General features: G+C 38.1%; 5 protein-coding genes and 1 long non-coding RNA gene across 9 annotated transcripts; 1 reads left to right on the top strand and 5 right to left on the bottom strand.

The window, feature by feature from the left end:
* Positions 1-13,619: 13,619 nt before the first annotated feature.
* Positions 13,620-19,968, bottom strand: c21h3orf38 (chromosome 21 C3orf38 homolog). Its single transcript, XM_004081842.4, has 4 exons — positions 19,833-19,968; positions 16,437-16,612; positions 15,365-15,573; positions 13,620-14,591 (listed from the first exon to the last, which is right to left on the bottom strand). The coding sequence occupies exons 1-4, from the start codon at positions 19,957-19,959 to the stop codon at positions 14,189-14,191; spliced, it is 915 nt and encodes a 304-aa protein (XP_004081890.1). The 5' UTR covers positions 19,960-19,968; the 3' UTR covers positions 13,620-14,188.
* Positions 19,969-20,051: 83 nt separating this feature from the next.
* On the top strand, positions 20,052-29,577 carry zgc:152951 (uncharacterized). Of its 2 annotated transcripts, XM_004081843.5 has the most exons (11): positions 20,052-20,469; positions 21,202-21,441; positions 21,546-21,663; positions 24,012-24,164; positions 24,248-24,442; positions 25,888-25,961; positions 26,104-26,301; positions 26,573-26,710; positions 26,796-26,885; positions 26,972-27,115; positions 27,194-29,577. In XM_004081843.5, the coding sequence occupies exons 1-11, from the start codon at positions 20,422-20,424 to the stop codon at positions 27,320-27,322; spliced, it is 1,527 nt and encodes a 508-aa protein (XP_004081891.2). In that variant the 5' UTR covers positions 20,052-20,421; the 3' UTR covers positions 27,323-29,577. The 2 variants fall into 2 exon arrangements, with proteins under 2 accessions (XP_004081891.2, XP_011487944.1); XM_011489642.4 differs by lacking the exons at positions 24,012-24,164; positions 24,248-24,442 and having other exon boundaries at positions 20,060-20,469.
* Positions 29,578-29,783: 206 nt separating this feature from the next.
* LOC101162641 (zinc finger protein 654) lies at positions 29,784-42,542 on the bottom strand. The gene is made up of 11 exons (XM_011489643.4): positions 42,269-42,542; positions 41,365-41,510; positions 41,019-41,100; positions 40,639-40,774; positions 38,569-38,771; positions 38,169-38,305; positions 35,171-35,312; positions 34,680-34,964; positions 33,468-34,595; positions 31,913-32,667; positions 29,784-31,818 (listed from the first exon to the last, which is right to left on the bottom strand). Exons 1-11 carry the CDS (start codon positions 42,392-42,394, stop codon positions 30,777-30,779), a joined length of 4,182 nt encoding a protein of 1,393 aa, XP_011487945.1. The 5' UTR covers positions 42,395-42,542; the 3' UTR covers positions 29,784-30,776.
* A 1,991-nt stretch (positions 42,543-44,533) lies between these two features.
* Positions 44,534-76,486, bottom strand: htr1fa (5-hydroxytryptamine (serotonin) receptor 1Fa). 3 transcript variants are annotated; one of them, XM_011489645.4, is made up of 3 exons: positions 76,346-76,486; positions 51,065-51,179; positions 44,534-49,156 (listed from the first exon to the last, which is right to left on the bottom strand). In XM_011489645.4, the coding sequence occupies exon 3, from the start codon at positions 49,153-49,155 to the stop codon at positions 47,962-47,964; it is 1,194 nt and encodes a 397-aa protein (XP_011487947.1). In that variant the 5' UTR covers position 49,156; positions 51,065-51,179; positions 76,346-76,486; the 3' UTR covers positions 44,534-47,961. The 3 variants fall into 3 exon arrangements, with proteins under 3 accessions (XP_011487947.1, XP_011487948.1, XP_078795997.1); XM_011489646.4 differs by having other exon boundaries at positions 76,342-76,477; XM_078939871.1 differs by lacking the exon at positions 76,346-76,486 and adding an exon at positions 67,223-67,442.
* A 33,671-nt stretch (positions 76,487-110,157) lies between these two features.
* Positions 110,158-120,715, bottom strand: pou1f1 (POU class 1 homeobox 1). The gene is made up of 7 exons (XM_023951163.2): positions 119,995-120,715; positions 118,756-118,917; positions 118,465-118,563; positions 114,258-114,518; positions 113,948-114,112; positions 112,370-112,430; positions 110,158-112,282 (listed from the first exon to the last, which is right to left on the bottom strand). Exons 1-7 carry the CDS (start codon positions 120,128-120,130, stop codon positions 112,045-112,047), a joined length of 1,122 nt encoding a protein of 373 aa, XP_023806931.1. The 5' UTR covers positions 120,131-120,715; the 3' UTR covers positions 110,158-112,044.
* A 457-nt stretch (positions 120,716-121,172) lies between these two features.
* Positions 121,173-126,426, bottom strand: LOC144988739 (uncharacterized). Its single transcript, XR_013652721.1, has 2 exons — positions 126,342-126,426; positions 121,173-125,413 (listed from the first exon to the last, which is right to left on the bottom strand). It is a non-coding gene; the product is annotated as an uncharacterized LOC144988739 (long non-coding RNA).
* Positions 126,427-134,229: the final 7,803 nt, after the last annotated feature.

Below are 134,229 nucleotides of genomic sequence, written 5' to 3' on the forward strand. Positions count from 1 at the left end.
GTGAGGGTCTTAAAGTAAAAAAGTTGCTGATTGAAACAAGTTTTAACTTTAACTTTAGTTATTTTCAATTCTGTACATGAGGTGTCGTGACAGTGGAGCATAAGAACTCTCTGAAAAGTAAATTGAAATGTCTGTTCCATGTGATTGGCTGATATTTGGATTCTGCAGAAGGCCTAATAAAAAATGTCTGTGAATGGATGTCACCTCCTAGACCTGATTCCAGAACCAGAAGAGACAAAGTTGCCCCTTGAGACTTTTATTATTATAGTGGAGGAGTTTTCAATTATAGAACCTCGACCTCTGTATTGTTTCATTCCATTTTTATTCCACAAAGTCAAATAAAAACACTGTGTCCCTGTCCAAATGCAGTGATTGCCTTCTAAAAACAGGCTCCCATCTTATTTGGCACATCACTCCATTCTGATCTCATGTGTGTGCCCATTTTTCTTAGACTCTGCCAGTTTCATTAATGCACAATAACAGCACTGACTTTAGCAAGCATGCTTATTAAAAGACAAAGCTATTAAACTGAAAGCCATAAATGCCAGAGGTATAACAAATGTCAATCAGTGTCCTTGAAACGCTGACTATAGGCCACTTTTGAAGCATTGACTGGTCATTAGTGTTCAAAGCTGTTTGTCAAGTTCTGAATCGATCACATTTCTTAATTCAGTGGATTGTCGTTTCTCCCATAATGCTGTTAAAATCAGTACAAGTCTCAATTGCTACCGTCCAAATTTTACAGACTGAACAGACTGTAAAAAAAAGTAAACTGGCTAAAATGTGCATCTGTTTGCGATTAAATAGTGTCATTTCAGACATAAAAATGTACATTAAAACCTGGAGTTTTTGCCCTACTGGTAAACAATGGATCGGTCCACTCGCAGCAAGAGATAACAAACGTGTACCTGATCTGTTTATGAAGCAAACTTGACGGATGGGTGTCGTTTCAAGCAACTCCTATGTGTTTAGTTTGAGTGGCCCGAGCTATCCAAACATCTCGAGCTGTTTAAATTAATGTAGTACAACACAACAACCACCATGAGCAAATGAAGATGGATGAGTCAGCTTTGAAAAACATTCCTCTGTCAGAGGTCACACACCACCCTCCAACTGAGTCAACTCAGGGTTGTGATGCCATGTGGAGGGTAAAGAGTGAGCAGACGCCAGCTTAGGCCCATACAGTAACAACATCCATTTGGTTTTGCTATTGAGATCTATAGTATATTAGTAGTTGAACACAATTTCTTATAATTTTAAAATTTGTTGGGATTATACCACTGCGCTCATGATGACTTGAAGTCATCTTACCTCAAATCAGCTTGCAAATGTAAACTTAACTATTCTACTCAATGTGCAAACTGCTTCTAAGATTTTTGCTAAAACGTTGCAGATTTTTGAAGTAAAGCACAACATGGCACGAATCCCGTAATTCAGCTTTGGCTTGTTCAGTGAAATTGGACATTGAAACCATGTTTTTTTGCAATTTTTACATTTTCTTGTAGCATTTTTCTCATAATGGAGAACTCAGTGTATATGAAGAAAATTAAGATTAAAACTGTGTTTCAGGGTATTGCTTTATTCAAATCATGGTAAATCATTTGGAAAAGCTTGTAGTTGTTACATAAAAAGTCCACCGGGGGCCACAAACTTCCTGCTCCTCTCCATTCTGATGCACTTACAGACAAATAGAATCTTATACGTCTTCGTCTGCCTCGTCTGAGCTGCCATCTTGCTGAAAACAGTACAGCTGGATAGCTCCAATATTGCTCGCCATTTTTGTAGTCCCATGTTAGGTTGGGGTTGTGAGGGGCTGTAAGCTAGTGGGACAGAGTGTAAACAAAGGGATCATGAGAAATGATGTGCCAACAGTCTTGCCCACGACTCAGAGGCAAATTACTGATGAAGTCCTGCTTCTCTGCAGAAACTATGTTCAAGAAAACAACACAGAGTTTTTGTTTTGGTCTAAAAAATGTAATTATAAAAAAATATAAAAAACACTGCAGGAACACTTTGACAGTAGATCCAAAAATTATCAGGGTCGGACTTTAATGGCTGAAAATTATTAATTGTTATTTTTATTTCACAGTGGCAGATGCCTTTATGTATGAGCGTAATATGAATCAATATTCAAATGTTCCACACACATGTAATTTTAGTCTAAACTTGCCTTGTTTAAACAAGTTGAATGAAAAAAAATTCTCAACGTGGCTTCATCCAGATAAGTGTCTACAACAAAATAAACAAAATCCCCCTCACAGGTTTTTTGATAAACTTCCTCATCTTAACAAATGCCTCATCAAAAGAAGGATGAGCTGATCAAACGTAGCTTAGTTTTTCCAGCCTACCCTGAGAATGCAGTGAAGACATCATTTCAGATATCCAGTGACAAATAGAAAGTGAAAGGAAACAATATTAATAAAGTGAGACTGTTTTGCTGACACATCTGCACTGGGTTACTGTGCTGAAAAATGGCAGCTATGATGATGATGACATATTGACAGAGTTTCCGTGGGGGATTATCTCAGCTCCATCACTTTGTGAGACTTGAGACATTTCAGCTCTGGGGTTTGGCATGGGGAAATTTAGACGCAGCTGATGACGCCTGTGGGCCTTTTGGATGAGGATAGATGAGGACATTTGGCTGTCAGTGAGGAGAAGGCCTATCTGGCTCTGTCAGGAGCCCAACAGGGAATGAGAAAACACCAGGGGTCTGGTCTCAACAGGCAAGTGTTCCTTCCTTGTATGCATCCTTCATCATCCTCGTCTTTTACAGAATGGGATTCCTGGCACTTGCCACATTCAAGTGTCTCTTTTATACTGAAACCTTTGAAAGACCTTTTTTTTTGGTCAAAAAACTTTTGGAGCAGTTCAGAATAAAAATGTTTGACAGCTCAGAAGAATTTAGAATAAAGAGAAGATGACAAAAGTTAGCAGATTAATTCATCATAAAACTGCTGAATTAAAAAATGTTTGCAACAGAAGGCAATGTCAAACTCAGTCTTCCAAGAGAGGCATTTGATCAAGGAGCCACAGAGCAAAAGTTCTATTGCTCTACATAATATTTGTGCAATAAAACTACCATGAAAGTTAGTATTAATGAATAATATCATCAGAAAAATGTAACTTTTCATGACATTTAGGGCTGAATAAAAATACCAAAAAGAATCAAGCAATAAAATTAATAGCATTGTTGTTCTTTTTTACATTATTACTTATTTTTATTTTTCAAGGTCTGAATGTTCACTAAAATAAGAGTTAAGTGACAATTTTGCAACCATCTTTTTCAAAATCAGAATTTATTTAGCTACATTTTCTCTGTTGTTACTTCTATAAAAGCCGTTTCTTAGACTTAAAAAAAATTTGTTTTCAACACTTTTTCAGTTTTCTACTTTTTTGTCGACTAAAGTAGAAGATTACTTCAACCTGTGTGTAAACAGTTGTTGGTACAATCTTGTTATACGCTACAGCTCATAGAAAGCTTTTAGCTGTCTGTGGCATGTTAATAAAAACGGAAGAAAAGTTTAAGTTTTAAAAGGAAATTTCCTTAATCTTTTTTTTTCTTTTTTAACTTAAAAGAATGAGTCCTTGACCTCAATTTACAGCCCAATTCACCTTTTTGTTTGCCATTATGGGCACTTAGTTGTCAGCAGCCACTTATCAATAGCCTGATCAGAAGCTAGTTCCACAAGGATATAACCCCTAAGTATAACGTATTTGTCAAATAAACAGCAGCCTGAATTTAAACTCTTTCCTTTTCTTTTTGTAAATGAGAGGAAACCAATTGGCAGGTAATGAATCAAGTGCTTTTCTAGTGAAAATAGGTGCAAAAAGAGCTGCCAAAAGAGTCACTTTGGATGATTGGGAAGAACTTATAAGAGCCTTTTGTGAGACAGTCATTGATTTCACTGTCTTTTCTTCCCGTCTGTGTTGTTTAGGGCCTTCAGGCAGCTGTCTGATATCCACCAACAAACAAGGTTGAGACTGAGCAAGCCAATGCACAACCCACAGGGTGCTTTATCAATCAATATGACCTTCTAAAGCACTGATTTTCTTCACTTTCGCTTACACCCTCCAGTGTTTTAAGCCCCATTGCTTGCACTGCCCATTGGGTAATGAAGACTTTAAGCACCCACAGAGCTGATGCAATCTGCAGTCATTATCTGGGGGTCCTTTTGAAAGATCGCAGCAGGTGAAGATGTAAAGCTGGTCTGCAGGCTTCAGGACTGCCAGGCGTGCAGCATGCATGCAGTATGACAGTAGGTGCTTCCTTGATGAATCACTAAATTTAAGAAAATATCAGTAAGAGGATAAAGCAAAATTAAAAAATAATGGATTTGATAAGTGTAATCTAACATCGTGGGAAAGGAGCTCCAGAATGTTTTGCGAGTCTGTCGCTCAGGACTGCTACGCTAATTGGGTTACGTGGACTCAACAAGGAAATTGTCAGGCTTCACAGACTTTTATTTGGGCCTTGCTGTCAAGTTTCAGCCCTTGACAGCGACCCTCGTGGTGAGACCCCCATGAGCCCCTTGAAAGTACATCTGTCTGATGAGTCAATTCCGTCTGGCCAACACTTTCCCAGAAAAACTGCAGATTCTGAGGTGAAAAGGGAGGTCAAGAGGTTACACAGCTTGAAATTATGGAAAACTTTTTACTGCTCCCTGTAGATCCACTTAGAGACTGCCGAAAGGTAGTCACACAAGGGAAACCACTCTCCGCTTTACAAGATGAAAAACCAAGCTGATAATAGATCTGTGAATTAAACACACCCAGGACACTTGCATGCGGATAAACACACCAGATCTGCATCCAGATTGTTCCTGCAAGGCCAGCACACAAGGAATGGGGTGTTGTGTGAGCTTAATAAACTAGATTAGTTGGACATGTATATGTGTTGACACAGAAAGAGGTTTCCAAAGGATTTTACTAATCAGTTTATTTCCCCCTTCATCTTCTTTCTGGTTCAAATACTTTTTTTGACTCTTTAGACATATCTGTGAGTTTCGTTGCAGTTACACAAAGTTGTAAGTTTTTGCAAAAAAGATAAATATCTTTTATGTAAACATATGCAAGCTAACCAGCCCAACTGGTAGTATGTTTCACAGAAAAGATGCTGTCCTTTTAACTAGCTTTATACTTTTAAAGTGTACAAAACATGCACAATAAATCTAACATTTTTGCTAGTCTCTTAAATTACTTTTTTGGGGCTTAATTTAGATTAAAATCTGAAGCCCTCAAAAAGCCATTTTGCCTGTCCAGATGTTGAAAATTTACCAGATGTGGTGCACCTGGTGTGATGATGAGAATGCTGACTAATGACCAGCAGGTGAGAGCCGCTTTCCCTTTGCCACCCACCCTTGAGCTGTCGAAGCAGCTAAAGAAAAACACAAAAATACTTACATTACAACATTTTCCGAAATACCGAACAGTATTTATTCACTTTGTTGGAACAGAAATCTTTTTAGTCATCTGATTATACTTGATAAGTTGCAAAACTTAAAATGTTGCTGACCTAATATCATAGCACTTTGCAACTGCCTTCATTTAGCGCTAAAAAAAGACCAAAGCACATGAAGAACAAATAAAACCACTTTTCCATTCATTCAAGCAATTATTAGAAATTCAGCTCGACATCAAACAAGAAAAAGTGGATGCAAATCAATTCCAGACAATTTACTGTGCTGTTGATGATGCTGCTTCATTTGCAGATCAAAGTTAACCTTTTTCTTGCCACTCCGCATAAATGCACGCACCGTAGGTGGAAATGAGTGCATATCTGTACGTGCATGCCTAAAGGCAGCTATAGCGGGGGTGTTGGCTTCCAGGGGAATTGAAATTAATGAGTGTAATCAGAAGCACACTGTGAGCCATGCAAGGACAATTAATACAAGCAAAGTGAGCAGAGCTGGTGGCTCTCTCGGCCAGGCATGGCTGGAGCTAAAGAGACGGAGGATTAAGATGCAACTGCAGACAAACTCCACAGCTTTTCCACACACACAGCAGATGTCCACTGAGGAAAAGCGATGGGAGTCTGGCACCGGCACACATGCACCAACTGGCCACTTGGTCAGCCTGGCCCAATGTGAGCTGACAAGCTCCTGGCAGCATTCAGATAACACACATCTCCTCTGTTAAGTTTGAGAGCTAAGGGAAGAAACCCACAAGTCCCCTGCGCTGCATACGAAAGGGACTGGCTGCAAAGCTTCAGAGTGGAGCTACTGTGTGAACCAAAGAGATAGAAGCAAATAAAGAGATAAAGAGAAACTGTGTGCAAGCTCAACTCAAGTACATCTCAATGTGAGGGATGTTTTCGTAACCCCTTCTGTTGCCTCCATGGTTTCTGATGCATCGAACACATTCGTGAATCAGCTCATTGCTTCAAGCACACTCACACACTGCTTGAGAATGAATAAACATATCGGTCCAGCCGCCCTTAAATACAGCTCGGGTTGCTGTATTCTTTAATTGACTCTAAATGAGAGTGTCACCGCTTCGAATCTTTTCACTTAGGCCTGTCTTTGTTGCCTTGAGTGGCGTTCATTCCCCAGACGCTCTAGTATTTCCAATGTTTATGTGAGATAATGATGCATGAGTAAGGATACACCGCTGGGCAACAAAAGTGGCTGATGAGTTGTGTGACGGCTGCCTTGTCAATCCAAAGCAATCTTTTATAAGACGTTTATCCGTTCTACAGCGCCCCTGGGGTTTTAATGTATTTTGAGTCCATGTAGGAGTTCATCCACAATGTGGCAAGCTTGGATGAAATTGGATATCACGCCTATCATCTCCAAAAAAAAAAAAAAAATCAAGAAGTAAATCATTCAATCAATTTTTAAACACAATATTCTTGACCAGTTGCTCTGAAGCACAGCAGTGAATCAGTTCAAATAAAACCTTTGCAACTGGCTACATCAGCCTGTCAACTCTATATCCCAAGATAAATAGAAAAAAGCGTAAACCCTTCCTGGGAACAGATAAAGTCTTGCTGTGGATTGTGGCTTCAACACCAAACACTGATGACCTCATTTCCTCCTCAGCGACGTTTCAGTTTGTCCAGGTTTATGAAACACGGCTGGGTTGGAGGGCAAGTCGAAGAAAATGACAAAACAACTCGGTCAAACTTTGATTGAATTCTCCTCTCACACATTTTGTTGGCAGGAGAAATATCAAAGCCCACTGACTGATTTACTCTCCCTCCCCATAAACCCCACCTGATAGACGGGGAATTCTGTGCTCCTGACACCTTCACTAGCGCAAACTAATTACTAACAATTCAGTGATCCAGTTGTAAAATACATCATCTTGTGCTTACGAAAGCTAACAGCTGAACAAGTCTGTCTTGCAGAGTTCCATTACTTTAATGGAAGACAATTCAAGCAGAAAGAATTTACAGTTTTTCTTACGAATGTGGCGGCGCAGACATTTCCTGCTAGCATCAGCTAACTCGGATTGCTCTAACAAACTGATGAGCTTCCTTAATAGTGTTAAAAGGTTTTTCTGACTGTGTGTCTGTTCTCTCTTTTTAATGCAGAAAGCTCCAGGACTTTCTTCTGTCTGGTGTAGCATGTCTGCCCTCTACTGGCCTCACAATGTCAAAGGGTCAGGCCTCAGATTCGGTTGAATACCTAACAAAATGTTATTTTTTATTCAGGGATTTTGACTCAACCGTTAAAAAACTAATAATAAAGCATCATAAATGCATTAGTTTATATTTAATTCAGTTTTGAAGTGTAATAGGACAGTCAACATTTAATTAGGACATCACTGATGCCTGTTGAGGTATTTCCTTTGCTTTAATTGGCACCAAATAATTAGTGAAAAAATATGGATTTACAATTTTGGCAGCTCTTTCCATGGTTCACCACCCACAAGCTATTTCAAGGAGCTTGAGGTTTTAGGCTTGTTTCTTTATGGAAAACACACTTCCCTATTAGAGGACGGGAAGGAAAGAGCAAAGGAAAAAAAAAAAAGAAGTCATCTGAAGACAAAACCATCGCCAGACGCCAGCGCTGAGGTATTTCAGAAGCCGCACGTCGGGGCTGTCTGTCCCTGTGCCCAAACCGCTTAATAAAACTCAAAGAAACCAAGTGCCATAAAGACAGAGAGTGAGCAGCTTGTTATTGTTTCTCAGATGTGAATAGCCTGAGATCAATGGCTGCAGTGGTTTGCTCTCACCGCAACTATGGTGCTGTAAAGCAGGAAGGGCCACGTGGCTCCGACCCATTCAGTCACAGATATGAGCTGTTCCATGGGCCTTTGAAAACGGTTGCCAAGAATAATTTCCCATGTGCAACATTTCCCACAAAAGCCACAGAGTGCTGCAGGCTCATGGTGTGTCACCATCATGCCACCCCCCCACTTGAGTGACTCAGTAGCTTCAGTGAAAAGTCACATCCACTGTGGCGATATCAAATCATTATGAAGCTCCTAAAACTAAGGAACCTTTTTTTTTATTCTTGGGTTATTTTATTTTATTCCAAAATGTCTCCCCTTCTGTATAAAATGATACATCATTCCTCCACTGCTGCTTTACTACAAACTTCAAAATGATGATGAAGCGATGACAGAGACACATTCTTTCTAATGTAGTTTCTGTACATTACCACAGTGAATTTTAAATGAGACAACTCTGATGCCATTGAAGTGCAGACTTTCAGCTTTTATTCCATGGGTTGAACACAAAGATTGCATAAAAATGGACAATTGACTTCCATGATATAGCATGGAAGTCAATTGTCCAATTACTTAAGAGCCCGTGAACTGAAGGGATTGTGTTTAAAAAATGCTTTAGTTTTTCACATTTTTATGCAATCTTTTTGTTAAACCCATGGAATAAAAGCTGAAAGTCTACACTTCAATGGCATCAGAGTTGTTTTACTTAAAATTCACTGTGGTAATGTACAGAGACTAAATTAGAAAAATGTGTGTCTGTCCAAACATTTATGGTCCTGACTGTATTTGCTCCATTTACTGCAGGTATTCAGGTACGATCTAAATTTATGAAGGTTTGAACAAGTCACTCAGATTAGTTTGTTGTTGCATCCATTTTAACATACCAGCGATACATTTCAATCAAAAGAATAAACAGGTCTTTACAGTCTTTGACCTTTAACGGATTCTTCATGTAAATTGATAAGTCAAGCCACGGAGCAATTTAATAAAGTAATTTCCATGAAAAGAAAAAAAACACCTTTGGAAGCCAGATTTAAATATAAGACTAAGTACAAATAGTTTCTCTGTCCACAGATAAATACTTAAGTTTGCTCAAATAACAGCCAACTTGTGACATAACCAGTTTGGTAAGCAAATATGTAGCCTGGAGTGGAAGAAAAGAAAAAAACTAAGAGAAAAAAAAGGACATATTAGCAAGTATTAGGTTATCAGAAATCTAGTTTATTAATAATCATTGACTCAAAAGAAAAAGAAAAAACAGATGTTAAGTATTACTACCTAACAGTTGACTACTTATTTAATGCATTTTTTACTGTAATCTTTTTAAATATCCTACAATTTTAAGTTCTCTTCCTGTTCTGTGATGGGCACTTTTCATTTTGTTGATCTTTTCAGACTGTATTTTGATTATAAAGTACTGTATAAATAATAGATTTCTCTTTTCCTTTAAAAAAAACTTAAGCTGTTAGAAATCTAGGTTTTCAATGCCAAAGTGTATTCTCTTAAACTCCAATTATTGTACCACAAACTCAACTGAAAATGTATGAACTTTAAATGCAACAATGGAAGATATTTTCATGGGTTTTATTAGATTGACTAAATAGAGGATCTCTCTTTACAATTTTTTTTAAAATGTCTTTTTTAAGATTTCAGCTAATATTTGCAACATATGTAAATCTTCAACTACCATTTCATGTTTTAGACAAGGATATATTCACACACACACAGTTTTTGGATGACTTTTCCTGAGGTGGCAGTCAGGTCTCTCTCTCCTGACATATAAGATACAAAAAAGAATCCACTGTCACAAAGGACGTTATCCAGACCCTCTGCTCTTTACACACACACAAAAGTCCAAAGTTCGTTTAAAGTCTTTTATTGTTTCTGTTACTTTAGGAGGGTATTGCTGAAATGATGTTAGAAAGAGTTGTGGTTTCTTGGTCCGGTTTGTTGTATTGCAACTTTAATCCAGGTTTTCAGCAGATGTCTTGTGGATAATGGTAGTGCAAGATGAGGCCCTGTGCAGTAAACTGTCTGGAAAAGCTCTGCTGCATTTGCTCAGGTTTCCTTTGAGAAGATTTCAGTCTTTTAGGTTGTGGAAGCATGCAGGGTTGAGCGTTGGAACCTCTTTCAGCTTCCTCTGCCTTTGTCTTTTTATGTCCCCTTTTTCCACAGCTAATGGCACTCTCATTAGAGGGCACGCCTCTCCTCTCTGACCTGCACAGGTAATTTTCATCAGGGCGATAAGCAAACTGTCAGATCGCCACAACATGTGGAATTATATACAAAAAAAAGTCTGAAACAACTGAAAATATGTCATATTCTAGGGTCTTCATAGTGATTTGATTACTGCTTTGCACACTCTTGGCATTCTCTTGGTGAGCTTCCAGATGTAGTCACCTGAAATGTTTTTCACTTCACAGGTGTGCCCTGTCAGGTTTAATAAGTGGGATTTCTTGCCTTATAAATGGGATTGGGACCATCAGTTGTATTGTGTAGAAGTCAGGTGGATACACAGCTGATAGTTCTACTGAACAGACTGTTAGAATTTGTATTATGGCAAGAAAATAGCAGCAAAGTACAGAAAAATGACTGGCCATCATTACTTTAAGAAATGAAGGTCAGTCAGTCCGAAAAATTGGGAAAACTTTGAAGTGCAGCCACAAAAACCATCAAGCGCTACAAAGAAACTGGCTCACATGCGGACCGCCCCAGGAAAGGAAGACCCAGAGTCACCTCTGCTGTGGAGGATAAGTTCATCCGAGTCACCAGCCTCAGAAATGGCAGGTTAACAGCAGCTCAGATTAGAGAGCAGGTCAATGGTACACAGAGTTTTAGCAGCAGACATATCTCTAAAACTGTTAAAAGGAGACTGTGGGAATCAGGCCTTCATGGTAGAACATCGGCTAGGAAACCACTGCTAAAGAAAGGCAACAAGCAGAAGAGACTTGTTTGAGCTATAGAACACAAGGAATGGACATGAGACCAGTGGAAATCTGTGCTTTGGTCTGATGAGTCCAAATTAGACATTTTTGGTTCCAACCACCGTGTCTTTGTGCAACGCAGAAAAGGTAAACGGATGGACTCTTAATGCCTTCCCACCGAAAAGCATGGAGGAGGAGGTGTGGGGGTGCTTTGCTGGTGACACTGTTGGGGATTTATTCCAAATTGAAGGCATACTGAACCAGCAAGGCTACCACAGCATCTTGCAGCGGCATGCTATTCCATCCGGTTTGCGTTTATTTGGACCATCATTTATTTTTCAACAGGACAATGATCCCAAACACACCTCCAGGCTGTTTAAGGGCTATTTGACCAAGAAGGCGAGTGATGGGGTGCTGCGCCAGATGACCTGGCCTCCACACTCGCCGGACCTGAACCCAATCGAGATGGTTTGGGGTGAGCTGGACCGCAGAGTGAAGGCAAAAGGGCCAAAAAGGGCTAAGCATCTCTGGGAACTCTTTCAAGACTGTTAGAATACCATTTCAGGTGACTACCTCTTGAAGCTCATCAAGAGAATGCCAAGAGTGTGCAAAGCAGTAATCAAAGCAAAAGGTGGCTACTATGAAGAACCTAGAATATTACATATTTTTAGTTGTTGTTTTTGTTATGCATATAATTCCACGTGTTAATTCATAGTTGTGATGCCTTCAGTGTGGATCTACAATTGTCATAGTCATTTAAAAAAAAAACTTGTTGATGGAGAAGGTGTCCAAACCTTTGGTCTGTACTGTATATACATACAGTGAGGTCAATAAGTATTTGATCACCCTGTGATTTAGCAAGTTCTCCTACTTAGATAACATGGAGGGATCTAAAATTTTCATCATATGTACATTTCCACAATGAGAGACAAAATCTGAAGAAACATTCAGAAATCACGTTGTTCGATTATTTTATTTTATTTTTTTTATTTTTTTAACAATTTATTTTTATATTACTGTGACAAATAAGTATTTGATCACTTGATTTAAACAACTTTAATATTTGGTACAGAAGCCTTTGAAATTACAACAATTACAGGTCAAACGGTTCCTGTAGTTCTTCACTAGGTTTCTACACACTGCAGCAGGGATTTTGGCCCACTCCTCCATACAGATCTTCTCTAGATCTGTCAGGGTTCGGGGCTGTCGCTGAGCAACACTGAGTTTCAGCTCCCTCCAAAGATTCTCTATTGGATTTAGGTCTGGAGACTGGCTAGGCCACTCCAGAACCTTGATATGCTTCTTACGGAGCCACTCCTTGGTTTTCTTGGCTGTGTGCTTCGGGTCATTGTCATCCTGAAAGACCCAGCCACGACCCATCTTCAACGCTCTGACAGAGGTAAGGAGGTTTTTGCCCAATATCTCACACTACAGATCCCCGTTCATCCTCTCCTTAATACAGTGCAGTCGTCCTGTCCCCTGTGCAGAAAAACACTCCCAGAGCATGATGCTTCCACCCCCATGCTTCACTGTAGGTATGGTGTTCTTGGGATGATGATCCTCCTTCTTCCTACTCCAAACACGCCGAATGGAGTTAAGACCAAAAAGTTCTATTTTGGTCTCATCTGACCACAAGACTTTCTCCCATGACTCCTCTGGATCATCAAGATGGTCATTGGCAAACTTCAGACGGGCCTTGACATGGGCTGACTTCAGCAGGGGAACCTTCCGTGCGATACATGATTTTAAACCATGACGTTTTAATGTATTACTTATAGTAGCCATGGAAACGGTGGTCCCAGCTCTCCTAAGGTCATTGACCAGCTCCTCCTGTGTAGTCCAGGGCTGATTCTTCACCTTCCTTAGCATCATCGATACCCCACGAGGTGAGATCTTGCGAGGGACATTGACAGTCATCATTAACCTCTTCCATTTTCTGACAATTGCTCCAAAAGTTGTTCTTTTCTCACTAAGCTGCTCGGCAATTGCCCCGTAGCCACTTCCAGCTTTGTGAAGGTCTACATTTTGTCTCTTGTGTCTTTTGACAGCTCTTTGGTTTTGGCCATGTTGGTAGTTAAACTTCTGACTGATTGTGGGGTGCACAGGTGCCTTTATGCAAGCTAACGACCTCAAACAGGTGCCACTGATTTAGAATCATGAGCAGAGTGGAGTTGGACTATTTAAAAGCAGAACAGCAGGAAATCTATCTAATACTTATTTGTCACAGTAATATACAAATAAATTGTTTAAAAAAATCATACGTGACTTCTGAATGTTTCTTCAGATTTTGTCTCTCACTGTGGACACCATGTTTTCTAAGTGGGAGAACTTGCTAAATCACAGGGTGATCAAATACTTATTGACCTCACTGTGTGTGTGTGTGTGTGTGTATATATATATATATATATATATATATATATATATATATATATATATATATATATATATATATATATATATATATATATATATATATGTGTGTGTGTGTGTGTATAAAGATTTGCAAATAATGAGAGCAGCTGCATTAGAAATGGATTTATTTAACTTAAACATCTTTGTTAGCTAGACAGGCATCAGCATTTGTTTAATTCTGGAGAAAAAGCAAAATTAAGTTTGATAGGAAGAAGACACAGTCCTTTACCCCCAGTATCTGCAAAGCTTTAACAGACCCCTTAAAAGAATTTGCATAAAGGTACACCTTAAAATGTAAATATTTTAAAGAAAATATGTTTTGACAGCTTGATTAAAACTGTACACATTTATTAAGCCCACCTTACCCTCTTCTGTACAAGGAAACGTAACTGATAAAAATAGCATTCTGGGAACAAGATGGACATAACAAATATACTTAAAAAATGTAAATGACTGTGCACCTATATTAAAGACATTTTTTTATGAAATGCACTTTCATAAAATATACAGACTGGTTTTGCTTTAAATCTTTCTATATATATTTACAAAAAAACATTAATAGCAGCATAAACAATAACTTTTAAGGCACAGGCTAACAAATAATCAATTATAGGAGTGGCCTTAAGGTTCCACCTCTCTGTGACACATGCAGCCTCTAACTTAAAAGCTAAGGTCAATTATTTCCACTTTCTTTTAACTGGAAAATTATGCATCAAGGAAACTGAATATTGCTGGAGTTCAGTAGAGTTGTAGTTCAGAGTTGGTGCTGCCACCTCCATCCCTTCCACAGCGTTCTGACCTCTGATCTTCATGTTGACGAACTTTATTTTCCAGCTGTTTCCGTCCAAAGGCGAGCTTATGAGGCCAAACATTTGCTCAAAAATCCCCAAACAGGCTTTGTCTCTGTGAATGGTACCAGCCACCGCCACCAGCACCAAGCCATGCGGGGAGGCAAGGGCCTTCAGGCCATGAGGCTGCAGGTTAGGACTCAAAAAGAGGCGTTCCTCCCTGGTTAGGCTTAACAGGCGGAGGCTGACCTGCTCAGCACCCAGAAGCTCTTCCACTTGTTCATCAGTAACTCTTCCAAAGACACATAATACAATGCATTATTTCAGTACAGGCGGAAATGAGCTAAATTTGCTATAGCCTAGCACAGTACATCTTTTCAAATTTAACCCGATCAATGTTCGTTTGTGCATCATCCCTTGTTTTAAATAAATGAACACTTAAAACGTTTTTATTAGTCATTATTGAACAATAATGTAACTCTACATGGCTGTATATGAATTCCCTCACTAATCCATAATCCCGAAAATACTATATAGAGTAAAACTATTCAGTTTCTTGGATATAAATTCAAATATAGACACATGCTTTTTCTTTTTTCAAATGCCAAACATGACATCACCCATTAGCCCAAGTAAAAGCCAAATAAATATGAATGTTTCACAAAGACTATTTATGAATCTGCTGTGTTCTGATGAGTAAAACTTGAGTGATTTGTAAAAAATTATAATTTAAATAAATTTTATCAAATGAAAAATCTTTCAAATCCAATGCCTTATGGTCTATGTTTGCCAGTCTGGTGAACATTGATGCACACAAGTTTGCTGCAGAGACTTCTGGGAAATTTCTAGGGCACTGGGTTAAGAAATTGTAGATTTGGACACCCTAACAAAATGACAATCCCCCTAAGACTAACCATTGAGTAGTGAGTGAATTAGGATGGTTCTTGCTCTTATTGGGTGCATTGATATGAGCTTCAAGGGACAGAACATAAATCTGTGCTAACTGTAACTTTGTTACTTTTTTAAGTGCATGTAAACACAACCTGTTCGTCACAACCTTCTTACCTGGAAAGCAGACTAAGTTTTGCATCTGGCCAGAAATGTTGCGGTCCCCAATCTTGAGGTTGTTGCCCCATCGAGGGGTTCTGACTATTCAACATTTTAAAGAACCAATCGCAGAATCGCTGACCCAAAAGCAGAGGGTCAAACCCCACCTCAGCTTTTAAGACATTGGAATCAGGAGCTTTAGGCTGTCTCGAGGTTCTTTCAGGTGTCTACAAAGAACCAAGAACATCAATCAGGCTCGGTATGCATTAAAAGAACCTAAAAACATTTCATTTGCATTATTGCACATTAGTTTTCCCTTAGTTTCTAATATTTTTTTACATAACATAACACCCAGGAGTGAAAATGTTGTTTGCAAATCAAAGTCTGGCAAATAAATAAGAAAATAACCTCAAAATAGAAATTGTGCTAAATTTAACTTCAATTTTTTTGGATCTAAAAAAAGGCACAGAATACAATTTAAAGCATCTTTTAAAGAAGCAAGATACAAATCCTATCTAATAATAATATGTGTGTTGAATCCAACTACGCTTTAAAATTTAAATGAATGCTAATTTTTTTTTTGTATAGACAAGGCTTTTATTGCAGAAAACACGAAGTAAACAAATGAAGGGCTCTTGACTTTTTTTTATTATAACAATAATCTTTTATTTTTTTATTATAATAATAATCTTTTATAATTTCATACTTAACAGACTGAGTAAGTCACCTAGCAATGTGAAGTCTAATAAATGGTTTTAGATCATTAAGCTTCATTAAAAATATATATAAAACTGTTGCACCATTATTTAAATTGTATCACTAATTGTGTCAATTATGTAAAACTGGATTTCTATAACTTAATAAAATTAGTTTTAAATAAATATTAACCATTATAATATGACTAATAATTAAAGTATTTAACTGAATTGTGAATTTGTGAATCAAAGCCAAATCAACTATTTCTGAAAGTGATACCCTTCTGTGCTATTATTTCCAATTTATTCTGCTTTAAAATGTAGGAATAGATTAATATTCTGGGTTTCCTCATTTTCTGATGATGGCAAAGGTCCTCGTGACTTTGTGTCCCTACCTTAGCTGAGGACCACAGTTCCTGTGTTCTCCTCACCAGCTGGTGTTTGTCGCTGCTCGGAAGCATTGGAACTCCTTGGCTGGCGAGGTACTTAAATATAAGGTCTCGCTGAACCTTCTTTCTCTTCAGCAGTTCTTCTGCATTTTTAGAGAAGGAAAGAATGGTTTCTATTGCCTCTGTAATGAAAAAGGAACAAAACGTTTGTTGAGTAAATAAACATTATAAAAAACAAAAATTATATATATACTAATATAAAATAACAATATAAAATGAATGCCCCAAGCGGCGTTGTTTGGGCCCGCCTCTACGCACAAGCGCCGCCCGGGTAAGGTGCCACCGCCGCTCTCACCACCCACCTTTGACCCGACTTTCCTTGCTGAGCAGCCACTATGCACATCTAACTCCTCCTTCCTTTTCTATACGGCTGTCTGAACTGCTGATTGGAGCTGCGTTTACAGGGACCAAAGTAATCGGAATAAACGCCTGATCAGAATAATAATTTGTCATATGAACACGCCGTTTGGAATACTCTGTCCCAATCAGACACATTCAGATTAAAATATCTTTCCGATCGAGATAGATGGGTTATGCCGATTGTTGATCCGATCGTGGTGCATATAAACGGTTTATTCTGATCGTGGAAACAGGACCGGTAGCCTGCTCCCCCCATGCAAAGCATGTCTCTGAGCAGAGGAGAGCGGACTCATAGCTTCGTGTTTACGGGCAGGGGAGTGGGCTTTGTTACGGTGTGCGCTCAAGAGGAGGTTTCGGGCTGCAGTCCGTCCAGATTTTGAAATTATAGATTGTGTCCGAATTCCTTCCCTACTCACTACATAGTGCACTATATAGTGTGTTCGCCATTTTGTAGTGCTGTCCGAATCTACAATACCAAAATCGAGTGGCCTGGAAATTTCCCAGAAGTCTATATGTTTTTTTAGTAGTTAGGGATTAGGGTGGGAATTCGGACATAGGCATAGAATCGGGCAGCTCTACAAAATAGCGAAAACACTATATAGTGACTAGGGAAGGAATTCGGACACAATGATTGCTTAAAATGCTAATACATGTCATGTTAATAGAAAATCCACTTTTCTGTTGGTTTTATCTCCATAGCAACCATTTTACTTTTTGGTTGCCTGGGGATTATGAACAGATCAGCATAACTTTCAGAAGAATCGGAAAAAGTATACTTTTGAATTTCCTCAGAAACAGAGGTTCTTTTGCTAACCACGTCCACATTCGATATATGTTCGTATCCAAATTTATATCAAATTGTTCATTTTTAGCCATGGATGCAGGCATTAAATTTTCACATAATTCTGTAAAAAATTTGTACGTAATAGGAGAACACTTCTATTGACAGCACGGCACGCGTACGCATTACAAAATCTACAACTTCTAATTGCAATATTTTTTCCATAACTGCTTCCTAATGATGGCCGAGAAGTTCGGAAATCATAACCGAAAATCCCTAAAACGAGTTTTGGTAAATGGCGTGTACTCAGATAGCTCTTTCCTACCTTACTCGAAGGTCCAAAGCGCTTTACAATCACAATCCCATTCACCCAGTCACACACACATTCACACACTAAAACCAGTTTTAGTTGGTCTCTGGTGTGGTACTAAAGGTGCTTTTTTTTTTTTCAATTCAAGGTGGCGGTTACTTCTCAAGGTCAAAGGTCAGTGAAACATTTGTGGTCGCTGTAGACTTAAGCTGGCAGCATGTGTGTGAAATTTCGAGAAAAAAATCCCTCGGAAAAAGTTATTTCCCATATTGTGGAACAACAAGAAAATTGACAAATCTCAGATTTTGCCACAAAAATGGCCGCCAAACCGAAGATCGTTTGCCACAGTGTTGCCAGATTTGGCGGTTTTGGTTCTAAATTTGCAGGTAAAAATGGCTTTGGGCAGATAGGCATAATTTGGGCGGTTTTGGGGTTGGTTCTGCGTTTTTTCCTCTCTCATGAAAATATAGTAGCGGATTGAGTTAGGCTGTGTGACTGTTGGAGTTGCGTTTATCTTCTATGTACTGGAGCTCCCTGAATGCACCAGGCAGGTGCGGCCTGTTCAAAATGTGTTCTTTAAAGCTTGAAGCCGCGGCCGTGTGTGGGAGGAGCTACCAGCTAATGTTTTTTAGTCTGACCGCAGTGTCTGTGTTTATCTCACTTACAATACAGGAGAGACATGGAAAATGTTGAGTGATCAAGTTAATTATTTTGAAGAGTTCTACATGGTTATCCTGTTTCGGTTCATAAAATCATCTCAGTGAGAGTCTCAGCTTCAAGTCCTGCAGTGAAAGCTGCATCTTGATGACAGCCGTGTTTCCATCTCTCTTTGAAAGTTGAAAGCTTGCTGTCCCTCACTGACCCGAGAGTGAATAAGGGGACCCGATTCATATTTATTGTCTCTATTAAAATAAAAAAAAGTATCATAAGGCTCAGGAGGCCCCGAGCAGGCTGGTTCCCCATCCTGCAGCGGCTTTCTGTCTGGCCGCCAGCTCGCCGCCTGAAAGCCGACGTAAGGGAAACCTAGACTGGATCAGTGAGCACAGACGGAGGAGCTGTGTTAGCTACAGAGCAGAGACGAGTTTTCGGTTAAAACTTGTGCATTTTCCAGAAACCCTGCTGTAATATCAGAAGAAATCATTGAATAAAATGAACAGCAGGCTCCAAAATTTTGTCCCCAACCACCAGGCCGGTCCACTGAAGAAATATTTAATACTCTACTTGTTTTATTATTAGTCTGTACTATATTTTATTTAAAAAAAGAAAAAGAAAAAAACTTTTCTTTTATAAAAATAACCGGATCCGGGTGCTCAATTAGCTCAATGGGGGGGTCAACAACAGCTGTGTATTCTTTCCTTTCGTTTCCCCTGATTCCGTTATTATATATCATGTGTATGTGCAAGCGGCGTTTTGGGCTGAAAAATTATGACACTATCTGGCAACACCCATAATGATTTCCAAACTTCATTTGGATATTCAAGCATGTGTGTTTTGGTTTCGTTTTTCTATAGTTCGATTTTTTTTTTTTCCATAAGCGATTTTTTTTGGCCCAAATTCCTTTTTTACGGTATCGCTTGCTGTGATGTCATCGTCTTGGGGGGAGTGTCGTTCAATTTGACGAAAATTCATTTTCGCCGGGTCCCACTCCCACAAATGTGTGCACAAAAATGTGACTTTTTTCGTGCAGGTCAAATTGTCGACCCAGAAATCTTTCCCACTGCGAAAATAATATGGTCCTTGCAGTCAGTGACTGTTAGCCAAAATAATTATACGTTTTTCGTCATTAACATTTAGGAACCGGGAAAATAGTTTTGTTTAAGGACACTGTCTGTTGGTTGCAAATATCCTTAACACTTTCCTATCTGTTGGGAATAAGTTAAAATGATCTTACCCGCAACGTTTTCCACTTCTATCACCTTATTTGTAACCGTATCACTGAGTGAAAACAAGTCACACGTTTCCATTAAGCTTAGTATCTTTTTTAGTCCAACACGCTCGGTGTTTGATAAACCTGACATCTTTACACTGTTAGGATTATTCTTTTTCCGCTGTCACCAACCAGGTTTCCATGTGTTCGACAAAAATGTCATCCGTGCAGAAACAAGACCTAGTGGATAACTGATCTGTTTGCTGCTGATGTTGAGTTTTGAGGTTGGACAAATGTTAGTCGTGTATAAAAGATTTCATGTACGCCACAAAAATATTTAAAAACAATATTTTACTAATTTGTTTGGATATTTGTATGCTGATTTACATTCATCCGAGCCGACGACAAGGCATCAGCAAATGAGTATCAAATTTACATGAAGTACTTGAAGGCACCATCAAACAGGCTTGCTAGCACCAGTCGATGCTCCAATAAGCTGAAGCCATGTAACACTGGGTAAAGGTTATCATTGAGGATCGCCGCTATATTTTACCTGTAGGACAGCTCTTCTACCTGCCTTACACATATGTAGTAATCAACATGTTTAAATAACATGACAAATAGTTCTTCGTCTTCAGACAGGAGCACAAAACATCTAAAGGTAAAGTGCTACTACTGTTTTGATTATTCCCAACGGTGTCCGAATGTGTGTTTATCAGCAATATGTGCGGATTAACTCCTTAACAGTTATACTGACATTTATTTATTTGACAAGGTAATAAACTTGAGAACAAGGCGTCAAAAATTAGACACGTTGGTAACACAAGCTTAAAAATATCAAGACGAAAGTATTTAGAGTCATTTTTTTTTCCGGACTAATGCGGCAATTTTCTCAACAATATTTATTTAATCTCTTAGTCGTGTGAGGTCGCGTCTGTCACTGACGGAAAAGCCCGACTCTTCCCGAAGGGAATCAGGAAAATCATTTCCTTCCACTCGTTCTGGCTTTAAAAAATGACTGTATGCTTGCTTATTTTATTTTATTTTTATAGAATTAAACTTGCCAGGAGGCTGAAAAGTAAGGAATAATAAGTAATTTAAAAAAAGGAAAAAAAAAAATTCTTCTTCCTCTTTCGGCTCCATCAAAGAAAAAAATATGTATTTAATTAAAAAAAATTCAGATGGAAAACAAACGTGTATATCTGTAGGTATATATCTAAACTTAAACCAGGTATATGACATTGAATCAACTTTAAAAATCAGATCGAACAGCACATTCACTACCATCTTTGTTATATTATTATTTTTGTTAAATAAGAAACACGTTTAGCTAAACAAATGAAACTATCATTTCATTTTGATGGTGAAGTCTATTTTAATGTTTCCTCTGCAGATGGGCGAGTTTGCAAGCGGGGCTCCTGGCCAGATAACCGTGTACTCCATACAGGGCTGTCCACACTGCGTGCAGGCTAAGGCCACCCTGGGCCGATTAGGGGTCCCGGTGCACGACGTGGACGTTGGTAGTCATTCAGAAGTGAGGGCAAAGCTGAAGGAGCTGACAGGTCGCAGCTCCGTACCCCAGATTTTCTTCAACAGTGTTTACGTTGGTGGGAATGAAGAGCTGCAGAAATTGGTGAGGAGGAAACCAAACTCCAGTCAACCCTGAGCTGATGTTTTTTTTTAATTTTCTCAATCAGTTTGTAATTGATTTTTTTTTTATGTGTTTCCTAATGCTAGGCTCCTGAGGAGCTTCAGAGGTTAGTGTCTGTGGTCCAGACAGAGCCTCTCCCTGCTGATGCTCTCCCGTTACCTGACAAGAATCCATCGGAGCGTAGCGATCAGGAGACGGATAACGGTGAGCAGTTACCGTCATCACCAAACAGAGAAACCACTAAAGTGTCAAGGTCTCTCACTCGGTGGTGTGTCGAAACTTTATTGTGCAATATAACTGTGTTTTGGGGGTAGAAGTTGCAGGTTCTGTTTTTTTGAAATGACCCTCCTGAAGCGGCTGAGTCAGGTGAACAAACTCCGACTTAAATCCTGGCGAAGTTTAGAGAAATCTGTGTTTTGGACGATTACAGTACAGAAAGACTTAGTAAAGCAAACATGGTGGGTATTTTTTGTGCACATTCGTTTGTGGATGAGTTGAGAAGGACTAGTGGTTAGGAAACGCTGCTGCTGATGTGGACATGTTGGTGTGTTTGGGTAACAGCAGGTGTGCGTGTTGTGCACGCCTTGTGTTGCACAGTCCTTCAAAGGACAATTGAAAGAGGAACTTGATAGGGTTGCTGTGGCCAGCAGCACCACTTCGCTCCACAGTCTCATTATGTGGGATTATCAGACACACTGCAGTCTCATCATGGAAAAATGGCTCATTTCTGTGAAAAGATTTCAAATAATTTGCATTAATCCCCAAAACATTCATCATTTTTGTGCTGCATGACTTGACTGCCTGATTATTCCAAACATTGTGAATAAAAGTCTTCCATGTTTTTTGATGATTACAGTAAATTTCCCCTCCATACATACCTGCAGTAATTATTTAAAAACCCACTCCACTCATCCTTTGATCTATTGCAAAAGCGTTCTCAGTGGTCTTTTCATTACTATTATACCATGGTCCGGTTGAATACTCGATTCTGATTGGCTGCTGGGTATGCGTTAAAACCTGAAAACCGCACGGTGAAAAAAGAAGTTCCGGTCGGCTAGCTTAAATGATTTGTATCACTGCGCCGGCTTCTGTAAAACAACCTTTTGCTTCATCATCGGGGCAAAAACAAGCGGTAAGCGATTAACTTTCCCTCTGAATTGATGCTTTATTCAACCCATCGGGACGATCAGCATATATATATCGCCGAATCTTAACTGCAGCGGTGGTGCTGCGCGACGCGGACTATATGTTACGTGATGCGGCGCGATGCGCCGCATCACGTAACATATAGTACGCTGTTTATGAGAAAAGTGATACAAATCGAAAAAAAACAAGAATTAAGGACTAAAACCTGGTTAATATGTATTGCTTTTGTAAGTGACCATGGTATAAGCGGGTTAATGGCCTTCGAAGTGTGCGGTTACTACTTTTTAACGCACTTCGCGGAAGCAACCGTCCGACGCGAACGGTTCAGGCTTCCACGGCGTGCGTTAAAAAGTAGTAACCGCACACTTCGTCGGCCATTAACCCTTACTTACGCCATTTTTAGACACAATCATAAAGCTTGTGTCATTTTCTAGGACTTGGTTTCTGCAGAGCGGCAGTAGTTTATTAGAAATTCATCTCTGAGTTGTGGGCGGAACCCTTGGTGTGTAGCAACCCCGCCCCCCTTCCCGTTGCTGAAAGTTCTTTTGTTTATGCCCTCCTCCACTAGGTTGCAGCGCCCCAACCTAACATTAGCGGTGGAAGAGTATAGGATCTATCCAGCTATAGCAGCTGGTTGGAAGGAAACTAAGACGTACATGTTGGAGCGAAGCAAGGAGCTTGAGACCCCACCCCCAGCGTATTTTCTACGGCACAAAAAAGATTTTGCTAATTCACAATGATGATTTATTTGAGGAATTATTCAGAATTATAATTTTGAGCCAAACTTGTTTTTACATATGTCCACCATCATCAGAAAAATGCCACAAGAACATGTTAATAACACCAAAAGCACCATTTTCACCCAAGTGGATCTTTAAATAATTACCGTAGTTTATCCCTGATCTTTGTTTTTTGTGATCATAAAAAGATTGTTTTTGCATAAACACTTGGTGTAACGCCACTTCTGAAATCGAACATTGCTCTTATTTTTTTCTAACTTGTCCTTCCCGACAGCTGAGCAAGCAGATCAGAGCTGAAGGTGTCATGTGTTGGACAGATTTTACTGTTACAACAGGGGTTCATGATCTGATCTTCACACAAACAGTGTACATTTGAATAAACCCCCTGTTGTATTTGAGGCTAAGCTTTATTGATGATAAAAATATTTGTATGCATTCCTTGTTAGACTCGACAGAAAAGGAGATGAGAGGGAGATAGTGGGATGTTAGAGATGGGGTCGGGGGGCCGGTCCATAATACATGGTCTTAACATAAGAAAATTGCATGACTTAGGTCTCACAAACACACACCAAACACATTTTAACTAGTTCCTTGGACAAAATAAATGTTTGATTGCATCATCATTTTTTTTTTCTTGGCTGGGTCGGGACATTCCAAACCACTCAGAGTTTAGGTGTGAAAGAGATGAGTTGGCAGACCTGGTGGAGGACTTCAAGCATGCAGGTGTGATTGGCAGTCACTGGAGAGGGCTGACTTTGTACAAAATGAGCTTCTCAGGGACTCAGCTAGTTGACTGGCTGCATAAAGAAAAGGGCATGGGTAAGTGTTCTTATGAGAAACCCCCCAACCGCGTGTATCTGGCAAGCGCGTTCCGGCTCTTAACTGTAGCCGTTTCGTGCCAGCCAGGGAAGATGCTCGCAATACGGGCGTGGCGTTGTTGCAGAAGAAGTACATGGTTGGGGTGCATGGCGGTGGGCTGAAGGGTAGCAGTTTTGGCACGGATAAAGACGCCACGGAGACGCTGTACCGCCTGCTGGAAGACGACCCTCATTCATCTCTCAATGCAGGACGCACTGCCTCCTGCAATCCCATACGGGGTAGGTCAGGTGTGGACGGAGGCGGGCATCCACTCCTCACATCCCAGACTCCCGCTGATTTACACCCTTCAACACTCTCTAATCAAGTTCTCTCTGGCTGCTGAACCAGCGGACGACTCTTCTAAGTGTGTTTGCGATGGATATGTGGGCGTTGAAAGCTTCAGCGGGTCTCAATGATTTACTTTTTTACACGTTCGCCAGAAAAAAATTGAAATCTGCCGCATGACTGTCATATATTAATATAAAAAAGATTTGACAATGACAAAAACCCACTGTAATTTAGGAGATTATTGCTGACATTGGGAATATTTAATTTGATGAGTCAGGATGTCATCCATAAGATAATTGTTCTTTATTTGTTTTTTTAAGTTTAATTTTTAAATTTAAATAAAACACATTATAGTTTCTTCTTGGAAACTACCAGCAGTTTAAGCATTTATGGCTAGATTGTGAAATTTACAGTACAGAAAAAATCGTTTTGACCCATTTTTTTTAATAGATTTATAGTTTGTCCCTTTGCTAGGTCTAATGTCAGATAAACAAAACGTTTACAACCCAAAAAAATGTAAATCATTGAAGCCTTTTTGAAAACCCTCCTGCTTGGCTGTGATGTCTTTTGGTTTATTTAATTCCTAATTTCTTGTCACTTTTTAACTTGTTTGTTTGCTTGCTTTAGGTTGCTGTCTTGCTTAGTTTTCCAGCTTTTATTAACAAGCAACTCAAATCAAACCTGCTAATTATTTTGTTCCATTTTTTTTTGTTTTTCATAGATCCACAAATATGATTTTTCTGCAACAAATGTGTGCAGATGTAGATCTGACGTTTGCCATATCAGGGTTTCTCTAACCACACCTTGAATTTTAATGGCCTTCGTAGTTCAAATCAAAGCAAATCAATTCAAATTAAATCAGAATACTTTATTTATCCTGCATTTCCAGCAGAAATCCAATCACCAAATGTTAATTTAGGCAAACACAGAAAAGTTATGTTACAAAAACCAGAGCAAATGAACAGTGTGTAAAACTAAATACAAAATACAAACCTGTCGGGTGGTTTTATGAACATTTGCAGGTTTTCATAAAAGAGTTAAACAATTTTATTGCCAGAGGAAGGAAAGACCTGTGGTGCTCCGTTCTTATAAGGGCAGTTTCAGTCAAATTCAAGACAGAAAAGCAAATAAAAGCGGCTTTATCTTATTGTTCTAGTTTTGACTCCTCCCCCAAAAACAAAAGCCATCACAAAGAAAGAAAAGAGCTTTTTTTCAAACATGTAATATTGAAATGAACTTCATTAACTACAATTCAAAAGCCATCTTTGATTTGTGGTTTTTTTGGTGCGTCTTTTTTTAGTGGTGAAGGCAATTGGTTTATCAGGTCTAGTTGTTCTGCGTGTCTCATTAGACTCTAACCACTAAACATCACTGATCATCATTCTCCCTCTTTCAGCTGCTGAGCTGTCTTTGCTTTTACGAGAAATGATCCTGAAACTGTTCTCGGATCATCTCTCCGCCGATGGCAAGGTAACGGCCGCCGTCGCACGAAGCCTCACCGCCAGTCTTCCTCTGTGCCCCTTGTGGGGATTCAGCGGGTCACACTCGTTTGTGACTGCTCTCCGTTTCTCCTTTTCTGTGTTTGTCTTCTCTGTCATCCCGGCGCCCTCAGTCTGTTGACTATAAAGGCATGTCTGCCAACCCGGCGTTTGAGCGCTACTGTGACCTCGCCATTCAGCTCCAGAGGGTGGAGCTGCTTTCGCTGAGCCGGGAAGAGAAGCTGGCCTTCTTCATCAACATATACAACGCCTTAGTCATCCATGGGTACCTACGACTGGGGGCCCCCACCAACTGGTGGCATAGATACAGGGTAGGATCACAAGTTTGATGGAAAGTTACATATCATTAAAACCATTAATGCAGGCATTTTATTTTTTATTTTTTAAAAGATAAAGTTGATTTATATTTAGAGTTGAAAGGACAATGAAGAAAAAAATGTTTTACCGCAGAAATTACCCTGAAAATTAGTTAAATGTCTTTTATTACAGGAGGTTTGACAAGTTTACAGCTTCTATATTCGTTTTTGAACAATATTTTCAGTATTCACTGATTAAAAATGATTGTTTAATTTTATTTTCTAGTTCTTCAATTATGTGAGTTACTTGATTGGAGGAGAGGTTTTCACATTGCAAGACATTGAAAATGGCGTCCTGAGAGGAAACAGAAAAGGTGTGGCGCAGCTGCGAAGGCCTTTCTCCAAGACAGACCCACGGCTTCAGGTGTGCAGACTTCCTGTGCCAGAAAGGTTTGACGGATTATTGACGTTTTTCTGACCTGAAAACAACTTCCTTCATTGAACACTAGGTGGCACTCCCAGATGTTGAGCCTCTCATTCATTTTGCCTTGAACTGTGGAGCAAAGGGCTGCCCTCCTATTAAAACATACACTCCACAGGTTAGTGGGTTTCAGATCTGCACACTGATTCAGAATACGCTTTTCTCTGTGACATCAGTGATTGTTTGTGCGTTTTATCTCCTCAGGATATTGACAGCCAACTCCGCACAGCGGCTGAGGCCTTTCTGGAAAATGATGATGCTTGTGTGGTGGATTCTGGGAAAGGAGAGGTTCAACTCAGTCAGATATTCAAGTGGTACAGGGCTGATTTTGGAGGCACTGATGAGAAGGTACAAAAAGGCTTTTGCACTTTGGTTTTTTGGTGACGTGAAATGAAAAATAAAATTCCTTTTTTACTTCTCCCCCAGCTTCTGAAATGGGTTCTGGATCACATGAGTGACTCTCCAAAGAAGACCAGCCTTCAGGGTATTCTTTCTGGTGGAAAGACCAAAGTCAGCTTCCTCCCTTATGACTGGAGCTCCAACAGCTCCCACTGAGCATGCTTGCAGTTTTGCACCTCGTTTGTTTCTACTGAGCTGCATTTACCTGTGTCTACAAGGTGAATGACGGCATGTAACCTGGATGGGATGCACATTTGCACTAAAATGCACACAAAAAAAAAGCTTTTGAGGCAGACTTTCTTTAACTTTAGGTGTAACTGAATCCTAAACATAGTTCAAAAGATTTGGATTGCTTATCATCTTTAAAAGGGAAACTTTTTTACAAAAAAAAAAGCATATTTAAAGCATACACTTCATCATCTTACCTTATAGATTTAAAAATCCATTATGATTCTATGCTATAAACTTGAATGCATATTAGCTTTGTGCTGGCCTGTCTATGCCTAAAACTCAGGAGTGCGATCTCAGTGCAGCTTCTCCTTAGCCAGGGTTATCATGTGGCAGGTTTCATCAAATCTGCCTTTCTAAGCCATATCAGAAACCTTTGGATTCACAAACCTGCTCTCTCATGTGTAGCAAACCTACATTTCCACGTTGGCATGTTTTTTTTCATTTCATAATTAAAAAAGGAAAAGAAATCTGTAAATGTCCAAAGCTGCTTTCTCCTGCATCAAATGTTGGTAATACCTTGATTTTACACCTGGACGTACTGAAATGTAGCCCAAACAACATTTAAATGTTTATTTTCTTAGTATTTACTGTATAATCTGCAGAAAACTACAAGCAACCTGCTGTGGATTTTTTTCACCTGGTGGGTTTTCTTTCTAATCTTTGACCTTTTTATGTGTTTTTGTAAACTAGTCGTCAGCCCTTTGAGAAATCCTGTTCTTCCTTTGTCATTTGCAGTACAGTCATATTATCTCATATAACACTTTGTAGATACTTTGCAGATTTGAATGCCCTCTAAAAGCAGTTCATATATCTGTGCGACATTTTTTTTCCCCATTTAAATACATGATTTGTACTGACCTGTAAATGGATTTTAAAAAGACAAGTGATTACAGCTTTTCCTAATCATTTTATATCTCTAAATTACCATTATCTAACAGTTTTTTGCTTTAAATATTTTTTGTGCTATTTTATTATACTAAAATGTGTAGATTTAAGTGTTTACTCCCTCAAAATATAGAAATAAACATATTTCAAGTAGTATAAACAAGTTAATCTGTCTTAACAAAATATATGTTAAAACGCAAGTGATTTTTTTTTTCCTTAAAAATAAGTGCTTAAAAATAAAAAATGAGATATTTAAGTTTAAATATTATGCACCTACAGCAGTTAGGACTAATACAGAATTATGTAAAATATGACTGAATAGAAGTTTAATATTTTAAAACCAAATGAAGATAAAAACTTGAATACAAGGAAGTATTTAGTCTTTACAAAATAAATCTGTTTGCATTCTACAATTTTCTATGCAAGATCTACCACACTTTTCTACATAGATATTCATAGTTTAAAAATGTCCTGTTTTCCTAGGATAAAAAATAAATAAAATGACAGTAATCATTGTGAAATGACTGCGGACCTGACTGATGCATGTGTTTGTCTTTAGCAGAGTCGACACGTTTTGCACAGCAAAGTGTCGTGTTTTTCCAATGCTTTCCTAGAGTTTGTACCGTCACCTTAACAGAGTGTTAACAGCATGTTTCAGAGCGGGAATGCTGCTGCTGCTGATGATGATGATGCATGGATCACTAGAAAACCTTTCTCTTGAATGCTGATTTTTAACCGTTGAAAAAAAAAAAGTTCCTTTTTGTGAGGTTTTGGCATAAAAGTTACAGGTAGTTGGACTTCTGATACCAGAATACCACTATCTATACAGAATGAGGTCCTTTATATACTTATTTTTGCCTGCTCACTTTAGGACTTTAGGGGTCATTACAGCAAATCCTCCATATAACGCTTTCCTCTCTATTCACCCAAACGACCCTCATGTCCTCTTTAACTCCATCCATTAACGTCATCTTTGGCCTCTTTCCTTGAAGCTCCAACATCGTTTGCCATGAGATGAAATATCATTCATATAACAATTCAATATTGAGTAGTCTTGGGGTAAAAATTCTTTGCACTTTCTCTTCCAATTCTAGCTTTTGGCGCTAAAAGCTGTTTAAGAAAATATGTTTAAAGTTCCCAGCACGTCTTAAAAATACCTCATTTTAAAAATATTTGTTATGCAAATCCGTTTAAATAATGAATTATGATACTGTTTTATAGTCCCACTTGTTGGGGTTAAAATGTGTTGAACAGTTATATATGCAATGCTGAAAATAAAGTTGGATTTAGTCGGATTTCTTTCATTGTGCTTCTTCATATCTGATGTTTGTTGGTGCAACTAAAAGCCTTTTGTCAATCAGTAGCTGGTTTAATTGGAGAACTTCCCTTTTGTAGAATGAGCTCCTTTTCAAATCAGTAAAAACTTTATTTGCTTTATCAGGAATGATTTGCTTCTTTAGAAAGTTGTCTATGAATGTGAAACAAAACAAAAATCATGAAATGAATGTTTACCAATTTATTTAATCAAAAAATTTAGTTGCTTTTAAGAAAATAAATGAGCAAAGTTTTTTTTAAAAATGTTTACATTTGTACATATAAATTAGAGTTCAATGCAGTTTTATTTTAAACCATACCAAATAAAATCAGCATTATCAACCACTAAGAAGTTTGTACATCTTAACCAATACAAAGTATTTTACATTTGATCTCTTTTTAGCTTGTTATTCTTTCTACAGTTTAAACACTGTAATTCAGATTTGGCACTATTTTACATTTGATTGTTTTACAAATGAATAAACACATTTCAGCCCATTCTAATGAGGGTTTCATAAAACACTGCATGAAATGCAAACTCAAACAATGAGCAGGTAATACCATCCATATAGGTTTTTACTGTTTAGCAATGGTTTTCAATTCAAATTCTTAAAACTTTATAGATCCCCGTTACTTGTTTTCTAACATTTGAAGGGCTTATAGCTGTGTGCAGGAAGCAGTTGGGGTTCAAGTCTCACTAAAGACCCCGTCGTTGAGTTATTGTGCAGAGAAGAGGATGTTCAAGGTTTTCCATGATCGTTTTTATTTACGAAGATTCTTTAAGGATAAGCTAGCTCTGGATGCTTCAGAGCAAAACCAACAGAAGCAGCTTCTTTTGGGTGACTTCTGCAACCCCATCGGGTGGTTGCGGAAGTGATTACTCTCCACAACAAACATGATACGGAAACATCTTGGTGCAAATGTTAAAGAACCTCCACTTTCTTTAAGAAGTGCAATCTGCTTTAAGAGCTGTTTTTCTAACCCTCCGAAGTGCTCAGCTGTCCCTTTTCATTTGAAAGACCACATCTGCTGAACGTCCAGACCTGTAAATTCTGCACACTGGTTGTGAAGCATCTAAAATCCAGAAGTATTGGTTACCTTTGAAAGTGACTTTTTCTATTGTCATTTTCCCTACCTTTATAAAAAGCTGGCACCTGCTCATAAAAAACGTTTTCAACATTTAGTTTTCATCATCTGAGTCAAAACCAAAGAGAGAAGAGCAGGTGTTAAGGGTCTGATGGCTCTGAAGCTCCTCCAAAGTGTTGAAAGAGGATAGACATTTGTCACAGCGATGTCTGATCTGTTTTGGGGCCGACACGACCTCATTTGTGTCTTTTTGTTGAGCGGTTTGTTTATTTTTCTTGTAGTATTTCTTAGGTGGGGGCTGGTCTGAAGACCTCCTCTTGGGCATTGAGAGGACCGATTCGTCCAGGTACGTGGAGGGCGGTGGTCTGATGAAAGGGGCTTTGACAAAAGGTGCGTAGGCGGGATCTTCAGGCTTGAAGGTTTTGTGCTCAGTGATGTGTGGCTCCCCCATATTTTTCTGGATCCCTTCAGCCAGAGTGGACACATCCTCTACGTCTTTTACATCTATTACATCCCAATCTTTAGGAACTTTCTTTTGACACTTCTTAGCGGAACTCTTAATGGCAGCAGGGGTGTTGGAATTCGAGGGGGGCTCCTGTGCGTTCCTCCCAACATCTTCGTATCCATTGATGGTTGGTTTCCCACTTTCCACGTGTTGATCGTCATCCCATTCTTTAGAACAGTGTTCAGAGTAGGACATGTTTGGGCTTTTATCTGGGACACTTCCTGTAGAGCTTTCATCTGCAGCTTTAACCCTGTCCACATGAACATCCAGAGTGGGAGCCTCTCCCTTCCTGCTTTGCAGCCACAACTCTTCAACCTTCACTCTCTGCTTCCACGGAGCCTCAGAGCTGGGCTGCTTCACTTCCGGGGTGATTTGCTCCAACTCTTCTTTCTGTGGAACGGGGACATAATGCCTCCATTCATGGTCAAAGAGACCCTGACAATTGGAGAAGAGCTTCTCACAGTCTGTGAACTGACACTGAGGGGTGAAGGGCTGATGGGTCCTGACGTGGTCCTTTAACTCCTGCTGCTGTGCGAAGCGTTTGGTGCACTCCAAATGGTAGCAGAAATACGGCAAAGAAGCCCCGTGGAGCTTCACATGGTCTTTGTAATGCTGATAAAACTGAATCTGCCTGTAAGACAAAAGTAGAATAAAAATAAAGATTCTTTTGATTTGTAATGATGGAAAATCAAACCTCATAAAACTTCGTGTCACATGTTTCTCACCTGAGGCAGAAGCTGCACTTTCGCTTGGACCAGAGAAAAGCCTTCTCCAGCACTTTCTCCTCCTCCACATGGCATCTGAGAGCATGCTTGGTTATGGTGCTGCCTAATCTCATGAACACTTTATCACAGGAGTCTGATGGGCACAGGTGGAACTTCACGTCCACATTGCAGCCATTTTCTCCTGCTGGCCTTTCCTGTTCCTCTCCTCCCTCTTTATCCTTTCTTAAAAACGGTTCCTTTATGACCACCAGATCATCTGACAGGACCACCTGCTCATCCTTGAAGTCCACCTGCCTGGACGTGGAGTCTTTTTTCTGAATCCCAGAGGTCTTTTTGAGGAGGATGCGGACGTTCCTGATGATTCTTTCTTCCCTTGTGAGACTTTCCAGTTTGGTTTTACTTTTGGATTTCTGCTCAGATGCTTCCACTTTAGCAGATGGAGTCTTACCTTCTTTAGTGTCGTCTATAATCCCATTAGCAGTTGGAGTTGTGTCGGTGCTTGGCTCCTCATCAGGGGGTTTCTGTTTGCACATTTCATCGATGTGGTCCAGAACATGCTTTTTGGCCAGTGGGAACTGTTTGAAGCGTTTCCCACAGAGGATGCATTTCAGTTTTCGGTTTTTCAGATGGGAAATAGCATGCCTCATCACGTTCAAACCCTTATAGGTTTTACAGCAGAGGCCGCAGCGGTATGACAAATGGCCGTATTTTTGAGTCCGGAGTACTCTCTCCCTCCATGTCGCTTTGGCTTTGAGCTGAACGGAAGACAAAGAAGCAACAGTTACAACAATCTGAGATGGATAAAAGAAAAGTCAACCAGGAAACTGGCACATCCTTAAAGATACACTGGTGAAAAACATGTTTTTGGTGTTTTTAACATGTTCTTGTGGCATTTTTCTGATGATGGAAGACATTTTAAAAAGAATTACGCTCAAAATGGTCCTGAGTATTTCTTTATTTAAATTGTTGTGAATCAGAACCAGAAAAAGAAATGCAGTTTTAAAAAGAGGTTATCTGTGACGTCGAAATAATGCTGGGCGTGCCACAAACTCCCTGCTTTGAGCTCTCAGCAACTGGGAGAAGGCAGATAAGGTTACCCCGTGGGATGGTCCCGCCGACAACTCAGAGGCAAACTACTAACAAACTACTGCCGCTCTGCAGAAACTATGAACTAAAAGACCACAGGGAACGCTGTTAGAATAGATCAAAAGATGATCAGAGTGGGTCTTTAAAACAAAATCTGGTGATTTTTAATATCTATTTAAGCTCAACCCTTACCCAAAAATGTCAAATTTCTAAAGACTATCACTATAAACAAGCAATATGTCAAACAACATTATACTAAAGCAGTGTTATGCTAAAAAAAAAAAAAAACTATAAAATAACTTTGTGTTTGAAACTGGATTTATTTTAGGTAATTTGACCTAATTCAAAGCTATACATATCAGATCAAATCTGCCTTGTTGTTTGATTCCATTTTCCAATTCTTTCATCCACTCAATTGCCACCTTTTCGCCCCTCACCTGTCAAGATGTTTGAAGTAAACACATCTTACCTCGAGTTTGGGGATCTCCAGATTCTGCTCCGGCTGGAGATCCTCTTCTGCACTCATCTCATCGGACTGCTTACATTCCAGATGTTCCTCGCTCTCGTTTTCAAGCTGTTGGGATTGAAGGGAGTAATTGTGCAACAGTTCGATGGGAAACTCGGGTAACTTCAGCAAGGGTCCGTCAAGCTCAGGATTAGCTTCTACAAGAGGAACTCCATAAAGCTCAGGCACAAACTGAGCTGGAGATTCCCCTTGAATTTGTTGGCAGTAACTGCTAGCATGGACTAAGCTTGTGTTGCCTCTGTTTTCATTCCCAGGGTCACGCTGATGCTCAGGTTCATTCTCTTTCTCCTCATTCTGGTTTTCCAGTTCGATATCCCGGTAAGGCCAATCCCGATCTTTCTCAGGAGTGCCGGTTTTCTCGTCTTCACCACCACTGTATTTCTCGAGGTTCATTTCATTGTCAGGATAAGAGAGCTCCAGTTTGTGTAAGGGCTTCCTTCCGCGCTTTCGCCCTCTAACTTTGATCTTGTTCTCTTTAACCGTCTGCGCCTGCTCGAGCCTTGGAAGACCCTGCAACCATCTTCTCTTTTGCCCTTTTCTTTTTAGAATTTGACTCTTCACACATCTAGACAAGTACTCCCTCTTGCGGTTCAGAGGGAGCTTAAGAGAAGCGGATTGTTCCATCTTTGTGTGATTCTGTCGTAGTGAATACGCGGGCTTGCTACCCAAAGAGGTTGATTCGAGGTCATATGTGACCTCTGGATCCGGATCGAACTCCTCATTGGAGATTATTTTGGTTCTCTTTGGGAGTCGTCTTCTCCATTTCATCCTTCTTAAATGTGCGTCGTTGGGTTCTGACTTTTCTTCCACTCCATTTGTCAGCGTCTGTTTCTGAGTTTCGTTTGGAGTGGCAGCTGGACTGCAGTGGCATGACTTTAAACCAAGAATGCACGAGCTGTGCACCGATTTATTTGGCAAGTATTCCGGGGTGCACTCCTTTTCCTCTTCCTCCTTCATCTCACTGAGAACAGCATCCTTGGTGACCTTGTCACTCATCAACTCCAAACAACGAGTTCTAAGAGTTAGTAGGTTCCAAAATTCGGGGTCAAAACACAAGCGCTCCTTGAGCATCTGAAAAAAAGAATTTAGAAAACTGTAACAAACACAGAAAGATCACTTTTCTTTCCGACATAGTCTATATTTTTTTATATGTACCTGCAGAATATGGAAGCGAACATTTGTCCGGACGGTGTTGCTGTCAGGATGCGGCTCCTGATCAGGATGCATGTAAAGCAGGCAGACTGTTCGGTAGGCCTCCAGGCTCCTCTCCTGGCAGAACACGAGCAGGGCACACGCTCGGCAGATCTCTAGGTCATGAGGCAGCAGGAACGCTATGGTCTTGCAGACGAGCGGCTGAGTAACAGTGTCGGCCTGCTTATCGCACAGCTGCAGCGCTCTGGCACAAAGCTCCACACACACCTCCACTCCCTTATTTCCAAGCTATTCAAAGGAAAGAAAACAAGGAGAAAATGAAAGAAACTGCTCTTGCTATAAAAAAAAATATTTTTGTTAAACACGAGTCCTTAAACTTCAGGTGCGCAACCTAAACACTATTAGTGCATTTCTCAGACCAACCAAAAGAATGAAAGCGGACAAATGCAAGAGGTTGATCCAGAGGGGTTGAAGATGATGGCGAGGAGACTCACCTCTGCAGTGACCAGTTTGATGAAGGGGAAAATGGCTCTCACATTGGTAGCAGAGGAGGCCAACTGTAAGCACTCACTGAGGAAGCCTTGTCTAGATGGATGGGCTCTGAGATACAGCCTGCTCCAGATGAAAACCAAGTCCCTGAAAGAAGTCAAATCAGTTCAACCTTCACGTGCAAAGTCTACTTTGACCAGTTGCAATACTAGAAACTTTTATAGGTCACAGGATTGTCTGATAGAACAGGAAGTAGAAAGCATTCGAGTGTTCCCTCGATTTCTTTTGACAGCGCACAATGTTCTGTGTCCCCATTGGCTGTTGATTTTGTCAATCAAACTCTTCCGTAGTGTCTCTTGTACAGAGTTGAATCACGTGCAGCTTGCCAAAGTTAGATCTTTGTTTGAACTTTTGAGATCTTAAACGGGAGAGAAAAAGTGTGAAAGACTTTAAAAATGTTCATGTTGCTCTGAGAAAAGTGTTGTAGTGAGAAGTTTTTCAGCTTTAAACAGCTGTAATCCTGCTTTCACCTACCGCTGGTTATGCATGCCCCGCGATAAACCAGGGAACACTGTACAAAGTTCTGCACAGCCATCAAAAAGGGAGAACAAAGCAAATCTGAGCATCAAAATGAAACTATGGACCAACGAAGCCTGTGCTGAGAAACTGCATTTGTCGTATAAATCTCAAACAACTACATTAAAGTGTGAATGATGCATTGTGGAATGCCAAATAATTAGAGGCAAACACAACATGTATAGACAATACATAAATTCAAGAACATGAAAGGAGCTTAAAAGAACACCAAAAGTTTAATGTTACAGAGACTTAGCGATTCATTACCATAAATTCCGGGCTATAGAGCGCCCCAGATTACAAGCCGCGCCGTTAAAATTTTTAAAGGGTAACCTATGTTATACACACATGCGCCATCGTTTAAACATGTTGTAACGAACGTTCTGCGCATCTCCAACAGTAAACAGTCTAAGAGAGGGAGAAGCTAACAAATTTCACATTTTCTCCTTTCCAGCATTTTTGCCTATTTATTTGATCACACAAACAGCCAAACAGCATGGATGTCACTTCTGCTCACAGCCCCCTCAGGCATGGTGAGGAACTTTACACACACGATTCCCCACTTCCCATGAGTCTAAAGGCCCGTACATACCGGAACGAATATTCGCCAGGCGTTATTCGCCAGCGTTTTTCGCCACGTTTTTTGTGTTCACACCCAGGCGATTTTCGCTGACGATGAGCCGAGTGAACATGCAATTTCATTCCCTGACATTAGATGGCGCTTAATATAAAACAGAAATACTCCTGTACACAAGGTGGCGCTGCGCAACTTTACGCTTCTTAAAGTCGCTTTTCGCTCAGAAGAAGAGAGCAAGTATTTACGCGCTTGTCAGAATCATACAAAGAAAACATGAATATTTCAAGCACCAGTAGCTCCAACTGGTGCTTGGTTCAGGGATATTTTAAAATGTCCGTCATTATTTCGTCGTGGCACTTGGCGTCTATCTTCTTCGCTGGTATGTGTGCTCAGAAAGGCAGTTTGATGTTTGAACGCCCACAAGTTGTGTTTTACTGTAACTTCAGAAGCACCAGACGCGTGTGCAAAAGCGCTGTTCTCATTGGTCGTATAGTTTTCGACGCGGCGCGTCGAACCAAAAAAACGAACCGAGGCGTTTTTTAAAAAGTGACGCTTTGACACGTGGCGTTTTTTCGCGTCGGTGTGCACACTCACATTGGTGCCCTTTGTTCAGTCACGAGGCGTTAAACGTCGGCGAAAATCGCGGGCGAAATTCGTCCCGGTGTGAACAGGCCTTTAGGGGCTGAAGGCCAGGCTAACCTCCGGGTCGGACACTGTGTCGAAGATTGAGGATGTGAATGTGCTGAAAACACGCACGTGTGTAACAAGCGGAAGGAGGGGAGAGAGCAAGAGCAGCAAAAGTGTGTTGGGGGTGTGTATTTATGTTTGTTATACAGAATGAAAGAGAACTGTAATAAAAGAAGGTCACTCCCAGAAGAAGATGAATGATTCTTTATTAACCCACTCTGGAGGCTCTGAGGGTCCGAACAGGGAAGTGAACAACCAAAGGAAGATCTTCAGCGGCGAGGAAAGAAAGAAAAAAAGTAATCGCAGGAAAGGTTCTACACATGATATTTTTACAAAGAAAGACTGTACACAGAAAGAGTTTTCAAAGTTTTAATGATCCATGCTGTTTCGCTACTTGTGGGTGTGTCAAAATAAATGGGCTTAATGTCGGAAATGAGGGTACTGTTCGGAGTCGAGATGTGGATGGTTCAGGAATTGTTTTCCAATACAGTCAGTTGTTTGAATGACAGCTCAGATAACTGATAGCTGGAACCATCTGCTTTACTTAGTGAAATTTCCGTGAGTATCTGTTTTTGCTATTCATTCTCAAAGTGGGAATTTACATTAAACCTGCATTATCCCTATCTCACGCTTACATTTCTGCTCGAGTGCCCCCAGCGGCTGTTAGAAAAAATGCATAAATTAGCCGCATCTTTGAATAAGACACAAGGTTGAAAGCGTGTGACAAAAGTCTTCTTCCTCTTTCGGCTTCTCCCATCAGGGGTCGCCACAGCGAACAAGTCGCATGGTAAACTTGGCAATGTTTTACGCCGGATGCCCTTCCTGACGCAACCTTCTCAAACCGGGCTTGGGACCGGCACAGAGGTAGAGAAGGGAACAGGGAGCAGCCCGGAGTCGAACCCTGGTTTCACGGACGGAAGCCGCCGCAAACCAGCACGAGCTAAACCGGCTCGCTGTCACAAAGCGTGTGACAAAAGTAGCGGCTTATAATCCGGAAATTACGGTATATGTCAGGGATGTAACACTTCATTGCCTCGCTTCTTTTTCCCCATCCTATCTTCCAACTACCTCACTCAGGTTACTTTTACCAATATAAAACTACAAGGGCAGAAGTACTAAAAACAAAACGGCAGCTCAGCAGCCTTGGATTATGTCTACCTTACCAGATGTAATACATGTCTCCGTTGTGAAGCTGGCGAGTGAGGAAAGCTTTGCAAAGCGACAGGAGAAGTTCATCTTTTTCCACACTCTCTGTGTTGCAGATGATCTCCACCGCATCACGGCCGTCTATTTCTGCCATCTGAGGAGGACAGCATCATGAAATCAATAACATTTTCTCTACAGTTGTATTATTTATTGCATGCTACTGGTTTACATAGAAGTGTTTGACTAAGTGATCATAACAGGAAAATTTTTTGAACCAATTTTTTTCAATGCAAAATAAGACTAATTACATAAATCTAGGATTTACCCGGATTTACATTTGCAGCCAAACAGCAATATAAGAAAAGTCCATAACATTTTCATCCTTTTTCCAAACAGATTTGCAGTGACGTTCTTCACCTCTTTGTGAAGGTTTTCATACAGTGAAGCCTTGTACAGACAGGTCAGGTAGGCCTGGTGGAAGTACAGATGCTGTGCTGCTTCGTGATTTTCCAGGCAGCTTTTAGCCAGGGTCATAGCCTCCTGGATGCGTTCACAAGCTTGCAGATATCGAACGCGCAGCTCCAAGAAAATGGGCGGCTCTGAGCTTAAGAAGTCCTCCACTGTTTCAGAAAGAAAGAACATGTGGAAATCTGACTAGATGATTCCAGAACAGTATTGAAGTTGCTATTACTAGCAAGAAAAATGTGTTAACTTCCAAAACACTGTGTAGTGAAGTAAATTAAACTGACACTCCTAGAATTTCTTAAAGAATTATAAAGTTTGAAGACTTGATATTATTATTTTTTATTTCTTTGCTCCTCACCTAACTTTACAGCAGGCACTTTTCTAAGGTTCGGTGAGGCAAAAAGTTAAAACTCTAACAGCAACAAAACCTTTTCAATACTTTCAGATCAGTCTGATCATCAACAAGCCAAACTTATTCAGAAGCAGATTTTGTTCCCAACGAATGCAATTACTGAGATGGCAAAGATGTCATTAAACAAAGCAAAAGTGCTTCAAATAAAGAATCTTTGAACTTTGGAAACAAATTCTCAAAGAAAAAACACAAATAGATTTAAGCACCCAATCCCAGCAACAAGTCAACGGCTAAGCCTGCACAATATACCGCAAATTTATCGTTATCGCAATATCCAGCTCTGCAATATGCATATCGCAAAAGACGGCGAATATCGCAATAAATCGCAAATCCAAAATGTGTTAAAACAATCTTCTAGCAGCTTGAAGCATTTAACGAATCAAATAAATCCCTTTATGCTTTGACCAATCAGATGGACGCCTTCCCATTGTTGACCAATCAGATGGAGGCCTATTATGTTAGATGTTTGTCCCCCATGTCGATGAGGGTCATTTGGAGTACAGTAAACCCTTGTTTTTCGCGGGGGTTACGTTCCAGAAAGAACCTGTGATAGGCAAAATCCGTGAAGTAGAAACCTCTATTTTTTTTAACAGTTATTATACAATTAAATACTCTATTATACATTGAAAAGAAAGAACAAACCATTTTACAGGCTCAAGCAATTGTTTCACAAATCAAAGTACTTTAGAAACGTTTTTTTTTTTTCAACAAATAACTTCTGTACTGTACTGTCAAATAATAATTTGAAACATCGCTGTAAACAGAAGGCTTCAAATCGCGGAGATAAGCCCCGCCCACCGCGACCCGAGAGTAATTAAATTAAACGGGAGAAAATTTAGATGATCATGAAAAAAATACAAAGTACAAACGGACAAATAGTGGCTCAGGTGTATTTCAATGCTCTTCAGTCTGAGAAGCTGCAGTGTTTTCTCCTCAAGCCCGCGGTGCAGCTGTGTGTGTTTGTTCGGGAGAAGAACATAGTGATTGACAGTTGGTGTTGCTCTTTTTCTATGGGTTTTAGAGAAACTTGAAATTGCAAGATGATTTGCATGTACGTAATTTGGAAAGCTGATTTACGTACGTGTACATATTAAACTGCAACATTATTGACGCACAGGTAGAGAAGAAGCGGAGTGACTTTTTTAGCCAATCAGAATGCAGAACACAATGCACGATGCAAATCCGAGAAGTAGCGAAACCGTGAAAAGTAAACCGCGTTATAGCAAGGGATCACTGTATAATTTTTAAACTGTTGCAATGAAATGGGAATGATATTTTTGTTTATTTTTCTGTTTGTTTATTTACCGCAAATTTATCGTTATCGCAATATTGATCACTAATATCGCATATCGCAAGTTTTCCTCATATCGTGCAGCCCTATCAACGGCAGAATAAATTGTTTGGCATTAGCAAAGAAAATGTGGCACAATTTTTCACAGGCGCAACCCCCACACCCCCGATTCTCATCTCACAAATACAACAAGTTCATTACAAATGTGGAATCTTTTAAAGATCTTAATCAATTTAAGGTTTCAAGTCAATGACAATTTTTACATTAAAGCACTAATCTACCAAAGATAAAACTTGCTTACTTTTTCTACTGTACATACCCTCATTTTGTGGCAAATCTGCTTCCTTTAAGATTCCCTGAAGGACCGGATTCTCCCACGGGCCTCCTCCTTTAATAACCTGCTTCACGTGCTGTAGGTAGATGTTCCTATGTCTCAGGAGCTGGAAGTGGCATTCCTGCAAAAACGATATTCACTCTAATTCTCTAACAGTATTCTTCAATACAAAACAGGTTTGTCCACATGGCCATCCAACTGATGAGACGGCATTTGGTATTTTGACAATAAAATGTTATGATTGCTTCTGAACAGAAATTAGTAAGACAATCTCCACACTAAAAAAGCTTACAACTGAGATTTTGATTATTTGAAAAACATTGAAGAAAAAATGAAAGTAGGGACCCAATATTCTCAGTTCTCACCTGAAAAGAATCAAGAATGTCTTTTAAAGGCTCTTCCACAAACTCCTCTTTGCTAAAAAACAGCATCAGCTCAAAGAAGCTCCTGTAACACAGAGTGGAGTGGGGGGGGGGGGGGTCAAACCTATGTGTATATATACAATATGCACTTGGCAGTAAATAAAAACTTCCTTCTAAAGGTATAACAATGGAAAAGACATTACAAAAAGACAGAAAATAGTTCATAAAAAGAAGAAATGAAAAATGTTGTGGTGCTAAATACAGCACCAAACTTTTTATTACTATTTTTAGAGATGACAGTTAATTTAGATTGCATATGAAATGCACAAAGCATGTAAAAAGCACTTACAACGCCAGACTACTGAGAACATATTGGATGTGTTGACAGTCGTCTGGAAAGCCGGCTGTGGCTCTGGTGAAGCAGCAGATCGCAGTCCTCAGCACCTTCAGCTGAGGGAGGGGAACTTGCCACTGACCTGTGTACTCCTCAACTAGCTGTTCAGAAAAAAAGACCAAAGGGGGTTTAAAGAGTGACAATCCTTCAAACACTGAGATATATGGCGATCTAAGTGAAGTAACAATACAGATCGCATGGATATTTGATAGATTTTAACTAAAACACTATAAAATAGAGGGTTTGCTTGTACGTACTTAATTAAAATAAAATTAATTAACGAGTTGGCTTTACACTAGGGTGCACTATCAGCCAGGTTTAAAGAAAGAAAATAGTTAACTATCAGGGCCAAATACGTTATTCACCATTGTCGAGAAGCTGTACATTGGGAAGCTAAAACATGATGGACTGTACTGCTCAGTCAGTCTTCGTTTTGATTACACACCACCATGTAAAGAGAGCAAAATTGTAGTACTCGCGCTCCTATGGACTCTCATAGGATTTCCAAGCTTTAATATTCTTTACCTAATAATTACGAACCTCAACAACTGAACTGAAAGTTGGTCTTCCTTCAATTTCTGGAGAATAAAAAATAAGCTTAGCTTACACACTTTTTTTCCTTACAAATATTTTATTAAAACACGTTTGCAGGACAAAGTTATCTATCTAGGAAATTAATATAAAACACAATAAAAGATGGTTTATCCAGTGAGTTACAATTTTGACGGGCAATGCAGTCGTAGCTGGATAATAAATACAGCTAGCCTGGCAGCTAACGTTAGCTAGCAAAGCTAGTCGCGTTAGCCACAAACAGTCAACAAATCCGTTGATAATTAGCTAAAATGTCAACCTAACATACCTCACAAAACTTAGAACAGTAGTCTTTGCTGCTTAGAGTTGACTCCTTACTGCAGTATCTTAGACAGAGCGTGTCGAGAGCTAATTCCAGTCCGTATGTTTCCAAATCACTTTCGTTGTCCGCCATACTGCCTGCTGTATCCTGCGCATTGTCCTGGTTGCCAGGCTTGCTGACTCTGGGACACCTTGTGGAATGAAGAAAGACAACCTTCAACCTGGCAACTGCTGTATGAATTTTGCGCCTTTGGATTGTGAAACTCTTAATGAAGTGGTAGCTGATGAAAGCTCCACGGGTGCAAGTAGTTTAAATTGTGGAAATTGATCACATTTTACTTAATAATAATAATAATGATGATACACAAACCTCTTACAGTGTTTCTCCATTGGTTTGGCTCATTTCTTGAAACAGAAATTACATTCTCAAAACAACATGGACAAACCTCCAAACCACTTGGCAATTGTTCACAACAGAATGGAATTTCTCATTAATGTCATCAAATTGCGAATGTCTTAGTGCATGTCTCAATGTCTCAGTAAATCTTTGCAAATGATTAAGTACAGGTAGCCTACATTTAGCACAATTTCCAAGTGAATAGATCGTGTTGATCTAAACTGACTGTTGATTCTCAGTCTAATGGTTGTTCACTCCAAAATGAGTCAGCATCATTTCATTGTGTAAGTCATCACATGCACAATAGTCTGTTCAATCCTCAAAATTAGTCAAGAACATAATACCATGAATACGATTTATGAATCCCTTGGAACATTTGATACATTTATTACAGCAATTGACAGTCAGGTGAAACTAGAACTTGCATTAACTTGCATAAGCATTATTTACAGCACTGTAGGCTGCATATCATTTTCATTTTTTTTTTGTTTGTGTTTTTATTATAAAGTGTATACATTTTCTTTTGCTCTGATGTATGAAATTTACTTTGTGTGTATGAAGGATTTCCTTGGCAGTATGAGTGCAATGTGTGCTGTTACTGTAAAGGCTACTCTTACCTTCTAATCCTTTTCCTTTTTTTCAGTTTTATACAAAATTGTATTCTGTTAGCTATACAAAAACAGTACAGTAACCAATGAAGGTTTCAATGAAGGACTGAGCTAAGACTGAAAGGTGGACATGAGGGATATTTCAATGGTCCTCTGCTATAGTGACAAAACATCTAATCATTTTGACTTGCAGTGCTTACACAATGCCAAAGGGACAAAGTATTTTGGGGGCACTGACTGTTTAAATGAGAAGGAAATTTAGTTTTGACACATGAGTGAATTGTTTTGGGAGAGATATGAGCTTTTGCAGGTGAACCATGGTGTTGTGCCGAACCATCCACATTATTTTGGCAAAAGCACCAAGAGTGTTGAGAACGTCCGGTCTGCTTCAAGAAATGAGCCAAAGCTATTGAGAAGGATCTTTGCCATTTTGGTGGCACTGACTCTTTACATGGGAAAGGAATTTAGTTTTGAAGCATGAGTGAACAGTTTTGGGAGCTATATTAGATTTTGCAAGTGAGCTATAGTGTTGTGCTGAAATGTAAGACTGTTTTGCCAAATTATCTTAGAATTTTCAGAATGTAATTTCTGGTTCAAGAAATGAGCCAAACTAATGGAGAAAAACTGTGATGGTAAAAGACAAGGATACGCATTTTTCATCAAGTTTAGTGAACTGCTGATGTGACTGTTTTGGAAACATGGAAAATAGGGGAATGTAATACTGAATTTCACTTGAACTAACTTTATTACTTTGGGACAACAGCATTTTTGTGTTTTGCAGTAGAGTAGCTTGTACAGTGATAGAGTAAAGCTTAGGAACATCCTTAAAATGCTGATTTGACTGGGTGTGATTTCAGTAAAAAACACATACGTTGCAAATGTGTTGTGTGTTGTGGTGTGGTGTGGTGGGTAGCACTGATGCCTTAAATCATGAAGATTCCTCATTTTAATCCTGAGGGGAGTTTTTTGATGTGGTAGTTTTAAGGTATGCAAGATTTTATCTTTTTTAAAACACTGCTTTCCTCTTGGAATAGCAAAGTCAAAATTATCTGAAGGACTTAATGGTTGTGTGTTTTTTCTCTTGTTTAGCTCTCTGTGTTGATGTGATGTATTTGCAGTCTGGTCTGACTGTGACCCTCCTCTTGCCTGTTGACATCTGGAAAAGGTTTAACAAATGCATGAATAAAACTCAGAATAATGCAATAATAATTAAACTTTTCAGAAATAGACATGTACTCTCAGTTCAAACATAACACAAACAACACAATTTTTCCTGTAGTTTCATTTATTGATCTTTTTCTTGACAAGGCTAAATGAAAAATATGATGTCTAGATTCACAGGTCTCTCTGCAGTGAGAGAAAACCAGGAATGATGTGGCCAACTAAACCAAAGGCAGGAGCTTTTCTTTTCTTAGAGCCACAAGGGGGAGCCATCACACCAGACTTTGAAAAGTCTGTTCAAATAAACAGTCTTTAGACCACAGACAGTGAAGAAGCATTTCTATTGGTCTTTTATCACTCTTTCCACTCTTTCCCTATAAATTATTCTACTCAGCTCATTTCAGATAAAATAATATTATTTGCTGGAACAGCTCTCATTAGGTTTTTTGACAGGGTCAAATAAAGATAGGAGACTATACTGCTTTAACTGTCAGATGTATGTAAATACATTATTTTACACTTCTTATACTATCTTATTGACATATAGTAGGTTTTTTAAAAAATATGATGCAGACTGTTACAGACAAAAAAAGAATTTCTGTTTCAAGTACTTCAATAGGAGCAAAAAATAGTCTTTTCTTTTAGCAAGTTGTTCATTGCGCTTGATTGTTTGAGAATATGGAAGAAGGGGATGTTAAATACTTCAAAATAAAGGTAAATATACACAGTAAATCAAAACTTTTAATACATTTCTAAGAAAACAATAAATGTTTGAGTTTTATGGTTGTTATAGAGCCACAAAAGGAGGTAGTGGTAGAAACAATAATAATGCTATAAGCATGCACAGACAATTTCATAAAACTATAAAGTATTGCCATGAGAGATGACGGGTTAAACTGGGAACAGGATAGCCAGAGCTCAGCTCAGACGCCAGCCTTCCAGTGTGAGTGTCATTAGGTCCCCTTAGCACCTTCTATGGTTCTTCTAACCCTTGTGCTATCCTAGGCACTTTAACATTGGGAGTTGGGTCATCTTGACCCACTAGACAGTGCTCTGAACCTTTTTTCTTCAATGATTTGTCATCTTCACTGGTGTCCATGGATTACATGAAATCTTTTGACCTTTATCCACCCTTGTCATGGTAGGAATAACACGTCAATGTAAGGGTGGGGTCATCTAAGATAGCACAAGGGTTATACATGTATCTTTGCTACCATAAGGTATAAACAAAGCACTCTAGGTGTGTTGCAGACCTTGGAACAAACCCCCAAAAAAGAATTTAAAAGTCTCCTTGTATATCTTTCGTCGGTCGAGTTTACCCAACATTTGGCAGTGCACGTCTTGAAACCCAAATAAAAGCATCAATAAATTCAAACACATTAAAGTTTAAGACAGTCTTGTGCTGGCAGTCTTTGCCTGTTCCGATGATGAGAGTTAGAGATTAGACCTCATAAGCAATGTGCCTGTCATTTTTTAATTAGTCTCCACTCCAACGAAGGCCGTCAGGTTCAGATTAGTTTCATGTGACGTCATCTGCAGTTGTCACTTAAAACCCTGTAATCTGTTTTCACTTGAGGTTTTTAAAATGAGATGTGGAAAAATCTAAACTTCCAGAGTGAATGGAAGTAACATACATTGTTTTTTAAATAGTGATAATAATATAGTAGCAATATGATACGTTGGATTAATAATGATTCAAATCTGACAAGAATGTAGGATTTAAGTTACAGTTTCACATTAATTGTATTTTTTCAAGACTGTATCTGAGACTTGGAAAAAAAATCTGAATTTACGCGTAACCTCTGGAGGCCCAAGCTCATATTTGAGCAAACCCACGATACATACAGTGACATGACCGCTGATACGCAAAATTAACTACAGTGGTAATTTAACTCAAAATATAATGTCCAAGGATGTGGACGCCATGCAGGAAGAGGTCAAAGAAAAATTAACAAAACAGCACATGTTCATGGTTTATTCATGCTATCAACAGGTTTTCCTGAAAACCACCAGATCTTAAAGCATGTTTGTATCTTACTCAGTGCAGATGGCATAGATTATTAGACTGCAAAGCAGAATGAAAAGAAATCTCAGAAATCTCTTCTCCTTTTATATTCCTTTCAATTGTATATATTTAATATTAATTTGTGTTGAATCAAATGTGAGGGTTTTTGCTTGAAGCTATAAAGAAAAACTTAATTCGTATGTATCTTAGGTTTAAATAATTAAATCCAGTTATAAATTATATAATTGTTAGCATGTTTTCCATTTTTAACGCAGCTAAGAAAAATCCTGATCTGTTCATTTACATTGACTCACTTGAGTATTCTGTATGATAACTTTATGTTGTGTGGTTGTGTTTCAGATTGGCCTTCTTGGAGCAGATCCCACATTGTCATAAACCCACATACATTTTATCATGTTTCATTTATATTTCATCACTGGTCCACCCTTTTTAAGAACCTTTAAAAAATATGTAACAACTTTAATTTTGAAAAAACATAAAACAGAATGTAGTTCATTATCATGGCCTTCCTATACTGAAACTCCCTCTTGTATTTAGTGTTGATTGAAGACAGTGCACTGTAAACTTGTGTATCTACTAATAAATGTTTTGCCAATAACTAACTTAGTAAGTAAATAAATAAATATTTTTTGAGTATTTTAATCATCCATGATTGGAGATGCATGCCCTATAATCACAGTCATGGTTCTTTTTAGATGAAAGGCCTGGTTCAGATGACTTGAAATAGCTGCTCAGGGTTTTTTTCTAAGTCTGCTAGGACTCACCTCCCCAAGGAGATTAACTACTTTCTCAGCAGCTCATTCAAAACACGTTGTTTGAAGCAGCCATCATAAAATTATTGAAAGTCCTACCCTTTCTTTATCACATGTAGATTGAGAAAAAATTTTAGACATAACAATGCCATTATCATTACATAACAAGAAGCTTGAGCCAGAAGTACATTTCATTTTTGCTGTGGTTCATGGCTGAACTGACATCAATATTTACAACAAGTACTTATGTTAATGAATGCTGAGACAGTTAAATGAAAGTGACCCTCTAGACTGTCATGGCCAGATAAAACAATGATTTAGTAAGCTTTGGTGTCTTTCCATACGGGTTCCATAATCTACCCCGCAGTGTACTCCAACAGGAGAAGTCATTGGAAAAAACAGGCATGGTGGTCAGCTATTCCAAGACCTTTAAATAGAGCTGATCCCCAATGCTTAGATTTCAGAACTCAAAAATGGTCAGAAGTGGCCCAATTTCTACAAAAACAACCTGCCAGGGTCCCTTTGAAGCAAGTTAACTTTAGGAGGATAGTTCTTTAATAAAAATTGAGCTTAAAATTCTAATGGAACTATAGAGTGTCAAAAATGGAGGACAGTCTGTTTTTCCTCTTTGATTCTTTCTAAGGCACATTGGGTCGGTACACACTCAGCACTCTGTAACATTAAGATTTGCTCCTTTTCTGTGTATGTTTGATGGTGTGTGGGTTAGAGCATGCATACCTCAGTAGTTGGTCATAATCAGTAGTAATGACTACACCTAACAAGTCTTTGGAAAGCTTTTTTGAAGTCCTCGTTAAAAATAGTGTAGATGAGGGGGTTGATCAAAGAGTTAACATAGCCCAACCATGTAAGGAAGTCAGCCATCTCCATGGAAGTGTTGCATGAACTGCAGGTGTTGACGATGACTTCCTTGACAAAAAATGGCAGCCAACAGATGACGAAGGCACCTATGATCAATCCCAAAGTAGACGCTGCTTTCCGTTCCCGTGAGCCTGAAATCCGGGGTCCCTGGTAGAACTGGCTGCGACGGGACTCGCTGTGTGACTCATGTCTGCGAGACTTGCTTTTTAAATCCTTTTTTGAGATGCGTACTTTTTCGCGAGGATGCTCCTCGGTGGAGAGTTCCGAAAACGATCTTTCTTGTGGACTAATGGGCTCAGGACTTCGCGGGCCACCGTCAACATCACCATCTCCAGTGGGGTACGATGAAGGGATCATGCTCCCGTTGGTCATGCATGAGTGGCGGCTAGCTCTGCTAGCCTCCCTGCGCATGTAGAGAGTCTGGGCAGCTTTGTATATTTTGTAGTAGAGAATGAGAATGAGCAAAAGAGGAATGTAAAAAGCTCCAAGTGTTGAATAAAGAGTAAAGGCCATGTGATGGTGAATTATGATGCACTGGTCTTCGTGCTCTGCATCATTACTGTAGTGCCGCCACAGGAGCGGAGGAAGGGAGATGAGGATGGATAGGAACCAAACTATTGCCACCATGGCACCAGCTCTGGCCCCTGTGCGCTTGCGAGAGTACTCCACAGCATCTGTGATGGCCCTGTAACGGTCAATCGCGATAGCAGCAAGGTGAAGGATGGAGCACGTGCAACAGGTGATGTCCACACTTAACCAGATGGTGCACACCACTTCACCCATGACCCATCTCTCCTTCTGGATGTAGATGATGCTGAAGGGCATGACTAACACAGCCACCAGCAGGTCAGTCACTGCTAATGAGCAGATGAGGTAGTTGGCTGGGTGATGCAGCTTGCGAGTGACCGCAATAGCTGTTATCACCAAGCAGTTGAAAAAAGTAGTTAGGATGGCCACAGCAGAAAGGGTTACAGATAAAAGGATTTTGCTGGGAGGGAGTTTAGTACTGTCAAGTGTGTTGTAGCTGCTGTTTGTGGCGTACACCCATTCTGTCCAGTTGGGGAAATCCATCCTGCAAAACAAGAGAGTTCAGATATTATTACATAAATATTTGAAATATTTCCTTTAAAGACCCACTCTAATAAAAATTTTTTAAATGTTCTTGTAGCATTTTTCTTATGATGACGGACACATACAAAGAAATCAATGTTTATTAAAGTGTGCATTTCTGAGTATTTCTTTATACAAATCGTTGCGAATCAGGAGCAGACAAAAAAAAGTGTCAATGGAAAAAGCTTGTAGGTGTGACATAGGACTTACAACGGGAAGCCAAAAACTCCCTGCTCTGCTCCATTCTGATGCATCCTTTTGTAGACAACTAAATTCAATTTTGTCTTGGTTTTCCTCGTCTGAGCTGGGATCTGTTTTATTTTAATGTAAAGCACTTTGTGTTATGCTTTTATAAGAAAAGTGATATATATACAGTGGTGGACAAAATTGTTGGTAGCCCTCAGTTAAAGAAAGAAAGTCCACAATGCTCACTGAAATGACTTGAAATGTTCAAAAGTAACAATAAATTAAAATTTATTGAAAATTAAATAATCAAAACCAGCCATTACTTTTGAGTTGTTGATTAACAGAATTATTTAAAAAAACAAACCAATGAAATAGGGCTGGACCAAAATGATGATACCCATAACTTAATATTTTGTTGCACAACCTTTTGAGGCAATCACTGCAATTAAACGGTTTCTGTATTTGTCAATGAGTCTTCTGCACCTGTCCACAGGTATTTTGGCCCACTCCTCATGAGCAAACTGCTCCAGTTGTCTCAGGTTTGACGGGTGTCTTCTCCAAATGGCATGTTTCAGCTCCTTCCACAGATGTTCAATGGGATTCAGATCTGGGTTCATAGAAGGCCACTTCAGAATAGTCCAACGCTTTTCTCTTAGCCATTCTTGGGTGTTTTTGGCTGTGTGTTTTGGATCGTTGTCCTGTCGGAAGACCCATGACCTGCGACTGAGACCAAGCTTTCTAACACTAGGCAGCACATTTCTATTCAGAATGTCTTGATAATCTTGAGATTTCATTTTACCTTGCACCACTTAAAGACACCCTGTGCCAGATGCAGCAAATCTGCCCCAAAACAGAACTGAGCCTCCTTCATGTTTCACAGTAGGGACAGTGTTCTTTTGGTTGTGTGCTTCATTTTTGAGTCTACGAACATAGAGCTGATGTGCCTTACCCAAAAGCTCCAGTTTTTTCTCATCTGTCCAAAGGACATTTTCCCAGAAGCGTTGTGGCTTGTCAACATGCATTTTTGCAAATTCCAGTGTGGCTTTTTTATGATTTCCTTTCAACAGTGGTGTCCTCCTTGGTCGTCACCCATGAAGTCCACTCTGGCTCAAACAACGCTGAATGGTGCAATCTGACACTGATGTACCTTGATCTAGGAGTTCACCTTTAATGTCTTTGGAGGTTGTTCTGGGCTCTTTGGATACAGTTCCAACTATCCGTCTCCTCAATTTGTCTTCAATTTTCCTCTTCCCGCCATCTTCAGGGAGGTTGGCTACTGTCCCTTGGGTCTTAAACTTCTGAATAATATGTGCCACTGTTGTCACAGGAACCTCAAGCTGCTTAGAGATGGTTTTATAGCCTTTACCTTTACGATGTTTGTCTATAATTTAGTTTCTAATGTCCTGGGACAATTCTCTCTGAAAAAAGAACCACTCGAAGGGCTTTACAATAGATAAAAAAATTATCAAAGTAGGTCTTTACACTTTTTTTTGCTTTTTCAATTTCATTCTTTTCATTAAAAGTAAAGGATGGTCATTCTTTTGATATCTTCCCTTTTTTATATTTTCATTTAAAATTAGACACCTTTGAATATTTTACCAAAGGCCATAAAGCAACTTGCTCTTAAAAAATGTAATCTTGTCTGCAGATTTGACCCTAAAGCAAAAGTGTATTTCAGTCCTACCTGTCCAAACTCAGTGGTACTGTGGCATCCAATTGGTTCAGAGTGCAGTAGACCGTCTGCTCAGACTTGAGTTGCCTGCCAGATCTGCCATCACAGATTTTCTATCACTCAGCAACTGGGGAAAAAGGAAACTGGGAATAAGAAAAAAAGGCTAAAGCAGATAAACCCATAAAGTATTAAACTATTATTTAGTGTTTAAAAAATATATATATTTTTAAAAAAATATATATATTTTTTTAAATGTTAAACTGGATAAATACCTGAAATAATAAAAAAAATATACATTTTGACCCTGCTGCTTTAATGACTACATGTGAAAAACACAGTGGAAGTGCGTTAAGCCTTAATCACAGACTGCACATAAAACTGTCACCATTTACAACTACTTTGTATTGGGCAGCTACTGATTGTGCATGACTTCAGTCAGTGATTATGATTTAATCAAACTCAATTGATAAAGCTGTCACTAAAGTCCTCCTTCCTTCTTCATTGTTCAGCAACCTGAAGATATCAATAGAAACAGTTGCTATAGAAACCTAAGAAGTACAGCAAATTCATGTAATCTGGTGATTGAGCAGAGGCAGTCAAACTTTCAACCAAGGCCTCTATTGAAAGTATTCAATTCTAAGAAGGTAGGAATGACTCAGGTGGGTGTGTGAGTTAAGGAGCAAGGCCACAACAAGAAATAAGAATTTAACATACGACAACAAAAAAAGTCTTTTCACTTTAGCAACATGTTTTAATATGATTTGATGGATACTTTGTAGGTTTCTTTTTGTATAATACAACTCCACAGTTGAGGTTAACTGGTGTGTTATGCTTCAGGATAGTTGCTTGCTAGTGAGACAAGGGAAAAAACATGATTGATATTCTTTCATGTGTGTGTAAAACCATCTCTCACCAGAGCTTAGAGTCAAGATTTCTATTGTTGATAAAGATGCTGACACACACACATCCATGCGATGAATGGCTTCAGCCACACACGCATGCACACACCCACGCATAAACACACGCACATATCAACAAACGTTAACACGCTCACACATAGCAACAGCATTTCTTTTGATCACTTAACATTGTATTGGACATAGATGTGTTATTAATACATAGGCTAAAATCACTGCCCACATTTCCGCCTCTATTATTTTACCTACAAACAAAAGCTTAGTCTAGCATTTGTAAATGGAAAATTACAATAGCAAAAGGATCTTTGTTCCTAATTACAATTCAATCTTGTATAGCACCTTTTCATGCAGTGAAAATTCAATCTTTACCAATGGAAACGTTTTTTTTTTTCTTTTCCAACAAAGACAGCTGAACTGCAAATAAATAGTGCTGCTCAAGTTTGTTAAAAAAAAACACCTATATAGAAGTAAAATAGATAAATAAAAATCAAACAGCAAGTGTTTGATTTTTGAACAGTTTCTGTTTTTCCAAACTCCCTTTGTGTTTTGTTTCATGATGAACCCAAAGTTTTGCTAAATCTGTGGCCAGCACAAAATGCCTGCGAGTTATACGTTGTGTTTCACATGGTTAAAGAGTTGACAACTATTAATTAATTTTGACACAAATTTTTAACAAAAAAAAGATTTTTGTAGACACCATGCGTGCAAGACTTATTGTACAATGCAAAATATAAGAATGTACAAAAAATGCTTTATTGCTAAAACATGCATCTGCATATTTTTTTTTTCATACATTATCTTTCATTTTGTGTAAGAATCAAAATATTGACAATATGGAATACATAAAGGTGAATTTTTTTAAACCTGTTGTTTTATTCTGTGCTCTCCCCTGTTTACCAGTAATAAGAAAGAAAAAAAGCTTTAAGAAAAATAATAGAGAATTAGTCCGCTCTAAAAACGTTCAATGCAAACAATCTTGTTGACTTTGGAAAGATCGAAAGGCTAAAAAGGTGTATTGGAGACAAGACATAAAACAATCAAAAAGCTGAAACGAAAGAGGAGGACCAACCACAGATTATGAATTCTGGAATAATGTACAAAGATAATCAAGAAATGCAATGAGCTACAAGTTTACTTGTCATTTTGACTTATTTCTTTAAGGAAAACTTGATTTTATTTTTATCATCCAGCTTTCATATTTTTTTAGGATGCAGGACGATGTCAAAAAAACTTTGCATTATTCTTAAGTTGGATAAAGAAAGAGCATGCTCAATATTTATTGTAAGTAAATATTAATTCATTTGACTCCTAAAATTAAAATTGTATACTTTTAGAGAAACGTTTGGAAAATTGGTAACTCTGCAGCTGGTTTATTGCCAAGAATAAATATGATGCCTGAAAAGTGTATCTCATAAACAAGTTGAATCCTAAGCAAATTCCAAACTATGAAGTGAGCAAGGGATTTTTTCTGTCTCCTCACATCTATGATTATGGTGTTTAAAGATAATTAAAATGCCTTGCTCTGCATTTTAATGAAGTTCCCCATTCTGTCCTACAGAATGAGCTTGGAAAAAAAGCCTAACAGTATGCAGATTACTTTGTCCATAAAGATTAATGATAACTACCATTGAGCAAAAAGTCTTCTGAGCTGTGCATTTAAAATAGCTTCTGTTGTTGTGCAGCAAGGTATGACAGAAAAATGACAGAAGAACATGTTTTTTAGACTGTGCAATATGCACGTTTAGGAATAAATGCAACATGTGTGAAGGGTGCAAGGCTGTTGTTAAGTGCAACTCAGAAATCATTTGCTTTCATCCTGAACTGCTTTCTTTGTGCAGCTCTTCTCCTCAAGGTCATCTGAAGATAAGGTCTGTTGAGCCAGCATGAATCCAGTCCATTTTGATCTGCTATCCTTTCAGGAAACAGCTCCTTTGCACACGTTCAGTAAAGAGGAGAAACAGCTAACACTGACTCACAGTCAATTCCAATGAAGTCTAAATCACTCTACAGACTGTTGTTTGCTTCTTGCACATCAGCCATCATTTTTACTGACCATTCTTTATTTTCTCATTATGGATTGGCTGTTGTTCTGATTGAACATTACCAAGTAACTTTTAATGGGATCTATAAATATATATAATCTATGCTCTCTGATTCTCAAGCTGCAAAAATGTACATCTGTTCCTCAGCAATCTGTAAGCAGCAGTTTTCAGATTTACTTATTATATACAAGGCGGAACAAGCAGAAATGCATAAATAGTTTTTCCATTTAAGTGCCAGAGAGCTTAGTTTGTTCTGATGCTGTGAACAGAAGTCACTGTTAAATGAAATGAAAATGAAATGAACAGAAATGAAAAGCACAACAAGAAGACCCCACATTTTCTTGTAAAAAAAAAGTACAATTCTGGCTCTTTAGATTTCTTTGAAATAAAAGGGCAAAGAAGAAAAAAAACAGACAATCCTCTGACTCCCGAACACTTTTTGCTCCTCTGTGCGTTTCTCCATTTACTGTATCAAGTATGCTACATCTGTCAATATATATAGTCCAACTTTTAAAATATAGATTGGCTCAGGAGAGATGTTAAGCTGCCAAAAGCTGTGGTGAAAGAGGATAAGAGTGTAGCTGATTGTGTGACACATGGCAAAGGACCAATGCAGAATAAATGCAGGACTCCAGAGGACACAGAAAATATCAATCCTTTGCAGGTTTTTGTCTAATTCATAAATTAATTTTAAAATGAAGGCAATAATGTATGTCTGTGACTCCTAAAGATGCCAATCAAGACATTAAAAGTATAAAATAGCGCTTCTAAAAGAGAAAATCAAGAGAAAATGAACACTTTTTTCTTTAGTCATTTCTTTTTTGCTTGTGTTTGTTTCTGTATATTTTATTGTGCTGGGCTTATTTAATTATTTTATTGCATAAATAGGATTGGTGTTTTCATTCTTGCATTCTTTTTTGTTTTTATATATAGCACTTGGTGCACTATAAGCAAAATTCATTTGAATTTGAATTAAATAAAATAAGACAGAAAAAAACAAGCATAACTCATTAAACTAGTCCTCTAAAGTTATAATTATAACTGTCTTAGCTCATGGGGTCATCCCTAAATGTCTGGGCAAAAACAAACATTTCAGATTTCGCTTTTCTAATTTACTGACCTGTGTCCTCATTTCAAGCTTGACTGTATAAAGTCATGCAGGCTGGAACTGGGGTATCAGGGCAGAGCCAACTCCTGCCATGTGACCTGCTTTATGCAGATAGAAGAATTTCCTGGCAAGACACCCCACCAAATACTGAATGAGTTGGAAATGGTTCATGTGCTCACCAGAGATGGGACAACAGGATGGCAGCATGTTGGAAATGTGCGTGTACGTGGGTGTGATCATTTGTGTAAATTGCATTTTTATCCTAAAAAGCTTTACTTTTTTTCTTTCTTCCTAATTCTTCCTAATCTCTTTTGATCTAATGCTGATCTGTGCTCGATTCAATCACTCAGATATGAAAGCTTTCTCTAAGTCAAAGCTCACCAGAGTTGGCCCACACTGTCAGATGCTCACTTTTCAACCAAGCCTTACTTAGTGCTTTTTAGAGCACTGAGTGCTCTAAAAAAGCCAGTGTTCCATCTACCTTACAGCATCATGGTTATCAGCTAGGTCAAATGAAATGTGGACGTAACACATCAAAGCAGCAGCAGTGAATGAGCAAGAAGGCTTAAACGATAACTGCATGAATTAAATAGGTTCAATGTACCAAATGTGTTGCAGGAGGAAAAAATGCTGTGATGTTGCTCTGAAATGTGAAAGGGATTTATAATGTTCCTATCACTTATTTTAGCACTGGGTGTGTGATATGTATGTGAAATATCTGCAACATGCATAATATGCAATGTGAGTCATGTGTAACATGATGTGTGGTACTCATTAACAAACGGGCTGATTTAAGGCTCTAAGAAGACATGATCAGGAACCAGCTTTTTTTTTCAGGATTTGAAACAAATTAAACAAAAATTAATAGTTTTGTATCAAATGTGAAAAGCTGAAACATTAAGATAGCAAAAAAAAAAAAAACTTTAAAAAGCTCTGAGTATAAATACATAAAAAAAAATCAATCAGCTAATTAAAAGGTGAACTTTGACCAAAACAACATTGCTTACTTCACGTTGTTTAGAATTAACTATATGGGGCTTTTCTAGGATTTCCATAAAGTTTTAAAGAGCTGCAAAGAAAGGCAAATGGTCTAATATGAAAAGGACTGCAGGGCTAGAGGAACGCAATGAGTAAATGGGCTTCAGACATGTTCACCTAAAATCTATCTGTACCTCCATGTTTTGGGGATGCCACCTCGTCTGAGCTGGCATCTGGCTCAAAACTATACAGCTGGATAGCTATATATTGCTCGCCATTTGTGTGGCACTGCTAATGTTAGGTTATGGTTTTGAGGGCCTGAAAGCCAGCAGGGGACAGTACAAACAGAGCAGTCAGTTATAGATGATGGGAAGGGGAATCAGGCTTACTCCTCATCATTAGTCCCACCCACAACTCAAAGGCAAATTTCTATACTGTTGCTCTGCAGTTTTTTTTTTAAATTTTATTTTGGCTTAAAACAGCATAATCATAGATGAAAGACCACTAGGTCCACTTTTTGACCAGATCAAAAGATGGTCGGAGCGGGCCATTAAAAAGGGAAAATACTTAGATATATTTAACTTAACAATGTATTTTTTTAACCTTTGTGTTTTTTTACTTTTTAAGAAGTATGGAGTTTTTTGTTGTTTTTTTTTGCTTTGTTTTGCAGTAAAGGTACAAGAGCGTGTCCATTTTTTCATAGAGAAAGTCCCTGTTAGAGCTCCTGTTGTGCTCCACAGCATTACACATTTTCTATTAAATGGGAAACAAAATTGCAATGGTGAACAGTGTCACAGCACACTGGCCAACCTTCCTAACTAAAACATGGCCACCCTTAGCAAAGGTAGTCTATTTAAGTGTTCTACGTATATGTATATATATACTTAGTCTATACTAAAATGGAGAATTGTTTAGTTAGTATACCTCCTACACTACACGTACATAGTCTATAGTATACTAGCTGTCATGATTTGAACTTGTCTTGTTTTTGGTCCTTGTTCTGTCTTGTTTCTGTTTCCTGTTTTATTTTGAAAGTCTCCTGTCTTGTCTGTTTTCTTGAGTTTTACTTCCTTTGGTCCCCATCAGCCCTGATCGTGTCCACCTGTGTCTTGTCTGCCCTGTCTGTATTTAAGTCTTGTCTCTGCCTTCCTCCTGTGTTGGTCCATTAGTTACCCCTGTTATGGTGTTCATGCCATGTTCCTCGTCCATGTTTCATGCCACGCCAAGTAAGTTTTTGTTTCCTTTGTCATCCTGCTCTGCAGCGCTTTTTGTTTGTTCTTTTTGTGCATTAAAACCCACTAGCCCTGATCCTTGCCTCCTGCCTCTGCATCTGGGTCCAACCGGCTTTCGAGCCACCCCCCCACCGTGACACTAGCCACACTTACACTTAAACTTAAAAATGCCTAGAAAAAAATAAAACTTCAAGTGTCTTACTTTTTGCTAAGGGTAAGTATAAATGATAAAATAGATAGTTGAGACTAATGATCCATCAGACAAAAACATCACACACTGTTGTTTTCTCTTCAAACCTGGAAAGTCTTTTGTATTTTAAGTATATTTAAAAAATACATTTTGGGCAAAAGTACTTTGACCAAAATGTCAACATGTCTGTGTATAATTTCATTCATGAGGGTTGATTCCATCAAAGTAAGTAAAAAGAGCAGTCAGCGGGACTATATCCTCTTCAGGCCTTTCTAAATTCTGAGACACCCTTAGAAAGTTACTTGGAGGAGAGGTGAAAAGTCTTCAATATCAAAAGATAGGCGAAGTCCAGCTGCTCTTTCACCAACTACGGTACACTGTTTGACCAATAAATTAAAAAGGTCTTTCGTGGGTACATGACCAAGAAGGTCATGAACAAAATAAAAGTAATGTCAATCTAAAGGTTTGACTTTGAAATTAAGTGCAGTAGCAGCTGAATTGTAACAGAAAAACAACTTTCATGTGTGTTCCAGCACATAAGGGAGATACATTACAGCCACATAGTTGGATAAACAACCCCTCGCTTTTTTTTTTTTTATGAAGGACTGCTCTGTTTTGTTCATTTAAAACCATTTAGTGCTACATTGTCACCCCATCCTGCTAACATAACTTGATAAGAGCACTGTCCAAAATGTCCTGTTCCTTGGATTTCACTGCAATAATTAGCTGCAGCACAGAACTGCTTTTCACAGCATTTAAGCCAAATCAGAGCCACATTTAAACATTTTTAGGCTTTCGCACACTGTGCAGCTATTTCACCTGCTCCAATTTCACAACCCAATTATGTGTTAATAAAAAAAAAAACATTTTGCTAATATAAAAAGATTTACATATTGGTAATATAACATGCTTTTTTGGCTTTACAGAATACATTTTCAGGTACTTCCATCTACACTTATTGTTTTTTTTCCGCAGCACTCCAGTCATACTTCCGTACTTGGGGTTACGGTTTAACATGATGTCGGAGAAATCTGTAACTTTGCAATTGCCCTCTCAGTTTGCTTTCTAATCTCATGTTAATGTCAAATATCACGTGAGCGTTGTCACTTTCACAGGTGTGTCTGAACAAAGATGTCAATGTCACTAAGCAAAAAAAAGTGATAATGCTCTAAATGTCATTGCTTTCACAAGCCTGATGAAGCCACAAATGCCATGGATGGCTTGCTGAAAAATAAATTTGATGGCCAATTTCGCTCGTAATCATGGTTAAAATGCTACAATGAGATCTGAGAACACAAGTTCAGTAGGAGTGCAAAGCTTTCTTGTAGGCCACAGGAGATTAAAAATTTCTGAATAGGCCCACAGTTGCACCAAAAAAGCCTTAAATCTTTTTCTTTCAGTCGCTGCTTTACTAAACTACAGTAGTTTTTAATTTTAAGTATCAAATGTACACTTAATAGCTTTAGCAGTGAACTAAATGACTTTTCTCATTAACAGTATTCCCTCACACAATTTTTTGGCACTGAAATAAAGATATTCCTAAACTCAATCATAAGCTGTGTTGTTGCACAACTTGAAAGAAAAAAATAAATGTTCATTTTTTGTCGCAGCAAAGTCAGATTACATTATATTTATTTTTAATTTGTAGAAGAGAAAACAATTCTGTATTTCTCTCGACATTTAGCTGTTAACAACCAGACTCCATATTGCTGCATTAATTAAATAACATCCAGATTTTGTTTTGGATGCAATGAACAATCACACAGTGAATGCATTTCCATAAAGAATACATTCATGCTGCATGATTAATTAAATGCTGCAAAGTCATACTTGGAGTGTTATGTGTTAAGAGAGAATTATTGATTTTCCAATCATGCGACATTGAATGACATCAAAACATTCTAAAAGGAATACTTGAAATTATTATAAATGTGTTTATTATCACAAACAAATACTGTGGTGAGCCACGCCAATTAAAAACCCAACGATTAAACATTTCCATTAACAGGGAGAAAATCCCTTATCTTCAAAGCAAGGAATTAGACAGAACCTCCCAAACACATGTTTGGATTCACATCCATAGCCAGAATTTAATGTGGGCACAGAAATTTATTACCTTTGTTGTTAAGATGTAAATTAGTTGTTTAAAGTATCTGTGACCACTAAGTTCTTGCAGTATGGAGGCATTCCCTTTCAAGTTAGACTAATTGAAAGTAGCAGCTTTATCTGCAGTAATAAGCCTGAAAGTATTTAATAAAACAGATCTGATTCCCAGACGGTACAAAATGTCATGGCTAAACAAAATAGAGTTGGAGGGAAAAATCGGAGGGATAGCATGTTTTTTTACTGAGTCACTTAATGTTTTAAACTGGAATTTTTAAAAGGAAGTGTCTCTTCTGTTTTGTTGTAACGCAAATAATAACCTACAAATCAGGTTGTTATCAAAAGAAAAAAAGATCGGGATTTTGTATCTTTTTAATGATGGCGGCACTCTGTGCAGCTGACAGAGGGCCGGATAAAAAAAGAAAAAACTAAATAAATCCATAATTTCTCAAAAAAAAACAACATAATCTAGTCATGAAAAGTCCTCCTTATATTCATGCTACAACAATGATTTTGGAAGAAATCCATCCATTTTCTTAACTCGCTATGTCCCTTTTGGGGTCATGGGGTTGCCTCAGCTGGAAAGGTCACCAGTCTGTTGCAGGGCACACAATCACTCTAACATACACACACATCCACACTTGGAAGAAAGTCATTGTTTTTCATTTTTAATGAATCACACCTAATCAAAAATGTTCAAATAAGTCTGAAGATGAATCAGTGATGATCAAATGCCTCATTATCACCTTACTGTCCTATTGCTAAGATTCCTAAGACTTGGGAAGAAATCACATTTATTAGGTCCACTGTAGAAAAAATTGAGGCGCCGCACAAAGAATCAAGAAATCCTGAATGTGAAGAATGGGATAACGGTTATGTGTTGCAATGTCGTTCAGACGGCAAAAATCCCTGCATGGGATCCAGGAACCATTTGCCTTGGGCACCATAAGGATGGGCGACGCCCAGGGGCTGTTAGAGCGCCTGACAATACCCAGACTCTCCATGGTTGCAAACTCCTCCTTAGCAATTGAATCGGTTACTTCAAAAGGGGCCCACATCTACAATTTTTCAAAATAGAGATATTATATGTTCTATGGTCTTCAAGGGAAAAGCTATCTGATTATGTGCAAAAAAAGTCCCAAGTCTGTTGTAATGTATTGACTATGCTTGACATTTAAAATGCATTAAGTGCAAAATTCCTGGACTTGGGCCTCTCTTGCATGGGTTTTGCTTTATCCCATAGACGGCAGCACCCCTGTTTAATTCAATAAGGGCCCAAGTCCAGAGAATTTAGTGAGGTGCTTTATATTATAGCATTTGTAAGCTATGAACTGGTGCTAAATCTGGGTAAAGTATAAATCACTTGGTGTAGCCTCCTTTTAAGCTATGCAATTGAAATCATTTCCTGGAAAAACAAACCTCTTGGACTTGGGCCCCTTTTTAACTAACCAATTCAACTGTGAGTTTTGTTGCATCGAGCCGCCGTGCTGAGCTAAAACTGGCGGGGCCTTAGTGGGGATAAAATGCTGCACTCCGTACTTAGCTCAGCTAATAAACTCTGAAAAACATCATCGCATGACAAAAAATGTACACGCATGACTGGCCCAGATCCCCCAGCCGCACATGGGACAGTGGCAAAAGTGATGCGTCAATTAGTCTGCGATTAGCCATTACCATTAACAGCCCCGGTACGCACAAAAAATCTGCACCACTAATGGGAACAGAAACAGAGGCAACTACAAATTCCGAACTACCGATAGCAGATCCCTTGGCTGCACATAACGGCGGGCCACCCTTGGATGACTCCGAGCCAATGGGTAGAACCAAACTCTTCTGGGAGCCAGAGTCCACCAAGAAACGATGTCCAGAGCAAGAGTCCATAACAAACAGCAGCTATCCACGTTCGCCAGCACTCACAGCTGTAACTGCGTTTCACGGCACAGGGAGCTCTAGCGGCGCGCGCCCACGCCGACTGCAGACTCCGTCAGTGGATCGTCCTCCGTCTGCTGCAGCCGGGCATCAGACATCACATGCTGCACGGTGAAACACCTTATGGCCAGCAGAACTTGGTCCGCTTCTTCAGCCAGCCCGCTGCCAGGCAAGGAGAGTTGGCCAAAGCCGCACGCACAGGCGGCGAAAGCTGCAGCAAAAAATTTGCAGGAAAAGAACTGCCTTCATCCGAGCCGAGCAGTGAGAGCATACCCACGGATGAACTGTCACCCAGGCCCAACATGCCAAGGATCCTCTCTGCTCTCTCCTAAGCAGACAGGCTGTATCTCCGTAGCAGGAGCTCTTTCAGTGCTGCGTACTTCTCTCGTGGAGGAGGGCTGTGGAGCAGCGGCATTGTCCTGCATATGGACTGCTGATCCAGAGCTGCCACAACCAAGTAGTACCTGGCGTCATCTGTGGGCATGCCGCACACATGAAAAAGGGCCTCGACATGCTGGAACCAGGATGGCTCTGCCAAAACCCGGGCAGCCTCACAGCGGCGGCAGCTAGCATGGCCGGGTCCCCGCGCATGGGAGATGGTGGGGTTGTGGATGATGATGTTGACACTTGCGCTTCTGCTGTTTCTGACATATTCACGATCGGGGTCACCAATGTGGCAATGAAGAAAAGACACCTCTTGTTACCTGAACGTGAAGCATTATTCTTCCAAGTGCCAAGGGAATAATATCACCCTATATACATACATATATATTGGAAAACCACCCTTGAAGCTAATAGGAAGCCACTTGCACAAGTGTCCATCAAATGTGGGATATACCAAGGTGATGCTCTGACCCCACTGCTGTTCTGCATTGGTCTGAACCCCCAGCCAAATAATCAACAAGACCGGCTATGGATTCCGACTCAGAAAATGGGCCAACAGAAGTCACCTCCTCTACATGGATGACGTCAAGCTATATGCTAAGAGCGAGCGTGACATTGACTCCCTGATCCACACCACCAGGATATGTCAGTACTGTAGAACTGACAAAGAGAGGCAAGGTAGTCCACACAGGAGGGTCTCATTCCCAGAAGGAACAATAGCAGACATTGAGGACAGTTACAAGTACCTTGGAATTCCCCAGGCAAATGGGAACCTGGAGCAGGCAACAAGGAAAGCTGCAACAGCTAAATACCTCCAACGAGTAAGGCAAGTCCTGAGAAGCCAGCTCAATGGCAAAAATAAGACCCGGGCAATAAACAGCGACGCACTGCCAGTTATCAGATACCCTGCAGGAATAATAAAATGGTCAAAGGAAGAGATACAGACCACAGATGTTAAAACACGAAAGCTCCTCACCATGCAAGGAGGGTTCCATCCCAAATCCAGCACCATGAGACTGTATGCTAGCCGCAAAGAAGGAGGCCAATGACTAGTGAGCGTAGAAGCTACTATCCAGGATGAAACATCCAAGATGCATGAGTACATCAAGCTCAAGGAAACCCCATGGTCAAAATGGGAAACACCTCAGAAGGTGGTAGAGAACGAAAGGGCAAAGATCCTGTGGGACTTCCAGATCCAGACTGATAGGATGGTAATGGCGAACCAACCAGACATTGTAGTTGTGGATAAAGAACAGAGGAAAGCTGTGGTGGTATATGTGGCAGTGCCAAGCAATGGGAACATTAGGAAGAAGGAACTTTAGAAAATGGAGAAATACCAGGGACTCGGAGAAGAACTGGAGAAAGCATGGAAAGTGAAGGTGACAGTGGTGCCTGTGGTAATTGGAGCACGCGGGGCAGTAACCCCCAATCTGGAGGAGTGGCTACAACAGATACCTGGAAAGATGTCAGACCTCTTAGTCCAGAAAAGCGCAGTGCTGGGAACAGCTAAGATACTGCGCAGGACCCTCAAGCTCCCAGGCCTCTGGTAGAGGACCCGAGCTTGGAGGACAAACCACCAGCATAGGGTGAGAGGGGCGTTTTTTTGTTTTGTTTTTATATATATATATATATATATATATATATATATATATATATATATACATACATACATACATACATACATATATATAAATATACATACACACACACATATAAATATATATATACATATACATTAGTCCTGCACAATATACCGCAAATCGTTATCGTTATCGCGACATCAAGCTGTGCAACATGCATACCGCAAAAGACGGCGAAAATCGCAATAAATGGTTACCTTAACCCTTGTGCTGTCCTAGGCACTTTAACATTGGGAGTGGGGTCATCTAGACCCACTAGACAGTGCTCTGAACCTTTTTTCTTCAATGATTTGTGATCTTCACTGGTGTCCATGGATTACATGAAATCTTTTCACCTTTATCCACCATTGTCATGGTAGGGAGAACACATCAAAGTAAGGGGGGGGGGGGGGTCATCTAAGATAGCACAAGGGTTAAATGTGCTAAAACAAACTCATGGCAGCTTGAAATATTGAATAAATGAAATAAATCCCTTTATGCATTTAACCAATCGGAAGGACCCGTTTACCTTGCTGATCAATCAAATGAGCCCTTTTATGTTTGATGTTTGCCTCCTATGTCGACAAGGGTCATTTGGAGTATAATTTTTATACTGTTGCATTGAAATGGAAATGATGTTTTTGGTTGGTTTGATTTCTGTTTATATACCGCAAATTATATCGTTATTGCAATATTAATCACCAATATCGCATATCGCGAGTTTTCCTCATATCGTGCAGCCCTAATACCGTATTTTCCGGACTATAAGTCGCCCTTTTTTTCATAGTTTGGCAAGGGGTGCGACTTATACTCCGCAGCGACTTATATTAGAAATAAATTGAAATAAATACATTGTTAACCCTCCTGTTATGTTCATTTGTGAGGAACAGAGATGATGTTCCTGGCTAAATTTGATGTATGAGGTATGTTAAGTGTTAAGAGTATGTTAAGTGACTCAGAGAATCAGCAAACCTTTTTTTACAGTAAGATCTTGAAGGCTAACAACATAATATTCTATTTTCCAATGATTTCATAGATTCAGAAATGCAATAAAAATGACAACTGTTTCTACAAATACAGGATGAAAACAGAGTATTAGTTGGCCAATGATGCTTCATGAAAAGAATAAATAAATAAGCTTGAGAAAAAATTACTGTGAAATTATTAGATAAACAGTCTGCTATGATTGTGTCATATAAGGTTGTGAAAGTTAAAATGCGACTTATAGTCCAGTGCGACTTATCTGTGTTTTTTTCTACTTTATAATGCATTTTTGGGCAGGTGCGACTTATACTCCGGTGCGACTTATAGTCCGGAAAATACGGTATACATATACACACAGACTGTTGGGTGTGAAGCCCAAAGGCAAGGGTAACACCACAACCTATAATTTCTAGTTAATAGTTAACACATTTTTCTAGTTAATAGCACCAGCCTGGATCTGTTTATTATATTTTTAGCTTTAAATAAAATATATTTTTACAATAGTATCAGACTCATTATTAGCAAATTATCAACATCAAATTACTAAGAAAAAATTCAGATCTGGACACCCCTAGTTGTTAACACTGACTGTATATGAGAACAGACATCTTCCATTGGTTCCAAGACAACTTCTTGGAACCAGCAGGTACTTCCTTTTTGGAACGCAACAGGGGAGGAGTCACTCAGTCAAGTTTTTTTACTGCACAAGCACTCGAATGATACTCTCTATTATTACCCACTGGATTCTAAACTGCAAAAGTATAGGTATTTATCTTCCCAATTTTAAAGAAACTGTTTGGACCTATATTTTTTAATCTGCAATCTGATAGCACAAGCTGGAAATACAAAATATACAAACAAAAAAAATCAAATAGCACTCAGAGTTTTCTGATGCCTATTTTAAAGGAGTTGCAAAAGCATTTAAGTTCTAGGTCACTTACATTTCCACAAAAATCTATTTCTTTTTTATTCTTTTTACACCTATTCCAATAAAATCCAAAGTACAGATAAATCAGGCAAATTAGAGTTTCTGGAGTGTGAAGTGTTGTTCCTTGCTAGAAAGGCTCCTGTAATGGTTACATAGAAGCTCACAAACTAATCCAACCAGGAAGTGCACATGAGCCGTGCTGAGTCATTCTACAGGTTCTGGATGTTTTTATTTGTGCCTTTGGGTAAAAACGCAGCAAATTGTCAGTCACTTAATTTTTGTACCTACTTCCTTCTATTTAGAGCTCCATGGATTTGCTGGATCCTGCAATCATAAAAACATGCACCCATGGTTGAAATTTGAGGAAATAACCTTAACTTAACCTTACTGCAGTGAATGTAGTTCAAATTCATTTGTTATTATAGAACATAAATATCAGTAAAAGAAAAAAAAGTGGAAAAAAGGTAAAAAAATATGTTACTCTTGAGTACTTTTTTGACACCTCTCTTATTTTTTTTTTCAAAAGTCCAAAACATGAGCCATTACAAGTGAACTATGGTTCTTAGATGAGGAATATTAGGAAATATATCTATCTTCCCAAGAACCAGCCTATTCCTTCAAGTCCAAGGTAGAGGACAATGTTTAAAAAAAAAAAAACTTGACTTAAATTTAACAAGCTCAAAAGCTGCCAAATTTAATATATATATATATATATATATATATATATATATATATATATATATATATATATATATATATATATATATATATATATATATATATATATAGACATATATTATTGGTGCTTATTTGAGAAAAATGTAAAATTGATATTAATCAATAAAGATAAAAAATGATTCTAATTTAAAAAAAGTAACTGGTAAGAGAGACCTCCTTTGTGATTGGCTGAGCATAGTAATATTATAATAACATGTAATATAATATGTTTCTGTTAGACAATTAATCTAATATGTTCACGCTTTTAAATCAAACAGACTTGAAATGAAAGTTTCTGCATAATTTCAATGTTGCTATGAAAAGTCAAGGATGTAAAGTCTGTATTCAGAGAAAAGGCTCCTTTTTTCCACAAGTATCCAACACTTTAACAACCAAAGTTGTAAAAATTTGACTGCTGTCAAAATTTTAGACAGGAGTAACAGTGTTATTCAGCAAACTGTCAGCTGATGAAAAGCGTCCTTCTGAGGTCCTTCTGATTTATTATAGCCAGTTATGGCAATGTATTTTCTTCATATTTTTCTAGTCATAATGTTTAATAATAGGTCGAAAAAGCAAGAACTGTTTCTAAATAAAGCTGGTAAAAGAAAAAGAGAACAAAAAAAAAAATCAAAATCATGTACTGACTACATGTAGATTTTTTTTAATTCAACAAAACACAATGTTCTCATTTTTTTGAACACACATTTTTTTTTTGTTTCTACACTCAAGGACATATCAGTGTGCTGAAAAATTACATGTTGTTCTTTTTTGATGAGGCACATTTCTTATGAGTTAGTTATATTTAATTAATAAAGTGAAGATTTCAACTACCCAAAAAGATGTAGATGATAAGATGCTAGCATCCTATCATGTTAAACTTTAGGCTGTGACTCATATTAGGCAAAACTGTCTATCTGTGTTTGACCATTTTAAACATCGACAGACTGCAAGAAAGAAGAGTCTTCCTGAGGTTGTAAAATAAAGCAATTTTTTCCAAGCTGAAAAAAATGTTTATGCTCACCTTATACTGACAACCTACCGTAATTGGACAGATGAAAAAATCCATGAAAACTTGCTGTGAGAGAGACATTACAAGAGCTTAAAAAAATAATAAAAAAAATAAATAATGAGAGAAAATAAATTAATTACTTTATTGTCATTGTGAAAATGAAGTTTAATAAGTGCTTTTTTTCTAAATTAATTCTTAGAGAAGTCTAGATGCTAAAAGGCTGACTGATTTCTGGTAATAGGGGCTTAACAAGGAGCAGCTGTGCTAATTAACGGCTAAATTTGTGCCTGGAGGAAGAAGTGTTCAAAAGTCTGGTTTTTCAAAATAAAACAAAAAGTAAGGAAGGAAGAAAAAGCAAACAAATTTAAAATGAAGAAAAACATTTAATCAAAACTATAACATAAACTCAATTAAAAAAGGTTCTGTAAACTGTAGTGTAAAAATTACTATCAGTTTACATTTTTTGTTTTTTCTTATTCTAGACTTGATCAATTGCCAGTTTATTTAAACAGCAAAAATACACAGGGATGATTATTGATGCAAATAAACACCATTATAAACTAATAAAAAACTATTACTTGAATACAAAATGTAGCTCTTAAAAAGTATGCACTATTACTTTCTAAGATTTAAAGGAAAAAGTTGGTCAAAGGATGGACAGTCAAACATCATAGTTTAGATGAACAAATGTGTTTTTACCAGAGAAAATTTCATCAGTTGTTAATGCTTCAGAATTCGACAATTTAAGGGAGATGTACAGGTGATAAACAAACTACTGTCTTTATCTGATCATTTTCATGAAGAACTGAAACAGGTATATAAGCCTGATGCCTCTGCCAGATTCAGATTTTTAGCTTTACTCCTATTAACCCTTGTATTATCTTAGATGACCCCACCCTTACATTGACGTGTTCTCCCTACCATGACAAAGGTGGATAAAGGTGAAAAGATATGTAATCCATGGACACCAGTGAGGTTCACAAATCATTGAAGAAAAAAGGTTCAGTGCACTGTCTAGTGGGTCTAGATGACCCAACTCCCAACGTTAAAGTGCCTAGGATAGCTCAAGCTTTACAGAAAGCTAGATACAGATAGAACACAGTGAGGCATATGCCTGTATTAGAAATGTTAGTTTGGATGCAGCTAGAAGAAAAGTACGCAGAGGTCTGGACCTGTTCACATGGGCTCAGTGATGGAGAAGGGCCACACAACCAGAATTACCCCATGCATGTAAATTACATTAAATCAGAACGAGATGTGCCACCTCGCATCTTCACTCTTTCTACCCCTAAATTATCAAGTGAGTAAATTTATTCAACAGTTTTTTTTAATGATCTGTGAGAAAAGAAACTCTTGATTCAGAAGCAAAAAAAAGTAGTTTTATGCTTTATGCTCTTTATGCTTAAAAGAACAATGAATATAAGAACTACTAGACAATAAATTGAGTTCAGAATAAGACGTTTCTGCGAAAAGTATGATTCGGAAATGTCCTTTCTCCAATTGCTGTCTTTTCTAAAAAGGAAAATGCTTAACACTGGCACTCGCATTTTGCGATATTATTGATCAATATTGTGATGACGATATAACTTGTGATACATGAACAAATAGTAAAACAACCAAATACATGATTTGCATTTCACTGCAAAAGTTTAATTTAAAAAAGAGTCAACACAACTTAAATTACACTCCTAAGGAGCCTCGTCTGCATAGGAGGCGAGCATCTAACATAAAATGGGTCCATCCGATTGGTCAAATGCATAAAGGGATTTATTTGATTAGTTAAATACTTTAAGCTGCCATAAGATTGTTTTAGCACATTTAAGGTTACCATTTATTTGCGATATCCATATTGCACAGCTTGATATCCTGATAACGATAAATTTGCGATTTATTGAGCTGGCCTACTTAAAACCATCTTAAAAAGCGAAACAATTATTTACTTTTGTACAAGTCTTATTTCAACTATGAACAAAATGTTGCCAATCCAAATTTTATTCCAAATGTAACAGAAACACAAAGTAAGAAATGATCTACAGTGTTTCTAAAATACAGGACCAACATGTGAGTGGGAAAAAAAGACAACAGATTTTTTTGTAGTTAGTGTTTAACAATGTCATTATAAATGCAATGACAGTCATTTTGTGCGATGTTTTTCTGTTTACAGTTTATAGTCCTATAAAGCTAATTTATGTGACCATTTGTGCACTTAACAGCATCTAGTCTCCTCTGTGTCTGTAGTTCCTCTGTGTGAAGCTTTGGTTCAAACACAGAAATTTTTGTCCAACATTTAAAATGAGGAAAACATACTACAGCTGTGTCTACTAAAAAGGAGAAAGAAATCCTTAAAAGGTAACTTAAGATCCATAAATATGGACAATCAGGAGAAATACAAAGACCTAATTGCATCACATGACAGGCAGGGTTGCTTCTCTTACACTTTGACCTCAGAGACAGCATCTTTAGACATCAGTTAACGGTACAGTTAGCTCAACTCATTTGAAACGATTATCAGAACATCTCTGAATAACTCTCAAAAATATTATTTACAAGCGAAAAATATTTGGAAGTCCTGCAGTTTTTCACGGGGCAGTGAATTTACTTTCACATTGGATCAAGTTTTGAGTTGTCTTTTTTAAGGCTAAAATTTAAACTGTAACTTGTTTAACCTCTTGCCAAAAGAAGAGAAAATAACTGAGAAATAAAGTTTTTTTTTTTTGACGGGCTGTCAGGTAAAAGCTCTGTTATTCTTGCAAATGAAGAAAAGTGAGGTGGCGTCAAGACTTGCAGCAGGTTCACAAATTCACATCTAGATAATTCACCACATCCCGAGACTAAGAACCAGAATCTGGTCACTTGCATCTCATTCTAATTTGCGAGCAAAATAACAAAAAGTATTTTTATGTGGGCTTTTCTTGGTACCATAGGACCTGGGGATTCTCCATGCAATCATCAATCATAGTTTCCTCTAGATTTCTGAATCTTCGAAGCCTAGAGTTGGAACATTTCTGCAAAAGTAACATTTTCACTCATACTGTGTAAGATGAAAGGATGATTGACTGCAAGCAAAACAGTAATTCTACTTCAGGAGAAAAGTGAAGAAAAAAACCTGTTTCTAAAAGAGCTGTGCATCAAAGATGCTATTAAGAAATATGATGCTTCTGTGATAATGCAATACATATGGAAATGTAAAAAAAAAAAGGAAGGCATAGATTATTTATTTTTGCCAAAGAGATTCTAAAAAAATACATGGTTTGCTTCCAATGTTACTGCTTATTTCAATACAATTTGATGTACATTTGTGTTTTCATCATACTATTATAATGTATGACAGTAAGGATATGAAATGCTGTTCTTTTTTGTTGAGATTTATAAAATCTAAATGATACTAGAGAATGATTATCAGTGCCAAATAGTTAGTACCAAGGTAACTTATTCAACAGCACATGCCACAAGAACATGTCATTGGGAAGGGTCGCTAATAAAAAATAAATATGTACGTCACAACGTGGTGTGACTGGAGTGGCCTGGTTAACATACCAGGCAGATGACCTTAAAGTTCAGGAACAGAAAGTTTTATTTATAGCTCACACACCTTGGGTGGACAGCTCACTCACACTCATCACACACCCCTTCACACTGAGCTCCTTCCTTTTTATGGAATCTAGTTAATTGGCTGGCGACGCCCAAGAAGAAAGCCTCTTTAACAAACAGTAAAGAAAATATACAACAAAAGATAGAAATGTCTTGGAAACCATACAGTAAAAGTCCTGTAAACAAACACAAACATAAATAAACAACTCAAATCCTTACAACCAAAAGATGTGCAATCCTTTCCACTTCCTATCCCCAACTCTAAACATGACAAAAATCCAACAAGTCCAAACATTTGGTTGTTGTGTTTTTCATTCATTATGTGTCTAAAAGTGCTAAGCTTTAACAGACAGGTGACAAGTAGATACAACTACTTAGTCACAATGTGCAACACTGTTTCTGGAAACATTGTGAGTTATTGTATTTTTAGTATTTGCAGAACAATTTTGCACACTGAATATCAGTCAAGCAGATGTTTTGTGTTTTTTAACTAAATCTTTTTTTTTCTGTTCCAAAAGTATTTATTTGTTTTCTTCTACACCTACATGTTCATTTTCCTACTCAAAAGTTCCACGAGGAACTCGCATTTGGTGATTTCTTTCTGCATGTTTTCTAAAGCTTTTGCATTAGAAACAGATCAAAGTCAAAGTGGTCAGAGAGTGTATAAGGCCAGAAAGTGTTGGAGCAAAGGCTCTTTCTTGTGTGTGTCTACGTATTTCACACTTTTGTTTCTATTTGCAGAGCATTATGATTTGTTGTGAAAGACACTGTCCATCTTTGGACAATCCATGTGATGAGCATTGAATCCCTTTTATCTCTGGCTTTAGGCTTTCACATAAGAGCAATGAGAGGCAACATCCAGGAACCTGGAACACCATCATTTTCTTTGAGAAGGATGTCTGGTTTCTGAATGGCTCTCTGGTCCACTAATGACTCAAAAGAGCAAGCTGGGTCCTTGATGCCACCCCTGGAGGATAAACAGACAGGGCAGATGGATGAACATCTATGATGCCAATATTCTCTCTATTTCATCCCAAAAACAAACTTTCAATCTTGCCCCCCAACTGTTCATAAAAATCTCTCCCAAACAGACAAGTAAGTGTATGTCTTCCAAAAATGGACATTATTATATAAAGGTGCTGCCAAAGGGGTTTTAGGCTTTTATCCCTTTTCTAGTAGGCATTTTCTTTTTTCCAATATCCATAAAGAGAGTCCACCTCTCATGGTCCATGACAGGATTCACTCTTCAGTATTAGATGGATCCTGATAATGGATGGTCTCATGAAATTTGCTACTTAAGTGCCTAAAGGTTATCCAGGGTTTGTAGTTTACCTTTACAGTCTATAACTCTGCACTCTTTTGAATGAATTTCTGTTGACGGGACGTGCTCCCCTCACTTGACGTTTCCAACCGTTGCCAAGTTCACACATATCACACAAACACACGATCAAAGTGATCCTCCTGTAGTGTTGCTAGGCTTGGTCTCAGCTCTTTTTGGTTTGAATAGCACTCAGACAGCTTTAATGATGTGCGATAAAGCAGCAGGAATTGTCTGGAGTGTGTTTCCACTGAGCAGCTACCCTCAATTTTCAACTTTCATCTGTCTTGAATCAGTGACAATTAATTAAACCTTGGTCCCTGAAGGCTAGGGACGATTGAGGGTTTTTGAAAAGAACTAATGTAATTCTTTTTACAAATGAGAGAGCTAAAGTACGGAGACTTCAACAATGTATCATCTGCAAAAAGCACATAAATTAAATCCAGGCAGATTTTGACAGCAAGAAACCTGCTTCTATGGTTATTAGTGAAATACCAAGGTGACACGAAGTTCTTTTGTAGCCAAGCGAAACCAGGAAGGAATGCACAAGCAAACTCAGTGACGGAAAACCTTATAATGTCCCATTTAAAATGACCAGATCATTTCTGCTTAATAATGGAACAAAAAAAGACGGGAACATTGTGGAAGCTTAGTTGTAACCAAACACAGCACTCCAGCACAGCAACAACAGAAGGAGTCATGACATGCAATTGCAAAAATAAGATCTCCTACTTCTTCAGTTTGACTCATCTACTCTATTTTTCTTGCAATGCTTCTCTCTAAGGTTGTGATTCATCAGTCAAAGTTCAGGAAATATTTCAAGTGCAACACAAAAAGACAAACAAACAAAAAATATATTATCCTCATCATGCAGATGATGCCTTCATGCATTTACAAAACTCTTACTACCATGTTCTGTTTTCCTCCAGCTTGTTAAATTCATTTCTGTGCAGATATTGTGCTCATATTTAAAAAGGCTTTTATTCCTTGTCTGAATAAATGTCTAAAATAATAGAATGGAGAGCTTTTATAATGCACATACTTCTAAATTGTATTTGTCAGCCTTCTGATTATGTGCTTGGCTTTAAATGCCCCCTCTTTGCTTCAACAATTCATCTTTTTTATTTTTATTTTATGTACCTCTTGTTTCACTCAATAGTTTTTAAAAGTGGCAGAGGGAATATGCGAGTAAATATTACAAAAATGATGAAGAAGGAAAAACTCCACAGTTCACAGAAAATTGGAAAACTTAGCCTTGATCCCTCAAAAATGTTGCTTTGCACTATATGTTTGCTTGAGCAACATGAAACTATAACGATCTGCTCAGGAAAACAATGTGCTTGCAGAGTTAAGTAATTCAACAGCAGGTTGCAACATAAACGAATGGGAATACAAATTAAATGGACACAAAATCAATATGGTTACTACAATACAACCCATACTACGTAAACCTGCTTGATCTTCAGATTTATTTTTGGTATAAATTGAGTTCAGTGACATCCCCACCTAAAGGCCATGTGTAACTGTAAACATTTACAGTTTAAACAATGATTCTTAGTTAAAGCTTAATTTGTTTTTATTTAGAAGTAATATTAGTAAATGAACTCAGATTAGCACTTATATCAGCACCAGTCAATAAAGACTGGATGAAGAACACTGACTGAGCAGCACTGATTACTTGCTGCTGAAGACTTCAGACCATCATTGTGTGTGAAATGTCCTTGGTTTGACTCTGCTGTTCCTTATCGGAGTCTCTTTTCTCAATACTTCCTTCGGTATATTTAAGTAGCAGAAGAAGATTACAAGAGAATCCAACGTTCCATGGTCTTTCCAATAACTAAATGAGAGGGGCCCTTCAGTTCCTGACTCCTGGCTCCCAGCCATGCAGCGATTTCTTGGAGCCAATATCCTGTGAAGTTCATATTTCCATCCGATGCCAATGTTAATTACATCACAAGACTCAATGGACAAGATCTGATCTGTTGCATTATCCAAACTACGAACTTGTTTATCGCACAGTCTGTGACCAACTCCATACATGAGCTGCCAAAAGATAAATAAATAAAAAAACTAAATCATTAAAAACCCACTCCAATGAAAATTATGTTTTTGGCCTTTTTACCATGTTTGTTTGTGTATTTTTCTGGTGATGGAAGACAAATGTTAGGAAAATTAAGCTTAAAGGCCCGTACACACCGGGACGAATTTCGCAGGCGATTTTCGCCGACGTTTAACGCCTCGTGACTAAACAAAGGGCACCAATGAGAGTGTGCACACCGACGCGAAAAAAACGCCACGCGTCAAAGCGTCAAAAAAAAAAAAAACGCCTCGGGTTCGTTTTTTTTTTTTTTGACGCGTCGCGTCGAAATCTATTCGACCAATGAGAATTGCGCTTTTGCACACGTGTCTGGAGCCTCTGAAGTTACAGTAAAACACAACTTGGGGGCGCTCAAACACAAAACACAAACACAACACAAACACAAAACTGCCTTGCTGAGCACACATACCAGCGAAGAAGATAGATGCCGTGTTGCATCTACACAGCTGCGAAGAAATAATGACGGACATTCTAAAATATCCCCGAACAAAGCACCAGTTGGAGCAACTGGTGCTTGAAAAATTCATGTTTTTTTTGTTTGAATCTGACAAGCCCGTAAATACTTGCTCTATTCTTCTTAGTGAAAAGCGAATTTAAGAAGCGTAAAGTTGCGCAGCGCCACCTTGTGTACAGGAGTATTTCTGTTTTACATTAAGCGCCATCTAATGTCAGGGAATGAAGATGCATGTTCGCTCGGCTCATCGTCAGTGGAAATCGCCTGGGTGTGAACACAAAAAACGTGGCGAAAAATGCTGGCGAATAACGCCTGGCGAATATTCGTCCCGGTGTGTACGGGCCTTTAGATTGCATTTCTGAGCATTCCCTTATTCAAATAGTTGTGAATCAGGAGCAGATAAAAAAATGTCATAGAACAAAGCCTGTCACAGTAGTAAAGGAGCTACAGTCAGTAGGCCACAAGCTCCCTGCTCCACTCCATTCCGATGCATCCACAAACAGATTCATGTACGTTTTTGTTTTCCTCGTCTGAGCTGGCATCTGCACGGTCAGGTAGCTCCAATATTGTTTGCCATTGTGGTTGCACCGGTAATGACGGAAAGTCAGGTCAGGCTTACTCTGCACCAAAAGTCTCACCCACAAATCAAATTCCTGTTCAACCACTGCCGCTTTGCAGAAACTGTTCTAGAAAACAACTGTTTTTTTTGTTTGTTTTTTAATCCTAAAAGCAGCATAATAATAATAAAAAGACCACTGGGAATGCTTTTAAATGAGATGACTGGAGTGAGACTTAAAAATTGATTTGGAAAACAATGTTCAATTAGGTTGCATAAATACATAATTTATCCTTACAACCATATAAAAAGGTTTCAAAATCTCTCACTCCAGCGATTTCCCCTACTGTCTTTATCACACAAGACCATTCCGACACTAGATGAATCCAAGCTCTCTTCACATGCAAAACCCTCCCTCTCTCCACCACACACATAACTCTCCATGCCAGGTTTGAGGCACTGTGGCATGTAGCTTATCTATCATTAGTTGGTCCAGGCAGAAAAGTAAACCTGCTGTTCGATCAAAGTAGGATTTGAATGCAAACTCCTCAGCAGCTTTGGGAGATGTGTTGTTACTATTGCAGATCATTTGAATGAAAACATTAAACATGACACATGCTGCTTTTAAAGACCCTTTCTTCTGTGATGTGACTAAAAAAGATCTCTACTAATAACTGAACTGTGGTCAGTCAATATAGTCTTTACCAGCAGCAGGTGATTTCATTTTCTTGCGCCTATTACATAATCAATATCAATCTGTCACTATTTAGAAGTAAATGTCTGAGGAAGAGAAGAATAAGAATAAGAGAGAGGAGTACCAGCACCATATAGAAAAATGTATTTATTTGGATCATGACAACAATATTTCCAATAACATGATTTTTAATGAAATGCAATAAACTGTTTGTGGCTGGCACATATCGCTACTAAACTCAGTCCGTCAATATCAAATCTGTAAATTCAGATTTTAAAAAATTCTCATTGCAGCAAAATTTTAAACATTAAGACATGAAAATCGTGTTTTCTCGTCATTTACTAACCCAGATATGTTCCCATCTGTTCTGCGCAGAAAGTAGACACTTCTCAGATTTAAGAATGCGCCTCAGAAGGATAAAGTCTGAAACAAACTTACCCACCTGTCGCTTCGACGCACGAGGCCAAAGGAAGCAGGCGCGTTTAATTAGATTTTACATTCCACGGGTATGTCCGTTCACAGCTCACCGTCGTTCACGCCGACACCCGTTCAGTTGTGCCAACGCCAGAGTGCGCGCAGGCGGGAGCGCGCCGGTTGGCCGCGGATGGAGCGGAGAGAGGTGCGTCAGTGGGGAGGAGGTGTGGGGGACAAGATAAGTGGAGACAGCAACGAAGGTGAACAAAAAAATGTTTAATTTAAGATGTTTGAGGAAAATGTCCCCATGGTGAGCCTAATCCGTGTTAAAAATAAATGTAAACCTTAATTATTATTTTGATTATTATAATTATTCAATAGCTTCTTGGTTGTTTTTTTTTTTTTATAATTGGCATTTAATATGTTGCTTGTCTTTTTAAGAGCAACTCAACTTTAAGATAAACTATGCAGTTCAGCATGCTTCTTTATCCACAAAAAAACAAACATTTCTGATTTTTTCCTGCCTTTTTTCTTTCTTATTTTGAATCATGCGTACCTCTTGTTTAACTTAATATATGATCCACGTGGCTAAAGTCTAAATAAATCCAAATATTTAGGTGGAGGGAGTGTGATAGTATGGGGAAGAGAGATGCATGTAGTTTTGCAACAGGTGGCAACGATCGCAGAATTTGAGATCAAATATATTCCAAATATGAGATCAAATATGCTCCAAGAGTGATGTTTCATGATATTTATACCAAATCATCAACATTTGTGAGTAGGATAAAATGTTTTTTTCTCGCAGTTTTGACTTCAGCTTTATCAAACATCTCTTGGATGAGTATGAATGTCCCTTTCATTCCAGAAACATCAAAGTCAAAGGCTTAGATGTCCCACACCAATGTTATGGGAAATGTGTTCACTGCATGTGACCCATCCCCTCTGGTGAGCTGCAGTCACAGCTTCACTTGGAAATCAGTTGGTAATTTAACCTCCCAACCCAACACTTCAAAAAACTGAACGTCAAGCAAGGAGGCAACTGAAGGAGAAGGGTTACATTTTTCATCTTGGATAGAAACTGACCATGGATTTGAACCTATGATCTTCCAGTCCCAGGGAAGACACTCTACCATGATAGCTTTGAGCTGTATCAGCCAACTTGGCTGACTAACAGGACATATTGGCTGTGGTAATCTGCTATAGCACAACAGCATGGGGCCAGGCTGCTGACCAGCTGCACATATACTGACATCAATTAAAGGCACTTTGAAGGGATTCCCATCAAGTTCAAATACTGCTGTGGAACTTGGAATAATTTTATTGTAGCACAAACCTTGCTTCATTAATGACAACCAACCACAGATACCATGTCTTTATTAAAGGGTTTTGATAATTAAAAAAACTACAAATAAACAACCAAGGTGTTAAAGTGAATGGTATTATTGTTGAGGGTAGCCTTCAGTGGCTATCAATGATGTGGAACAACGCAGTGCAACCTAGAACAGGATGTCCATCTGAAGTGTACAATGACAATGGTGCAAAGCTGGACATAGAAGCTGCTAAAGGGCCAATGCCTAAAAAGTACTGCTTTTTTGTTTTTGTCATCTACGGCGCGTAAGGGGTTGCAACAACAACGAACTGAAGGAAAACACTAAAATAAAGGAAACACAGGACACCACCATTAAATTTATATGAGAATTGGACCAAATGACCCCTCCCCCTCGCTGTCCAAATACAAAGTACCCACTAGCCCCAAGAAGCTAAAGTCATTACTCAGTCATTATATCTGTCAGAACAACTGTTCTTGCTCTGCTACCTTTTCTTAACATGTTCTTGCTACTCATCATTTCTTTTCATGATACATATTTTTTCACGATGATCAAGCTATAAACTGACCAATCAGATGCCTCAATTAAAGATTCTCCCAAACCCGCTTCAAGTTGCGGGCTTTAGACCTCCAACAAGCTTAAACTGACTGGCAAGAGTTGTTGCCATAGAAACAATGATTCAGACTGATTTGGACCAATCACTATATTGACATTTTCTGGCTCCAACATGGCGGCGTCAGTATCACAAAAATGGTGACTAACATGTCTTCATGTGGTTGGAGCCAAAAGTAAACCAGTTTCTATGGGTGACATCATCAACAACACCAATGGACAGTATGCAAAACAACAAAGGGATCAAAAGGTTACAAACTAAAAATTTGTTTACAACTAATTACAATCACATAAAAGACAAGTTGACAGCTTATTGTTATCACTTAAAAGCTCAACTGCCTTGAGTATTTCCCACTGAACCAGTTGGGACTGAAATACTAGGGGCTACATGCTGTCCTCCCCACCACCAGTCCATGACTTTCATGCTTCTCCAGCTGATCAGCCAAAGGAACATCAGATGGCCTCAATCAGCAGCAGGTAGGAACAATACAGAATGGCATGGCTCAGAGGCAGTAAGAGGGTCTTGAAGAAATTAACATTTTATAAAGATGTGGTTTTGGTCAGACATGTGACAACTCTATTTCTGGGACAGCAGTGAAAGTTTTGAAAAGTCACGATGATGAAGAAGGATTCATAACATTACCAAAATAAAACCATGAAAACAAGTGAAGCCATTAAGATTTAAGACACTTTCATTCAGCTGACACAGGATTTAACACATATCTCTTTGAAAGCCTAATATTTTATTAATGTTTGCATCTCTTTTTGAATATATAAACTTTTCTGTTTTAAATGATAGACTATAGAGTCAGAATAGACAAAGATAAATGACAGAGTTGTAATAAAGTCAAAGGATATACTGTATAAGATACTGGCTTACTGTATCTGCACACTGTGGAATTCCCATAACTGCTGCTGATTTAATTTGACCTGACTGTGAGATACAATTTCATGCATATGATGGGAAAAGTTCTCATCACATTCATCTCAGTGTTTTTTTTCTAACTTGGGCAAAGAAAGAAAAAATCAAAGGGGGTGCGCAGATTTTTTTAAGCCCAATGTATTGGCAGCAACTGCGGAACACGAGAGGGAATGATGAGAGCTTGGCCAACAGCAGAAAAAGAGTGCATTTATAGCTGCAGTATGTGCACTTTGGCCGCCATGAAAATTTACTCCCAAAAAATGATATATATTTTACTGAGAAGTGTGAAAGTTATTCAGAGTTAAGACCTAGGTGCTCAAAAGGATCTCATTGTTGAAGACCCGTCCAAGAAAGAAGAGCCAGGAGAAGGGATTTGGACACATCAGCGGTTCAGATGATAGCCATAAATAGGCAGAAGGAAAACACTGGTTATAAAATGAGATAGCTGGTGAGTTGGAGGTGTTGTTTTGCATTTTTTTATCTCTCCTCCCTCAAAACTATTCAGCTCCCAGCTCTTCATTGTACTCAGTGTTATGTAAATGCACTGTCACTGTCTTTCCTACACAAGAAATTCTTAATTGAATTAGATGTGGAATGATGTAGTAGTTTGAGATGGTCGGGTTCTTTTTAAGTTTTCTGTTCGGATCTTGTTTTTAAGTTAGTTCTCCTGATATTACTTATCTTAAATGGTATATTATCTTTAAATGAACAAATAAAGACATTTCAAAATGTCAGAATGAAATGACGGTCAGGGCTTGTATTCCGACTAATTACTTTCCAGTCCAAGTCAGGGAGGGTAACCTGACAAACAAACAAAAATCGTATTAAAATATTTTACATATAAGTACTGATCAAGTATGGAAAAGGTAGACTATAGAAAAGTTTTAAATGGCAGTTTTTACTTGGTAAAAACTCACTTTAAACAAGCAGGTAAAAGCACATGTAAATCCTGCATCTGGTAGGGAGGTTTTTAACTTTAGCAAGTACAATGGTTAAAAATCATGGCAGAGGCCATCAGCCAGGTCTGCTCTTCAAGTTAATGTTGAACCATGGTCCTTTTTTTCATCCAGGGGTTGTTATTGATTTTAATGTCATTAAAAATGTATCAGTAAATGGCATCTAAGTTAGACGCATTTGTGTTGCCAACTCAGATGGAGATTCAAACACGAGCACTTGATAAAAAATGTAATATATATCATAACTTTCTCTCCTGTAATACTGAAAAATTAGCTAAACATTTGCAAAATAAAAACACAATCTAGTTGCATTAATATAACATCTAAATCTGTTGGTTGAGTTTACTATGTTGAAGATGTTGGCTTGGTTTAAATGATTCTAAATTTTACCTAATGTGTCTATAACTTTCTGATTTCTGGGCATTATTTTGTGAAAAATTACTCAGAGAACTAAGAACAGCAGATGTGACACAGACACTTTAAAAGAATTTGTGACTCCTTGATGTCTTTGTTAGAACTTACTACCAGTTAGTGCACTTCACATTAGAATAGGGTTACTTTGGTGCTTTTTTAAATAAATACTAACATGTTTCTATGTTTGCAGAGATTTAATTTAGGGATGAATATAAAGAAAAAGTTTAAATAAAAATGGGAGAGCACAATAAGAATGTATCACAGATGGCACAAATTGCATATTTGTTTTTTGTCATCCATCTCTGTATGAAAGTTGTGTAGAATTACAGTGTACATATATATATATATATATATATATATATATATATATATATATATATATATATATATATTCAATACACTTTGATTTATGGTTATACATTTGCAGCATAAGTGAATGTTTTTTTGTTTTATTTCTGTTGATTGGGGTTAAAAAAGGGGAAAAAAGAATGACTGATTTGAAAGTGTGATTACAGAAATTGCTTTTACACGCGAACATATGACAAGTCATTAGTCACCAGGTTCTCCTCATGAGTCATGTAAATGTTGAACTTGTAGAAAGGGCTGTAATTATTGAAGTTATTTGTCAGAGGTGGACTCAGCTGTTGGACAGAGTCGGATTAGTTGAAAATAAAGAAGTAGTGATGACATCCCTGCAGGGATGCCAGTCTCTCATCAGTCACAGCGTAATGGTGCTGAGGACTCATTTGAATCACCAGACTGTGTCGGTGTGTGCGAATGTCACATTACATCCAGCCTATCTTTTAATTGATACAAACCTGTGAAACAATTGTGTTTTCCAAGCTTACCACTGTTTCTCCTTATATTTTTAACACGCTACAACACTCCCACTCCATGTTTTGTATGATTTCCACCTCTTTTCTAATAAATTATAGGTATCAGCATGAAGGGGCACTTGGTACAAGAGCATTTTATTATATATTTTTTACATTTTCACTGAACTGCAGTCCATTATTTCCCTAACAGATCAGCTATATAACCACCCACACAATGCATACCTTGAGAAACAAATAAAGTGTACCAAATGTTCTGTCCATAGCGTGCATGTTGTGAAGACAGGCAATGTGAAATAACCTTGGTTCACATTTGAATAACATGTGAGCAAACTATTCTGTACATGATGGTTGGGACAGCATCTTCTATATTGCAACTTCACATCTTGTCAATATTATTCACTAACTGAAGCCCATCTCTCGGTGGATGGAGTGTTCCTGCCCCAGGTGGAGGAGTTTGAATATATTTGGGTTTTCTAGTTATTTAAACATTTATTACATAAAAAATTTCTAACATTGAAAAAATCAACTTTATTTATTTTTAAGAAAAGCAAGACATAAACTTAAGATAAAATCAATGGCTAACATTCAGCTACATCTGTGCTTAACACCTTTGTGTGGCTTCACGTTTTTAACAAGAGGCTTTATTTTCTGTCAGCAAAAAACAACTGAAAAACTGCAGGTCTGAGAAACTAAAATAATCTTCCTCAAAGATATACAAAATTGATGTTTTGGTCAAAAATTGCAAGGTTGTTCATTGTTTCACTATTGATTTCTGAACCTGCAATTTTACGTGAACAGATAAACACACAAGGAAATTGAGAGAGCAAAACAAAACTACAAAAGTAGATTTTTATATTTTCAGCTGCTATTTTGGTTTAAAAGGCTAAAATACTGATCAGGCAATTATATTTACTAATGTGGACTTTGATGACTAAAATGATAAACTGCTGTAAAACAAAAGAATAGTCAGCATCAAGAGGTTAGAAAATTAATGTTTCTGATAAAGTTGGGATTATCGTTTTGAAAAAGCATAGAGGAGGCTGATCAGCTCCAAAAGGGTCAGGTTTCTGGATAAGGGAGTAAAATATACAAATCTCTGTCTGATAAAACTTTAAGTCATCTAAGTAATGTGCATCTTTTAACAGTTTTCTGATAGAAAAATACATTAAGATTATAACACGATTAACATTTTTATGCACCTATTAAAAGAAATAGAATTACACTACAGTACAAATAATAATAATAGTAATATAGCAATGAAGAGCTTGTGCATAATTAATCAAGACTTATTGTTCTTGAGGACCCAATTGCAGAAGACCTAAAAAAAAGCTTCATCACAAAATATTGTGAAAAAGTTTAGTGCTGAAAACTGAGGTTTCCCTTCAGTTTGTTTACAAAGGGTTAAATCAAAACTGAGGTTGTCTTAAGGCAAGAAAAATAATGATATATATATATATATATATATATATATATATATATATATATATATATATATATATATATATAATTTAAATATGATAAATAAAATAACGCCCCTCTCACCCTCCGCGGGTGGTTTCTCCTCCAAACTCGGGTCCTCTACCAGAGGCCTGGGAGCTTGAGGGTCCTGCGCAGTATCTTAGCTGTTCCTAGCACTGCGCTTTTCTGGACTGAGTGGTCTGAGGTCTTTCCAGGTATCTGTTGTAGCCACTCCTCCAGCTTGGGGGTTACTGCCCCGAGTGCTCCAATTACCACAGGCACCACTGTCACCTTCACTTTCCAGGCTTTCTCCAGTTCTTCTCTGAGTCCCTGGTATTTCTCCAGTTTCTCATGTTCCTTTTTCCTGATGTTTCCATCGCTTGGCACTGCCACATCCACCACAACGGCTTTCCTCTGTTCTTTATCCACCACTACAATGTCTGGTTGGTTTGCCATTACCATCCTATCAGTCTGGATCTGGAAGTCCCACAGGATCTTTGCCCTCTCATTCGCTACCACCTTCGGAGGTGTTTCCCATTTTGACCTTGGGGTTTCCAGTTCATATTCTGCACACATGTTCCTGTATATTATTCCAGCCACTTGATTGTGGCGCTCCATGTATGCTTTACCTGCCAGCATCTTACATCCTGCAGTTATGTGCTGGATTGTTTCAGGGGCCTCTTTGCACAGCCTACACCTTGGGTCTTGTCTGGTGTGGTAGATCTGAGCCTCTATCGCTCTGGTGCTCAGGGCTTGTTCCTGAGCTGCCAGGATGAGTGCTTCAGTACTGTCCTGTAGTCCAGCCCTTTCTAGCCATTGGTAGGACTTCTTGATATCAGCCACTTCAGTTATGGTCCGGTGGTACATCCCATGCAGGGGTTTGTCCTCCCATGAGGATCTGTCCTCCAGCACTGTGTCCTCTGCTCTCCATTGCCTGAGACATTCACTGAGCACACTGTCATTTGGGGCCTTGAGCTTGATGTACTCATGCATCTTGGATGTTTCATCCTGGATAGTGGCTTCTACACTCACTAGTCCTCGGCCTCCTTCCTTGCGGCTAGCATACAGTCTCAGTGTGCTGGATTTGGGATGGAACCCTCCATGCATGGTGAGGAGCTTTCGTGTTTTAACATCCGTGGTCTGTATCTCTTCCTTTGGCCATCTTATTATTCCTGCAGGGTATCTGATAACTGGCAGTGCGTAGCTGTTTATTGCCCGGGTCTTATTTTTGCCATTGAGCTGGCTTCTCAGGACTTGCCTTACTCGTTGGAGGTATTTAGCTGTTGCAGCTTTCCTTGTTGCCTGCTCCAGGTTCCCATTTGCCTGGGGAATTCCAAGGTACTTGTAACTGTCCTCGATGTCTGTTATTGTTCCTTCTGGGAGTGAGACCCCTCCTGTGTGGACTACCTTGCCTCTCTTTGTCACCATCCGGCTGCATTTCTCGAGCCCGAATGACATCCCAATGTCAGTACTGTAGATCCTGGTGGTGTGGATCAGGGAGTCAATGTCACGCTCGCTCTTAGCATATAGCTTGATGTCATCCATGTAGAGGAGGTGACTGATGTTGGCCCCATTTCTGAGTAGGTATCCATAGCCAGTCTTGTTGATTATTTGGCTGAGGGGGTTCAGACCTATGCAGAACAGCAGTGGGGACAGAGCATCACCTTGGTATATCCCACATTTGATGGACACTTGTGCAAGTGGCTTCCCATTGGCTTCAAGGGTGGTTTTCCACAGCTTCATCGAGTTTCCTATGAAGGCTCTTAGAGTCCTGTTGATGTTGTACAGCTCCAAGCATTCAGTGATCCATGTGTGTGGCATTGAGTCATAGGCCTTCTTGTAATCAATCCAGGCTGTGCACAGGTTGGTGTGTCGTGACTTGCAGTCTTGGGCGACTGTTCTGTCGACCAGGAGTTGGTGTTTGGCTCCTCTGGAGTCTCTACCAATGCCCTTCTGTGTGTTACTCATGAATTGATCCATGTGCCTGTTTATCTTGGTTGCAATGATGCCTGACATGAGCTTCCATGTTGTGGACAGACAGGTTATTGGCCGGTAGTTGGATGGGATTGCACCCTTTGAGGGATCCTTCTGGATCAGGATGGTTCGCCCTTCCGTTAGCCATTCGGGGTGAGTCCCATCCCTAAGCAGCTGGTTCATTTGCGCTGCCAGGCGCTCGTGGAGTGCGGTAAGCTTCTTTAGCCAGTAGGCATGTATCATGTCAGGGCCCGGTGCTGTCCAGTTCTTCATACCTGAAACTCTTTGTTGGATGTCAGCCACTGTGATGGTTACTGGATTCTGTTCAGGGAGGTTGCTATGTTCTTTTCTCAGAGAGACCAGCCACTGGGCATTGCTGTTATGTGCTGTCTCTTTCTCCCATATACTTTTCCAGTACTGTTCAGTTTCCAGCCTTGGTGGGTCTGCTCGGCTGTTTTGACCCTGCCACTGAGCGTACACTTTTGCAGGTTGAGTTGCGAAGAGCCTGTTTATTCGTCTGGCTTCATTGTCTCTTGTGTACCTCTTTAGGCGGCTGCTCAAGGCTAGGAGCCTTTGTTTGGCAGTTTCCAGTGCTTCAGGTATGGACATCTGGCTGTATCTCTTAGGTACTTGCTTTCTCATTGTACCTCTTTGAGCCTCTGTCAGCTTATTCACATCCTTCCGAGTTGCCTTGATTTTGGCCTCTAACCGTTGCTTCCATGGTGGGTACTGTTTTCTTCCATGGTTGCTCTTATAGCCAAGCATCTCAAGGATCACTGCTGCTGAAGTGTAAACCAGTTCATTGGTTTCCGTGATGGTTGTGGTAGGAATTGCCCTCAATGCTTCAATCACAGTTTCCAGTAGACTTTCAGGCGGTCCATCACTTAACCGTTGTAGCTGGTGTCGGGGTTGCTTAGTGTTCATTGTAGACATGATCTTGTCTTTCAGGTCAGTTGCTGCCTCGCTCAGTGTAATTGTGGTTGTTGGGGCTGTGTACCCAATCTCAGGGTGGGAGTGTGGTATAACCTCCTCTCTGACCTGTTGTTCTGGCTCTACCGTGGCATTGTATTGTATTGCTTCAATCTCAAGTTGTGATAGGAGTTGCCGTTTCCTTTCAATATATATATATATATATATATATATATATATATATATATATTGAAAGGATTGCTGTAATCCATATAATTCAAAACAGTCTAGGTTATTGTATTCCAAATTCAGGCTTTTGAAAAGCCTTTAAATAGTATTGTACTTCTGGGTCAGTTGGTCACACAATCATGGTGACGACTGTGGAGCTGATAGTTGTTAAAAGGAGAGTCACTGACAACCTGAAAGTAAGGTGAAGCACAGTGAAGCATATTTAAAGAATGTTTAATGTCATAAAACAGAGTTCAAAAACCGAGTTAAAAGGACCTGTGAGAGGATTTTGATATAAAGACCAGAAAAGTTCAGAACACTTTACGTTCCCCTGTTGAGCACCTCTTATTTTCAAGCGGAACTTGACCCCAGCTCAAACTGCCGAAAGTGCAAATTCCTTATTGTCCCCAGATGATGTTTGGATGGCTGTCTGGCTTAAATATTTGGCTAGCGAATTTACATAATCTGAACACCACAGAGACGAGATGCAGTGATGTGAAGAGAACGATGTAAGGAACCAGACAGTGTAAAAGAGATGAAGATTGTTATTACAGCAATCTGCAGACTGCTGTGGACTGACTGTCTCCTGATTTGCTGGAATTGCAAGCGATGAGAGTCCAGATTAAAAAGTGATTTACAGAACATGCATCCTCACATTTTTCAATTATTCAACTTGTTTGGATTAAAAATATTGTTTTACTTTTCGGGTCTAAAGTCATTTTGATGCAACCTTTTGGAAATTCAGTAGCTGAAAGTTCTAGTCAATGAAATAAAAGCAAAGAAATGCATGAAATAGATACAAAGTCTAAATCAGTTTAATTTTCTAAACTGGAATTAGTAAAAAACAAAGAAAGGACATTTTAAAGAAGTTTATAATTATCAAGTTTCTCTTTGTATTTGGCCCTAAAAGAAACATTTTCATTTCAACCTCCATTAAATCAGAAAATATAAGCAGTTATGAAACTAGAACTCTGTCAATTAACTGCTTAAGTGCCCACACATGAACTCTCCAAGCAGTTTTAGCATCGTATTGGCAAGGTGGGTGACAAACGGTGCTCTGAGCATTTTATGAACTCTTATCATTGCAAAAATAATTCCACATTCATCTCACAGCCCTGGCAGCGTTCCTTTATGAACTAATTCTTCTAGAATTCAGCCTATTACAAAATACTATCTTATAAATATTGGCTGCCAATTTCTGGTAAGTACAAGTGCATGTGTGTGGGAGGTTTTATAGAAATCGCGTCTCTCTGCCTTATGGAGTTAGAAAACCCTGTAAGCCTCTGCCCTCATTAGTCTGCCTTCCGCTTGCATGTTACAGCTCTTTGATGCACCAAAAACTGTTGGTTACAGCTTTTTCATGCATCCTGGTATTGCAGAAAAAGATTGTGTTACATAAAAAAAAAGAAAGTATGGGAAGTGGCTTTATTCAGAAAAAGCAGAAACAGACATTTTAAAAAAAAGCTCGGGATAGTCTGAAACTCATAAAGATCTCTTCATAAATTACCCCTATTGCAGTGAGTTTGGTTTTCCTCTAAAAACAAAAAAATAATCCAAAATATGCAATTACGAATGTGCAGGGCTTACTGGTTTTTAAGCAGAGATTGGTGTCCGATTGAACTTGGAGGTGCTAAATCCCTCTTTGAATAGCAGTCACTCAGCAGTGTTTGACGCAGACTGAACATATGAGAAGCTGGGGCTGATTACTAAAAACTTATCTGATCAACAGTAATGATACACACTGATATTAAACACATACACCCACAGAGCACCCTGGAGAATGGATGGAGAGAGGAAAGAATCTTTTGCTTACACCTTTTATTAACAGAGAATAACACAGCATTGATCAGGATAGCAGTCTAAAGGAAAAGGCAATGTTTTTACAACTGCAGAAGAAATAATCATTGCTTAAGTCTAAGTTAAATAAATAAATAAATAAATAAATACATAAATAAATGGAAGCTTTAGTTCCACTTGGTGTACCTTCTTTCTAAATTTGGTCTCTGGCTCAAATACCTGTCTCCATGCTGGCTTCAGGTCCCTGAGGTTTTGCCAAAATTCATTTGCTTTTGGAATAGACTGCCACAGGCGCACAGATCAAATTTGTTCCCATAAGCCTCTCATTGAGCAAAAAAAAGTGAATATTCTAATTTCTTCTAAATACTGCCATCACACTTTTCATGCAGAGCGTGATTGGTTTTTGCTCAATGTCTGTTTCATATTTTACTCCACATAATAAATCTCCTCTATTAATTACTCTCCTAACTGTGATAATGAAATGCCAACTTGGATCTGATTTAAATTTTGGTTCTTAAAAAAGAAATGTATCATGCCGTGATAAATATTTTGAAATTAAAAGATGCATTGTCATTTGCATAACTAAGGCTAAAAATGGATTCTGATGGATCTTATGATTGGGTTTGAAGAAGTGAAACAAGACTGGTGGAGCACCTTCATCTTTTTGAGAGTTAAAAAAAAGTCACATTTTGCATGTTTGAAAAATACTGACAGAGCAAAGTTAGAGGACATTCCAGTGAAGATTTATTTCCTCATACTCTGGTTTTGGGGGAACACCTGTTGGTAGACAGGCGTTTTTGGTGCTTATTGTTATTATTGGCATTACACAACTCTCACCCACAGATAATTTACCAGTTCTGCTTTTCCAGGATTGAAGTTGCACTTTACTCTATAATTTGCAATTGATTATTTTTGCAGCAGATAATATAAAAAATATAAATATGTTGAAAATATAAATATGTATATTAAAATTTTTGTCTAATTGTTACAAATTGTATAAAAAAATGCGTGCACTTGAATAGAAAAACATGTTAACTTCACAGGATGGACTTTTTTTTTTTTATCACCTTTTTCTCTGTTTACAGATGGGATCAAATGGCTTTATATCCAGCATGGTTTCGATTCTCAGACAGGGGAGACCTTCTTATCTTCTACCCCTGCCTGCTCTGTCTGCTCTGATCTGTAAACACTGGCTGTCTTGTGGAAAATTTGCACCAAAATCATTTTCTCTGTCCACTTTCATTCAGCTCACATGCTGTGGAATAATGGAGCCAAAGATAATCTCTGGTGAGGAGGTGATTTGTTTGGTTTGTTCGTTTGAATCTCTCTTTTTTTTGGTGATGTGTAATAAATAGGCTTTTTTAAGCTGAAGCAGAAACCATTATGATATCATAAAGTATGCAAAGCACATTTTTATTACTAGTCCATATGAGGATTTTTGATCACACCATGAGAGCTGTACTGATGTGATGGCATACAGTACAGACCAATTCCAGATCATTGTTGTGATAATGTATCATGGGTTATCAGTTAGGGGATTGTAAATCACATGCACTTGTGGTGTATGGGTAATGCTGTCGTACGGCGTCCTTACGCCATACTAGTCATTAGTAAGGTGCGCGCACTGTACTAACCTGTGCTGTGGGCAGGGTTTGGGGTGCACCTACTTCACCCTTACTTACCCTTACATGTTGTATAAGAGTTAGCTGCGACCTGTTGCCTCCGCAGCCTATGGCAAAAAAAACGTATGAACATTTTGGCCCTACAGGCTCACCAATCTAATCTACGGCTTTCCTGTGGGCCAACTGTGTGCCCTCTACAGATTCTCCCAATTTTCACCTGCAGACAGCCCACATCAACCTGTAATGGCATTGTAACTAAGGCATTAGCAAATATAGTAAGTGATTAGAAAAATAAATAAACTTTGTTTTTACTTTTTTAACAGCTCTTTAGTAACAGGGGCATCCACACCAAAGTTAATTCACATAGAGATTTGGCAGAGATGTTACCGTGGGTTGTCTTCCTGACACAGATGGACTGGGACTAAACTAAGGGGTCTGATTTATAAATGTGATAAGTATTCTATTATATGAGTTTATTATAAAGCGATCAATTACCTCAGAGGCTCAGAGGTGTGAATCTAAAGGAGGGACGTTGTACCAAGTGCAGAATAGAGCAGCTGTGCATAAATGGAAACATGCTGTTGCATATTTTAAAGTTGTTTCTTTGAAATGTCACACATCAACAGGCTGCAGAAATATTGTTTTAATGTAATGTTTCTGCAGTCACTCTGTTAAGAACATCTGTGTCTGAAGCTGCGTTTGGCCTGAAAGCGCTCTGATCGCTCTCCCCCCTGCAGTTAGACGTGAGGCGCTTTCTCCGTCTTGTACCCCCCTCCTGTCGTCAACCGTCTCCACACTATTGAAGGACAATAAAAAAGGAAATTCACACCTTTTTGTCTGGGAATCAAGACTTAAAAGGGTAAAGAATGATAATAAAAGCGCTATTTTTCTCTTTTTTTATCCACTGTCATCCTTAATTTAGGAAATTCCAGATGAAAGTATTTTCTAAAAATTGTGGCAAAAATTGTGGCTCACACACACTCCTGTAGAGCTCTGGTTAGTTTGGAACTGTTTGAGCTAAGTCCCCATTATCTGACCAAAGCTGCTTATGAATGTTTGCCTATTTATGTCTCATTGACATACACCTTCTACTAATATATGAGGGCAGAGTGTAGGAGGAGAACTACATACATGCATGTATGTACAGCTGCATGCAGGTTGGGTTTTTTAAAGGGACATCTTTGTGAAAAAAAAGTGCTTCATGCTTTCAGAATTCTGAAATATTTCTTGGATTTTCAGATTTGGGCAAACACCATGTTGTATGATGAAATCCACAGTTTTATAGTTAAGATCCCCGGTTTGTGACCTTTTGGGATTTTAAAATTAAAATATTTATCAGATTGAAGTTCTTTAAAAAAAACAGACTGAAGTATTTAGACATTTTGTGTATTTGTGTTACTTTACCTTTAATGATGTTGCTTGGCAACAAAGATGACCTCGATGCTGTCCTAACTCAAATGATGCAACGTTAGTATTACACCAAACTTTAGGTAACCCAAGCTTCAAAAATGGGGCATGTCCAGTTACCACAGCTGTTGCCTCCCTTTTTAAAATACAAAAATTAAACAAATCTGAATTATTGGGACTTTTCTCTACAGCTGACTCTGAACTTACTGCATATTTCAGCTCCAAGGATGTGCATTGTATTATACAGCAGCAGTGTGGGTGGCCAGGGCTCTTTTTATTGCTCACGAGAAAGTAAGTGCAGCTCAGGAAATTGCAACAGTTTCTGAAAGCCATATTGCCTTCACAGGCACAGTTTTCATGGTGGCAGAGATGAGTATTATAAAGGATGACTTGTAAGAGGAATTAACATCTTAACTAAACCCAAAAACCTTTTTCCTTCATCAAGAGAATGCAAAGAGTGTGCAAAGCAGTACCGTAATCAAAGCAAAAGGTGGCTACTATGAAGAACCTACAATATGATATATTTTCAGTTGTTCCACACTTTTTTCTTATGTATATAATTCCACATGTGTTAATTCATGGTTTTGATGCCTTCAGTGTGACTCTGCAATTGTCATAGTCATGAAAATAAAGAAAATTCTTTGAATGAGAAGGTGTGTCCAAATGTATACACACACACATATATATATATATATATATATATATATATATATATTTGGATTACTGCTTTGCACACTCTAGGCATTCTCCCTTTAGTAAACTAAAAAAAAAAACAATAAGAAGAAAAACACGGGCTTTTGATAAAAAAACACTCATCTGCTCCAATTATGAAAGTGTTTTAACAGTTGAAAACAAAATCCTTAGTGTTATTAGCACAGACACCCTATTAGATGTTTCTAATTATCTTGATAACATTTTCAAAAAGAGACTAAAAAAAACTCAACCCTGTAATTAAAATGTAAGTCACTTAAAGAAAACTGGGGTTCAATTCTGAACAAAATAGAACACAGATCCTTCCATCTGCGTTGTGTCTCCTTCTCTTTGTACTTAATTTAGTGTCGCAGTCGCATCCTTGATTGAAACCACTGCTCTCACATTGTAATATATGCATGGATGTTTGGATCTGTCAGAATTTATGACCATGTTGGATCACGCCTATGCTTTCCCTGTGGACTGTGACTGTCAGCCAAAACCACATTGGCAAATTAATTCCCTCAAAGAGGAAAAACCTTTTGTGGAAGTGGTGAGACATATCTTGAGAGAAATTGGAATGAACCTTCAAGTGAAGAAGAGTTGATAAAAGAAAATATTTCAGCATGAATTTTGCCATCAAACCTTTGTATTATAGAAGGTTTAAGAACCCTGAAGGGACAGGTGATGAAAACTGCGGTCCTGTCTTCTATTCTGCAATTTCTGTGTGTGTGTGTGCTGAGCCCTTATTATTTTCTGTGAGTCGGTGGGAGCCTACACTGTGAGTGTGTGTATCTTCATTCACACCAGTGCAGGATTATCGCTGCCTGGCTGACTCCCTGCTCTAGTCTTACTACAAACTAACACACACTAATTTTCACATCTCCTGTTATCCCCAAAAGAAAATGCTGCAACCTAGCAATTACAGGAAAGAAACTTAAAAGGGCCAATGGTGAACCTCTGTGAGGTGATGAACTTTTTTCTTTTAAATTTGTACCTTAAATAATCATGACCTGTTTGGTTTTGCTTTTTTTCTTTATCTGCATGTTTTAGAAACACATATTGAAAATTAAGATAACATATCAAAGAATAAAACTTTTTTTCAAAACTTACAGGCCCGATGTTGGGCTAGTCTCTTTTTTACCTCAGATCTTCATCACAGCTTTTACTGTATTCCAGAGAACTGTAAGAGCCATTAGAACTATTTGTTTCTTGCTTCAGCAGACCAGATAATAACAAAAAAGGCAGTGATTGTATAGATCTGGGTGATGAACATTTATAAGGCCTACACAATTTCAAGCAGTTTCTATGTTCTACAAATAAACGAAGACCCAAACCTTTAGCAAATTTGACTTTTGCAGGTTGAGCATACAAAAAGAACAAAAAAAACTCAAAAGAGATATAACTCTCCCTGAGTTTGTTTCAGTGAGCTAAGACTTGGGTATTAAGAATAGAAGTTGGCGAAGCAACACTCGTTTCTGGGGAACATGTCTGTTCTGGCTGTCATCAGGGAGGAGGCTAAAGGGGTAAAAGGGAGCCCCCTGCTTCAGTTCATTTCCTTTAAAAAAACGACAGTGTTTGTAACATGTTTAGTTTTAAAGGGTAAAAGTTTTTGACTATCACAATCTTAATACGGATCTTTGTGTTTCATAAAGCAACAACAAACCTACTGATTTCAAGGCTTTAAAAAACGAGAAAGCAAAATAAAGAATAAAAAGAAAGTAAAATATTTTTCTCAGGCATCAAACTAAAGTGCTATTTTCCACAAAGGTCCTGCATCAAACACTGACCTCTGGCTCTCAGGGCTTCTCGTTCTTTGGAACGAGTAGAACAGTTCATATTAACGAACACAATAACAAACAAAAAAAACTCCATTTAAGTGGTTGGATTAAAGGCAACAACAAGCATGCATCAATACTCCCAGTTGTGTAACTGGGTGGAAAAGATAGAGTTTTTTTTTTTTGCAATAAGCTGGAAACATTGCATTTTTTTACCAGGATTTTTTGACAAGACATCCTTGTTTGTGTGTCTCCATGTGTGCTAAGGGAAGTTTGGATCGAGCTGTTCTTTAATCATCATTCTTTCCAATAGCAAAATCGGATTCATGTCCACACATTCCAATCTTCAGTGGGTCTAAATGTCAAGTAACAGGCGCAGACAGAAGATGGTATTTCATGATGTCAGGTAGAGGCAGAAAGGAAATTAGAAACACATACAAATTTCAGCTGCTGAAACAAACACAAACTGATCCACTGCAACACAAAAATAGGCAGACAAAGATCCCAAAGGTTAATAAACTGCTCGGGATACCTTATCGTAAACACTGCATGATCATATGCTTGAAGCTAACTTTTTACATGAAAGCAACACAACCGCAAAAAGCAGAAGTTTGACACAGAAAACACACTAATTGGCAAAGTATGCTATGTGTTGCCACTTCGAGCATGAGGCATAGAGTAATTTGGTATTTGCTGCAGTGCTATGTTTGTTTTTTTTAATGTTTTTTTATAAGCCACAGTGCAGAAATACAGACCATGCAAGCAGAAAAACAAACAGAAAATAGAAAAATAGATTCCTTGACTTCAAAGATAAACATACTTATATTTTTTAAAGCTTTGAAAACAAACTATTTAAATGTCATTTTTTCCCCTGGGTGCTTTTTTCAAATCAGTAAAATTGGAAAACAGATGAAAAGGAGACAGCTAAGAACAGATGGAACTTACTTGTAAAAGCTCAATCAGGAAGGTGGATGTAAAACCTGTAGTGAAATTAGTTAGTATTGAGTTTGATACCCATGACCCTCTTACTTTTGTTTATTTATTGAAATTAAGCATACATTTTATACAAATGTATGTTGTTGGTTTTTTTGTTCTTGGAAATTCAGGTGGGTTTGTATGTTTAATGTCATTTAAAGGATGACATAAATGCAAGACCATTTATGTTTTTTTTTCTTCCCACATGCCATTTTGAGTAGCCAACCAGAAGCTCTCAAAAAGGCCAACACAGATAATGGTTACACCAGATCAACATAATAAACATGAAGAACAAACTTTGAGCGAAGATGGCAAATATTTTGAGGTTTTTGTTATCTCAAGGCGTCTTTTACTCACTTCGGTTTTCCTTCGTTTAGGTAAGGAAAGGAGGTCAGACAAAAATTTTAAAGTATCAAGGGGCACACAGATTGCCAATGATGAGCATCAGAAGAAAAAAAAGAAATTACATTTCCTATGTTTAGATCAAATAAGCAGTGAATTTTGCTTTAATATTTGCCCTGTCTACCTTTTTTTGCTCCAAACTCTATTTACCCTATTAACTAGAACATAAAAAAACCTTTGTGTTGATTCCAACTTGAGAAAAGTAGATGACAAGTGGAGTATGCAGATGTGTCTGGGGCATCATGTCACTGGTTATAGCAGCCAGCTGTGTCTTGCAGGGGATTTCTAAGACAGTCAGATGACCAGCAACTTGGGAAACTTGTAGGAGGTGGTATGGAGATGGAAACTGAGAGGCTTTAGCAGAAGTTGAAGAGATCCAGGGGAAAGATCTGTAACGGGGCTAAGAGCAAGCAAGGATTGTCCAATGGGGGGGATCCAATTTCAAGGGGGTGAGGTAACTGAGGAGGAAGATCCAAGAGGGGTAATCTTTAGGCTTGACCAAGATCTAAATCCAGATAGGCTTACTGTAGATGCAGAGATACAATCAGGAGGAATCTAAAACATGGTCAGGGAAGAAACTGTGTCCAAAAACCCAGCAGGAACCAGAGATGGGATGACATCGATACAGGCAGAACATTACAATTTTATCCTGTTGCAAAATTTATTTTTGATAAATAAAAGGCAAAATTTTTATCATGAAAAAATGCTTATATATAAAAGAAATTAGAATGTTAAAATTTAAAAGCTCTCACACAGATGGAGTGGAGCAGATGGTGGACATTTTTACTCATGTGAGAGGGTTAAAGAACAGAACCCAGAAGGAAAAAACTTTTTAAGTGTTACTTTTGTTTCTGTTATCATAGAATGGGGCACCACCATTATGCTTTTCTTGAATTCTACCGTTTCACTGTCACTGTGAGTCAATGTTTAATATTATCCAACTGTGATTGGTTAGCTTGAAAGGTTATAAAAAGGGAGCTTTGTTTAACATTTGCATTCAGTAGCTGCTAAATCAAAGCATTTATTAACTGAAAATTCCTCAACATTGAGTGGTAAGAAACAGGGAAAGAAAACTAAGTCTGCTGCAGTGCTTTTTGTTTAACAAAGAGAACATCCTTTGGTAATGGTTTTGTTTTTGTCTTGCAGTATCTTACTACACCACCATCAGTGTTGTTTCATCCTCATTTCTTTTAGTCCACCCCCTCACATCCTCCTTCATTTCACTCAAATGTGATTATTCACATTTTCACTGCACTGGCTTCCTGGTCTTTTTTTTATGGTGATATTTTTATGATTTTACCTTACCATCAAACGTATCGTATTCAATATTTACAAATATATACAAATATACCTGTTTTTGTTTCTGTTCGAAGGTAAAAATACAGAGCAAAAATTAAAGCTAGGATTTATGGGCAAAGAATATAGAGATCAAAACTGATGTCAAGCACTTGGACAATGTTGCTGTTAAAATGAAAAAAAAAACAAAAACAAAAAAAAGTACTCAAATGTCAGTTGATATACAAAAAAAGTTCAGAAGAAAGTGAGTTTTTAAACTTTTGACTTTAGTATATTGAACAATGCTCAGTAATAGGCATTTTTATGCGTATGCAGTAAGGGGGTAGCAGAACATGTGGTTCTGACCTTGTTTAGAAAAGAAAATTACTGGCTTTGGATTTTCAAAGGAAAAACCTTTTTTTTATATATAAGTCCAGTATTTACTCTTTCAGCCCCACTTGGCTATGAGACAAAAGCACAAGCTACTGCCAATACCATCTCTGACATGTCATCTTTTACTAAAGGCATTCCAGCTCCAGAAAACTTATTATAATATTTTTTGTCTGCCACTTACAATAAAAATGCAAAACTTTTATTGAACATTGAGTCAATCAATTTTTTAAGCCTTTATTTCATATAAAAATTTGGATTAAGATTTACAAGTAATGAAAATTTGAAGTTTAGTGTCTCAAAAAATTTGAATTTTGTAAAAATTCAATAATGGAAACTTGTGATGTCACATCCTAAACAGTTTATTAATCAAGAACACCTGCAAATATCTCCTGGGCCTTTAAACTGTATCTCCGTCTGGGCCACAATCTTAAAGACGACTGCCGACTTGACAAATGTTCAGAAGACGGTAATAAACACCCTTCACAAGGAGGGAAAGCTGCTAAAAGTCACCTCTAACCAAGCTGGTTGTTCACAGAGTGCTGTAGAATCAGTGTATTTATTTGTTATTGGCTGTAGCCTTAACTTTTCTCTCTGCTGAGCTCCAGTAACTTTATTGCACAGCCCGTGAACATTAAAGGAGGAAAGGTCCACCGGCTAAGAGTGTGTCATCAAAATCCATTCAAGAATACGTGGGAGCATCACAGGCAGTGGACTACGCTGGAGTCAAGCAGAGTCATCACACACAGATGAATAATAAACATGAGATATTTCACATTCCTCCTGTCACTCCTGAACCAGAGGCAATGGCAGAAGTCTATTATCTGGGGTAAGGAGGGAAAAAAACTGGACTGTTGCGCAATAGTTCAAAGTCCTATTTTCAGATTAAAGTAAAGTTTACAGAGTCCCTGAGTCTGGAAAGAAAAAGAGACTCGGAGTCCTTGTTGTTCAATGTCTAGTGTGAAGTAAGTGATGGTCTGGAGTGCCATGTTATCTGCTGTTCCACGGATTTTAAGAAATTAAATGTGTCCATCTGCATTCCATAGCACTTCAAGCTCCTTACAAACTGTATTAATCTGTATTTTGAAGCACAACCTTTCACCTTTTTAACTAATGAAGGTACCAAGCTTTTATAATGGCCATGGTGTTACTGTCATTACAGTAACACACCTGACCTGAACCTGACAGAAAATCTACCAATCTTCCCTATGTTGACAAGAGGAAGATGAGAGACTCCAGCCATCAAAGGAACCGACCTCCTATTACACTTTCACACAGCTACAGGCTGATCACCATCATGACACAGTAAATTGATTAAGTAATTAACACAAAGTTGTTGTAAACAAGTATTGAGAAGATAGAAATTAACAGTTTTCAGAAGACATTTGTGCTGAAAACACTCTTATTGGTCTGATATGATATTTTACTTTTACTGAGACTATATATTTTAGGTTTCATTATCAGTAGGCCATTAATATGGTGAATTGAATGTAAGTGTTCAGCAGATAATTATTATTTGTTAGTTTTGCCAGATTAAGATGACTTCAACTTTTCTTTTTTAGGTAAACATAAATGACAAATGTAAAACCAACATTTATATTCAAATGTTGAATCTAAAATGTGCTTATTTGGGCACGCCAGTTAAATATGTCTTTTAAAAATCAGCCACGCCCAAATGGTCCCATGTGCTTTTTGGTGAGAGTACCATGTTCTTGTTGAAGTTCTGGGTCTATAAAAAAGTCACCAAAAGATTTTCAAACTTAAACTGTATATCAAGACAAGGAAAGACAAATTTCAGACTGAAACATGGAACAATCGGTGCAATAAATGTAGCAAACTGAACTTTGATGGTACCAAGACAAGTCTGAAATGTCACTGAGCTCATTGTCTGTGTGTGAGTATAGTAGTGTTTGTGCATGAGTGTACCACTCTCTGTAGGTGACTATAGCAGTATCTGTGTAAGCCCTCAGCAGAGCATGTGAACAGTTATCCAAGAATTGATGCATTGTCTTTTTTGCCATAATTTTCTACTTGTGAAGGGAATACGGGGAAAATCAACAGAAGACTAAATATAATTAAGTGTAGTTAAATATATCTTTCTAAAACGAAAGCAACATTTAACTGTCAAGAAAGATGCATGCTTTCTTGCTATGAAGTGATGCTGAAAATCTAAAATTCTAACATCACCATCTTACCCTGCATTTAGAAATATACATTGGTTCAAGGTAGGAACACTGCGCTCTTTTGCAATAAGAACAAAGATGTTTAAAATACTGCCAACAAATATTTGTCAGTTGAGCTGAGATTGCAATAACTACAACTATACTTTGTAAATGGTAAATGGCGTATACTTATATACTGCTTTCTACCCTCTTTCGAGGGCCCAAAGTGCTTTACAGTCACAGTCCCATTCACCCATTCACACATTCAATCACTGATGGCGGCTCCACTGCTGAACACTGGCGCCAACCTCCCAACAGCAAGGTAGGGTTCAGTGTCTTGCCCAAGGACACTTCGACTCATGGCGGGAATTGAACCTACAATTAACGATCATGGATCGATCGCCCTACCGCTGCACCACGGCCGCCCACTTTAAAAGCATGATACATTTAATTCCTCAGGCAAAACTGTGACGCACGTTTACCGAAGAACCTCTTGATCATCGCCTTCTCTATTGTTATCTACCTTAATTTCATGAGCCTTTTAGGTTTAGAGGGTGTATGCTCTTCAAGTTGGTAAAAGCTCCTTTATCAGAAAGAGAGAGCAAAAAAAGTAATTTAATATGTGGTCTTGTCAAGGGTATCCTGCAGAAAAGCAATTTTCCACTTGGACTGAAACAGTGGGCTCATCTGGGTAATGCCAAGAAAATCTTGGAAAAGAAGGCTTTCTACACTCAATTATGATCAGATGTGATTTGCATGAACTCATTCTGTTGTTTGAGTTGGCTAACTCTTTGTGGAATATTCTAAGCACTTTGCTACATACATTTGAATGAACACTCTTGAGAAAATTACTGTTCTTGGATATTAAAATTTACTTTATCTTGCCTGAACAGAGGAACACATATATACATGAAAACACATTATTTTTTATGTATGGCAACATTCTAAAAAACAAGGTTTGGTCTTATTGGGTGTTACATGCTCCTTCAAAACAACAGCAACACATAACCTACCCCTTAACTTCAAAATAAAGTTATTACCCCATCATTTTTGTGACAGTGCTACAGAAAATAAAACTTTTTACTAGAAACAACTTATATTAATTTATTACTTCATTGCTTCTCATTTTGCTTCATTTTATTGTCAGCTACTTAAGACACAATTTAAAAATCTCACGTGAAAGTGAAAGTGGAAAGTGGTTGCCTCAGGATCTAGGCTCAGAGGTGAAATCAGTGAACACCATGAGGATGTGAAAATGTCAAATCCTAGAAAACAAAGAAAATAAAAGCGCTCTGAAGTAGCGCTACTATTTTCATTGTATTAATTTCCTATTTGGCTTAACATTTTACTTTTTTGGTTTGTTAACTAAAGGTTTTAGTTTGATTCATGTTAAAATCATAATGTTGCACAATAGCTGACAATAAAACTCCTTCCTTATTTGTATCTTGCAACTTCTTTTGAAGCGGCATTTAGCTTTGAATAAAGACACATATCTGTCTTGAGTTAAAAACCCAAGGGAGGGGGGGGTACCCATGTCAGTGCTAGGCTGCACCACCACTATGGTGATTTTGTCCACTCCCCATGAACAGAAATTGAAAGGGACAAAAAGCTTAGCCATCTTAGCTTCCCCTCACCACTCAACAGGCTCAAGATTCGTTCAGCGATTATACATGACAACTCTGTGCAATAACAGATGTTCACTTTGTCTTACACAGCCCACACTTTTTAAAACTTGATGGCACGAATAATGAGAAAATGACAACACAACAAAAAAAGAAAAGTTAGAGTTTATAGGTTTATTGTTATACATTTCTGTGTATCCATTTATACTGCATGTACACCTGTGTTTGTATGAACAGGTGATCTGAGTTTGTTGAGTTCAAACTTTTTAACTTTACAATTGTGCTTGATTTTCATGATAAAATTTGCAAGATCGTAGCTTATTAGCCAACAGATCTTCCATTCATGAGATTGACTCCCAAAAGAGTTTACTACATTGTCCTTACCAGCTAGAGTTGGAACATTCCAAAAGCTGAGTGTGGTACTTGTTGGTTTAGCTTGACATATTAAAGTTATTTGTTTTTAATTTATTGTCGTCAATTATTGATGCCTTCCTTTTGTCATCTTTTTGGTTTGATTTCTTTATATTTTTCATTATTTTGTGCATACTGTATCAATCACATAAGAGGGGTTGCTCATCTGGGGCTGGGGGGGGCTCTCCGGGGGTGGGGTCCCATGCTAGACCCCCTGATGGGGCAGAGGGCTATCCCCTGGCTGGGCTGGGGCCTGCCCTCTCCGTGCTCCTGTGCCTCCCTTTCTTTGGTGTTGGGGGCCCCTGTGGCAGTCTTGCTCACCCAGGTCTAGGTGTCTGGCGGATTCCCTCTATCTGCTATACCATGCCAGTGTCTGGGAGGGGGGGCCTGGCTACCACTACTGCTTCGGCGGGAGTCTTGGTGTGGGGACAGCCGGGCACTCTCCCTCTTTTGGCATTCCACCATCGACCTCAGTAGAACATAAACACCCACCTGAGCACAGGAGTCAGCTCACCTTGCACAAATAGTATGTGTGACAGAATGAAATGCTTTACATGTGTTTGTATGTATGCATATGTGTGTGTAAACTGTGGTTGTGTTGAGTACATGTTGACATGATTGTATGTGAAGATCTTTGGAGCCAACTGATATGTTTGTAACACTTGAGTATATGTGTGGACAGGCCCCTCCCTTTTGACTAACATATACACCAGACTGTAATGACAATAATCCTCCAGCATCTTGTTGCTCAACCCCCCCCCTACCACCACCACCAGCACTTCTGCAGTCATCCTCCAGATTTCTTTATCTCCCCCTTTCCCCCTTCTTTTGTGCAATTACCACTTGTCTGTAACATCCCTTCCTTCTTTCCTCTTCTTCTTTTCTATCCGGTCCAACAAAAAAAGGATACAAATGTAATCAATACAAATAAAGTTAAGCCTAAATTACAAAAGGGGTTTGCACAAATACACACCTTGAAGATCCAGAACCCCCTGTTGTAACAGTAAAGAGGCCTTCAGCTCCTATCTGATTTTTCTTAAAGTAGAAGAACATCGAATCTTATAGCAGCTGCTTTTATAAAACTACATTTTATGTTATGTGCCATCTATTGTCAATTTACTCATGCTAGATTTTAATGTTCTTATCTTACAGCTTCTGTCCTGAAATGTGCCACTCTACCTGACCAAACTGAGGAGGCCAAGCTCAAGAAAGCCTTTGTCAATAAATGTAGGGCCAGAGCAGGTTCTACGGAGTAGGCCACTGGTATATAATCTACAGTATGTGGACTGGTTTCTCTTCCATCCTTTTTCTTATTTTTTTCTTAATTTTCATGCACTGTGAGTGTTAAGACAGTTCAAGTTGGTTCATGGATTTGGTAGAATGCAAGTTCCAGAAAATGGTTTTATCAGGTACTTTTCTACGTGGTGACTTCTTGTTCCAAAGTGCGATTTGTCCTTGCACTTCAGCAGTGCTGTCAGTTTGTTTGTTGTTTACAATCTGGAAGGATTCGTGATCAGCATGTCAGCCAGATTAGTACGCCACAGTTCATGTACTTAATGCAGTTTCATAAACAAAGTTTGCACACTGTTTTAAATAAATCTCCGGGTATAAAACAATATCGATAAAATTTTGTGAATGTATTTCTGGTTGTACTCAAAATAGTTCATCAAGAAGAAGTCAAGTGTAGTTTTTAAGTACTTTTAAATTCTTCTTTGGTGAAAAAATGTTGTTTAAACCTGATTTTGCAGGAAGGAGGTTAGTAGATGATGGTGTCTAATACTGCTACGCCAATTTAAATGCCGCACTGATGCTGCTGCCCAGATAAATTGTTAAGTGTTTACATTTTTAGTTTTGTTTTTACTGTTAAAAAACTAAGTCCAGATGACAGCCCCTAAACCTACTACTATGATGGAATCAACCTGGATGAATGAGAGTCTTCATAGAACTGTTACTGTATGTCAGTGGTCTCCAGTCCTGGTCCTCGAGGTCCACTGTCCTGGATGTTTTCGATGTTTTCTTACTCCAACACATCTGCTCCAGTAGTTGAATTACTTCCTCATGTTTAGGAGGCAGTTAATCATCTGCCGATTTAAATCTGGGGAGCAAAGAAATATCTAAAACCTGCAGAATAGTGACCCTTGAGGACCAGGCTTGGTGACCACTGCTATAAAATTGCATTCCCTTTTCTTTCTCAAATATATCTCAAATATCATTTGCATGAATGGCTTTGGTAAGACATTCAAGAAAAATGATTTAGACACGAAAGAGACATCAGGCAGACAATGAGATCTCTTTTAGGACTCATTCTTCTCAAATTTGTCTCATAAGCATCTCAGATTAATCTCTCCCATTTCTTGAGTATTGCTCAAACAGTTATCTCACCTCAAGCTCATTTGTCTTGATGATGTATTTTCTCTTTTTAGCTGAACTCTTGCTCCTAAGGGACACTTAGAAGAAATAATTCAGAAGCAAATGATCACAGAATGATACGAATATGAGACGATCAAACTGATCTCAATAGACGAGATTGAACAACATTCGAGCAACAGATTTTTCCTATGGGAGGTGTCACCTCCCTAGTAACAATCCACTGAGCAGGCAGCTGTAACCCTTGTGCTAACCTACTTTAACATTGGGACAAGTGCGCAAGACAGTGCGCTGAACCTTTTTTCTTCAATGATTTGTGAACCTCACTGGTGTCCATGGATTTCATGAAATCCTTTTCACCTTTGTCATGGTAGGGATAACACGTCAAAGTAAGGGTGGGGTCATAGGATAGCACAAGGGTTAATATACATTTCTCTCTGATAGAGGAATATAAAAAAAACAGTTCCAGGATAAAACAAAAAAGAAATTCTGAAGTGGTTAATGAGCAAGTTGTATAGCCCAGGCATATTTGGCAGAAAACACTGAGGGTGCATATTTTGCCAATAACATTCTCTGAACAATCCAATGGCTATATGAAGTCCCAAGGTATGTCAGAGAAAAGTGCTGTCTTAACAGTGAATATGAGCAGGCCAGTTCTCCAGTGCACTTAGGAATTCTGCCCTGTATTTGTCCCATGCGATTGTTTAAAATTTAAATAATTTTAAATACATTTTAAAATTGAAAAGTCTTCTCTGCAAAGAAGACAGCACAGGCATGTTTGGTGTCATTTGTGGCATACGGATGGACAAGAATGGAAGGAAGAAATAAACTGATCAGAGAACTCTGATCATGGCTTGCATACAACAAACAACTTTATAGTTTCAATCCAGTCTTTGATTGTTTGGTTTTTAGGGATTGATGGAATACTGGCATCTCTGCTCTTCTTAGAGGAAAAAATGTTAATCTATATTTGTGCACATACTCTGCCCAGGGGCAGGTTAGAGTACTTGATTTGCACCTTTCTTTGTATGGGTTTTTATGGGGTTTAAAACTCTGTTTTCGACAGTGCAACCTAAAAGAGAATGACTGGACATGGTAATTTGAGGCATGCTGTTATGTTGCTGAACTTCTTTACCAGTCATCTTTTTTTATATCATTGTTTACAGTTACAGTTTACATGAGGTAACACACATTTTTTCATCAGTTTTATTAGTGGTTGAACAGATGATTAGGGCAGGTCAAGTGTGATGTGCTAACCTTTTAGTGTCTAAGGTGTGCTAAGTTTATTTTGTAGATTTTCCAAATGAAGGGAATCTTCCTTCACCCCATAATATCTTCAATTGTCTGAGGAACAATAGGACATCAGTCGAAATGTTATCTTCAGTTTATTTATCAGAGACTCCTGGAGGAACTGGGGACGTTTGTTGCATTGTATCAATCAATACAGATAAGCACAAGTGGCTTAAGGTTTGATATTTATGTTTTGGATCAGTTCACTCAAGACTGTTGTTTATTTATCTATTTTTCATTTGGTTTTTGTTTCTGTAGTGAATTGCAACATCTGGTTTGAGTTTACCTCTGCTGATTCTTGTTTGTTAACTGTTTCTCTGAGAACATTTCTTACACTGGTTTCATACAGTTGAAAATTTTGTATTAGTCGTTTTTGATCATTGTCTTTTATTTCTTTATATCCAAAATTACTTTTGCAAATAGTTTTCTTTTTAGTTCAAAGAGCTGTTTAAATTGTTAATTGTTTTATGTCCAAATTTCCCACATACAATAACAATATTATATTAAACATATTATACAACACAAATATACACGATGCACGATACAATGATATAATGTATAATCAATAACACAAATAATCACTTCCGAGAATGAAAAGGGATGGCATTCATACGTCAATACCAAATTTGAGTCCCTGATAGGTCAAAGTTCAGCAGCTTAACTTTTAACATGTGTTCAGCGATTGTGCATTTGTTACAAATAACTTGTGAAAAAACTTGTGTGTGAGATTTTTGAACATAGAAGCCCGAAATGTCCATATACACAGGCTTAGATAGACTCTTCACTGAAGGTGGTCGCTTGAATGTTGCTGAGGGGGATGTGAACCTAGTTTAACACAGTTTATCTCTAACAGGCTCCATTTAATAATAGACTCATCACTACGTTGTGCTTCGCTCACATCCCAGCCTTGTCTCCTTAAGTTCAAGTTTCTTCATTTTTAACCAGTTACTATTCCAGAAGTCTAAAAATTGGTCGGTGGACAAACCTTTTTTATGTTCTTTACTCATTGAAATGTCTTTGATCTACCTATTGCTGTGATGGAACCAAAACACTGACCACCATTGTTGTGTTCATTGTTCCCTAGATTTTTAGGATTTCTTTTTATTTTATTTTTTGTAATTTGAAGTCTGTCTTTAAGCAGATCTTCAGGAAAACTTGCTCCATGTTTAAGAGCTGTGCCAAAACAACAGGAGCGCAGCACACACTGTTTTAAAAGTGCTGTCATTGCTTCTATTCAGCTTTAAATTGTTTTTCAAGTGGTAAGAGTCTTCTTGTGGTCTCACTGTTAGTGGGGGATGTTGACCTAAGTCAAGCTATCCGACACAGGTGGGAGAATACCAATTTACCAAGTGGATGTCATGTAAAGCATGGTGACTGGGCTTGTCTTCCTGGGGACAGAGATTAGGTTGGACAGAGAGTGGAATCCTCTCCAATCAGTCTTGATATCCATCTTTCATCCTTCTGGAGAGAAAATGAGGGTTGGAAAAGCTCTGTGCTGATAGTTTCTCCCTGCTGTCAGAAAGATCGACCAAAACCCGGCGTAATGTTGAAACTCTCTCGGTGACTTGCTTGTGACTGCATGGCCTTTTAGAACACAAGAAGGGAACTATTTCACTCAGTGAAATTGAAACTGTGGTTGGGCTAATGTAGTCATTGGTTCAATCCTATTGTCCATGCTGTCATTCTCAAGACAAACACAGGCTCACTTGTATTTTGTATGCTGTCAATTTCAGCAAGAATGAGTTGCTCCAGAAAAATAAAAAATCAAATTAAGCAAACTGTCTTTTCAACTTGTGAGCCAGAAAATGCAAAGAACTGAGACTGAAACATTTTACAAAAAGCTGAAAAATGCAATCAGAGGCGTTCTCATGGTAAAGATGGTACCTGTTAAAATTAAAAACAATAAGTAATTAACTCTGTAAACTGAAATAACATTTTAATTAATATGTATTCCAAAGTTGGTAGAAAGGTGTAGAAAGTCTTGCAACTTAAACACTGAACAATAAAATGACACACTCAGTAATGTGTTTTTTGAAATCTGACCTCAGACTACAAATTTGAGGGCCTGCATCACTCCCCTCTACTTGGCCTTAAAAAAACACCTTGGTCAACTCTGATAATATTCCTTCGCTTTTTATGGCAGAGACAAGGTGTTACAGAAGGATAAAGAGAACTGTGGAATCAAAAAGGAGGATTATGAGCTTTCGCTTTTTTGAAGATATTGAACAGTAGCGAAAAGAAAATATAAAATATTAGTGCGGAAAAGAGACATCTGAAGGTCCTGGACATATAGACTGAAAGGGTCTGTGATATTCGACAATATATATGTTTGTTGAAGTCAGTTTGTAAGTGCAGATTGTTCTTCTATCACCCAAAACAAAGCAGTGTTTATGATAAAGACATAAATAATAAAGAATGGTTAACTGTATGGACCTATAGGGTAACAAAAAGGGTTGTCCTGTTTGGTAATTCATGTTTAAAATAATTACTTTACCAATGTATATCACACACAACCCAAAAACCTTGATGAACTTTATTTGCAGCAGAAAAACTTCATTTCAACTTCAACACTCTGCCTCTGTCCCTATGCTCCACTGACTCAGCCGAGGCTTTTAAAAAGCACCTAAAGACCTTTTACTTTCAGCTTGCTTTTACCAGAATGAAGGGTTTTATGTCATCAAGATTTAGTAGTTTTATGTTATTTTTAATTTTTATTACATTTTTGGGGTGTTTTATCCTGTTTTCCGTGTGGCTATGCAGTTAAGATTGTGATTCTTTCTTCAAAAAGTGTGAACTTTATTTAATAACTATTTAGCCCAACAGCCTGCAGTGCTCTTAATCATGACTTTACAAGCCCTTCATGACATGTTAAGTTAGGTTTTATGGTTATAAGTTGCTAACGTGTCTAAAGATGCTTTCAAATAAAAGAAGGCATTATTTATTAAAGCTTTGTATAGCTTCAGGAGCACAGCATAAATGTAGGACATTCTGCTTTCAGAATTCATGTGAGACCACAACTGTTGACTCCAAACTCAGTAATTGAGAAAGCATCTTGGATAAAAGCCTAAATGTCTTCAATAAAAATAAAAACATGTTGGTTGAATGAGAGTCTTCCCAAATATGTTTCTTTGAACACTGGAGAAAGTACTCTTCACAGGAGTTAAGTATAATTTGCAAAATAAGGAGCGACCTTATAGTTTTTTGTTCTCTACAGATGGTAACCTTAATTTGGTAAGCAACAATAGGAATCAAGACAAGTTCTTGGGTACCTTGAGTGTTAAAAACAATCTTGTGCAAGAGTGACAAAGCTCCCAATGGCAAACAGACTGGATAACTGAACAGATTACTATGAATTGATGTCCCCAGTGACGTGGGACAACCTGATAGCAGCTTGGGTTTAGCATTCTCCAGGACCAAATGATGAATCGCAGGTGTGCAACCACCACTGTTGAGCCAAGCAAAACCCGAAGAGCTTACCAACACTAACAGAGGAGAGGCAAAGCAGGGTTATGATTATTATACAATGAAATGCAGGATAGGCTCCTGAAATACCGGATTTATTGAGTTCTGAATAAATTCAAGGATAGTATAAAAAAGTGAGTTAATCAAGTAATGAACAGAATGATGGATAGAAACAAGTCTATTTTTATTGGCAGATTGAGGATCTGTCTAGAGAGAGGCCCACAAATCAGTGGAAGTCAGGATATTTGCATGTGGTTCACATAACAAGAGGGTATGAAACGTTATGTTGATATCAATAAGGCACGTGTAAGTGAGGCACAATAGTGATGTTATTAGTTTTTACAATTGTTTGAAATCCAAAACTAAAACCTACTAGACAGGTAAAGTGGTCGTCGTTCTTCACTGAAGCCCTTGATGCCCCGCCTCTATATTGTCCAATGCTATTTCTTAGTTTTCTGTGGCACTGATTAAACCACATAACCCAATATTGTGTGTGACTGTTGCTACCTGATACTAGCGTGTGTACCTATAGTTAGAAGAGGCTTGGTGCAATATATGAAAGCAGTGCAATCCAGTCTTTTTCTTTCACAGCTCTATTCCGATATATGAAAGACTTGGTGTCATATGTAACTCCAGCCAGGCACAGACCTCAATTATAATTATATTAATAATTATTTTCTTCTCCATGATCACTTTTCTATGACGGAGTTTAAGGGCCAGTTTACAAAAAAAAAATACTTTTTTAAATTACGACTTTTAAGTAGAAAATTTACGAGGAAAAAAACTCGTAAGTTTACGAGAAAAAAATCATAGATTAACAAGGAAAAACGCCAAAGTTTTCCGTTTAACGGAGCCTAGCTTGAAAATGAAATATGTGGAGCCTTTTGTTAAGCATTATTTCTGGAGAGGTTTAAAAAACAAAGAGATTCTGAAGGTTTTGGACACTCAAATTCAGATTATTTTCAGTGGAGCCATCTTTCTGGGGTTCGGTGTTGGTGAAGCGGAATTTCATATGTAAAATAAGGATTGGGTGTAGATGACTGCTGCAGCCTTTATTTTCCTTTTTATTTTACACACGCTGAAGTTCATTTGTCACCTTACGTCATGAACCTGTCATCCGAACACCAATGCGGAAGTAAACAGTGTTACATACGCCCTCTCCTCCAGGTGAAACGTCCCGTGTCAACATAAAACAATAAAGAGGAATGAAAATAGTCTGTTATATTAGCATTAGGACATTGAAAATGCCAAAAAGTGCTCCTCCTCAGACGGAAGCATCACAGAAACGTAGAGATCTTGTCTGTGGGGGAAGAAAGGATTCAAGTGTCTAGCTGCCTGCGCTGCAGGGATACCGATTTCTTTATCAAGGGGCTGCAGAGATCCTGCAAACCACCTATCAATAAATAAAACATTAATAAATCGTAAATCAAACAAATGTGCTTCCAAACATTTGGAACGTTGTCAATAAACATTCAGCTTACCAGTTCTATTCAGTTTAGTCTGTCTGCTCTGCTGCGTGCTGCGTGGCGTTCACTTGCTGCTACACTGTATGCTCACTTCCACTTTAATCTAGTAAATGCACGGGTTTTTTCTCGTAAACTTACGAGATTTCTAATGAATGTATGACTTAAAATCTCGTACTTTTACTTTTTTTTTTTTTGGTGGCCCTTAAACTCCGTCGTACTTTTCAAATGGTTGCCACTTCCATGCTTAAAAAAGGATGCTACCTATACTTCACTTCAAAATCCGAGTTCCTGGTTGCTTAAAGTTCAACTGGTTTAACTTTAAACACGAGTTCAATGGTCATGCATTTTGAGTCTGAAAATAGACTTAAAAACTTGCATAGCAGCACACAAATGTGAGAGTTTTGAACAAAGAAGTCCAAAACCCGAATATATGTAGCTATACATAAACTTTTCACGGGAAGTGGTCGCTTGAATGTGCTTCCCAGACCGGTGTGAATGTAGCATCTATCATGACTTTTTCTATCCTTTTAGGTTCATTCTTTAAATGTGAAGCTTGTAAATATTTGGTTTCTCTGGTTAACCTTTCCAAACTAGTGGAATATACAGTTTTTTGCTTATCTCTTCAAAATAAAAAGGGGGATCATTAAAAAATAACGTTTAAGTTTGTTAATTTGTCATTCACTGTTTGTTTTGCCTAGAACAAATTCAGAGACATGGTGTCTCTGAGATTTTGATCAGCTAAACTAAGGCAATACTTTGAAGACACAAGCTCATATTTTGAAAGCTGCTTCTAGCAGAAATTATAGTGCATGAGTGAATTCCACTTAAAAAATTGATGATGCTATTAACATGACACACATCTGATAAAAACATGACAATGAAATTTCCATTTACCTATCTTGATTAGCAGCAAGAAGACAGGAAGCTGTGAGGGCAGCCTAAGCTGCATCTCAGAAGTTTATCCTGAATAAATCTTGCTGTCAACTTTACAATACTATGAGAGCCATCTGAGAGAGCTACATTTATTTCCCCTGACAGCACTCAAGCTGCACAACCAAACATAACTCACACCAGAGACTGACTGCTCCTGAATAAAAGTATCTTGTCATCTTCTTTATGAATCCTCCAAGCTTATGTTTTCTAATATATGAATCGATTTAGTAATACAGCAGCATAAAATATGAGTTGTCCGGTGTAAAATACTTTATGAAAGACATTTAACCCTTAATACTTACATTTTCAATAACAGAACATAAAACTTGTCAAAACAAATGAGAAAACATTTCATTTTAGTCTATTGAGTTTCTTCAAGGCACATTTTTCAAATCCCTTCACATTTAACATTTTTTTTTAAATATTAGATATAAGAATTTCATGCACTTAAATACTATGTAACAGGAATGTCCACAATTTGTATTTTACTCCACAGCTTGATTATTTCATTAAAAATCATTTAGATAATGATCTTTGAATGAGAACTTATCTAAGTAGCAACAACACAGGCAAAAAAAATGACTGACAATAAGAAAACAGCTGAACACAAACAAGTTTGATGTCATACTGATTTCTACCTTTAAAAATAAAAACACTTTAAATGGCAAATGATTACAATAAATTAACGTTCATAAATAGAGACATAATTGAGTATTAAAATATGTTAGGTTTACCTAAATAATTAGAGTAACATAAAATACCACTTTTCATTTTTATATTGGGTTGTTGACTCATCTTTGCCCTATGTGCTACGTTCACACCGGGCATGTGGTGCGCATTCAAAAACGCGCTAAAAGCATGTTCTTTAATGAGCGTTTTGCATTTAGTGTTCACACTGAACTGTCCCTACCTGATACTGGTGCATGTCAGCAACCTAACAGTTGGAAAAAGCTTGGTGCGAAATGTTAAAGCGGTGCAAATCTTGAAAATCCTGCATCAGGCTTTTCCTCTCACACTTTAATTCCCAAATATAAAAAAAACTTGGTGTCATGTAATTCTAGGCGGGCACAAAGCGCAATTATTAATTTCTCCTTCATGATCAACTTTTAAACAGTTGGCACTTCCGTGAATTAAAAGGGACGTCATTCATATGTCACTTCCACAACCAAGTCCCTGATTGGTCAAAGTTCGACCTGGTTTAAATTTCAACACGAGTGTGTGTCTTTTGGTTTGTGGCTTTGCCATATGCTGTCCAGGCTTTGCCCAGAAGTAGCTGGAATTGGCCCCAACAACCCCTCTGACCCAGAATGGGATAACGTCAGAATAGAGACGTGGATGGATGAACTTCATGGTGAATAATTAAACATGCAGTACAAAAACATCAGCTCAAATTGCAAATACACAAATAGAATAACAAAAACACAATAAATATCAATGGTACAAAGTAACAAAATGTTTTCAACAACAATAAAAGTGGAAAGAGAGCATTGAAAAAGTGGGATTTTTTTTTGCGCTTTTCCATTCTTTTATCAATATAAATAATCACATTCAGTTAAAAGCTGCATTTTAACAACAAAAAAGGCACTGGTGAGAATTATTTGTTTTGAATTTATCTCTTGATTTTGGAATGGTTTTATTTATGTATTTATTGATATTCAAGTGAAAACATTTTTTCTCCTAAGTGAAGAGGCCAAAATCTTCTTCACAGTATGAAGGAGCTACAATATTGTATGTTTGTGCAACTTGGACAGACTTTTGCAATTCCATGTCCTTCGTGTTTTGCACCTAGTAATGGAGTGTTTTTCCCTTTCTTTTATTCATTATACCGAGATGAGATCCTCCTTCAATAAAGCCGTGAAGGTTCCTTGGTGCCGTTATTTAAAAAGAAAGAAAATTTTTCTTGTTCTCTGTTGATTAAAGTCTTTCAAGTGAAATTAAAAAAGATCACTTTTAGGTCAAAAATTTGATGATAATGTTTGATTACTTTAAGTCAGACACAAACTTCTTGGAAAGATAAATTGACACACATTCTGAGATCCATTTAGATTGGTCTTTGTGTTTTAGTCATTTGTGTGATGCAGTTTGGACTGATTTTGGTCAGACAGGAACTCAGGTTGAGGCTTGTTTTGACCCGTTTCTCACGCTGGCGTCTGTTGCAGAACCAAACTCTGACCACTTCCTTTTCCAGATGGAGACTTTTGGCTATCCGGGCTATTTCCTGGGAGGACGGCTTACTTTTCTCAACAAAGCTGCGCTCCAGGGCCTCTTTTGCTCCAAGACTGCAGTTAAAAAAGAGAGAGGAGAAAACAAAATCCTAAAAGACATTACATAGAGAACAATATGTTTTGACTTCTCAGGATACACACCTAATTGTTGTTCTTCTTTTTCGTTTCCGCTCGTTCATTCCTATTTTATCATTGTACAAGGCTGTGGAAAGAAAAAAAAAACGTTTGTATTCCAGCAAGTTTTTTTTTAGTCATGGTTAAGAAGTATACAATGATGACACTGACAGTTAAGTATCTCGATACACTCACTGGCCACTTCATTAGGTACATCCGTCCAACTGCTCGTTCATGCAAAAATCTAATCAACATATCACATGGCAGCAACTCAATGCATTTAGGCATTTAGGCATGTAGACATTGTCATGACAAGCTGCTACAGTTAAAATCAAGCATCAGACTGGGGAAGAAAGGTGATTGAAGTAATTTTGAACGTAGCATGTTTCTTGGTGCCAGACGGGTTGGCCTGAGTATTTCATCTTTAGGGTTTACAGAGAATGGTCAAAAAAAGTGGAATCTCTTTAGAGCGGCAGTTCTGTTGGTGGAAATGCCTTTTTGATACCAGACGTCAGAGGAGAATGGCCAGACGCTACCAGCATGTAGAAAAACAATTGTAACTTAAATAACCACTGGTTATACCAAGGTCTGAAGAAGAGCATCTCTGAACGGAAAATAGGTCCAACCTTGAGGCAGCAGAAGACCACACCAGGTGCCTCTTTTGTCAGCTTGGAACAGGAAACCGAGGCTACAATTTACACAGGCTCACCGAAGTTGGACAATCGAAGATTGGAAACGTTCATTTGTCTTAAGAGTCTCCATTTCTGCTGCAACATCCAGATGGTCGGGTCAGAATTTGACGTCAACAACATAAAAGCATGGATCCACCCTGCTTTGTATCAACAGTTCAGGCTGGTGGTGGTGGTCTAGTGGTGGGGAGGGAGTTTTCTTGGCACACTTTGGGCCCCTTGGTACCAACTGAGTATGGTTACAACACCACAGCCTTCTTGAGTATTGTTGCTGATGACTTCCATCCCTTTGTGACCACTGTGTGCCCATCTTCTGATGGCTACTCCCAGCGTGATAAAGCACCCTGTCATAAAGTTTTAATCATTTCTCACTAGTTTTCTTAAACATGACGATGAGTTCACTGTCCTTAAATGGCTTCTACATGTCAATATAAACCAAACTCAGGAATATTCTCAATACCTTGTTGAATTTATGCCACCAAGAATTATGGTAGTTCTGAAAGCGAAAAGGGGTCAAACCTGGTAGTAGCAAGGTGTACCTTATAAAGTAGCCAGTGAATGTATGAGATGCATTATCTCTACATATTTACAAAAAATATGGTGTAATTTAAATAAGTAATGGATGACTTAAGTTTAATTAAAACAAATGTCTGATGTTTTTTTTTTCTTTAAAAAAATCTTCTAAAAGTAAAAGATGCAATCTGCAACAGATGAATGCAGGAAAAAATAGCTTGCGTTCTTAACGTTAAACAATGACTTTTGCTTCTGCTGTCTCACCCTCTCACCATTTTTTCTTTGATGTGTTATCCCACTAAATCATAAAGTGCAGGTTCAACCTCACCGCGATGTATAAAAATTACACTGACTGTAAATAAACACTCTACGGGGGTTGATGTAGTGGATGTGTGTGACTCACCACCAGCCAGCTCAGCTTCGTCAAGCCATTTAGCCAGGATGGCCTTTAGTTTGCAGGCGTTCTTGAAGCTCAGCTGCAAATTTTCAAAGCGGCAGATTGTGGTCTGGCTGAACTCTGAGCCGTGCACTGCTGCAAGAGCCTCGCCTACATTAGTCTGAGTGTAGCCTGAGGTCAAAATGACACAGGAATAGAAATACTTTATAGAATACACTGAAGCAGAGGAAATGCAGGGTTGATGCAAAACAGTCAGAAAAATCAGTAAATCTGAATGTTTGCAATTGTACAGCAAGATTTTTCAATTCATACTCACCAAGCTTTATCCTACGTATTTTGAAGTCATTTGCAAACATTTCCAGCTCTCTTATCTGTGGGGAGTCCATGGCAGGAGCATCCTCAGGTTCTCTCATGCTCTTCCTTTGAGCATCAGCTTTCACCTCACCACAAGTGCCCCCTGGAGCCTCATCAGCTGTGAGGAGAGTAGAGGGCAGCGAGGAGAAGCCATGGCTCAAAGCACAAGAACTGCTGCTCAGCCCATGATCTGGGAACTTATAAATGCAAGGAGTCAATGACCCTGGAGAGAGAGAATGACAAGGCAAAAAGATGGAGAATTGAAGGATGAGATAAAAACTTCTCAAATGGTCAAGTCATTACAAATATATGCATTTCAACTTTTTAAAAAGCAAATAAAAAAATAAAGAAGAAAGAAAAGAAAACTTTCAAACTTAGGTCTACTGTTGCTTTTCTTTCTATTTTGTATCCTTCTTATGTAATCCAAGCTTTAATATTTTTCCCTTTTTTTAATCTTCCATGGCAGAAGAAAAAACACAAAGTACAAAGGACAAATACAAAAGAAAAGACAAATAAGTGGAAACAGTTTTTTTTCATTCTGCTGTACTGTATTCTCTTTGCCTCAGTACAGTAGATCAATGGTTTGAAAATATAATATGAAGCTAAGGGTGAATTACAATGGCATATGTTCGAAATCATTGTTCCTTACGTGAATATAACATATGCAGGCAAAGCATTCTGATTAAGAACTTCTCCAAAGTACCACACATTTCCATTAAATTCTTCCGTCATTACCAATAACGTTTTTTGACAGGTTCAGAGAAAGCTGTTGATTGAAGTTTACACCATTTAGTATAAAAAAAAATTCTCAGCCTTTTACATGTCAAACTTAATGTTTGTCCTATTCTCTCCTCTAAGAGTTGTGTTTTTTAATGTTGCCAGAAACTTTGGATGGAAGAAAAAAAATGGATTGAAAATTAAACGTTTTTGTCATTTTTGTCCAAATACATTAAAGATGGAGTACACTACTGTTGCATCAATTAACTTTACAATTAAATGTCACATATGAAGCGCATATCTGCCCTTGTGTTTAGAAGTTTCACCTAAAAACAAATCATCTTTATCTTGTTTACTCTGTAACAAGTCTGCATTATAGCATGACACTGGTAATCAGAGGTAGTCAAGTTAACAGGTGATCGACATGTTTCAATATTTTGTAAAATCTTTGGCTTTTATACTGAAATGTATGGAACCCCTAAAGGGACATTGAAAAGAAAAAAAAAACAATTGAAGTAAAAAAAAATAAAAAAATAACTGGTGCGCACCAGTTACTAACAGCCATTAATAGAAATACCAAATGGCTTAAGTTTGCCATAAGAATCAAAATGCCAAATATAATTTGGACCCTTTGGAAAGTAACTGAGGTGATGCAGAAGTCTGGCTCTTCAGAGTTCAACACCCAAGACGGACATGTCCTTTCCTTACATGTAGCCCATTTTGAATGCACTTTGCATGGATCCACCGATATTAATGAAGTTTACTGGATGATCTACATTCATCCTGAATAAAATTTATAACCTGATCTAAACTGGTGTAACCCCTGTACCAAGACAAATCACATGACTTTAAAACTCGTCCAAAAGCAAAGTAAAACTCAATTAGCTCGCGTAATGCTATTTTCAGGTAACTTGAAAAACTGTATTCGTGCGCAAATGACCAGAAATGGCCAGATACTACCTGGTATCTTATGCGCACCCGTTACTGACTGGTGAGTACCGGTTAGTTTGTTTTTAATTTTTACTTCAATTGTTTTTTCTTCTTCAATGTCCCTTTAGGGGTTCAGTAGAAATGAAAGTAAAAACAATAAATAAAATAAAATAACGAATATAAAAAATGATTAAATAGCACAAAGAATAGTTGCAATGAATGGTGAGTATGACATTTGCTGAACAAACAATAAAAAAGCCTAAATCCACATTTTTACAAATAAATTGCAAAAAAATGTAGATATGTTTTGTTTGTTTTTTGCCTCTGGATAATGTCTATAGTGTTGCTCATATTTAATCATTCACATCCATCCAACCCTTTCCTTTGCATTTTCTTCACTAACACCAGTCACTCTGATGATTTTCTTCACTACATCCCAAAAGCTGTTTAGGGATTGATGTTGTTTAAAAAACGTTGGGACAAAGTTTCCTCATATTAACAATTGTGAGACAAAAAAATAATGATTAGAAATGATTGTGGTTCTAAAAGCCTTAGAACTTTGGAAAAAAAGCATTTTTGTTCAATTTTTTTAGACAGACAAACAATTGCCAGACAAACATTTTTATGTATTTCACTTCTCCAAAATCAAATTCAGAGAAAAAATGTGTACAACTCAACTCGTATGCATTTAATAAAGAAATAATTCATGTGAAAGAGGATAAAATGATGCACCATGGTGGAGTGTTGACTTCAAACTGGCAACACAAATGCAATGGATCGGCAGCACCTCCTATGTGTCCCCTGCCCCTCAACCCTATACCAGCAAGAATAAGCTCCAGTGCCCACAACATGACCAACCTCAACAAGTTAAGTTTGATATAGATGGACCGATTTGGTCAACTTTAAGACCCCACCCTTCCTCCAAAAAAAAAAAAAAAAAAAGGTAAACCTCAAAACTTCTGTCTTGACAACCACAGCAGGCATTCTATCGTTACCACTAAGCTGTATGACTCTTTTCTCTCCCTGCTGTCTGCTCTGGTGTTCCTTCAGGGTACATCAGCTGCAGCAAACACAGCAGCTGTATGAATGCTCTGCAAACACACCAGGAGGCATGCTCCCTCTTCCACTTAAACAGAACGTCCAACATCAAAACAGCAGCATCAACTGATAAGAAAGCAAACAAGGCCACAAAAACCCAAAGCTAGTGTATTATTATAGATTATTTATTAGCAAATATATCACCAGGAAATGTACTTTAAAAGGTTAATCCCTTTGTCCTTCACAGATGGCTGCTGACATTTACATTCAGCTATAGGCTGTTGCCTCTTTTCAGCATTTTTCACAGCCTCTTTACTGCCTTCAAAAGCAGATGTCTTTCGTGGTTTTCCTGTAAAACTTGCTATGCTCTTCTGCAGGCAATGCACTCTGAGCTGCTGATGCTCAGGAGGTAAGGAGAAGAGCATCTGCTAATTAAAAGGTTGGTGGTTTAATCCCTGCCCTTGGTGGTCTACAGGTTGATTTGACCTTCGACAAGATGTGTAACCCCACATAGCTTCTGTTGCTTTCATTGGTGTGTGAGGATGACACAAAAAAGCACTTTATTAAGTAATACTTCACAGAGTGAGAAAAGTGCAGCGTGGTGTTGGAAAGTGCTTCATAAATCCAGTTCATTTAATCCATTTACAAGAAAGTGACAGATAAAAACTAAGCTTTCTTCATACTCCTGAATATAATGCTGATAAAAAAAACATTAAGACTATAGAACAGCTTTGTGTTGATATTGCTTCAAAGCTGTTATTTGCAAGTTTTTTCTATATATTTATTTGCAGTATGATGCATTCTGAAAAAAGAAAGAAAATAGGTCAGCTTGAATGTGATGGTGGACCTATGCTAGTGAAAAACAATATGAGAAAAAGACAGCATAAACATGATTAATATTGTTTATTTTTTATTCAGAGTGCAAAGATTTTGAGTACTCAAATGCTTTTTACTTTATTGCTAATATTCAATTGTAATTTAGTTTTCTAAATATTAGTTTTATTTATTGATTTTTCTTTGTGCTTTTTCTTTCATTAGATTTATTTTTTCTACATTTTACCATGAAATTTCACTTTTAGTAGTTTCACAGGAAATTCCTACAGGACAAACAATATTTGTGGAGTATTAGCATTTATATCTCATTATACAATACTCATTTTGAGCTGAGCAAACTTAAAAAAACATTCAAACTGTTGATTGTTAATTAAAACCGGGTTTCAAAGGTTAAATATAAACTTTTTTTTTAATACAAAAAAAATTACAATATATCAACTCTCAGTGCTGCAGATCCTTTTTTTAAGAAAAAAATATAGTCAATTTTGAGTCACCAAAAAATATAAACGAGGTATATAAAGCTGAACAAAAATGAACTAAAATTAAATGTTTTCTGCCAAATTGACAGGCATGAAGGAGGCTGAAGTGTGTTTGTGTTGGCTGGGAGTGGGGGTGTCAGCGTTTATCCTCAGTGTGTATCTGTCGTTCACCTTGCAGTGGATTAGCTCCATTCACTATGTTTGGATGGGGAACACCACAGGTCTGCAAGATGCGAGTCTGAGATATGCTGGCTGATAGCATCTCCTGCGCTGTGAAGAAAAGAAAGCAGAAAGAAGGCCAAAGTCCTTCATCATGTCCTTCTGTTTCTGCCACAGACTTCCAAAAGTTGACACCAGGAAAGTCAACTGATTCATCCATACTTAATGGCTTATCAACGTGTCCAACATATTCAAAGTATTTTTACCTATTTAGGCTTGTGTTGTATAAGTTGTTCCTCTTACCTGCCATCATACCATAGGTGGCCTGCTGGTTGCTGTAGTGACAGGGGGTGACTGGGTAATGTAAGCTGGGGGGTCCATTACCAAGAGCATTGCTGAGGGAGGAAGTGGACAGGTGCATGTGGGAGCGTTTGGCGGTCTGACCCAGAGACAGACCTGATGACACTGAAAACGTTCACAACAGTTAAGACTAATGGATCCCGATCAGCTTAAAAATGTGGACAAAAAGTAACATCTATTTATCAACATTTGATCTAAAAGTATATTTGAAAAATGCCATTAAGATCAATAAAACCGGGGCCTTTAGAAAAAGATAAATGAAGTGGCTAGGCAAGACATGTGACTCCTCTGATCTTGTATGTCTCTCTGACAGCTCTTCTTTGCTGTTAACTGCAATAAAGCCAATGTATGCACCTTTGTCACTCTAGACACAAATGAATACTTACTGCTATTATAGCAAGCACTAACAAATCTATACATCATCATAATAATTCAGAGAAAATGTTTCATAATTAGAAATTTAACATCTACCACAAAAAATGTGGTGTTTTTATTTGTTTAGCCTCAATTAACCTAACTGCTACATGAATACTCTGCATGAATAATGTTCTGCATAATTGAATCCTTTTTCTATTCTAAGACTTGAGATTCAGCACAGAGGGACTCTCAATACAATGCTTTATCATGACAAAGCTTAGGGAATTGGTCATGCCGATAACATGTCCTCATGGCAATTACATGCTGACAACCTGCCTGAGCTGACAAAATGCATTTACATAACTTAAACCGGATTAGAATAAATTCACAACAATGTCTGAACTCATTATTTATCCCTCTGGTTTATCAGCTCAACAAAATGCTGATATGGATCTTTATTGAGCATAACTGGGTCAAGTTAATGTATACAACAACAACTTAGGGCTTTGCCTTTCTAATCAATGATGAGTTCACTAATGTTAAGGAAACACTGCATTGCCAAAGTGGTTCCCCAAAAGGGAAGATTGTTAAAAGCTTCCTTCATTAGGGATTTAGCATCATGACAACACAATGTAGATTATGCTTCCTGTCAATTAGGCTTTAAGCTTTCACTTTTACCTTTTTCAAATTAGTCTGTAGAAGGCAAAGGCAGCATTCAAAGTAATAACAATAATAATAATAATAATAATAATAATAATAATAATAATAATAATGAATAGATTAGATAAAACAAGAAAAAGAATTGAAAGTTTGAATCCACCTTACCTGCAGAAACCATGCTGTGTGTGTGGGAAGGTGCTGGCAGGCAGTCACTGGCAGAGCCGTGGTGCATGAGGATTGGCAAAGGTGGATCTCCTGCCAGCTGAGGGAAAGAATCCACACCGAATGCCTGGCACGCCATGTTTGTCCAACCTTTTCGTAATGGTCCGATGACCCACTGATATTTATCCCAAAACAGATTTCTTGCTTTGTTGCTTTATTCACGTTATTGGTTCTCGTTTCTCATTATCTTCCCAGTCGTATGGCTTTTGACTTCGTCAGCCTTTTCTTGCTCTGTTTTGACTTTTTCAGCTTGTGACTTGTCGTCTTAGACTTCAAGTAAGGTCTCTAGCTTTTCTCTCTGGCTCATTCAAGCATTCATCTACCTTGCTGCAATTGGTAATTTGAAGGTATAGCAGACTGCAGTCGTTTGTTTTTCTTCTTTTTCTTTCAAAGCAGAAAGGATGTCTGCAGCTCTGCCAGAACTCTTCAAAGTGGAAGGCAACTCTCCTCACAGAAAGGCCTCTTGCAGAGGAACAGTAAAAAAACTTCAACTTTTGTTCAAAATGACTTACTTGCTGAATTGTGCTTATCAGCTACAGATTTCCCCTATTAGGGCCTTTGCCAAGCACCCAACCGTCTTTTTCCACGACTAAAGATACATGCAAGCCAGCATTTTTCTGCTCTTGTCTACTGCAGGTATTTATATCCCACCCACCCACGTCTAACCACCCCTCGACCTATGAGATTCCCCTTTATTTCCTGCAGAGCTTAGTTCCTGCACCCCCCCCCCTACCCCCCCCCCCCCCCCCCCACACACACACACACCTTCCAATTCCATGTCAGTGCTGTAATTGCTGTTGTTTGTACTTACCTGTGTTCTTCTCATCCCAGGTTCCAAATCCTGGATTTAGGGAACAGTGCGGCTGAGAAACCCGATCTCCTCCTCACCTTTGCTTCTCTTGCTCTTTCCCTTTCTCATCCTTTATTGCAGTCTGCCATAGAAGCAATGAGAGAGACTCAAAACAAATCACAAGTTTGTCAACCATTTTATATTAGCTCCCTCTGACTTTGACATTTTAGCATCATGATGCTCAAATTTTCCAAACTTTTCTCAACCATCAATTGCAGTAGGCCATCTAGGACTCAGATGTGTCTTGGATTTGTGATTTAATTCAGGGCAGTATAAGGGAGTGGCACTTAAAAGGAATAGTGGAGGTCATGTTGGGGTCTGGAAGACCAGCTCACTCGAGAACTGCTCATGGAAGTAATAGATTGGTGCAATAATACGTCCATTTGGCAGTAAAAAGATACTTGAAGTTGTGATGCACTAATCTGAGGACCAGCCAAGTCTGCTGTCACAGCACAAATGTGACCTTGAAGGCATAGGGGATCACCTCAAGAAAATATTGTGTCTAAAGGTTGTAAAAGTGAAAAAAAAAACATTCCACAAATATGTCAAGTTTTATTTCCTTTTTTTTGCAAAAGCTAATTAGTTCACAAACTTTTATATTTTCCTTGTGATCATATTATGTTCCGTAAAGAAAAATAACTGTTTTTTTTGTTTGTTTTCATAAACTAAACCCTTACAATCACAATTCTTGGCTCTTTTCACTGCATACAATGATTTGTTTTCAGTAGCAGTCAGACTTTAATTGCATGTTTTCTTTTGTTTTTGCTACGAGGTTGACCTGGAGCACTGCTTCCATCCTATTTACTGCTGAACCCTCAGTGCTAAATCTCATGGAATCACTTTAGACTAAGTGGAGGAAACTGTTGCCATTGTTTCAGTGTGGTGTCTATATTGTGTTTGATGCTGAGTGCTCCAGGTAAAGACAACAGGTCTCACAGGATGGGATAAAGGTTAATCTGATGAGCATGGCCACCTTGTGTACTCTGTTGTGTCTGTATTTGTGTTTATCCTCAGCTTTGCTTCACTATTGTTGATGTAGGTGGGCAGCAGGTGGAAAATAGCTTGTGGGTGGCAAGCACGATCCAGCTTGCTTAAGTATGATGTAAATGTGGAATGGAAGGTCTTTTTTAAAGCATTTTAATGCAGGTAAACGAAGTCTGTTTACTGTGTTTGTATGCGTATTCTAAACTGATCTGTCCCAAGGTGGAAAAAAGAGAAAAATATAAGAAGGAAAAAGCCTGATTCTTTTAGTTATTGGCATTAAAATGCAGAGTTTGACCTAAAATAAAAGAAGTGTGAAGGCATCAACTAACTTTAATATTCAATCTTGACAGAAATAATGTTGAGAGCTGATAATAAAAAACCTTTGAAAAGTACAGATAGAACAAAAATTTAAATTGACAAATCTCATCTCACCAAGTCAGGCATGAGACGAATCAAAACTGAATATACTCTGTAACAAACACAATTTGGCATAATAGAGGGTGACAACAAAGAAAAAAAAAATCCATAACAAGAATCATTCTAGAAATACTCTTTCTTTGGCGTCTTTTCTTCAGCCAGCAACTCCCACTCAGGCTGAAGACCACGTTCCCAGCTGGTCAGTCCTGGAACTATTTCTATTCACTAAGAAAGGACCATTTAAGTTTCAAATTTACAGTCAAAACTTTACCATCAACTAACTTTGATTTCACAAAATGAGATTGTGTTGCTAAAAAAGCAGTAAGTAGTTAATACATGAATTATCAATGTGAATTTGAAAGAAAACTTAAAAGAAAGTTTTTATCTATTAGGATTTTGCTGTCTTATTAAACATTAATTCAGCTTTCTTTTTTTTATTACACCATCGAAGGGTGAGATTTAAGGGAAATAAAAGCTCTCTCAAAAACAGACACACAGCCATGCACACATAAAGACCCTAAACTTAATTAGTGGAGAGACTAAGGGGTTATCCTTGAGCACCTGGCCTAGATCTCACTTACACACAAACACACACTTCCCACGCACACACGCATTTATGCAAACTTTTTGTAATATTTTACTGTGACTTAAAAAGTAATCCCAATGCCATTATGAATTCATTTATACAGGGAAAACAAGGTTTGACAAAAACAGGACTAAAACAAACTAAAAACTGGTCTAATTTTTCTGCCAAGGTACACACACTTACCCTACACACAGCACACACACACACTGCACACGCACAAAACAGATCCATTCACTGATGCAGTGGGAACAGTGCAAGGTGACACATTCTCACAGGTATCACCTCCATACATACAGTGTACCAGGTGTGTTTGTCTGAGTCCGGCTTGCAGAGCGGCTTGCATTATGACATTCAACACACATGCTAAAATATTTCATAAGTTTGAGGAAATGACAAGAATGTTACTAAGACAGTTCTGTTCATCCCTAAAAAGGTTCAAGGAACAACAAACAACAGATAGTTTAACAAAAAAATATATATGGATATATATGGTATCCCAAAAATCCCTAAATAATATGTGACAGTCAGACGTTTACTGGCAGACTTAAAAAAAAATCTGCTGTTTTTGAAAGGACCTATTTTGTAATAAATAAAAATGAGTTTGATCAAATATTTTGAATACGTTTTCATCTTGTGGTTTACATTGTAAATGGTTTATAGAAAACAAAATTAGATAGTTGTAAAGAGCAAAAATAAAAATAAATTAAGTACAGTCAAGTGCTAAATGTGGCCTTATCAATTTACCAGTCAGAGGTCATATCTGCCTCTAAAGTTAGCTTTAATATTTTGGGCAGCTGAGGTGCACAGGTAGAGTGGTTGACCTCTCATCAGAAGATTCCACATTCGGTTCCCGCCCTGCCCGCTCATGTGTCCTTGGGCAGCTCATTTTGCTTCTGGTCATAGCTGCCATAAGTGTGTGTGTGTGCTTGGGTGAATGGGACTAAGGCTGGCCTTCTAAGAGGATAGTAAAGTGCTAAATAGGTATACATCATTTACTACCGGTATTTAATATTTTTATTATAAAATTGAAATACTTACAAAGAAGAAAAAACAAGATGATTAAAAAAACATGATGCTTTGTAAATGTAAGTGTGCAGATTAAAGTATATACTATAAGTGAGTTTATATAACAGAAATCAGGTTTTTAGTCAGTTTTGATGGCAAAGTGTGTGATTCGTAATGGTAAATATGATTTACCCCTTCACGCCAAATGGGATGATAATACAAGTTCATGGGATAGGTGTCATTTGTAAGTTACATTACATGCATTGATGCTCATTTACACACGTACACACACAACCACCACGCGGCATCCACACAAATGTTTACAAGTATTAATCATATCTACACAAATTCACAGTATTTATAAAATACTTCCTGCCACACATACCTCTGACTGGCACTTCCTCGTGCACGTAGACAAGAATACATTGGATTACGCGTCCAACAAATAAAACATTCACCACGCCCATGTTTAACCAGAAGGTATGAGTATGTTTATGTGTTTAAAGAATGAAAGTGTGTTTCCTGATGTGTACTTGATCACATTGAATGCTTCCCCAGCCCCCCCCCCCGAGCCGCAGCAGACAGAACAGCTGTACGGCCCGGCAGGCAGGGGCACCATGGAGCTCACCTGCCCCCATCCCCAGCCACCCAAATCCATGCAGTTGGGGAGGAGCCAATATAGACATGCGCCCCCAGGGCGCAGATCCAGGGTCCTCCACCCAGAGCATCCTGGACCCAATGGGAACCCTGGTCGCCGGACCCCAAACTCCACCAGATAACCCCCAGCGACCGCCAAGCACTCCCCACCCCCAAGGCTGATGACCCTACCCAAACCCCACATCACCCCCGGCAGGAGGCACCTTGGCCACAGGTAGGCCACTCGAGGTGCTCCAACCCCACCCCCACTTTAATGTTTGGTTGGCAAATGAACAGGGGAGCCACAGTGTTTGCAATTTTAATCTTTCTTTTTAATCTTTTTTTTTAGAATGCAAATGAAGACACCACCTCGAATGGGAACTGTGAGAAATTAACTACCTAAAAAGTACTAACATTATTATGTTTAGGTGGACATGAGTCCTCTTTTTCAAAGGTGCAACTATTCCCTCATTTATCAATAAAAGTTTTTGGGTTGTCTCTAATTCTATGGATTTAAATACTGGTATCCGCACTGATATGTGTGACATGGGTCTCCTTTGAAACTGGTCTCCCAGCTATGTGCTCCTAAAGCGTCTCATAACCTTTTAGTGGAGACGATGATAGGTAAATGCCTGTACTCCTATCTATGGCTGTGTTGTCACAGTAAAAGCCTATTAAAGTTATTTATTTAGACACCATAGTTATATGTACTTTAAAGTAGTAAAAATAAGAAATAAAAACTTTACATCAATAGTCCATTCATCCTTTTCCTGAACTCGCTGAATCCCTTTCAAGGTCTTGGGGCTGCTGGAGCCAATCCAGCTACTGTGGAACAAAGGTGGGTCACACCCTGAACAAGTCTCCATGTCCGTTGCACTACTCCCCTATTAACCAGAACAAAAACAAATAAAATTGGAAGTTATTAAACTGCAAAAGTCTGCTGGCTTAAATATGTGAGACAAAAATTAATGTTTGACAGTGGAGTTTTGGAAACAAATAATGAACCTGCACTGACAAAACTTGTACCTCTTACTTTAAGTTGCACCCTGCAATACAAAGATTAAACCCAATTAACTTCAAACATCTCAAATTTCATCCCACCACAACATGACAGCAACAAGGTAAAAAACGAAGCCATTGCAGCCTCCTTCTTGTTTTTTCCATTTCTCCACCTTTTCATTATGCACAAGGGAACATGATGTGAAGTCTGCTGGATGCTTGAATACATTCATGGCAGAGGTCAGTTCTCCTGATGAATATCAAGCAAACCTTTTGCTCTGCTTTGACCACCATCTGCCCACAGTGGTGCGTGACTCACAAACCAGAGCACAAACACCACCCAGATGCATATGAGACGGCTAATTTCATCAACATATTCACCAAACTCCATTCGAACAGCAAAGGTTACCCGTGCACATGGAGGAAACAAGAGCAGGTTCTGGACGTGCGCTCTTCATCTCTCAGAGATTACAATCTCTCTTCATTAAGTAAATGTCAGCTTCAAATATTAGCTTTTTAAATGACAGATTACTAATCTTTATTTTTCTGATCCTCGTGAGCTATAAAAGCACTGTTATCCAGCCTGATCCTGTTTCTGCAAACATATTTGTCTTTCACATTTCTGTAATCATATAATGATATTTTAATACAACTTCCAAACACAGCTTAGTGGAGGAGCATCCATTAAACCCAAAGAGTTACAAAACAGAAAAGTGAAGCTACAATCAAGCATATTCACCCAAAAAGTTCAAGCCGTTAGCAAACTAAAGGGAAGAAAGCACGAGCAACAAATGATGAAGGCATTAAACTTACTGTGCATGTCCATCTGAGGACTTCATCATCTCTACAGCCACATTCCAGCCACCGTCTCCCAGCAGTGAGCACTCTTTTCCCCCTGACAAACCGGCTAATATTATTAGACATGTTAAATATATTTATTGGTCAGTGTACTGAATTTTTAAAGAGACTTTTATTTTTACAATCCATATACAGTTCTGGCACACAGTGAGTTTCGCCCACGGCCTTTACATAGTCAATGTTGCTGCTTCGGTCTTTTCACTGCTCTGAGGAAATCTGCTCTTTTGAACTAATGCAATTCTGCTGAAGTAAAAAAAAGAAAGTTTGATATAATGGGAAAAAAAATCAAAAAACATTTTTAAATGTAGTCAACCTCATGCATTTTTTAAATGACAATCGAAGGAGGAATGAGTTTCACAAACAAATCTTTCAACTTGGTTGCTATGCAGAAAGGGAAAGAGGCAGGCCGAGCAGCTGATGACAACAATCCTGTACATGGTGTGAATCTGCATGTCTTCTGATAAACTTGATTCAAAATGTGACTTTGCACTGTAAAGAAAAAAAGAAAAAAAAAATCTCAAACAGACTGGCTCTTGTCTTGCTAAACTGTAACTAGGCAACAGACACCAAGGCAGGGTATTTCAGCTGTGCCACGCAAGTCTCCAAGCTTCGTTCATTCCTTCATTTGCTGGAAAAAGATCTGCCATGTTTCTAAGTAAAAACTACCATGAGGGAAACCATGCATATCCCCTTGTCATTATCCATGATCTGCTAACAACTGACTCAATATATCAAATAATGTCTCCATTTTCTTCAAATACGTGAACTGGAACACGCAGATTACAGACGGTGAAACAAAATGGTAAATATTCTGAGGATGTATACTTTTCTAAAGTTAGATACCATTTATAATTGAATTATTTGTAAGCTAATCAAATGTAGTTATAGTAGTTGCATTATTCGATAAATTGATAAGTAAATATTTGATCATTGAAGTTTACGTCCAAAACATGCAAATAGATAAATACAAGAATGAATGTTAAATGAAATTGAAAGCTTTAGCCTTTTTCAAACATTAATCTTTCAGAGCTTGTGTTTTTATTCAGTCTTTTGGGGATGGCAGTCCTCAAAAGCTTTTGAACTACCTTAACTTTTAATATTGTGTGCCTGTGTGTTGTTTTTTTACATACTTGGGAGCCTTTGCCACCTTTAACAAAGAGTAAGTGTGTGTTTTAGGGATGATTATGCATTACAAAACAACAGTTAGCTGTTGCATGTTTAGTTTTTCTGTCATTTTGCCTCTTTTCCCATCCATTTTACCTTTATGTATTATTAGAAAATGTGTTAGTATTTAACCTTTCACAGCAGATATTTGTGTTCCAATAAACTAAGATGCAGTTGAGCTTTCAACAAATGAACTGGCACCCTTATGGTTATGTCTAAAATGGCTAAAATGCAGTTTCCTGGAGAGACTGCTCTTAGTACATCAACGAACCCTGCAACATGTCATTACCTGGTTAGGCCAGCAGGAGGCCAGAACCATCACAGTGAGTCAGTTTTGTCAAATTCTTAGTGAAGTTCAGATGGTGCTCTCCTGTGCTACAGTGCACAGGCTCTTTTGCATGAAAAGAGGTGATGTTGAATTATATATTGAATTTGGTTCTTTGTGGTTTGACTTAAATAGGTTGTATTTTGAGTGATGCGGGGGGGCGGGGCTCCTGCCAGTCTGAGAGACACACTTGTTCATCATAAATGGGTTTATACATTCATCTGCACCCGACCAAATTGTAACATACAAAAAGTTGTTCATGTACAATACAACACAATATAGAATATACAGGTATACACATCACAGATAAATGTTAAATAATACTCCTTGGATGCTTCCTCTGGCAGATTCAACAGCAAAGCACATGTGGATCTACAGCTCTTTGATGTTGCTCGTCATAATCTCTAACCATCTGCCAGACTTAGGAAGAAATCATCAGAGTTAAAGTCAAGTATGAGATCAAATAATGAAAACATTTAATTGAAACAGTTTTTATAAACTCATGTTCAAACCAAAAAAATAAAGTGGATAACTGTCACTCTAGAGTACTATGCTTTTGTGATCATCTTTAATCCTTTTTGGCAGATTTGTTACTTCATGTGTGAGTGAAGTTCCAAATAATCAGAACATTTTTGCATAAGCTAAGTATTCATTTAGATTTAGATGTTACTTGTTCATAATTTATTTAAGCTTTATTTAATAGGGACAGTGCACATTAATGAGCATCTATCAAACAATGATAGGTGTAAACATGCTGGATTATAGCAATGATGCTAATTTGCATCCATGGTCCCTAGCAGGAAACATAAAACAGGACAAAACAAAAGACAGAGTCACAGATACAATAAGAACACAAAAAGGTGGTACATTATGAGAGTTAAAAGTCAGTGGCCACAGGACTGGTTTGCCTTCAGCCACTGCTTGACCTGTGTTTTGAAGGTCTGTAATGTTTGACACTCCCTTATGTACAGTGGAAGACTGTTCCAGAGTTTACTGGCCTTTACAGAAAGAGCGTTTTGTCCAAAGGCTGTTTTTCTATATGGAACCTCACAGTCCACTCGAGACGAGCCCCTAGTCCTGAGAGCGCTGTGAGCCCTTTTTAAAAAAAAAGTCAGACATGGGAGGTGGAGCAAGTCCATGTAACACCTTGTACATCAAACAAGCGAATTTAAAATTTTTAAAATTCTCAAAGCTTAACAACTTGTACTTTTTCAAGATATTACACACATGGAATGACATTGGTTTTCTATCTAAGACCTTAAGTGATAATCTCACCTTTAGATAAAAAACAAAATAAGAATGCCATACAAAAGAAAGGCAAACAAACATTCAGTTCTTTATGTCAAGATCATGAAAGCAGAGAAAAAAGTGGCAAACAGATGCAGCATCACAAACAAGATGCAGAAAGCCTTTTTGTATTAAAAAGACAAGACTATACAGTTGGGTGGGCACATATTACCTCCACACTTTGCACAAACAATCATTAGGATGCCACATTTATAACATGTTTCACTTAAAAAAATAAATACAGTGCATGACACTTATTATACTCACAAACCTTTGATAGGGTTTTGCCAGAACAATAAAAAGATGGATGATAACTGTGGACTCTAAATTCACCAAACTGTCTACATGTTAATGATTTGTAATTGATATTTTGACAGAATGTAAATGTGCTTTTAATCTAAAAATACATCTTAAGCGCAAACTTAAATATATCTTTATCCTCATTCCAGAGTTTTTTTTGTTTTTTTTTTTATTTTGGAATTTTTACCAATTAGTCACTTTGTCCTTCAGCTGTGTTGTGCTGCAGAAGTAGGAAAATGAGAAAATGGCTTAAATGAGATGTTAGAGTAAACAACTTCTACAAACTATGTACAGGTTTTGGGTTCAGGATTTTTGTTTGGAGCATTTTTTAAGTCGGTGACACTTTTGCGAATTCTCTGTGACCAGTAAGGAGAACTTTTCACAAGCTCCCTCTGTATTTGTAACATTTTTTACACCAAAAAAAACAACAAAAAACTCAAACACACACAAGAGCAACCTTGAACTCTGACTCAGAACTTTTCAGTGTCATCTCTCAAACAGGAGAGCATCTCCCTTCAAGTTTGCCAGGCAGCCTTTCAGATGTGATGCACTTCTTCTGAAAGAATGCTCAACGTACATCACCAGCTCCAGCTTCTAGTGAGGAAAAAATATTTCAGGGAATGACTCATTCATAGTAATGCCTTTATTCAACTGCAAAACATTTCTTTTTTTTTTATTTTTATTTCTTTTTTTGAAAACAATTTAACTTCTCAATTCATTAGAACTAATTGATTAAGTCAAAGTTCAAGTAAACTTTATTGTGAATATCTATAATGTTTTCACATACATAGAAATTGAAATTCCGTTTCACTCAAGCTAACACGTATCTATTAACCTTAATACATTATCAAAAATCTCTGTTGTGGTTTGAGAAAACCTTTTAGGTCTTGTGGATTTTCAAGTTAAAATTGGCTTAATTAATAAATTAACATAAGTTAATTGCATTTTTTAAATGTTTTTTTTAATCTGATGTTCTGATTAAACTCCTAAAACTCTCCCTGTCTTTTCCCCTTTGCCTCACGTAAACAAAAAAAAGTTGTTATCCCTCTGTTAATGAAAGAAAGAGCCACAATGGTCAATAAAATAACAAAAATCGACAAAATCGATCACTGCATATGTCAACAGGTATTTGGTTCACTCTTCATCAGCACACAGCTCCAGTTTGAAGGTTTCCTTCTCAAAGCGGCATGTTTCGGCTCTTTACTCAAATGTTTAATAGGATTTGGACCAAAGCTCACAAAACAGCCACTTTCTGTGCCATTTCAGAGAAGTCCACTGTTTTGCTCTTAGCATGAGTTACGTGTTTTGGGTCGTTTGTGTTTTAGGCCAATGTTGTTTTTGGAAAATTCTAATGTTACATTTGCATTAGGCATGTCATGTGTATTCTTAAACGTTTTTTAAACTTTTATCCCATGGTGTTCACAGTGGATAAGATGGGAGGGGCATCTTTTTACTTCTTACTTGCACATGGAGCACAGAAGTGCAAGTTTACATAGACTTTTCATTGAAAGTGGTCGCTTGACGAGCATTGCCAAGGGATGTGTGAATGTAAACTTTATGATACCAGGCAGCACAATCCACTCCAGAATGGCAGCTGCCTCATAACAGAGCGTCCTTACTATTCCTCCTGGTGGTATGCTTCATCTGCCCCATTCTTTGGGGGGATTTGAGTATTCCAAAGACTGATGATAGTTTAGAGCCGTTCTTTTAACTGTCTTCTGTTCTCAAAAGACATTTTCTTTTGGATCTGGGAAGAGGTTTTAGCCTATGACACATCTGTGGATTGGTTTGCTTGGCAGTGGAACCTCTCCCCTTTGTTGCAAATCGGTTCACTGTGATTTGTCCATCATTGCATTGGCAATTGGAGCCCGGTGGGTTCTGGCTTAGCTCTTTTTCTTTCTTTTTTTCCCATCAGGGCCCTCCACCTCTTAGTGGGACCTTCCCCTTCTAATCCAAGGGTCCTTGTACTGGACCCTTGGACTTACAGGGGTATCAGTGTCTGCTCAGTCAGGGGATTTTGATTTTCAGTGCTGGATGGCTTAGACATTAGTGTGTTTAAAGGAAAAATATATAGTGGAGAACCATAAAAAAGCCATGCTTTAAAGTTGTGTTTTAAAATAAATCTCAATTAGAGGATATTATTATAAATAGAGTGAGCTGTCTTCATTAAATTTTAAGTTTTACAAGGTTATCAATACAAATTTTGAAGGCTAACTATTAAAGCTCTCATCTGTCTTTATAACAGGGCTCTGATGCATTTATCATCACCACCAAGAAGAAAATGTTCTTATAAAGCTGACATCTGGATGACCCATGCTTTTCAACTGGAGGCTTCAACCAAAGTAAATATTGAAGGATTGTAATAAATCTCACCGTTCTCCCAATAAGTTCACATCCTGAATGTGTTTGATAGCGCACATGTAATATAAAAAGATGACGTTTGCAGACACGAGTTCTACCACTGATAAGCACCAGACAAGCCGTTGCACAGAACAGCTTTTGATTTAATATGCAGGACAGGTTCTGTCTCTCGTCACAGAAAAACAGAAAAAATGAGAAAAAAAAAATCGCTGTTCTGTGTGGCTTTTCTATTTTTTTTACAATTCAAAGAGCTGATAAAAGCAGCAAAGCTGGTAAAATGAAAGGTTTTATAATTATCCTAACCATGACACAACATAATTACTAGGATGACACTATCGGGGGGAGGGGGTGGGGGGGCAACACAATACTTTTTTAAAAAAATGGGTCTTCTTTGCTCTTTTCACATCCGTTTTGTGGTGTAGTAAAGAGGAGGGCTCATAGGCTCAGATCAAATGGCTGTGGTGATGAAAAGAGCAGGTCTTCGAGTGCTGATGGAGAGATGAGGGGCTGCGACAAAGATCAGAGAGAAGGAACAAACGAAAGCTAATTTGTCCTAATAATCTAGTCTGTATTAAAAAGGCTTCAAAGAATGGCAACATGAACTCAAGATCATTGGTCAAATTGTGTGACTGTAGTCAGATTATCTCACTGCATCAGAGAGGGGGGGTAGGTATACATGGAGTAATAACAATAATCATTTTAATCAACTGTTCTTTGAAAAGAAACAAAACAAGGAGTTAAAGGATCATTAAGTTACTTCCTATTCTGTTGTTACCTTGAACGGAGCCTCTATTTACACTGAGCTAATTGGTTTTTTGCCACCACTGTTAGTACACCTCAGCACAGAATGCCTCATCTTTTATTTATCTCCACTTTTAGGTCAAATTAATGTTAATTCTTCTACAAATCAAAATTAAACTTTTCCATTCCATTCAATTTAACTAATTTGTAAATTAACATTTGTGACAACAGACATACAGTACAGACCAAAAGTATGGACACACTTTTCTCATTCTTCTCATTGGTCTGTACTGTATTTTCGCAAATGAGAGAGCAGCAGGGAAAGAGACAAAAACAATGCCAACTCAAAAAAATAATATCACAGATGTTTACAATACGAGTTTAAAGGAACAGAGAAGAACATTTTTTTTTTTTCTTTTTAATAAATTAATTTATTTACAACATTCAAATGACAAAAATGAAAAAATAAAATAAACAACAGAACACATATAATAATAACAATAATAATAACAATAATAATAATATTAAGAATAATTTCTCAAAAAGTAGTTTAGGCAAACTTATCTATCATGCTGTACTTACCAAAAAATGGGTTTAAAAATATAAAAAGAGACATTTAGAAGGCAAATTTTGAATCATTTTTGCTCAAAGTCAGAAAAACAAATTTCTAAAGTTATGCTTTTAAAAAAGTAACTTTCCTTCTATTTAACCCATCTAAGTAAAACATTAGCAGATTAAGTTTTCTCTTCCTTTTTTTCACCTCTGTGGTTTTGTTTATTATCCATGATAAAGATTTTTATAAACCTCACCGATTTATTTTGTCCTTGAAATTGAAGTTGCAGCAGTAGATCATCCTTCCTCTGTGTGTTTCAACAACTGATAGGCATGTCGAAGTGGGTCATGTCATCTGTGAAGACCATGTTTTGAACAATAGAGCATCAAGGTCCAGCGGTCAGCGTCCAATGGGACGTCCAGCCTCAGTGGCCAGAAGGTCTGGTTTCCGAGAGCCTTTGTTCCCCTTCTAGGTCTTCATTCCGTCTTTAGTTTTATCTCTTCTCTCTGCCATCTTGTCAGATTTGGCCAGGAAGGAGGACTTTTTGTCCTTCTCTTCAAAGGTGACAACCATACACATCCAGCACAAAGTAAAGAGTTAAATGTCACGTTTGAAATGACTTTGGAGATAAAAAAAGATGACTTCAAATTGAGAAAGACTTATAGAATTTCATGTCCAATCTATGTTTTCTTTATTTAGTTTCATAAAAAAGAAAAGAAAACTTTTTAACAATTTTCTATCATCCTCACTTTGAAAGATTTCTCTGTGTCTCAAACATTATGATTCTAATCTAATGACAAATTTCTAAATATTAGTCTTGTAAAAATATATGATCACACAGGGAATAAGAGATTGAATTTGGTCTTTCTTTCCTGTGCTGGGACAATACTTCTTGACATTTCATTGTATTCCATTGAAAAGCTTTTCCCCCCTTTCAAATTAATTTAAATTTGTTAAAACAGAGTCTGTGATGGGAAAGTACAGTGGACTGCATCCATCCAATCATTGTCAAATCTCTGCCAATGTTTTTCTTGTTTAAACTTGTGTCAGTTGGATTTGTATGGCTGAACTCTCAGAAGCGAGACAAACTTCCAACATCCCTTTTTTTTTTC

This window comes from Oryzias latipes, chromosome 21 (assembly GCF_053564925.1).
Source record: "Oryzias latipes strain Hd-rR chromosome 21, Olatipes_Hd-rR_3.1".
NCBI lineage: Eukaryota > Metazoa > Chordata > Actinopteri > Beloniformes > Adrianichthyidae > Oryzias > Oryzias latipes.

Coding starts and splice junctions, on each gene's coding strand:
- c21h3orf38 (XM_004081842.4), bottom strand. CDS start 19,959: ATGTCAGGTTTATCAAACACCGAGCGTGTTGGACTAAAAAAGATACTA. Junction 15,574..16,436: donor AACTGTGGTCCTCAGCTAAG/GTAGGGACACAA, acceptor GGTTCTTTGTAG/ACACCTGAAAGAACCTCGAG. Junction 14,592..15,364: donor AAACTTAGTCTGCTTTCCAG/GTAAGAAGGTTG, acceptor TGTCTTTGGAAG/AGTTACTGATGAACAAGTGG.
- zgc:152951 (XM_004081843.5), top strand. CDS start 20,422: ATGACAAATAGTTCTTCGTCTTCAGACAGGAGCACAAAACATCTAAAG. Junction 24,443..25,887: donor CTCCTGCAATCCCATACGGG/GTAGGTCAGGTG, acceptor TCCCTCTTTCAG/CTGCTGAGCTGTCTTTGCTT. Junction 27,116..27,193: donor TTGGAGGCACTGATGAGAAG/GTACAAAAAGGC, acceptor CTTCTCCCCCAG/CTTCTGAAATGGGTTCTGGA.
- LOC101162641 (XM_011489643.4), bottom strand. CDS start 42,394: ATGGCGGACAACGAAAGTGATTTGGAAACATACGGACTGGAATTAGCT. Junction 41,101..41,364: donor GTTCTCAGTAGTCTGGCGTT/GTAAGTGCTTTT, acceptor TCTGTGTTACAG/GAGCTTCTTTGAGCTGATGC. Junction 34,965..35,170: donor TCAAACTGGTCACTGCAGAG/GTGAGTCTCCTC, acceptor TCCTTTGAATAG/CTTGGAAATAAGGGAGTGGA.
- htr1fa (XM_011489645.4), bottom strand. CDS start 49,155: ATGGATTTCCCCAACTGGACAGAATGGGTGTACGCCACAAACAGCAGC.
- pou1f1 (XM_023951163.2), bottom strand. CDS start 120,130: ATGGCGTGCCAGGCATTCGGTGTGGATTCTTTCCCTCAGCTGGCAGGA. Junction 118,564..118,755: donor CACCTATGGTATGATGGCAG/GTAAGAGGAACA, acceptor TTTTCTTCACAG/CGCAGGAGATGCTATCAGCC. Junction 112,283..112,369: donor AAAAGAAGAACAACAATTAG/GTGTGTATCCTG, acceptor TTTTAACTGCAG/TCTTGGAGCAAAAGAGGCCC.